At 40.9% G+C, this 140,638-nt stretch overlaps 3 protein-coding genes across 4 annotated transcripts in view; 1 reads left to right on the top strand and 2 right to left on the bottom strand.

Annotated features, from left to right (window-relative positions):
- Window positions 1–16,381, bottom strand: part of limk1a (LIM domain kinase 1a) — a 56,310-nt gene extending 39,929 nt beyond the window's left edge. The window contains exons 1-2 of one of the 2 annotated variants that reach the window (XM_056440930.1): window positions 16,173–16,381; window positions 13,544–13,643 (exon numbers count right to left, since the gene is read on the bottom strand). In XM_056440930.1, coding sequence (XP_056296905.1) covers window positions 13,544–13,643; window positions 16,173–16,230 — 158 coding nt within the window. In that variant the 5' untranslated portion in view covers window positions 16,231–16,381. Of the gene's footprint in view, window positions 1–13,543; window positions 13,817–16,172 lie in introns of both variants that reach the window. The other variant, XM_056440931.1, reaches the window with a different exon arrangement.
- Window positions 16,382–20,325: 3,944 nt separating this feature from the next.
- Window positions 20,326–87,684, bottom strand: LOC130211334 (elastin-like). Its single transcript, XM_056442072.1, has 73 exons — window positions 87,384–87,684; window positions 75,745–75,825; window positions 74,498–74,545; window positions 73,265–73,360; window positions 71,990–72,016; window positions 56,724–56,804; window positions 56,528–56,626; window positions 55,635–55,664; window positions 54,482–54,535; window positions 53,352–53,423; window positions 52,465–52,512; window positions 52,304–52,366; window positions 51,630–51,662; window positions 51,431–51,508; window positions 50,401–50,442; window positions 50,249–50,305; window positions 50,107–50,157; window positions 49,948–50,019; window positions 49,599–49,667; window positions 48,284–48,340; window positions 48,018–48,068; window positions 47,368–47,427; window positions 47,184–47,234; window positions 47,058–47,108; window positions 46,907–46,966; window positions 46,162–46,230; window positions 45,783–45,833; window positions 45,653–45,703; window positions 45,502–45,561; window positions 43,762–43,812; window positions 41,896–41,946; window positions 41,759–41,809; window positions 41,248–41,310; window positions 41,057–41,101; window positions 40,648–40,698; window positions 40,494–40,556; window positions 40,181–40,228; window positions 39,917–39,967; window positions 39,785–39,832; window positions 39,225–39,287; window positions 38,699–38,746; window positions 38,504–38,539; window positions 38,191–38,370; window positions 37,276–37,431; window positions 36,984–37,103; window positions 36,786–36,866; window positions 36,650–36,682; window positions 36,426–36,515; window positions 36,298–36,324; window positions 35,548–35,748; window positions 35,340–35,468; window positions 35,143–35,244; window positions 34,718–34,807; window positions 33,047–33,079; window positions 32,084–32,176; window positions 31,935–31,973; window positions 31,517–31,630; window positions 30,579–30,641; window positions 30,463–30,489; window positions 30,352–30,366; window positions 30,204–30,233; window positions 29,983–30,009; window positions 29,555–29,581; window positions 29,158–29,205; window positions 27,953–28,000; window positions 27,564–27,602; window positions 26,670–26,705; window positions 26,331–26,378; window positions 25,150–25,188; window positions 23,448–23,504; window positions 22,337–22,372; window positions 20,797–20,877; window positions 20,326–20,716 (listed from the first exon to the last, which is right to left on the bottom strand). The coding sequence occupies exons 1-73, from the start codon at window positions 87,457–87,459 to the stop codon at window positions 20,670–20,672; spliced, it is 4,563 nt and encodes a 1,520-aa protein (XP_056298047.1). The 5' UTR covers window positions 87,460–87,684; the 3' UTR covers window positions 20,326–20,669.
- Window positions 87,685–113,779: 26,095 nt separating this feature from the next.
- LOC130211332 (myosin heavy chain, non-muscle-like) lies at window positions 113,780–121,807 on the top strand. Its single transcript, XM_056442071.1, has 3 exons — window positions 113,780–114,586; window positions 114,622–114,893; window positions 121,738–121,807. Exons 1-3 carry the CDS (start codon window positions 113,780–113,782, stop codon window positions 121,805–121,807), a joined length of 1,149 nt encoding a protein of 382 aa, XP_056298046.1.
- Window positions 121,808–140,638: the final 18,831 nt, after the last annotated feature.

The raw sequence follows: 140,638 nt of genomic DNA, 5'->3' as shown, positions 1-140,638 counted from the left end.
TGGGAGGAGTCTGCAGTGATTTTTCCTGTCCGTTTCCTGACTCTGGAGGTGTACAGGTCTTGGATGGTGGGCAGGTTGGCACCCAGACAGTGATTGAGGTGCACAGAACAGACTCTATAACTGCGGTGTAAAACATGATCAGCAGCTCCTGGGGCAGGTTGTACTTCCTAAGCTGGCGCAGGAAGTACAACCTCTGCTGGGCCTTCTTGATGATTTTGTTGACATTAGGTTCCCACTTCAGGTTCCGGAGATTGTGGATCCCAGAAACCTGAAGGATTCCACAGCCAACACAGTGTTATTGAGGACGGTGAGGGGGGGCAGTGCTGGGGGGCTCCTCCTGAAGTCCACTGTCATCTCCACAGTCTGAAGCGTGTTCAGCTCCAGGTTGTTGCGACCGCACCACAGGACCAGCTGTTCAACTTCCCGCCTATATGCAGACTCATCATCATGACGGATGAGGCCGATGACTGATGTCGTCTGCAAATTTTAGGAGTTGAACAGATGGGTCTCCTGAGGTGCGGTCGTTGGTGTAGAGGGAGAAGAGCAGTGGGGAGAGCACGCATCCCTGGGTGCACCAGTGCTGACTGACCGGGTGCTGGATGTTGTTTCTCCCAGCCTCACCTGCTGCCTCCTGTCCGTCAGGAAGTTTGTAATCCACTGACAGGTGGAGGCAGGCACAGTGAGCTGGGTGAGTTTGGTGAGGAGGACTTCTGGGATGATGGTGTCGAACGCTGAGCTGAAGTCCACCAACAGCATCCTTGCGTCGGTCCCTGGGGAGTCGAGGTGTTGCAGGATGGAGTGCAGCCCCATGTTGACTGCATCATCCACTGACCTGTTTGCCGGGGAGGCAAACTGCAGAGGGTCCAGCAGGGGGCCTGTGATGCCCTTCAGATGGGTCAATACCAGTCTCTCAAGGACTTCATGACCACAGACGTCAGGGCGACGGGCCTGTAGTCATTCAGTCCAGTGATGGAGGATGTTTTGGGAACCGGGATGATGGTGGGCGTTTGAAGCAGGAGGACTTCCACACAGCTCCAGAGACCTGTTGAAGATCCGTGTGAAGATGGGGGCCAGCTGATCAGACAGGAGGTGACACACCGTCTGGGCCTGCTGCCTTCCTCGTCTTCTGTCTGAAAGAGCCGGCACATCCTCTTCACAGACCGTCAGTGCCGGTGGGGGTCAGGGGAGGAGGTGATAACAGGGATGCAGATGACTGTGTGAGGTCTGAGTTGGGCCGGGTGAGGGTGTGAATGTGGGGTGATCAAACCTGCAGTAAAACACATTCAGATCGTCAGCCAGTTGAGGGCTCTCCATGGAGTGGGGAGGGTTTCCTATGTGAGCGTGTCAGGAAATGATGACTCATGAGAAACATGAATCATCTGTATTAACATTGTATGTCACTATTCAGCAAATACATCGAAATATATATAATGTATTGTTATTTAATTTGTTAATGTGAGTTTACACTAAAAGTAAAAACAATGAAACAGAAACTTATGCTGTAATTATTTTGACAGCGGATTCATAGTTTGTTTCTAATAAAAAATAATCAATAAATAATCAGCTAAATGGTAATAAGATGCACTCTTGTAATGTTCTGCCATTATTTATTTTAATAATTTATTATCTAATAGTCGAAGCGTAATTATTTTTAAAATTAATATTTAAAATACGGTGTGAAATGTAAAAAAAGAAAAAATGGAGGGAAAAAAGCCCAAAGTGACGTCTTAAAATGTCTAGTTTGCTTCAATAACATTGTGTGTGTGTGTGTGTGGTGTGTGTGTATGTGTTCTGGTGGAGGTGTGAGCAGCTTCATTACTGGCTGACGTCTGCAAAGCTGAAAGATTTACGAGGAGCCACACCTCCAAAACACACACACGTACATGCACACACACGTGCACACACACATACACACACACGTGCACACACACATGCACACACGTCCTCATTCATAATTAAGCTCAGAAGGACGTCCGTCTCCTCTTCTATCTGCTGAGGCAGCAGAAATGCCTTCTGAGTGGCTCTGATCAATAAGCCGATCAGTCGGCCTTCCGGTGAAACCAGGAAACACAATAAATGTGTCGATGAAGAAGAATCAGACGTCGTGACTTCACTGGCAGGCGACGCCGAAATCCTCACAGACAAAGAGAAAAGTCAACCTCCGGGAAAAAGATGAGGGGGTTGTGGGTTAAAGGGATTGACACACACACACACAAACGCACACACACACACACACACACACACAAACGCACACACACACACGCGCGCGCAGACGGGTGGCCACTGTCTGGGGGAAACCCTCTTTTACATAAATAGATGGAGATTCCTGGTCCAGAGAAAAAATGTTCACCGCTCATGAAAACCAGAATGATCTCGACGTGGAGGAACGTACCAATGAGTGTACACACACACACACACACACGCACACACACGCACACACACACACAGAGACAGATACACACACACACACACACACAGACAGATACACACACACAAATACACAGACAGACAGACATACACACACACACACACACAAACACACACACACACAGACACACACACACACAAATACATACACACACACAGAGACAGACACAGACAGGCAAACACACAAATACATACACACACACACACAGAGACAGACAAAGACAGACAGACACACACACACACACAGAGACAGACAAAGACAGACAGACACACACACACACAAACACACACACACAGAGACAGACAAAGACAGACAGACAGACACACACACACACAAACACACACACACAGAGACAGACAAAGACAGACAGACACACACACACACACACAGAGACAGATAGAGAAAGACACACACACACATACACAAACACACATGCAAACACACGCATACACACTCCCATATACACACACGCACACATACACAAACACACACACCCAAACATATACGCGAACACACACACAGACACATGCATACACACACACACACAAAACAGACACACGCAAACACGCGCACGTATATATGCAAACACACACACGCAAATACTCACACACACATACACAGACACATGCATACACACATATATACCCGCGCACACATACACGCAAACACACACACGCAAACACGCACACATATATGCAAACACACACATACACACGCACACACACACACTCAAGGACACCTTTATCCCATTCTCACACACGCCCCCTTTTTGTTCCCCATACCCCCCCCCCTCTCCTCCCCTCCTCCTTCTCCATGGCAACGCAGAATGCCATAGCGATGATGTCACCCTCTCACATAAAAGAAAGAAAGAAGCATGACCTCATCCCCAGGTGCAGTTAACCCCTCCACCGCTGGGTGGATTCTCTATCAGGAAACCCCTCGGCCAATCAGGCGTCTCGCTCCCCTCGACAACACTCAGCAGCTTCCAGAGCTGCGTTAACCCCTCGAGGGCTTCACGTTTCTCTTTCTCTGAGTTTCCTTTGTGCCGGTTGAGCCGCCGCCGACTGACAGTCGTCTGTCTTGTTCCAGCGAGAGGAAATGATCATTAAACGAACTCCGGGAGCCGTGATGAGGTCCACCACCAGCTCTAATGGTCAGAGCGTCTCCAACAGACAGAAGACACTGAGCAGCCCAGTGACTCACTTCAGGTGAAATAAGTCAAGATAATCAAAGCTGTACATTTAACATTAGGATTTATGATTCAATTAATTGTCGTTATTGATTCGTCCGGGACATCTTAAGAATCCACAAACTTTAGTGGAACTGAGTACTGGAACTATCAGCATGCAGGCTATGAAAACGATCTTTCATATTTATAAGCTTCAAAATGTAGTCAGCTGATCTCCGACCGTCGGCCCCCATTAAAGTCCAAATATCATCACACACCTTCCTCAAAAGTTTATTTTAATTCATCATGTCGTTGAACCAATCAGCAGCGGGCGCCTGCAGCCGTGTTGATTTCGAGAGGTCGCCGCCGCCGCCGCCGTTTTTGTATGATGTCAGAGATAAAGTTGGGATGAAGTTGGATAGAAATCGAACTAGAATGCATTTCGCCCATTGAGATACAATCCAGTCTAATCATGCATCTGTAATACTCAGAGGTCACAAGAGCTGCTGTTGCATCATCGTAACGATCACACGGTCAATGGAGGAAGTCCAGCATTCACAGGTGTCATCGAGGAAACTCAATTCACTGACATCGTAGCGTGCAGGCTGCTATTGTATGATTAAGTGTCTTAAAGGGTACCTGTAGTGAAAGCGAATATGTAGCCAGATCAAAAGATAATGTGTTTCTAAAGGTTATTCATGCACTGACGGTCCAGTATTCAATAACAATACGTAGTTTAGGCTGTTCAAAGTCCTCAACTCCGACATGCGACATTGCACTGGAGCTTGAATATGTCGCGGGTGGTGTGACGTCACATCGTTGATAGATCGACAGCCAGCCACAGCGGATGTGTTCAGATACCAATATAAACAACGTCGAGCGCTCGCAAACAAATGCTGAGAGATTGATAATATGGACGATGAAAGATTGTCTGATTCAGCAACTGGATACTTGTTTGAACCTTTAAAAGCAGACTATCCCATTTAGTGAATTGTGACAGCGATGATAGCGATGATTCTGATGAAGTTGATGCGAAGGACCGCGGTCCAGATGCTTCACCGTGCGGACCGTGCACGCAAGTCGGCGGACGTTTGGTGCAGTTGTGGGAAATGTGTGCTACAAAAAACAGACATAGAGTGCATTTGTTGTAAAGAACACGAACTTATGTCCGATGATATAGTGTCATTAGACCTCATCTGCTTCACACAAAAGCGTGAGCTTGATAGCTACATCGCGCATAAGCCAGCGCTGGAGATGTCTTTCATTGATGCAATGTTCGCCCACATGTTCGGGGTGCTAGTGACTTTTCTTTGCTCCGTCCGTCCCGATGCGCGCAAACCGGTGTCGGAGCTCCGCGCAGAGACGGCGGGCAGAGGACTGTCAACGCAACACGTAGAGACAGAAATGACGTGCTGCTGCTGTAATGTGGCGCTATAGAGAAAGTGACAGGGGGGCGGGCCCATTTTTTTTAATGTCATGCGATCTACCAATACTACGCCGCGATCGACTGGCATTTCGCCGCGATCGACGTATTGAGCACCCCTGATATAGATTGTGTAATTCTTGAGGCCACCGATCTATCCCAAGAAGCAACGCGTGTAGAAGTGGCTCCGGATTGGCTGAATTCCTTTCAACGACTCAACGTCATAGTTAGCTTTGACATGAGTAAATAACTAGCAAAATGGCTGCGCCCTGAAGCGTTCACGGACTCGGAATGTTGACAAAGAAATGTAAATCCTCGGGCTATGCGTGACTTGTTGACAATAGCGGCGGGGTAAATATGATTTATTTGATGCGCCGAATGGATGTAGCACATTGTTGTTTTGCACTACAGGTACCCTTTAAAGAAAAATGTGTTTTATGAAACGATCAAAGGTCAAACAGAAAAGTGACAGGACTCAAAAAAAAGAGAGAAAACGAGGGCGTTTAATCTTCTTTCTGCACATGCGAGGTTAAACGCACTTTGAAAAAAAAATATATATATATAATACTTTAATCGCACCTTAAGAAATATATATAATACTTTAATCGCACTTTGAAAAAAAAAATTATATATATAATACTTTGATCGCACCTTGAAAAATATATATATATATATATAATACTTTAATCGCACTTTGAAATATATATATATATATATATATTATACTTTAATCGCACTTTGAAAATTACATTCTGTCCCGTTCAGATCGGGCTTTAAACCTTGCATGTGAAGAAAGAAGTATTATATATATATATATTATATATATATTTTTAGATATATATTTTTAGATATATATATATAATATATATATAAATATATATATATATAAATATAAATATATATATATATCTCACACACACTCACACGAACACACATACGTCTGGTTAAAGCTGATGATGTGTAACATCGACGGAAATATCCGATGATAATAATAATAAAGTCCACCACACACTCACACACACACACATACTCACACACACCATGCCCGTCACATGCAGGACAGCAGGGTTTGATTCATTGTCTAGCTGAGACAAAAAGAGGGAAGTCACTATGAAATGTGTCTTTGCTTCCAGAGACAGACGAGTGACGTCACGAGGGAAGAGAGACGCCACTCAGAGAGAAACCGGTCATCACCTGAACCCACCTGTCAATCACCAGAACCCAGAGGGACTGAACCCACCTGTCATCACCACATCCCTCAACACTCCATTAACAGAACCCACCTCTCCAGGATGGACAGAATAGAAGTCATGTGACCAGAATGAAGAGTTACATGAACACATTCAATGAATATGACAGAGTGAATAGTTCGTAGACATGGACCACGATCCAGACCTCCACCACCCCCTTTCTGCATGTCCCACCCTCTCGCTCTCTCCCTCTCCCCATCTCTCCCTCCCTCCTCTCTCCTTCTCTCCTCTCACTCCCTCTCCTTCCTTACTCTCTCCCTCTCTCTCGCTCCCTCTCACACTGTCATCTGTCAAATGGCAAAGAGAAACAACCTCTAAAACATCGACCAAAGTAACGTCCTCCTCAAACTAGAAGCTCAACACACTTCCATCCTCTCTCTCCCTCCCATCCTCCTCAAACTAGAAGCTCAACACACTTCCATCCTCGTTCCTTTCCTTCTGGTCCCACTTACTTCGCTCCTCGCTCCTCTTCGTCACCCCAGGGTGCCGCGGTCCCGTCTTGACTCATGTCAGCAGCTCTGATGCTGTGACACCCGTCAGCGACTTCACTGTCTCTCTCCCTTCCTCCACTTCCTCTCGGGGGGGGGGGGGGGGGGGGGTCATGCTTCTCCATCAACTGTTTCCTGTCCTCTAGGCCCCTCCCACTTCACAGCCTTTTCTTCTTTCTTTTTTTTCATCCACCATTCAGTCATCGCCGGTCATGGGAAACTCCTCATTCCTGTCCTTTTCTTTTAATACACTCACTTGTTGCTGTGACGCATCGTCTCAGAAACACATTTACGTAGCTTAACCCACACAAACAGAAACCAGCTGGGCCAGAGATCCTCAGACTGATCCTCAGACATCTCCATGAAACCTTCAATCAGACAGTATTGGGGTTATCGACGTATATTTATGCAAATCTATTTTCAAGAAATTAAAGTTCACCAAGTCAAATATGGTTTAATAAACAATTTAATTGGGGTACATATAAAACAATATATATCTCTCCCTCTCTCTCTCTCCCTATCTCGTTATCCCTCTCCCTCTCTCTCCCTCCCTCCCTCCCCCTCTCTCGTTAGCCCTCTCCCTCTCTCCCTATCTCCCTCCCTCTTCCCCTCTCTCGTTATCCCTCTCCCTCTCTCCCTCCCTCTCTCTCTCTCCCCCTCTCGTTATCCCTCTCCCTCTCCCCCTCTCGTTATCCCTCTCCCTCTCCCTCCCTCTCTCTCCCTCTCCCTCCCTCTCTCTCCCTCCCTCTCCCTATCTCCCTCCCTCTCTCTCCCTCCCCCTCTCATTATCCCTCTCCCTCTCTCTCCCTATCTCCTTCCCTCTCCCTCCCTCTCTTTCTCCCTCCCTCTCTCGTTATCCCTCTCCCTATCTCTCATTATCCCTCTCTCTCCCTATCTCCCTCCCTCTCTTTCTCCCTCTCTCGTTATCCCTCTCCCCCGCCCTCTCTCTCCCTCCCCCTCTCATTATCCCTCTCCCTCCCTCTCTCTCCCTCCCTCTCTCGTTATCCCTCTCCCTATCTCCCTCCCTCTCTCTCCCTCCCCCTCTCTCATTATCCCTCTCCCTCCCTCTCTTTCTCCCTCTCTCTCCCTCCCTCTCTCGTTATCCCTCTCCCTATCTCCTCTCCTCCCCTCTCTCGTTATCCTCTCCTCTCTCTCCCTATCTCCCTCCCTCCCCCTCCCTCTTTCTCTCCCTCCCTCCCTCTCTCTTTATCCCTCTCCCTCCCTCTCCCTCCCTCTCTCGTTATCCCTCTCCATATCTCCCTCCCTCTCTCTCCCTCTCTCTCCCTCCCCCTCTCATTATCCTCTCCTCTCTCTCCCTATCTCCCTCCCTCTCCCTCCCTCTTTCTCTCCCTCCCTCCCTCCCCCTCTCTCTTTATCCCTCTCCCTATCTCCCTCCCTCTCTCTCCCTCTCTCCCCCTCTCTTTATCCCTCTTCCTCTCTCTCTCCCTCTCTCTCTTTCCCTTTCTCTCCTTACCTCCCCCTCTCTCTCAATCCCCTCCCTCTCTCCCTCCCTCTCCCTCCCTCCCCCTCTCTCTTTATCCCTCTCCCTCTCTCTCCCTTTTTAAAGAAAACATATCAGCTAATAAACTGACGAGCTGTTTTCTTAAAACTCTAGAACGGGCGCTCGGTAGAGTGCATACCTTCGCCGCAGCCACTTTTTTAGTACCTTTTCATGACCTTGACCTTTGACCCGATCGATCCCAAAATCTAATCAAATGGTCCCCGGATAATAACCAATCATCCCACCAAATTTCATGCGATTCGGTTTAATACTTTTTGAGTTATGCGAATAACACACAAACACACACACACACACAAATACAAATGAATAAATACACAGCGATCAAAACATAACCTTCCGCATTCTCAGAATGCGAAGGTAATAATATCGATATCGATATCTCCTTCAAAACGGTCGTATTAATGAGTAACGCCTGTGACTAGGTGGTGAGGCCTCTGCACGATGCATGCGACTAAACATAAGGGAGCCCGTTAGAATTACAGGTGACGCATTCAGATTCAGATACAAAGCCCAGAGATATTTATTTTTAATATCATATACGATGCGTCATAAAGAAAAAAGCATCACTGCACCATTAACACTGTCCGAGTTCAATGTCGAGGTCCTGAAACCAGACACACGGGAGCCATGAATCGGCCGTCACGTCCTGCAGCTTCTGTCGCCGGGCAGATTTTATCTGCGGGTAAGAAACGGCTGAGTCACTGCAGCCCTTTATTTGCGCCACACTTTTCCGAGTTCAGTGTCGAGGTTGAAAAATCTACAACCAGACACGCACAGGAGCCATGAACCGCCCATCGCCTCCTGCAGTCTCTGTTACCGGGCAGATTTCATCTGCGGGTAAGAAACGGCTGAGTCACTGCAGCCCTTTATTTACGACGCAGATGAGATTTGAGACCACATCTATACGCACGATTATGGCTGTAATTATTTCGTGATCTTTAATCTTTTATATAGATGCCGACAGCTCGTTCAGATGCGAGTCACTGAGTACTTAGTGTGTACTTCGTGTAGAGGGACAGATGGAGGAAGGAGTGTGTCCGACAGCACACGGTGGCAGTGGAGGATCTGCAAGCTTGCAAAAAAAAAAAAGAAACAGCTTCATCTCTCTATTCATGAACAGCTGTGTCACACGACTGAATATGAAAAGAATCAATCGGCAACACTAGAATAACGATGTTTATGATCAGTGGACGCACGCTGGCTGTAGAAGAAGAGGTTGAGGTGCTGACGAAGCCCTCGTCTCCCTTTGGGACGACTGGTGCAGCAGGAATATTTTAATATTGGGAGCGGGACGCTGCTGCACTGCAGAGAGACTGCAGTGGAAAAACAAAATCATATGGATACGACGGTTATTCTCATCTGCGTTAGCTTGTTTTGTTTAATGCACATTTCTAAAAAGCTGTTGTTATCAATCTGGCAAAGAAACGTGAATAATTAATCCAGTGATTCTATATCGACTGAATATAATTAGGACGAGAATGTAAAATGCAAATTCAAACACAGTGAATGAAAAACGTGAGATCATAAAGGATCATCGTGCGAATGAAATCCTCTTATTCCTCGTTCCCTGGAGGCAACACGAGGGCGGGACTGTCCCCAGAGTCTCCAGTCCTTTCATATGACGATGCTACATGGAGCTGCTTTAACTTAATCCCCTTTAAATCTAATTAAATGACGATAAAAATCACAGCGAGCATCGGGGGAGCCTTTTCAGAAATATTGAATGAATAAATAAATATGTTTAATGTAGCAGAGAAGCTTTTGGTCACTGCAGAACTGTAAAGGTACATAAAATGGAATTCGGCAATACATTTACTTTGGAGCATCTAAACAAAAAATGTGGGGACTTTAAATTATCCGCAACTTTTGTGAATTTACTGTTGGTCTCAAAAGGAAAGACACAGGTGTAAATGATGAAATGACTGCGTTTCATGCAGCTGCTTCAGTTTAAGGGTCCTGCTGTCACACACGTGGTTTTAGTAACCTTTTATTATTTATTTATTATCATTATAACCATGTTTAAGCTAGCTCGCTCGAGCTACGAGCTAGCGCGAGCTATGAACTACGAACTACAAGCCACAAGCTACAAACTACGAGCTACAAGCTAAGAGCTAGCGAAAGCTACGGGCTACGAGCTAGCACAAGCTACGAGATATGAGCTAGCGTAAGCTACGACCTATGAGCTAGCGCAAGCTACGAGCTAGCGCAAGCTACGAGCGCGACAGTCTGATATCCGTTTGTTGTCAGTGCTCCATGAGAACGGCTTTTACAGGAAATATGGCCGAAGAGGTTTTTAATGTCGTCATTGTCAATCGTTGTTTTGTGTTTGTTTGTTTTTTAAAGTATCGGTTCAGGCACCGGTATCGTTTTAAAAGTACCGGTTTAGCACCGGTAGCGGAAGAAAACCAAACGATACCCATCCCTATTTACGACAGGCGTCACGTTTACCCTCCAGCTTTATTAATCTTACAAATACGTCGAGCTGTTTGTGTTTTCTGTGTCTCCTTTTTGTAATAAAATCCCTCTGAGCAAAAGAGTCCGGGACGTCATCTTGTTGATGTTTACAGGATATTCTGCCATCTGTGGTGTCGCTCCGCTTTTCTTTCACTACGCAGTCGTTTAAAACCCGTGTGGAATATTTTTCAGCTCATGTTTCACCGCTCCGATCTTCTTCTGTTTATTATAAACAAACCACTGTCAGTTTTATTAACCTGCGTAATGCATTTTTGGTTAAAAAATAAAATTGTAATACACAGCGCTGCGTCTGATTTATTAGCAGATATATAATATTCAGTTTATGAACTCACACTTGTATTTTATTGAATATTTACATAACAATGATTATTTTTTTATATTATACTTGATTTATTTATTTAGGTATTTTTACAGAAATACAACCTTCAAAAGTAAGAATGCATAATAATAATACAACCTAAAAATATATCAAATTAAAATTAAACATGCCAAGAAGGACCATAAGGACAAATAAAAAATAGATGTTAAAGCAGGAAAATAATTATAAATAAGGAAGCGAAACAAATATTTTAAACTTATATATATGGGTTGCATCTTAGTGAAACATATCGTCTCCACGTCCTCTTCACTGGAGCAATGCTATATATTTCAGCAGCGGGCAGCGTATATTTTTTTTGTTTGGATTTAAACTCAGATCCTCGAGTCCCACGAGTCCATTTTTTTCTCGTCTGACTAGCGAGGCCGTCTTAAATCCTCCTGTTTCTATGACGATCCTGCTGCTCCTCCCTGAGGATTTGGATCTGGGGTCAAAAAAAGATTCCCTGTGAGTTCTAGTCGCGTCGTGGGAGGTAAGAACACATCTGGAGGATTTCTTGGAGGATGCAAGACTTCCTGGGATGATATGTGACACCTCAAAGAGGAGTTTGAGGGAGCTGTGGCATGACGCTCTAAGGATGGTAGAGTTCCAAAGAAATGCAACGAAGTGCTTTTATTTCATGTCAAAGCACAAAACTGCATAAAAATGGAAAACAAACAAAAAGGTGGGAACGATGTTCACGCACAGAAATGCACTCAAGTAAAACTCCCTTTCTGTACTCTCTCATCTCACACACACACACACACAGACTTGAACTCGCATACCCGTGAGGACTTGACTAGGCGGTGTCGCGTGGGGACACAACTTTCACACACACACACAGACTTGAACTCGCAGACCCGTGAGGACTTGACTAGGAGGTGTCGCGTGGGGACACAATTTTCACACACACAAACTCAAACACAAACACAACCACACACACACTTTCCGTGGGAAATCATTAACAAGAAATTGAGAGGTGATTTTTCTACGTTGTAAATGGAGGAGTGACGTTGACAATGCAGATTTAAAAAGCATTTCAAGAAAAGAGTCACTTTTTTTTACCTGTTCTCTTTCCGAGAAAAGATACCCAGAGCTAATCAGCGCTACGTACCTCAAGCACGTAAAAACGTACACGCTGCACCTAAAACCTAAAAGCTAGCATGTCCTATATTTAGATTCTACATCATCAACAACAACAAAAACATGGCCGCTAACAAGACCGCCTCTTCGACGACATCGACCAATCACAGCGCGTTAACCTCACGTGGCGCCGTACGTCCCCACAAATGTATGATTGCCGATACTGCCGGCAACGACACACAGACTGACTGTCAAGTAATGTGTGGAGAGAAAAAAAACAATATCTGTGGTTCTCTAGTTAGACAGTAAATTATCTGATTGAGACTTTAAGTTTCTTATTATTAACTGTAAGGAACTTAGATTATTTCTGAATGTCGTGAGGAAAATGACTGGTTCAACTATCCTGAGTACTGAAGTCTAGTTCGAATTAACGAAATAGTTTGAACGTGTAACAGTTTAGCTCCACACCTTCCTTTTTGTATTAGTTGTTTTCATCCTGTCTCACTAACTATCACGTCATTCCAGATCCTGCTTCCCATCTCGTCAGTCCAACTCCCTTCACCTGCCTCTGGTCACTCCCTCGTTAGTCCCTCATTACCTTCACCTGGTCTTCATGCCCGTCTCACCTGTTGCCCATTCCCTCGTTAGTCCCCGTCTACTTAGGTTCCCTCACTTGTCCTTTGCCAGATTGTCTTGTGTTTTCATGCCAAGCCCTCAAGCGTTCCACAGTGTGTTTGTTTATTCTGTCTGTTCCGTTCCTGACAACACTTCCAGTAAAGGATCTTTATCAGCATTATCTGTCTCCTGAGTTGTGCATTTGGGTCCACCCTAATCCCGGCGTGACAGAACGTGAATCAGCCTTTGAGAAAACAAGCCTGACTTCAACCTAGTTATTTCTGTCTTATTATTATTATCCATATGAATTGTATATTTATTGTGTTGCTGTGTCTTGATGCTTTGCCAAATATTGTTGTTGCAACATTCACGCCAATAAAGTATATTGAGAGTGAGAGAGAGAGAGAAAGAGAAAGAGAGAGGGAGAGCTGAGGGAGGGAGAGAGGAGGAGGGAGAGAGAGTGGGAGGGAGAGGGAGAGAGAGAGATAGAGAGCTGTGTCTTGATGCTTTGGCAAATATTGTTGTTGCAACATTCATGCCAATAAAGCCTATTCAATAGAGAGAGAGAGAGATGAATTGCAAACAAAGGGTCGATTCATTTTCCGTCCAGTGACCATCACGTCATGGACTGATTGTTTCATTCTCTCATCATGGCAGCAGAGCCACCGCTGCCCTCTTGAAGACGTTTCTATGTGAACGTGTTTCAGCGCGTTGCTATAGAAACGTAGAAACTGACCTGAAGCAGGCGGTGTGCCAGTCGGCGCCGAGGGCCTGGAGGTACTGCTCATCGCGGACCCTCTGTTTGCATCCCGCACAGACGGGCAAACTCCCTCTGGCTGCAACACGAGAGAGACGGAGGTTACAGGGCGGACTGGTACCCATCGGGGTTGACGGCTCCGCCTCGGATCAAGAGCACGTCTTTGATGGCGTGGAGTAATCGCCGATGCGTGTTTGCATGTGGCTGTTATCTCTGCTCTCGTTGAGCCTTCAATGCAAATCCTCACGGAGGCTCCAGATATGGAAAAAACACAGAAAATACTTCATCATAACAGACGACAACAACTCATATCACGTCATAACATCTAGTTCATCAAGAAAACTTTTTTGTTGTCCCTTCAAAATAAAGGTTAGTGCACGTGGTCACTTCAAAATAAAGGTTAGTGCATGTTGTCCCTTCAGAGTAAAGGTTTGTGCTGTAAAAGTTGATTAAATGACTCAGAAATGTCTTTGTTTTTGTTTCTGGAAACATTGGAGCAAGTTTTTGTTTGTTTTTGTGACTTTTTAACTGCAGTGATTGTATCTGTGTCCTTGTATTGTATTTTATACACTACCGTTCAAAAGTTTGGGGTCATCCAGACAATTTCGTGTCTTCCATGAAAACTCACACTTTTATTTATCAAATGAATTGAAAATTGAATAGAAAATATAGTCAAGACATTGACAAGGTTAGAAATAATGATTAATATTTGAAGTATTAATTTTGTTCTTCAAACTTAAAGCTCAAAGGAAGGCCAGTTGTATAGCTTATATCACCAGCATAACTGTTTTCAGCTGTGCTAAGATAATTGCACAAGGGTTTTCTAATCAGATATTAGTCTTCTAAGGCGATTAGCAAACACAATGTACCATTAGAACACTGGAGTGATAGTTGGTGGAAATGGGCCTCTATACACCTCTGGAGATATTTCATTAGAAACCAGACGTTTCCACCTAGAATAGTCATTTACCACATTAACAATGTATAGTGTGTATTTTTGATTAATGTTATCTTTATTGAAAAAACAGTGCTTTTCTTTGAAAAATAAAGACATTTCTAAGTGACCCCAAACTTTTGAACGGTAGTGTATATTGTTGTTGTATTTGTGTTTGTTGCTTTATGGACTTATGAGTCTGGGATGAAATAAATATAAAGACACTAAAACATGTGACAAAGTTCTTCTGCAGCCTGAGAGCAACACGCCATCTCTCAAATGCTAAACGGCGATAAACAAGAACAATGTGCTGAACACGGATCAATTCAGATTCACTCTGCAACACAACGTCTGTATATCACTGGATCAATGTTGGATAACAGGAGAAAGTATCGCATCAGCGCTCTGATTATTCCACCATCCTTCGATCCGAACGCCGCCGCGTTGGCTCAGGACTCGTGCGGTCGGCTCGTTGCCGTAATGAAAGAGGGAGTCGCCCTGGCTGGAGTTCAGAATCGATCGCGTCGTCTGGTTTGTGCTGATGTCTTTTTATCTGCTCTCCCTCCACGTCACCTCTTTACTCTGAGTCGCCTCGTCTCTTTTCTCGTGTGCATTCCTTTACTGGACCTATGCTGTCTGCAAATACCTGAGTAAAAGGCACACAAAGACACCTGCGTTTCACACACACACACACACACACACACACACACACACACACACACACTGTGTAACCTGTGCAGGTGTCCCCACCCCTCCCAACTCATTACTCACCGAAACTCTCGCAGCACTTCCTCCTGCGCAGTGAGTCATCACATTAAAGGTCAAGACGATGACAATAGTAACTCTGAATGCACTTTAACTGTTTGTTACAAATATTTACAGTAATATACACATTATTACACCTAAAGCTTGTTTTCGAGCAATTGCTCCCACCACTTATTAAAACAAAACAATATCCACTTGCGTTAGTTCTGACCACTTAAATAGAAATATACGTTTCGCCTTGTTTTAAAGTGCAAAATAAGTGGAATAAAGAGCTAAGATTATCGGGAAATGAAACATGAATATATTAGTTAATCATCTAACAACCAGCAATCATGTGCTAGCTTTATTCAATTATGGTTCCTCACAACAACTTTATTGAGTTAAAACTGTGTCATTATTAGAGCCATTAATAAATCAATATCAGTCACTCAGAAGGAGATATCTGAGGATCATTTTGGGGATCGATGATCTTCGATGAGCCTCTGCAGCTCCTCGTCACTTCAACTTGGGAGATGTTTTATAGCAGGACAATAACTTCATGCTGCACCTTTTTAAACGGTGTAATGTATGCATCTCACCGTAGTCCCTGTTATTAGTTTATTAATTCAACTTGCTGTTCACAAGCATAACATATATATCTGTTCATGTTAGACACGATGTGCATCATGGCCTGAGGATGACCGCTGCATCCGGAGAAAACATGGCTTCAGTTGCAGCGCATTATGAACACACACACACACACACACACACACACACACAACATGACGCTGCACGTACAACCAGTGCGACACGATAAGCGACACCCAAAGTGGGAGAAATAGTGTAAAGCATGACGTCAACAGACAGTTTGGGGTCTCTTTCGTCTCCCGCCGCCGCCCTCCGGCTCGCCTCCCCCCGGCGGCTCCTCACCTTCCTCCTCTCCCATGCGTTCGTCCTTCCAGGTGCAGCAGAGCAGCATCAACCTCATTTACTCTCCGGGACAAACCAAACGAGCTCCGGTAACCGGTGTGTCCGTCCGGTGACCAGCACCACCAGCACCACCAGCACCACCAGCACCACCAGCACCACCAGCACCACCTCCACCACCACCGCAGCAGCAGCAGCACGCGCCCAGCGGTCGTGTCGCTCGTGCTTCGAGGGGCCCTGCGCGGCTCTTCCTCCCGGGCTGCGCGCGCGCTTCATTCAAGAGAGCTGCTGACCAATGACGGGGTGGGGGGGGGGGGGGGGGGGACCCGCCCTGCTTGAGTTAATGCATGGCTGGGGGAGGGGGGGGGGGCGTGCAGGGTTCACAACATATCTAATTGAACCTCTGTTTGTGTTACTGATATTTTCACAGCCGTAAACAAGGTAAACACGAAGCTATTTTTAAAAACAATGCATATGTGTTTTTGTGGATTTAAAGAGCATATAACTAAGTGTATGTGTACTGCTATGGTGGTAGCATTGGTTGTAATGTGCGCGAAAGGAAGGAGGTGTAAAAAGGGACTTGAGTCGAATGTTTCAGTTTGAGGATGAACTTTTAAAATAAGTCCAAAAGTTCTCTGATTTAAATGAAGCGTTTCGTTTAAGGACAACTAAACGACGGCATCTTCACAATTCTTAAGTTGGTATCACTAAGTTATTCTCCAGTAGAAGTATATAGACATGTGTATTATATATGTGTATTACAGTGTATATATGTGTATTACAGTGTATATATTTGTATTATAGTATATAGATGTGTATTATACATGTGTATTACAGTGTATAGATGTTTATTACAGTGTATATATTTGTATTATAGTATATATATGTGTATTATACATGTGTATTACAGTATATAGACGTGTATTAAAGTGTATATATGTGTAGTATAGGTGTATTAGTGTATAGATGTGTAGTATAGACGTGTATTAGTGTATAGATGTGTAGTATAGACGTGTATTAGTCTTTAGATGTGTAGTATAGATGTGTATTAGTGTATAGATGTGTAGTATAGCTGTGTATTAGTGTATAGACGTGTATTAGTGTATATGTGTAGTATAGACGTGTATTAGTCTATAGATGTGCAGTATAGATGTGTATTAGTGTATAGATGTGTAGTATAGACGTGTATTATAATATATAGATGGTTTTACAGTATATAAATGTGTATTACAGTATATAGATGTGTAGTATAGCTGTGTATTAGTGTATAGATGTGTAGTATAGACGTGTATTATAATATATAAATGGGTATTACAGTATATATGTGTAGTATAGCTGTGTATTAGTGTATAGATGTGTAGTATATTGTATTACAGTATATAGATTTGTAGTATAGACATGTATTACAGTATATAGATGTGTATTACAGCGTTATATACTGCAGTAGTTCCACCGTGACAGTGTTTTCCAAAGCGGGACATTGTTCGACTTCTTGCCGACGTAAGCTCTTTCTGCAGGATGCAGATCGCGGGTCGTCGGGTCATCGGTCTCCCAGGAGATCCTCAGAGGACTTCATTATTTCCAGCTGGCACAACAAGAAGTCAGTTGAATCATTATAATGAGGAGCGCTCATCTGATGTATTAAAATTAGGGCTGTGAAACGATTACAATTTTTAATCGGGTTAATCACAGGTTTCTGTGGATTAATCATGATTAATCACATATTACCGATATTCTCGGTATATTTTGTGAGAACATAGAGATTTATGACAAAAGACGGATATATACATTTATACATTCTTCTATACAATGGTGCTGCAACTCAGCAGTTATTTAGCAGTTTTCTTCCATATGGAACATTAATACATCTTCATCCTAAACAGAATGTTTAACCCTCCTGTTACCTTTCGGGTCAATTTGACCCCATTCAATGTTTAATGTCGGTGTTCTTTGGGGTCAATTTGACCCCAGGCTGTTTTTCACTGTGTCAAACTTATAAGAAATATCAATTTTTTATATATTTAAAGGGCTATTTAGGTAGTCAACAAACAAACATAAAGTACCTCACACTTAAACTTGGGAAGCAATATTAATTCTAATAATTTTCTGTAGGTTTTAATTGCTGGGGTCAAATTGACCCCGAGGGTAAAATATGTTAGTAAATGTAAAGGAGGGTTAACCTCTTCCACTCCACTGAGGACGCCGGCGTCCTTAAGACCCTCCCCTTTAAACGGCTCGCTCACGCAGACCACGTCAATAAACATGGAAATGTTTGGTATCCCAGCATTCAACATATCCTCATCTTTGCAAAGAACATATACATTTTCTTTGATTTCGTAATAATTTTTCACAAGAGGAGCCCTAACACACAATGTCTAAAGTCGCGATCAATGCAGCAAGTCGGGTCTTGCAACATTTCGACGGAGAAAACGTACAGAATACACTTTCTAAGTAGATGTATTAGCGGAGGTATTAGCGGAAGTACTAGCGGAAGTTAGCAAAGAGCTAGCGGAATCAGAAAAGGTAAAAAGTTTTACAAAAACTTTTTTTGGTGCGCTGTGTCTTCCCTGACAGTAACGTGTTGAAGCCAGGAGACCGCGCTGTCTTTGCCCGGGCCATGAACACGGTGATTTGCTCCGTTTGTGTTTGACTACATTTTATGAGTAACAGTTAGGGGGGTGCGAGTGACTTTTCATGCGCGAAGACCGGCATCTGAACTCTGCGGCAACCGCGATCGACATATTGAGCACCCCTGCATTAAAACATTGGTGCAAGTGACTTTTTTTCGTCCCGATGTGCGCACACACGCCGGCATCCGGCGAGACGGGGATCGGAGTCGTGTTAACGTGACACGTAGAGACATAATGGCATGCTGCTGGTTCGAGACGACCAACAACAGACGGATTGGAAGCTCATTCTGCGCATGCGTTAAAAAAATAATAACGAAGTTAAACCTGTAATTTAATTAACTGAGTTAACGCGTTATTTTTCACAGCACTAATTAAAATACACCCAATCTGATGGGTCCTGATTAATGTTGCACTCATGAAGAAGAAGAAAAAACAACCAAAACAAACAAGACAACAACGACAAGATCTTTTAAAACATTGTATTTTTGTTATTTAATGAAGACAATACATGCTGGATTCCAGGAACAAGTCACAGTGTGTCGTGGAAATATATATATTTAATAAAAAAGTGCAAAACCACACTGTTCCCCCCTTTATAAAAAAAAATACTTTTAAATAAAGATGAAGAGTATCCTTTAAGCGAATAAGACGAGGTCTGAAGAGACACTTCTTACACAGCACCGAGTGAAGGAACCAGAGCCAGTTTATCAAATTAGTACAAAATACACAGAAAGAGATGCGGGGGGGGGGGTAAATGAAGAACAACGGGAGCTCGTGCCTCACATTAACACTTTTAAACCTAGTTCTGTATTACAGTTATAAACACTGAATAAATGCGAAAATCAAATGATGGTTCTGGTTTTATGTTCACGCGTTCCTAATAACAATAAAGCTACGAGTCAATAAAGAATGATGCAAAAAAATCTTGGAATAATCATAAAATGACACGTTACATTAACGTAAATGACTGCTGCAAAATGAGACTAAAAGCGCTCTGTCCAGAACACATGAAACACACACACACACAATGTAAATGCCAGAGTAGTATCTGTGTTACATTTTAATCTACTAGTAAAGGCTTCTTCCCCCGTGTTTTTTTTTTTACATCTCAAATTTGGCAACATAAAAAAAAAAAAATGCAGAAGAAAACTAAACTGCCTAGCAACAAGAATCAGCAAAGTTACTGAGAGCACATGGATTGGCCAGAACCGCTTCACTTCATTCCCGCTGCTTCATACCCAGCGGGCCTAAAAATAGCAGCAGAGAAGAAGACGAGGGAGTCGGAGACGACGCTGAGATTGGACGGATTTCATCGTGTTTTTGAACGAAGCCCTCGACCAATCGGATGCCTCGATGAGACGACGAGGACGGGTCACCTTGATTTACGATTAAAACCAGAAGAGAAATCATTCATAGGTCACGCTGGCAGTCCACACACACACACACACACACACACACACACACACACACACACACACACACACACACACACACACACACACACACACACACACACACACACACACACACACACACACACACACACACACACACACACACACACACACACACACACACACACACACACACACACACACACACACACACACACACTTTATTTTCTAGGTAGGCCGGTGAAGTCCGGGGAGTTAAAAGCTGATTAACATGACCACGTTATTGGCGTGTTGTACAAAATTCTGGGTCGGTGGGTTTGTATAAAACAGTCAAGTAAGTGAAAAAAAACCAAAAGAAAACATTTTGTATATGTTTTCTAATGTTTTTTAAAATGTTTTTTTTTTGCATAATAGAAATGTACATTCTAGGTGATCATGCAGTAGCACCGCGGCGTGTCCAGGGCACGCCGGACCCTCTACTTCCTGCGCCCACAGTATTTGCCCTGGCATCCCGCGACTCCACCTGCGGGCAGAGAAACATCAGGAGGTGACGCCGGCTCACACACACCTGTCACTTTTATGAGTTATTAAACGTTGTTTCACCTCGGTAGACTCCTCCCGCTCCCGCTGCTCCTCCTGCACCACCGAGGAAGGCCTGCAGGGGGCCGTACTTTGCTGCTTTGGCTGCGGGACGTTAAAAAAAAATTAAAACAAATTTTAAAAAATGAATCAGAAAATTCACTTGGATTAAACACGCTTAATTACTTTACGGATGGAAACTAGGGAGGACGTCATGTTTCGCCCCCTTTAAGGTCCACTTACCAGAGCTTTCCACATCTCACTATCAGCAATGCTAGTAAGTCGACCTCGGGTTAGGAATATGTTGTCTGATGTTTGGTAATTAAACATCTTAATGTTTTAAATGTATGGGATGTCACTGGCTCACAGTTAAATCTCCACATGAAATACCATCATGGCCGTCTCACTGTATTGATTTCATACATTTCAGAATTTTACATTTTTTTATTTTTAATTAATTAATTCCTATCTGCGTAAAGAGTCGACCGACTTTCTTTACAGCTACGGTGATTGTTTTTAAATCTTAAATTATTGCGTGTGATGTAATCCTACGTGGGATCCATCCAGCCAATAACACACACACACACACACAACGGGGGTCAACCTATAAAACCTTTATAAATTGAACAGTTGCATTACAAAAACTCATTTTTGTTTTTTAAAAGGATTATTTATAAAACTATTTTTGAGGGTTATAAGTTTGATTGAAACATATGTATATGAAAGATGTATGTGGATATATATATATATTTCTTTTTATTTTCTTCATTATTTTATGTTAATTTTCTGATTTATTCGATTTTAATAATTTAGGATAGGAATATATAAGCATTTTCTGCTTCTACCTATACCTTTTCAGTCTTTCTATTTTGTATATTTTTAGAATAACATTGTATTGTATTGATTGACTGAATAAAACACACAACAACAACATAACGCCTCAACCTAACATGCTTTCTGTCTTTGGGCTGAGGGAGTAAAAATAATGAAATTAATACATATAGGATTGAATAAAAAATATATAATCACACAATATCTCTTATTCTATGTAAAATGTGAATCTACATTCAATATGGATGCGTAATTTATATTTAAAAAAGAAATAGCTATCTTGAAATGGCTTCATGCTCGCTGTAGTTTCATGTGCTGCCCTCTCCGATGACCTCTCCGTCTGTCACTGACGTCCATCCATCACAGAGCGACCTCGTCTGTCTCTTAAACCGACTGAACGATTGACAGGCGACGACGCCTCCGACACCGCGAGAGATCAAAGCCGGGACTTTAGTTATCTGAGAAACCAGACGGCGATTCCAGGAAAATAGAATCCCACCGTCGCAGATTATCGCGAGTGCAATGAGCTGGTTGTGCAGCACCACCTGCACCACCTCTTTTCCCCAATCTCATCCAAATAATCGGACGCGTTGCCGACGAGCAGAGAGAGAAAATTGGGGAACTATGTGTTTGAGGGTCAAGGGGACACTTTGATGTTATTATCACTTTATAAGGCGTTTTTTTTTTTTTTTTGGGGTGCGTGAAAAGGTGTGAGGAGGCGGGTGTTTCCTACCTTGTTGTGGAGTCAGTGGGGCGGGCACATATCCACCTGGACCAATGAGAGAGGAGCACCGTGAGAGGGACGCCAGGATCCTGATATACAGTGTTTAGCTTCTCCTGCTCTGATTGGCTTAGCTCGTCATTATTTTTTTCACATTTAAAATGCCGGAATTTGAATATCGTGAACTCTAAAATCTTCTGATGTATTTTGCAAATGGGAGGAAGATTAGATTAAACATCGATATGATTTCTATTTGCTCGTGTATCATCTCTGTCATTTTAATTATCTTGTGCAAAGTCAGCCTCGTGTTTAGAGTTTGAGGTATTTCAAATATAATAGGATATGCATGAGCTAAATACATTAATAATGAGAATAATGTAAATATTACTTAAGTATGTTATCAGATTTCTATGTTTTAAGCTCTCAGGTCAACGGAATAAAATGGTCAAATAAGTCGTGGGGAAAAGAAAAAAAGAAAAGTAAACAAACATTTATAAAGAGCCTTAAACTAATATGTTTTAAATTATTCCATAATTAGCACACACACACACACACGGACGCACGCGCACACACACATCCACAAACACACACACATGCATAAACACACGCACACACACATCCATAAACACACGTACACACACACATCCATAAACACACGCATGCACACACACTTCCACAAACACACACACACGTGCACGCACACACATACACATCCACAAATGCAAACACACACCTCCACAAACACACATCCATAAACACAAACACGCACACACACACAGATACAAACACACACCACAACATACACACACACACACACACCGACAAACACACACATACACACACCCACTTACACACACACACTTGCCAACTTGCACACGCACACACACACACATCCACCCACCCACCCACACCCACACAGCATCCTACTCTCTTCTTCTTCACCTCCACCTCCTGAAGATAAATGACCCTCTTGTGATGTCTGTGGGGTCCTTCACTGATTTATGACCCAACGAAGGCCTCAAAGGCCTCAAAGGCCTCAAAGGTCACGAAGGTCACGACTAGAAATGACGTTTGACCCCCGACGCGTGAAAAACGTCCGTCTGCACGGGCGCAGCACCAGTACCTTGGTATAACTGTTGGGGGTAACCTCCTCCGTAACCAGGCGCCACCGGAGCCACACCTGCAGAATGCAAAGAGCCCGTTACCATGGCGACGCGTCACCACTGACAACGTGAGTCTCGACCGTTCGATGTCACATAATAAGTGTCGCCGGGTAAACCAGCGGCATCAAACGACATCGGATTAATTGTAAATAAATAACCTCGTACATGACGACTCTGGGAGCCAATCTCTCTTCTTCTCTTCTCTTTATGGAAAATGAGGAAAGTTATTAAGCCGTCCGTGGAAGCGCTTCACACGGATTCGTATCTCTCCGGCTGTTGGGGGGCAGATTAGGGCTTTAATGCGTGTTCAGTATCTGTGGAGCGGATGAACTGTCGGCTGCTGCTGTGCGATTACACTCATCCTCACTGAAGAGGAAGAGAGCAATCACTTCAATTCATACATGTTTGTTTTTCCCGTCAATTTAAACGGTTCCCAATTAAAACCTTCCTTAGGTACACAAAAAATGTTCGACATTTTTCTAACCCTCCTGTGATGTTCGTTTCTTACAGGCAGACGTGATGTTCCCGGGTCAATTTGACCCGGTTAATGTTGAATCACCCAGAAAAATTATAATAACTATAGTTTATACCTCATCACCAATGTCATTGTTAACAATTCAATCAGTTTTTAGTGGAGTTGAGTTATTCACCCCTCCATAGATCAGAGTTCAATCAGGAGAACTCACTCGTTTTAATGAAAAATAAATGTTCAAACAATTGTTTAGGTACATTGGAAAAGTCTAGATATAAATTGCATTATTCTACCATAACATGTATTTTCTCCAAAATTTTATTTGCATTTTGCAATTTTTTTTTTTCATGGGGTGATGTCGATAAATAGAGATGAGACACCTGTGCTGTTCACGGTCATATTGACCCGCTCACTCAAACTCAAGCCAAATGAGACATAAGGAATTCTTTACGTTGATTACACTAAATAAGATAAGCAGAAGAAGTTTTATACAGAAAAAGTACTTACAAATATTTTTTTACTAGATTTTCAAACTTTAAAATGGGTCAAATTGACCCGCAACATAACAGGAGAGTTAAGTTACAGCCACGAGAGTAAAAGTGTGTCGTGTTTCGCTGATGAGGCAGAAAATCAAAAATGCGACAAAGAAAAGAAAATAAGAAAAAACAAAAAAAGTAGATTTTTCTCTGAGTGTGTCAGTTTAAGAAATGTAGTGAAACGTCAATACATTTATGAGTTTTTAAATGAAAATTAATCTCTAAAAAACACTTAAAAATCCCCTCGAAGGAATAGTCATCGTCGTAATACGTTCGGATGGAACCGCACGACCTCGCGGCTTCGCCGGGCGATGGATTAAATGATAAAAATGGCCACTGTATAAATAAATAAAAACGACAAAAAGACGAAAAAAGACGAACAAATAAAAGAATGTGGTTTTGTGCCTCCTCAGTACTAAAAAAAATGTAATTCACATAAAACTGAATAGATTAACTGGATTATAAATCTGAAACATGATATTCAGATGTATAATTTTCAGTTAATCTATTCAGTTTTATGCGAATGTAATTTTTTTGTGGTGTTCTAAAATGTCGCTCGTGGTCATTGGAGGCTGAAGGCGCCGGCTCGTGTGAAGTGTGAGATGTAGGCCGTGTGAACTCCTCTGTTACGTCCAAACAAATCGATGTCCTCACCTTGCTGATAGCCACCGCCTCCTCCGAGATTACCGTAGCCTGTTTCAAGTGAAAAGCAGATAAATTAATCAAGATATTGTGTTTCTTCTTCTTTTTTTTGTGGTTTCTAAAGCTGTTGTTTTATATTTCTCCCCCTAAAGTGACGTCTAGCCAGACGCTCAGATGAGGTCACTTCTTCACGACGGACTCTCGTGTTAGCTTTAGTCTCACTTTGATGTTTCACACATTATAACTATAAATATATTTTAATAAGTCGTTGACTCGCTTGGTGGACAAACTCCTTCCGGTACGGCGAGACCTCGGGATGACTGGCCTCTGTGGAGCTGCACTCTTTACTAATACGTGATACTACTTGATAGATTATGCTCATAAGCTTCAATAATACAATAAATGTCAATACGTTAATTTGTATTCATTAGATTAGATTAGATCTTCCTTTATTAGTCCCACAGTGGGGAAATTTCAGGATCCCAGCAGCGGGTGCACATTAGAGCATTAATACAAAATAAAAACTAGAATGGGCACTCGGTAGAGCGCATACCTTCGTATATCACAAGATTGGGCATTGAATTATGAACATTTTGGCATTAGTTGCATGCCAATTGGATATAAATTGACCGCGCTATGGTAAAAAGAAGATGTTGACCTTTTCTTGACCTTGACCTTTGACCCGATCGATCCCAAAATCTAATCAAATGGTCCCCGGATAATAACCAATCATCCCACCAAATTTCATGCGATTCGGTTTAAAACTTTTTTTGTGATGCGAATAACACGCATACAAATAAATAAATAAATCGAAACATAACCTTCCGCATTTTCAATGCGAAGGTAATAAATAAATAAATACACGGCGATCAAAACATTACCTTCCGCATTTTCAATGCGAAGGTAATAAAACACAAAACACAATAAAAAAATACTAACTATTAATAGTAAAAAACTAAATATACAGAGGAAACATAATAGAGACCCAAGGCAGTGACCAAAGTGAATTTCCAGCAGGTTAAAGTTAAATATTTAACACAATAAGGTCGTCCTCGAAAAATAGATTTTTAAGGTTAAATAAACATAAATAATAGGAAACAAAACTTGTCTAACACAAAATCATTATGGATCTTCAAGAGCTTTTTTTCCAAAATAAAATGGGACGTTCTTCATGTTTTTAGGTGTTACTCTACCTGGTCTGGGTGGAGCAGCTCCACCTGCAGCAGGATAAGTCGGCCCACCTGTCAGGAGAGAAAAGCTTCATCTCAGACGTGCTGCTGAAACACTCTGAACGTTGTTCTCCCTGGACAGTAAAAGACTGTCAAATGAAAACATGGTTTTCTTTTCCTTCCCCGGAGCGTCCATCTTCTTTCTCCTTCCTGAAACTAAGGAGGAAACTCATCAGGGCGCACGCTTCCTGCACAGGAAGTGAGATGCGATGCGATCTCCGGACCAACCGTCACTTTGGGCACTGGGCGGAACGTTCTGGTTTCTTTTTTTTAAACATTGTGTCTCAGTGCTGTCATACATACCCTGACCGTAACCATGGTGATATGGCCTGAATCCCCCTGAATCAGGATGACAGCGACAAGCAGCATAAGTGGTTCTGGTTTGGTCAACTCTTCTTCTGCAGTTTGTGTAAATATATATATATACACTACCGTTCAAAAGTTTGGGGTCATCCAGACAATTTTGTGTCTTCCATGAAAACTCACTTTTATTTATCAAATGAATTGAAAATTGAATAGAAAATATAGTCAAGACATTGACAAGGTTAGAAATAATGATTAATATTTGAAGTATTCATTTTGTTCTTCAAACTTCAAGCTCAAAGGAAGGCCAGTTGTATAGCTTATATCACCAGCATAACTGTTTTCAGCTGTGCTAACATAATTGCACAAGGGTTTTCTAATCAGACATTAGTCTTCTAAGGCGATTAGCAAACACAATGTACCATTAGAACACTGGAGTGATAGTTGATGGAAATGGGCCTCTATACACCTCTGGAGATATTTCATTAGAAACCAGACGTTTCCACCTAGAATAGTCATTTACCACATTAACAATGTACAGTGGGTATTTTTGATTAATGTTATCTTTATTGAAAAAACAGTGCTTTACTTTGAAAAATAAAGACATTTCTAAGTGACCCCAAACTTTTGAACGGTAGTGTATATATATATATTTATATATATAAAATATATAAAAAAATCTTTTAATTAATACATATTTAAATATTTTTTATCTAAAAACTGCAGTTTTTTGTCATTTGTTCAACATAAAGAAAAGTGTCTCCATATATATATATATATATATTAAAATAATTTGACCATAAAGGGGGCAATAAGTGTTTATGCTTTACGTTTCCTTCATAACTGACGCCTGTGTCTCGTGTTTATGGGGTTAAGAAAAAAAAAGGTTCTGACCTTGATGACCTCCGGCTGCCAGAGGGATGCCTGCTCCACCTACACACAGAAAACACAACGCAACAGTGTGTGAGCGTCCACATGGAAACCACACATGATATGATACATATATATACACATATATATATATATAAAGCACAACACAACAGTCTGTGAGCGTCCACATGGAAACCACACATGATATATATATATATATTTGTGTATATATATATATACACACAGTGTGTGAGCCTTCACATGGAAACCACACATGATATATATATTTGTGTATATATATATATATATACAGTGTGTGAGCCTTCACATGGAAACCACACATGTGTATATCTTATTCATACAATTAAGTATATATATATATATATATATAAAAAGCACAACATGGAACTCGCCTCCATAGGTTCCACCGTACGGATATCCACCTCCACCTGGACCCACACCTGCACAGGTGGAGTACAAAGTGTCAGAAGACTTGGCCGTGTGGAGATTATAACGAAATAAAATTCAGAATCAAATCAACAATTCTGATTTAAAATTAAATTATCTTTAATGAAAAAAAAGCACCACACTAGTTACTGAGTTATGATGTTTAACAAAATAAAAGAGGACTGTAACGTAGACTTCAGGTACAATCGTCATATTTTAAGATGATTAGTTTTTTATTTATTTATTTATAACATTATGAATATTTCCCCAAAAGTATATGTACTATGTATTGTTACTTTACGTGATAGTGTCCAATGTTTAAACATTTATTTTGACCCCATCATGTATATTATAGACATTATTTAATGTTTCTTGGTTTGTTTTATTGTGCGATATCGATGCTCCTGTGGCACAATTACCACATTTTATCAATTTATCTTGATATTTGACTGATTGAGACTAAATGAAATGCAGGAAACAACACCTACATTAGGCCTCGAGTCAATCTCAGGTCAAATAGTGCAGAATAGCTCAAAACACTGCAAACCTGCTGACTCAGCGTTCAGTCTGCTGGAGGTGTAATTGGGGAGAGAAAAGGCCTGATGCAGCTTTTCCTCTCATCTCATTATATATTATTTTATCGATTCAAGTTGAGTCATTAACTGTCCAGACAGAATGTGCCCAGTAAGATAAACAGTGTGTGAACGCGTGATCTATAACAGTAAGTAAGATAATACAAAGTGAATTGATGACATGATTACGATGCTTTGATTTACAAATGAAGACGGAATAAAAATACATTTAAGAAATCATGCACATCTAGATGTATGAAAGTGGGTCGATATTTAGAAATACTGGGTTGCATGTCGACGTTTCACTTCTGTAAAGACTCAATGAATCATTTAACCGGTATAGTCACATACACCTGTGCTCTTCTTCTTCTGCAGGTTCATATAGAGTAGATAAGGGACATTTATTTTGAATTTTTTAAACAGTAATACTGATTATTCAGTGCCCTAAATGAACATGAATGCTGATAGTGCGGCCGTTAGAATGAGAAAAATCAACTATTTGCATTGCGGGGACACAAGAAGGAGAAAGTGGGTTATGATGCAACAATTACATAATTGTACAGATGAGTTATGACTCATTATTTGTTCTCCATCTTTACCTGGTAAGAATGGTTTCGGTGCTTTGCCTCCAGCACCAACACCAACACCTGAAAACAGCAACGTTCAGTTTTATTTTTGACCACAGCTGTTCGCTGTGTTTGTCTCCCCCTTGTGGCCAGATGGATGTACTGCATCTCATTAGAGTTTTTGAAAGAGTAACTCATATAAAAAAGTTAAGAAACTCCATAAATATCCTGCATAATAAAACTCTGCATTTAAAACAATGTGTAAATGTAGTATTTTAAGTTACAGGTTGTAATCATAATGACTCAAGTTCCATTATTAACATGTACATAATTGAAAAATAATTGTAAGTTTCAAAGTCACACATATTTGTTGAGAGCTAAAAACAACATGGAGTCGTTATATAAATATGAGTTTCAATATTTGGCCCACCTCCAGGTTGTTGGACTCCGGTTGTAACTAAAGGAGAGAAGAAACTAATACGTGAGCTATGCACAACATTTCATTACATAATACAAATGAAGACAAAAAAGACAAAAACATACACAACATAGAAAGAGGGAAACATTATAGTTTAAGATTGAATAAAATACAACCGAAAACAAAAATACTAAAAAAATGTTTTATCTTTCAACTGTGTGATATTTCTAAGACTCAACAGATTTTTTCAATTAAGATTTAATTCTCGTACATATAATAATTGACTCGTGATAATTTGTTTAGATTTAGCTTTATTCAGGCTTTCTTTGAACTATGAAAGTCACATGACCGTTATAACCAATGAGATTAGTCTATGTCAGAGCATGACGCATATCTGTTGCATTAGTTATAGTCTCAGGTAATAACAGAGTTACACTTACCCTGCTGCCCTTGGCCTGATGGAGCAACTAAACACAGGAAAGAGAAAATAAATTAATATCCTGCGTGAAATATGGTAACTCATAAAGAGAGATATATATAACTGAGTATAAATAATGCCTAGACATACAAAAAATACATTTACTATAAATACTGCAACATATTGTAAGTATATTAATAGATCATATTGAATTCAGATGCAAAAAGAAAAGTATGCTCTTACCACCAGAGGGCGCTACAACACCTGCTCCACCTGTGATGGAGAAACACACAAAGTGTTGGTCATTTATCGATCATAATCGATGATTAAAATAATGTTTTTTTATTGTAAATTGTAAAATGAGAAAAATTAAATGTTGTGACATATTTACCGACACTTGTGCCAGCTGTGAAATAACAACAAAGTATCATTAAATTCAGCTTTGTGTAGAATTCAGTATAATGATAAATAAAATAAACAAATATTCATTTGTAAAACTTACCACTAGGCTGAATAATTCCACCAGCAACTGTCAAAACAACAAGGAGTATAAATTAATAAACAAATTATCAGGTTTAATAAATACAGCATCATTAAATAAAGTAAAATATGACCCACCGCCTGGTTGCGCCGCAAGAAGTAAAAAAAAAGGAGAAAAAAGAACAAGATTAGTCACGTGGTCTTTTTAAATATTGAATTTAAATAATTTCTAAAAAATAAAATTTGGTTCAGCCACATTAACAATAATTAAATATACAGTGTTAATGATCTAAAAAAAGAAGATGTGGGAAAAACGAATATAAAGTTCACAGTTCATTTGCATTCATATAAAAGTGGAGATGAAATGTCACATTATTATCATGGCAACATTTTAATTTATGAAATGTAAACCCAGGAAATATATATTGAAAAAAAATCCCCCCGGTGTAGAACATAAACTTTAAAACTGAATCAGGAAGAAATGCAAAAATACAATCATTCATATTGTTAAAAGAATTGTTTAAAACATTTAAGAGCAATTCAAATGTAGTAAAATTACATTTATCTTATGCATGAAATGAATCTATGAAGCTCGGTGTAAGTGTTAGTAGAAGGAAACGTAGAAGTGACGTCGTGGCGTCTGTTGTCACACTCCCAAAAGTGAGCAGCATTCATTATATAATTATATAATTAATACGATTTCTACGGTCCAAAAAATATTTGAGGAAGACAAATCATGAATTGGTCAAATCTGAAAATGTAAGCAATTACTGGCCGTATAAATACTTATTGTATAATTTAATACGGGTAAACAAACATATAGCAAATTAGATAGATTGTGCATTTTAAGATTTAAATATAATATATATCTTTATATAATATATATATAGTATATTAAATATATATATTAAATATAAATATAAAATATTAATGAATATTTATATTATATATATATACATTAAATATATATTAAATATATATAAATATAAAATATTAATGAATATTTATATTAAATATATATATATATATATTAAATATATATATATTATACATATATAGTATATATATATATACACATTTATCAGATACAACAGATTTCACTTCACGGTCAACGGTGTCATGTAAACAGCGCGTCTTACTGGGCCGGGGGACCTCGGGGGTCTCGCCAGTTGGGACAATAGACGTGGGCCCTGCCAAAAAGACAACAGGTTCCAGGTTCATCTATTGTACTTTCAACACAGAGTGAGCGAGACTAGATGAGGAGGCAGAAGCTGTGAGGTGGACGATGACACGGTCGGGAGGCTGGTGGGCAACAGCTGGCAGCAGTAAACAACAACAACAGGAAGTGGGTGAAACAATGTGGAGGCGATACACAATGGAATACGGGGGAGTGCAATGACAGACACCGGTGCTTTCCTTCCCATCTGCTTTCTATAGCTACAGTGATATAACATATGTGTGTAAATGTGTGAACAGTCACATGTTTCACTGCACCTGGTTTCGGAGTCCCAGCCGGACCCCCGGCGTCCTTCACTGTAAAGGCAAAGAAGAAGAAGAACAAAAAGAAGGTCATTAAACTGATAAAAACATGTTTATCAAAGGAAAAAAACTGCATTCTCAGCTCTTAAATTTTTTTTTTTTACCTGGCACCAAGACAGCAGAACCATCTGCGCCGCCGCCGAGCGCCGTGCCTGGAGTGGCTCCCGGCGCCGCGAGTCCGACTCCGGTGACGCCGCCTGCCGGAGGCAAACGGGAAGTCAGCGAAACCGGACGCCATTGTTATCTTTACGTCACAAACGGCTTTTGGGAAACATGAAACTGGGAGAATCGGGTGCGGGGACTCAGTGGGCGGCTGTGTGTCAGTGGTTAGGAGGTCAGTCTTTCTATCAGGGGGTTGGCGGTTCAATCCCCGCCCTAGTCGATGTGTCCTTGAGCAAGACACTTCAACCTGACTTGCTGCCTGTTGCCGTGTCTACGGTGGATAAAAGCTTCAGCTAAATGTAATTAATTGAATCTGTGTGAAACAGCTGGAGGACATTATAGCTGATTAAAGTACACCTCGTGACTCTCAACCAATCAGAATGCTTGATTTCATCAACTCGTGTTATAATGTAATGAAATTTACTGATGTTGGATGGTTAATTATCAGCAGGTGGTTTAAGAAAATATGTATTTTTTCATTGGTACAAAATGACTGTATGATTACATCAATAATAATAGTAATAATAATAATAATAATAATGCATACAATTTATATTGCGCTTTTCGAGGTGCTCAAAGACACTTTGCATCATATAATTAAAACATCCTTCAAACTAGACAATAAAAATAACTACAATTTCAATAAAATAAATGGAAACAATTAGAAGATTGAAGCACACAATTACACATTAAAAGCAGTTGTGAACAGGTGGGATTGGATTAGTGATTTGAAAATGGAAAGGTTGGTGCAGACCAGTGAGCTCGTTTACTCTTGTTTGTTTTCAGCCGCGAGAACCACCTGTTGCGTAACAGCGGTTGCTTTCATGTTCTTTATTTTGAGGAATTGAAAATTAAATTGTGATTTTGGTATCATGTGTATCAGAGAAGGCCGTCGAGGATCTCACCAAATGCTGGTGGCTTCACACCGCCGGGAAATCCTGCATGAAAACACACAAATAACATCTTCACCCCCTGAAACACACTAAACGTAGTACTGATCGTAATACTGATCGTAGTACTGATCGTAGTACTGATCGTAGTACTGATCGTAGTACTGATCGTAGTACTGATCGTAGTACTGATCGTAATACTCATCGTAGTACTCATCGTAGTACTGATCGTAGTACTCATCGTAGTACTGATCGTAATACTGATCGTAGTACTGATCGTAGTACTGATCGCAGTACTGATCGTAGTACTGATCGTAGTACTGATCGTAGTACTGATCGTAGTACTGATCGTAGTACTGATCGTAGTACTGATCGTAGTACTGATCGTAATACTGATCGTAATACTGATCGTAGTACTGATCGTAATACTGATCGTAGTACTGATCGTAGTACTGATCGTAATACTGATCGTAATACTGATCGTAGTACTGATCGTAATACTGATCGTAATACTGATCGTAGTACTGATCGTAATACTGATCGTAGTACTGATCGTAGTACTGATCGTAGTACTGATCGTAGTACTGATCGTAATACTGATCGTAATACTGATCGTAGTACTGATCGTAGTACTGATCGTAGTGCTGATCGTAATGCTGATCGTAGTACTGATCGTAGTACTGATCGTAATGCTGATCGTAGTACTGATCGTAGTACTGATCGTAATACTGATCGTAATACTGATCGTAGTACTGATCGTAGTACTGATCGTAGTACTGATCGTAGTACTGATCGTAGTGCTGATCGTAATACTGATCGTAGTACTGATCGTAGTACTGATCGTAATACTGATCGTAATACTGATCGTAGTACTGATCGTAGTACTGATCGTAATACTGATCGTAATACTGATCGTAATACTGATCGTAATACTGATCGTAGTACTGATCGTAATACTGATCGTAATACTGATCGTAGTGCTGATCGTAGTACTGATCGTAGTACTGATCGTAGTACTGATCGTAGTACTGATCGTAATACTGATCGTAGTACTGATCGTAATGCTGATCGTAATGCTGATCGTAGTGCTGATCGTAGTGCTGATCGTAGTACTGATCGTAATACTGATCGTAATACTGATCGTAGTACTGATCGTAGTACTGATCGTAATACTGATCGTAGTACTGATCGTAATACTGATCGTAGTACTGATCGATCGTAATACTGATCGTAGTACTGATCGTAGTACTGATCGTAGTACTGATCGTAGTACTGATCGTAGTACTGATCGTAGTACTGATCGTAGTACTGATCGTAATACTGATCGTAGTACTGATCGTAGTACTGATCGTAGTACTGATCGTAGTACTGATCGTAATACTGATCGTAGTACTGATCGTAGTACTCATCGTAGTACTGATCGCAGTACTGATCGTAATACTGATCGTAGTACTGATCGTAGTACTGATCGTAGTACTGATCGTAGTACTGATCGTAATACTGATCGTAGTACTGATCGTAATACTGATCGTAGTACTGATCGTAGTACTGATCGTAATACTGATCGTAATACTGATCGTAGTACTCATCGTAGTACTGATCGTAGTACTGATAGTAGTACTGATCGTAGTACTCATCGTAGTACTTCTACTGTCTTTCCACACACACACACTGCAGCTTCAGTACCTTCAGCCCCGGCTCCTCCCGGTGCAACCCCTCCAGTAACTCCCAGTCCTCCCAGTCCTCCCGTTCCCAACCCGGCTCCCCCCGGAACACCTAGTGAAGGAAAGTAAAAGTTAAATTAATTGCGGAAAACAAACAAATTTGTGTCTTACATTAGTTTTATACACACATTAACTGTAAATCCCCTGCTGTAGAATACTACTTTATATGTGTTGCCCCCCCCACACCTTCCTTTTTAGATTGAGATTTTCATTATTAACACTGTATATTTAATTAGTACTAATGTGACGAAACCAAACTTTATCTATATAGAAATAATATAAAATCAATATTTTAAAAGACAACATGCGAGTATAAATGTGTAGTTCAAGGAATCTAAATCTAAGTTGTGCATTTATGAATGTGTGATATTTGCTTTTTTATTTTACCGTATTTAGCAGCTTTTGCGGCGGCAGGGTTGAGCCCACCTCCTTGTCCTGGTCCAAAACCAGCACCTCCTCCTGCGCCTCCTGCTCCTAACCCTGCTCCAGCTGAGATGGAGTACCATGATAAGTTACATTATAAAAAAATCATAATTAGTTCATACACTGTTTAATGTCTCTGAATTTATGCTTTTATATTTTACCGTATTTAGCAGCTTTTGCGGCGGCAGGGTTAAGTCCACCTCCTAGTCCGGGTCCAAATAATCCAGGACCTGCTCCTGCTCCTCCTGCTCCTCCTGGCCCAAATCCTCCTCCAGCTCCCCCGGAAACTCCTAAATTCAGTTTGAAAATGTTGACTTCATTTCATGTTCATATTTCGTATTTTTCTTGCTTTTTTTCTTCCACCTTTACCGTATTTAGCGGCTTTTGCGTTGGCAAAGTATTGAGCAGCTCCTTGTCCTGGTACTCCTCCTGCCCCGAGTCCTCCTGCCCCCAGTCCTCCTGCCCCCAGTCCTCCTGCCCCGAGTCCTCCTGCCCCTAGTCCTCCTGCCCCGAGTCCTCCTGCCCCGAGTCCTCCTGCCCCTAGTCCTGCTCCGGCTCCTCCAAAAACACCTGTTGAAAGGGAAGTTAAGTAGATAATTTGTTAACAATTAATAACATTTTAAAACAAGTAGAATAAGTTACAGCGATTATCGTACTGGTCCCGAACTAGTGGTATAAACCAAAATGTGTGTGTAGTATTTATATACTCTCAGTACTACGTCCAAATCCTACACCTTTAACAAAAGTACTATATTTACACATGCAACAAACGGGCTGTGATATAAGTCATCGTCAGCGTATCTCCTGCTTTACGCTCAGCTAGCAGTTCTCAACACACATCAGAACCTTTAGCAATGAAGCTAAAAAAAACAACACAAATTGACATATTTGTTTTGAATGCAGAGTTTTTATTCTGCTGGATATTTGTGGAGTTTTTTGCCTTTTTGTTTGTAGAATTCAGAAAATATAAGGTTCGCGTAAAAAAAAGAAGTAGCATGATGCAATACATCCAACTGGCCACACAGGGGAGACAAAGACAGCAAACAGCTGTCGTCAATATTAAAACTTTGATATTTTCAGAAAAATAATCACAAAAACTACGAAAAGAAAATATCTTACCATACTTTGAGGCTTTCACTCCATAACCTGCGAGGAGGTGATTATATTTTAGTCAAATTGTTCATAAGCAGTAGAAATACTCTTATTGAATCTCATCTACTCTGATGTATATCCAGTGGGTGACTCACCGCCATAGCCGCCACCAGGAAGTACCTGCCCTGCTCCCCCTGGGACTCCTCTCCCTCCTCCTCCTCCTCCTAAACCTGCTCCTGGGACTCCTGTTTGGAGTACGGAGTAAATTACTAATCTCTCGTTCACTGTGACGAATGAAAAGCTGCAAACCAAATTTAATCTACGGTATTATTTATGCATTTAAGGCTCAATATTCAAATGGTAAACACCACAGTCTCACCATATTGAGGAGGTTGAGCACCATTCGCCAAAGCTGCAACACAACAGAAGAGGTTGGATTAAAATGTGATTTTAGAATTGTGGACATATTCATGTTATTACTCATGTAGATCAAAAGGTCAGTGGGTCACGCTTACACCCATATCCGGGTAAAAAGGGGACTCTTCCAGGAACTCCTCCTCCACCACCACTTGGAACTGCCCCTGCACCACCTGGACCTTTAATGGAGAACATATAATGATGATGTAATCATGCTCACTCACTTAAAATACGACAAAAAATGCAAAATATATGTTTATGTCATATTTTTTTAACAGAAATGTAATTACAGTTACCATATTTAGCCGGTTTAGCAGCAGAGTATCCTCCACCTCCGAGTCCTCCTCCCAGTCCTCCTACTCGTCCCAGTCCTCCTGCTCCTCCTAATCCTCCTGCTCCTCCCAGTCCTCCTGTGGCTTTTTATGTAAAACAAGCTGCATGGTTAAATATACAAACAAATTGAAACTTTTTTTCCCACCTGGATTTGGTATTATCTGATTCAGACACCTCTGGATACCAGGACTCGGTATACACACAAAATAAACACATAACAAATTCTGAGATTTTATCATAAAGATTTATAATTACCATATTTAGCAGCTTTGGCAGCAGCCGAGTATCCTCCTGCTCCTCCAAATCCTCCTGCTCCTCCAAATCCCCCTGCTCCTCCAAATCGCCCTGCTCCTCCAAATCCACCTGCTCCTCCAAATCGCCCTGCTCCTCCAAATCCTCCTGTGGCTACTCCTGTGGAAAACAAGTTTAACTCTAGTGAGCCTTTTTATGTAAAACTAGAATCGGCACTCGGTAGAGCGCATACCTTCGCATATCACAAGATTGGGCATTGAATTATGAACATTTTGGCATTAGTTGCATGCCAATTGGATAAAAATTGACCATGCTATGGTAAAAAGAAGATTTTGACCTTTTCATGACCTTGACCTTAACCTTTGACCCGATTGATCCCAAAATCTAATCAAATGGTCCCCGGATAATAACCAATCATCCCACCAAATTTCATGCGATTCAAGAAGATGTTGACCTTTTCATGACCTTGACCTTGACCTTTGACCTGATCGATCCCAAAATCTAATCAAATGGTCCCCGGATAATAGCCAATCATCCCACCAAATTCCATGCGATTCGGTTTAAAACTTTTTTTGTTATGCGAATAACACGCATACAAATAAATAAATAAATAAATACACGGCGATCAAAACATAACCTTCTGCATTTTCAATGTGAAGGTAACAAGCTGCGTGGTTAAATATTCTCCATTGAAATTAGTTTGCTGCCAAACTCCAAAATCAAAATGAAAGCAAATAGGAAGAAGCTCTTGTGACACACCTTGTTTGGGTGTGGTACTGGAGGTTATATACTTTCAGAATAATTAGCACCACCACAAGAACTATAATTAAAGTTTCCATATCAGGCTGCTCTAATAAGTCTCTTATGTTTCTGATCTGAGTTGAATTTGTACTTTTAATTGACAAAAAAAATGCAAACCATATTTAGCAGCTTTGGCGGCAGCAGAATATCCTCCACCTCCTCCGAGTCCTCCACCCCCTAACCGTCCTCCATATCCACCAATCACTGGTGCACCTCCCGGTACTCCTCCTGGTACTCCTCCTGGTACTCCTCCTGGTACTCCTCCTGGTACTCCTCCTGGTACTCCTCCTGGTACTCCTCCAGATCAGAGAGAGAACCTTTTAATACACCTAACTAAATATTAAGTAACATTCAGGTACAGGTAAATGAATCAAGAAAACAGAGGATTTTAAATGAGCTTCATCAATACAAAAAACGTGAAAGTTCTCACCATATTTAGCAGCCTTGGACCCACCTCCATAACCCGCTGTAAAGAATTAAGCACAGGGAAGCACATGATGACGTTTTTACAACTAAAATAAATCGAAAAATACATAAAAAGAAGGCAGTTCATTTTTCAATCATGAGGCTGTCAACATGGCAATGTTGGAGTATAGTTTTGTATGTCTTTAGTTGGGCATTATACCTCCTGGCACCTGGCCTGGATACAGTCCACCAGCTCCACCTCCACCACCTGGATTATAGACCACAGAATTTAGTAAAACACTTATATATTCTGTAGCTCAAGCAAAAGTTCAGTCAGTAAGACACTCTTTACACTCTGGTTCAATCATAATAAGTCTCTTAATCTTGAAGTATTACTCCATCAGCTGATTTGGGGCGGGCACGATGAATTAACCAATTGGAGGTAGCGCAGTTCTGTAAGCCAATCACAGCGTCGATGGCAATCTTTTAAATAGGTTCTCCTCTCTGTTGCCGTCAGTTGTCGTTTGAGCTCAAACTGATGGGACCCTCCTCCACCCCAGGCTCCTCCAATCAGCGTTACAGGAACTCTTCTTCTTCACCACCACCAGTGGGGGATACTGCCTTAGCAGATAGCAGCATCTCTACCCCTTGCCTCTCCTAATTCCAGATGGAGTCAAATCGCCAAAGACTTTGCAGTATTTCAATCTGCAAGTTTAGTTATTTATGCCTTTCGTTGGGCATCATACCTCCTGGCACCTGGCCTGGATACTGTCCACCACCTCTAGCAACACCTCCAGCACCACCCACACCTGGAGCAGAGAGCACAGACTTTAGTAAGACACGTATATGTTCTCTACTGATGTCATGCAACTTGTCTTGGTGATGAATGCGTTAGGCTACCATATTTGGCCGCTTTAGCCTGAGCAGGTGAGATGGCCCCATTGCAGATGTGAGTCAGCCAAAGTAAAGGTTACGATTCAAGACATGTAGTTTATTGGAACAGTAGAGTTGTGCTTCTTTAGTGAGTTTGGTAACAGCTTAGTTGTTTGCTAAGAAAATCAGAAAATAATGTAAGACACATTTAACTGTGGTCTTCTAAAAAGATTGACAACTATGACTTTTTATTTTCAACCAACCAACAATTCTATGACTCTGGTGTGGGGACTGAGGCTCAGTAGTTGAACAGGGTGGTCCTTCGATCTGAGGATCGGCGTTTTGAACCCCAGCTACGCTAGTCCATGTCAAAGAGCTAACCTGGCAATAGACTTTCAGTTTAGTTTTTTATGTCCTTTGTTGGACATCATACCTCCTGGCACCTGGCCTGGATACAGTCCACCAGCTCCACCGGCTCCACCTGGATTAGAGACTTCAGTAAGACACGTATATGTTCTCTACTGATGTTACGCGACTTGTCTTGGTCATGAATGTGGTAGGCTACCATATTTGGCAGCTTTAGCCTGAGCAGGTGACATGGCCCCAGGCCACGATCCTGCACAAAGAAAAAGTTATATCTAACCACAGAATAATTCTGCTTTTTTTAAGGTCGTTTGGTAACAGCTTAGTTGTTTGCATTTTCTTATTTATTTATTATAGATCCTGAACGTTAGTCATTAATTTGTTAAGTTTATCATGATTGTCCTGCAACATAAAGTGACAATAGTCTTTCAATTTAGTTTTGTATGTCTTTTGTTGGACATCATACCTCCTGGCACCTGGCCTGGATACAGTCCACCAGCTCCACCTCCAACACCTGGATTATAGACCACAGAATTTAATAAGACACTTATATGTTTTGTAGCTCAAGCAAAAGTTCAGTCAGGAAGACACCCTTTACACTCTGGTTCATTCATAAGCACTCTCTTAGTCTTGCAGTGATTACTCCATCAGCTGATTAGGGGTGGGCAGCATTTATACCCCTTGCTTATCCTAATTCCAGATGGATTCCAATCGCCAAAGACATTGCACTATTTCCATATGCAAGTTTAGTTATTTATGCCTTTTGTTGGGCATCATACCTCCTGGCACCTGGCCTGGATACTGTCCACCACCTCTAGCAACACCTCCAGCACCACCCACACCTGGAGCAGAGAGCACAGACTTTAGTAAGACACGTATATGTTCTCTACTGATGTTACGCAACTTGTCTTGGTGATGAATGTGGTAGGCTACCATATTTGGCCGCTTTAGCCTGAGCAGGTGAGATGGCCCAAGGCCACGATCCTGCATAAAGAAAAAGTTATACTTAATGCAGAAGTTAGTAAATCCCAGTAAAAGTTAAGATTTAAGCCATGTAGTTTATTGATAGAGAATAATTATGCTTAATATGTAGTTTGGTAACAGCTTAGTTTACATTTTTCTATTTATTTATTGTGGATCATGACATCTATTGCTTCTGTCCATCCAGGGAGAGATGGACAGAAGTTGCTCTCCTGAAGGTTTCTTCCCTTTTTTCCCTGTGAAAGGTTTTGCCTGATCGGATGCGAGGTCCTGGGACAGGGATGTCTTTTGTATATTGTAATGTGTGTTTTGGGGCTATAGAAAATAAACTGAATTGAAATGGAATTGTTGGAAATCATACCTCCTGGCACCTGGCCTGGATACAGTCTACCAGCACCACCAGTACCTGGAGCAGAGAGCACAGGCTTTAGTAAGACACTTATACGTTCTGAGATGGCCCCAGGCCACAATCCTGCACAAATAAAAAGTTATATCCAACATGGCAAGAGACTTTCAGTTGAGTTTTTGCATGTATTTTGTTAAACATCATACCTCCTGGCACCTGGCCTGGATACTGTCCACCACCTCTAGCAACACCTCCAGCACCACCCACACCTGGAGCAGAGAGGACAGACGTTAGTTGTTTGCGACTGTGGTTTTCTAAAAAGATTGGCAACTATATCTTTTTATTTTGAACTAACCAACAATTCTACGTGTTGTCTGGGCGACTGAGACTCAGTGGTCGGACAGGGTGGTCCTTCAATGTGAGAATCAGCATTTCAATCCCCGGCTCTGCTAGTCAATATCAATGTGTCCTTGGGCAAGATGCATAACTCGAATTTGACCCATCAGGCTGTTCTGGTGGTCTATGAATAGGTATGGATGATTAGGTAGACTTGATGGGCAGGTGGAACCTTGCATGGTAGCCCCTCCCATCAATGTATGAACGTCTTTGATTGGGTGAACAGTGACATGTCGTAGTTAAGTGCTTTGAGGGGACGAGGGGGTAACATGACAATAGAGTTTCAGTTTAGTTTGTTATGTCTTTTATTGGACATCATACCTCCTGGCACCTGGCCTGGATACAGTCCACCGGCTCCAGCACCACCTCCACCTGGATTATAGACCACAGATTTTCGTAAGACACGTATATGTTCTGTACTGATGTTACGCAACTTGTTGATGAATGTGGTCGGCTACCATATTTGGCCGCTTTAGCCTGAGCAGGTGAGATGGCCCCACGCCCCAATCCTGCAAAAAGTAAAAGTTGAGATTTAAGCCTTCATTGATACAGAATAATTATGCTTTATTGGGTAGTTTGTTAACAGCTTAGTTGTTTGCATTTTTCTTTTTATATCTTGTGGATCCCGAAAGTTTATCAGGTATTACTTGTATTATTCATACATTGTTTTATTTTTATATATGATTTATTTGTAGAAATTACAAAACAAGACTTAAAGTACAATATACCTCACAAATAAGGAGTGAAAGGATAACATATCACACAGTAAAATGGTGAGGATACACATTACAGCCCCCCCTCCCCTCCCTTTCCCAAAACAAATAGACAACACGGCAATTTGATAGACAAACAGAAAAGAAAGTTATAAACGCAACCAAAACCCAACAACTGGCTGTGAAATGCTTGTAGTGACAGATAATATTTTGGCCACCTTCTCTGACCTTCAACTCTCTCACATCTATAGATACATCCACTCACACACGCATATCCACTTGCATTAATTGAGCAGTGTAAAGACTGTAAATGAGGAAAAATAAATAACAAACTAAAATAAACAGAAACAAGACATACACATAAAAATAAACAATAAATAAAAAACAACAACAAAAAAAGGTATTGAAAACAACTTAACCCTTGTGTTGCCTTAGGGTCAATTTGACCCGATTCAATATTTAACCCTCCTGCCGCCTTAGGGTTAATTTGACCCCATTCAATGTTTAATGTCGGTGTTCTTTCGGTAGTCAACAAACAAACATAAAGTGCCTCACACTTAAACTTGGAAAACAATATTAATTCTAATAATTTTCTGGAGGTTTTAATTGCTGGCGTCAAATTGACCCCAAGGGTAAAATATGTTAGTAAATATAAAGGTAACAGGAGGGTTAAACATTGAATCGGGTCAAATTGACCCTAAGGCGGCAGGAGGGTTAAATATTGAATCGGGTCAAATTGACCCTAAGGCAACAGGAGGGTTAAACAAAAAAGAAAAATGCTGCATGCTGCGAATGTGCTACCAATTAAGCTAGTTAAAACAGGGCACTGGTGTGTTGTTGGGGCGAATTAATCAATGGCGGCGATATCTAGTTGGGTAGACCTGACGTGCTCTAAGAAGGGTTCCCAGACCTTACAGAACTTAGTGGAAGTGCCTCGTAAAGAGTACTTAATTTTTTCTAGTGACATGAAACGAAGGGCATCTCCAAGCCATTGAGAGTGGGAGGGGGGGGTGGGAGTTCTTCCAATGTAGCAGGATAAGACGCCTCGCTAAGAGTGACAGAAAGGCCACTAGTTCACAGAAGTAAGACGGTAGTGAGTTCCCAGAAGGTAGAACACCAAACAGGGCAACTAATGGTGAGGGACAGATATTGGTAGAAGTTACGGCTGAAAGAGTGTCAAAGACACCCTTCCAGAACGGCACAAGTACAGGACAATCCCAGAACATATGGCCAAGACTGGCAAGGTCCTAAATGGCACCGATCACAGCGTGAGTCTGTACCTGGGAATATACGAGCCAGTTTACTCTTGGACCAATGAACCCTGTGCACTACTTTGCACTGTAAGATACCATGCCGGGCACAGACAGAGGATGAGTGGACCCATTTCAAAGCCTTCTCCCACACCTCAGGGTCTATCTCTATATTAAGATCAGCCGACCATGCAGTACACAAGGCATCAGAGGTTGAGGATTGGTGCGCAAGAAGAGTGTAGTAAATCCTTGATATTGTACCTTTTATTCATACATTGTTAACTTTATCATGGTTGTCCTGCAACATAAAGTGGCAATAGACTTTCAATTAAGTTTTTTTGTCTTTTATTGGACATCATACCTCCTGGCACCTGGCCTGGATACAGTCCACCAGCTCCACCAACACCAGTACCTGGATTATAGACCACAGACTTTAGTAAGACACTTTTATGTTCTGTACTCATGTTTCGCAACTTGTCTTGGTGATGAATGTGGTAGCTACCATATTTGTCCGCTTTAGCTTGAGCAGGTGAGATGGACCCATTGCAAATGTTAGTAAGCCCAAGTAAAAGTTACGATTCAAGACATTTTATTGGTACTGAAGAGTTATCCTTTTTTTGTGAGTTTGGTAACAGCTTAGTTGTTTGCTAAGAAAATCTGAAAATAATAGAAGGCACATTTAACTGTGTTCTTCTTTTAAAAAGATTGCTAATTATGCCTTTCTATTTTGACCCAACCAACAATTATATCAGTTGTGTGGACTACTGAGCAGTGGCGGTGCATCCATAGAGGGCGCTAGGGCGCCGCCCCTCTTAAAATTTTGAGATGAAAAAAATAAATACATCCTGTCAAAAAACATTATATGCCAAATCATTTAAATAGTAAATATACCATGTTGACGCGCTAAATGTGTGTGGGAGACCGTCAGCCTGTCAACAACCACTTAAGTTAATGTGAAAAAATATAATATATCACCACTCATCGTCACGGAGAGAAGCCCCGCCCCCTTTACGGGACACCGGCCAAACGTGTGTGTGCGGCAGCGAGCAAACATTTCACAGTCGTTTCGGCAAGGACGGCTTCTCATTGGCGGATGAAACGTGAATCTTGGGGCACAAAAATGTGCGCTCTGGCCAATGACATCGTTTTATTATTTCACGTGACTGGACTATTCGGCAGATCAGAGACTTATGTTCCCTCAGCCAGAGAGCTCCACGGAGCTATGGGAGCAGGTAGCTAACGGAGCTGTTAGCTGGAGGCTCAGTGAGTAATGCGCTGTTTAGTTTCCCCTGTCTGTCGTTCCAAAGTCCTGGGACTGAAACTCTCTGGGATCTCTTAGGGATCTAAAGTTTCAGACAAGTGTAAAGCACGAATCTTGCCGCAGCCATCTAGCTAACAGCATGAAGCTAACGAGCTAACAGCATGAAGCTAACCCTGTTTGCAGAGCAGCAGAAGGAGACCGAACTGGCATCGAAAACGCAACAAAGAAGTTCTGAAAAAGACACATTCCCTCAAGAATAATGGAAACAGGCTGGTAACAGACATGATTGACTTTAACCAGAGAGTTATGGAGAAGTTTGTCAACTTTAAAGAGAGGAGGCTACTTGTCTTTACAGTAGTGGGTCAAACACCCAACGTAACATGTGATCTCTTTCTGACTCTATTCTGCTCTGAACCTCTTTCATGTGAGGGTGAAACTCTTTTATTTTGTAAACCTCTGAAACCCAACCCAATGTTCCTTAAAGCTGCTCTGAACCTCTCATGCCCAAAGTCACAGTGTGTTGATAGTTGTTATTGGACAGTGTTGAGTACGCTGTGTTCTTGAAATAAAGCTTTGTTTTTTACAATATTCTACTCAAAACCTCTTTTCTTCTCATTGTTGAGTGCTATTTAAACCGTGTCGCCCAACTATGCCGCCCCCCCCCCAAAAAATTCGCCAGCCGCCACTGCTACTGAGGCTCAGTGGTCAGACATGGTGGTCCTTCAATCTGAGAATAATTTTGAATCACATTTTTAACCCTGTCTGTTTGTCCATGTCAAAAGACTAACATTGCAATAGACTTTTATTTTGGCTTTTTATGGATTTGATTGGACATCATACCTCCTGGCACCTGGCCTGGATACAGTCCACCAGCTCCACCAGCTCCACCACCACCTACACCTGGATTATAGACCCCAGACTTTAGTAAGACATTTATATATTATGTACTGATGTTACGCAACTTGTCAGGGTCATGAATGTGGTAGGCTACCATATTTGGCAGCTTTAGCCTGAGAAGGTGACATGGCCCCTGGCCTTGATCCTGCATTAAGAAAAATTATAACATGGCAATCATCTTTCAGTTTAGTTTAGTTTTTAATGTCTTTTATTGGACATCATACCTCCTGGCACCTGGCCTGGATACAGTCCACCAGCTCCAGCACCACCAATACCTGGATTTATTCACCACAGACTTTAGTAAGACACTTACATGTATTACATTACATGTCATTTAGCAGACGCTTTTATCCAAAGCGACTTACAATAAGTGCATTTCAACCTAGAGTACAAACTAAGAACAACAAGAATACAGGAAGTAACATTTCCTCAACATAGTCGAACTACAAAAGTACCATAAGTAAGTGCTATTTAAGTGACACTGAAGTGCAAATCTGTGTTTTAATCCAGATATAGTCGGAAAATGTATCATGATTGTCCTGCAACATTAAGTGGCAAGAGACTTTCAGTTGAGTTTTTTATGTCTTTTGTTCACCATCATACCTCCTGGCACCTGGCCTGGATACAGTCCACCAGCTCCACCAGCTCTACCAGCTCCAGCACCACCCACACCTGGATTATAGACCACAGATTTATAAGACATTTATATGTACTGTACCGATGTTACACAACTTGTCTTGGTCATGAATGTGGTAGGCTACTATATTTGGCAGCTTTAGCTTGAGCAGCTGACATGGCCCCAGGCCAAAATCCTGCACAAAGAAAGAGTTATATCTAACCATTGCAGATGTTAGTAAACCCCAGTAAAAGTTCAGAATTAAGCCACGTCGTTCATTGATACAGAATAATTAGGATTTGTTTTGTAGTTTGGTATCAGCTTAGTTGTTCTTGACTGTAGTTTTCTCAAAAGATTGGCAACTATAAATATTTATTTCGAACCAACCAACAATTCTATGTGTTGTCTGGGCGACAGACTCAGCGGTCGGACAGGGTGGTCCTTCAGTGTGAGAATCAGCATTTCAATCCCTGGCTCTGCTAGTCAATATCAAGATGCATAACTCGAATTTGACCCATCAGGCTGTTCTGGTGGTCTATGAATAGGTATGGGTGATTAGGTAGACTTGATGGGCAGGTGGCACCTTGCATGGTAGCCCCTCCCATCAATGTATGAACGTCTTTGATTGGGTGAACAGTGACATGTCGTAGTTAAGTGCTTTGAGGGGACGAGGGGCTAACATGACGATAGAGTTTCAGTTTAGTTTTGTATGTCTTTCATTGGACATCATACCTCCTGGCACCTGGCCTGGATACAGTCCACCGGCTCCACCAGCTCCAGCACCACCTCCACCTGGATTATAGACCACAGATTTTAGTAAGAAATGTATATGTTCTCTACTGATGTTACGCAACTTGTCTTGGTGATGAATGTGGTAGGCTACCATATTTTGCAGCTTTAGCCTGAGCAGGTGACATGGCCCCAGGCCACGATCCTGCATTAAGAAAAAGTTATAACATGGCGATCATCTTTCAGTTTCGTTTTTTATGTCTTTCATTGGACATCATACCTCCTGGCACCTGGCCTGGATACAGTCCACCAGCTCCAGCACCACCAATACCTGGATTTATTGACCACAGATTTTAGTAAGACACTTATTCATTTCTGTGTTAAATTTAGAATGATTGTCTTGCAACATAAAGTGGCAATAGACTTTCAGTTGAGTTTTGTATGTCTTTCGTTGGACATCATACCTCCTGGCACCTGGCCTGGATACAGTCCACCAGCTCTACCAGCTCCAGCACCACCTACACCTGGATTATAGACCACAGACTTTTGTAAAACACTTATATATTCTGTACTTCCTGAAGACTTCCTGTCTACAGTGCTACAACTTGTGCAGCTTGTTTTGCTTTCATCACACAGACCCAAAAAACAACGACAAGCCATGTCGAGATTGTTTAAATAAGAAAATTATGTAAGACACATTGACTGTGGTCTTCTAAAAAGATTGGCAACTATATCCTTTTATTTTTAACCAACCAATAATTCTATGTGTTGTTTGGGCGACTGAGATTCAGCGGTCGGACAGGATGGTCCTTCAATGTGAGAATCGGCATTTCAATCCCCGGCTCTGCTAGTCAATATCAATGTGTCCTTGGGCAAGATGCATAACTCGAATTTGACCCATCAGGCTGTTCTGGTGGTCTATGAACAGGTATGGGTGATTAGGTAGACTTGATGGGCAGGTGGCACCTTGCTGATAGCCTCTCCCATCAATGTATGAATGTCTTTGAATGGGTGAACAGTGATATGTCATGTTAAAGTGCTTTGAGGGGACGAGGGGCTAACATGACAAGAGAGTTTCAGTTGAGTTGTTTGTGTCTTTGATTGGACATCATACCTCCTGGTACCTGGCCTGGATACAGTCCACCAGCTCCTGCACCACCAATACCTGGATTATAGACCACAGATTTTAGACTTTTTATTTTCAACCAACCAACAATTCTATGACTCTGGTGTGGGGACTGAGGCTCAGTAGTTGAACAGGGTGGTCCTTCGATCTGAGGATCGGCGTTTTGAACCCCAGCTACGCTAGTCCATGTCAAAGAGCTAACCTGGCAATAGACTTTCAGTTTAGTTTTTTATGTCCTTTGTTGGACATCATACCTCCTGGCACCTGGCCTGGATACAGTCCACCGGCTCCAGCTCCACCAGCACCTACACCTGGATTATAGACCACAGCTTTTAGTAAGACACTTACTGTATATGTTCTGTACTGATGTTACTAGAGATGCACCGATCAGGTTTTTGGTGCCGATCACGATCACTGAAATCAGTATCTGCCGATGCGAAAATACCGATCACCGATCACGGTGTCGATTGAAGCATTCTATTTATTGTGTAGCATTATTGCCTTGGACTATGAGGAAATACATATATAAAGCACCTCAAACATTAAAGAATTTACATTTAGGACTTTTACTGTGAAAAATGTCCTAATTGATACATTAAAATTTGATCGCTATTGTAGGGGATTTCAGATATGTATGGAACACATCTGCATTATTCATTTCCTGGAACTCGGGGGAAATCTATTGACAGGACTTTTTTTAACATACAAAAGTCTGACTTATGTTTTAATGTTAGCATAATTTAAGCTAAATCTCAGAAAAGATCTATAAAGATACAAAATCAGTTCATTGTTTACTTTTATATGTTCGTGTATGATTTGTCGACATCTTATTTTGAAAAACGGATTTTGTTTCACGTGGTTCTTTCCACTAACTTTATCAAAACCCTCACGCGCTCCTGATCGAATGTGTTTACCGTCAACATCAGTCTATCGGGGCTCAGACATGTGAGAGTCGGCTGAGTCGACCCAGAGATTCAACTCGGGGGACGCCGCTCGGTGGTGAGGATCCCCTCGTTGACCTCTCACTCTGCGGCCCTCGCCGGGCGCATCGTCTCCGTTACGATGCGCCGCGATTGAAACGTCTCTGATAGTTTTTCTCGCAGATGTTACGTCATCTGATCGGCCGTTTTGAGAACGCCGATCAAAACCGATAATGGGAATATCGGCCGATCAGATCGGTGCATCCCTAGATGTTACGCGACTTGTCTTGGTCATGAATGTGGTAGGCTACCATATTTGGCAGCTTTAGCCTGAGAAGGTGACATGGCCCCAGGCCACGATCCTGCACAAAGAAAAAGTTATATCTAACCATTGCAGATGTTAGTAAGTCCGAGGAAAAGTTCAGATTCAAGCCATGTCGTTCATTGATACAGAATAATTAGGCTTTATTCGGTAGTTTGGTAACAGCTCTCTTTGCATTTTTAAAATGTATTTATTGTGGATCCCGAAGGTTTATCAGGTAATAATTGTGTTCTTCATTAATTTGTTAACTTTATCATGATTGTCCTGCAACAAAGTGGCAATAGACTTTCAGTTGAGTTTTTTTATGTCTTGTGTTGGACATCATACCTCCTGGCACCTGGCCTGGATACAGTCCACCGGCTCCACCAGCTCTACCAGCTCCAGCACCACCTACACCTGGATTATCGACCATAGACTTTAAGACACTTATATATTATGTCCTGATGCTACGCAACTTGTCTTGGTCATGAATGTGGTAGGCTATCATATTTGGTCTTCTAAAAAGATTGGCAAATATTTATTTTCATTTTCAAACAACCAACCAATAATTCTATGTGTTTTATGTGGACCACTGAGGCTCCTTCAATCAGAGGATCTGCGTTTTGAAGCAGAGAGCACAGCTCAAAGGGCTAACATGGCATAAACTTTCAGTTTAGTCTTTTGTTGGGCATCATACCTCCTGGCACCTGGCCTGGATACAGTCCACCAGCTCCAGCACCACCTCCGACACCTCCAACACCACTCACACCTGGAGCAGAGAGCACAGACTTTATATACACATATATTCTATGACAATTAAAAGCGTAAAAAAGCATTAATTGAATGTGTAAGATACCATATCTGGCAGCTTTAGCCTGAGCGGGTGAGATGCCCCCAGGTCCCACTCCTGCAGAAAGAAAGAAAAAAGATTTTGTATTCTTTGGTCTTTTCTACCGTTGTCCACCATATCAATGAACAACAGTCGTATAAACACATACCAGTTCCAACAGGATATCCAGGTCTCGACTCAGGGCCACCATTTCCAAAGCCGTAACCTGAAACATTATGATGTGACACATCATCAATACTGAGCTGATGCAACAGTTATACGAAATGTTAGCATCACATTTTAAAAATGTTGTATTTTCACCTAGAGGCTGTTTGCCACCTGCAGGTTTTGTTCCATAGCCACCTGAAGAGAAACAAACAGCATTTGAAAGAATAATTAGCCATGTGTGCATACACGCATGATCAAAGGATTAGAGCCAATACAATTCATATTTAACAGGTTATAAGTACTTCAAAACTGTTGACTCTACATGACCTATATAAGAATACAGCAAAAATTGTCTGGCCATGTTTAGATAGTACTTCTCACATACATATATATAACATACCAGATTTTCCAGATGTCTAAATATAAAAAAAGAGTGTGACCTCTTCAAACACATTGCATGTACACTGAAAACCTCATGTTTAAGTATGGCTGAAGATCGGGGTCAAATATCTGGCCTACTGTCTCTTTCCATCTCTACCATCGTCCTCTCCTCTTAACCATCAAATATAGGCATAGATGTCAGATAATAACCTATATCTGTAACAGTTTACCCCATATATGGGGCCGGTGGGGTTTAAAAGGTTTTAAGGGGCATGCTTGGGTTGGCGAGCTTACTATAGCAAAGTTTATATTTAAATTCATCGTATTTATATCTTATCATGTCGACTACCTCATTTATAACTTTATAACTTCTACTGCCACCTTCACCTGTACTTCACCTGCACTTTACATACATCTATATCACATCTGCACTAATCACCATTATTGCTGCTCATGTTCTTACTGTTCATACCACTTATATCATACTGTATATATCCTATTTATCTATATTTATATTACCATTATGCACATATACTCTGCACTCTTCTGCTTTGCACTTCTGGTTAGATGCTAACTGCATTTCGTTGCCCCAGTACTTGTACTCTGTGTAATGACAATAAAGTTGAATCTAATCTAATCTAATCTAAAATGAAAAGAACGTTTCTGGGAACAAAAACAGAGCTGTACCAACAGGAGTGCCATTTTATTGTTAAGAGTCGTCATCATCATCATCATCATCATCATCATCATCAAACAAACTGAAGAATTCAACTTTTTAATAACTCATAGATCGAGATCATACCTTGCGCTTTGGGTGATTTGAGGGGGTATCCGTGGAACACGCCGGGCTGCATCTGCCCGCCGAACCCGCCGCGGCCTCCTGTGACCAGAATAAATACACTTAAATCATAATCAGCTAATACCAATAATAACAATGTAAAAAATACAAATAAATACTGTATATGTGTTTGTAATACAGCAATAACCATAAATAGAGTTACCTGGGTTTTGACCTCCCTGCCCTTGTCCTCCAACTGTATAAAATAAATCACATAATCCAATAAAACACTGAAATAATGGCCAGAACACACACTCATGATTTTAGCCTCATGTTTTTACTCAAGCTTGGTTTGAAATGAAAGAAAATTCAGTTAAATGTAATTCAATTAAGTTAATTATGACATCCTTTGTCCCAGAATCCTCACATCATAACAGGAACAATCATTGTTTGAATTTAAAAATAAGAGAAAACACTGGCCTTAAAACAAATAAAACTACTGTGGTCCAGCAGCATTCATTTTGGGATAAACTGCATACAGACAAATAACATACGTGGATATATAATATTGACTGCTACTTAGAAGTACATTTTGTTCGTTAATGCATTATATATATATATTCTCTAATTATTATATTCATTTTTTTTACACTTTAGCATTTTTTCTATTGAGAATATCTTTGTATTGTCTGTTGAAGAATTGTTCTTTTGTGTATTATCAATATATCTCTCTAAATATGTATTAATGTATATACAGTATATATACATAGTTTTCTCTTTGTATAACTCCAGTACTCCCATCTTTTGCTTTAAAAGAAAGTCAATAAAAACAAAGCCATTCAATAGTGATTGAAGAAATTAAAATTAAATCATGATTAAAAAAGTTTTGTATCTTACTTGACTTGGAATTTATATCAGTTCCCGTGGCAACCCCGGGCAGAACTCCACGTCCACCAAACCCTGAAGGAGAAAGCCCCACAATTCACGCCTCCATTAATCCATGTGCAGTCAAATAATGAGAAATAATAGCCGAGATTAATCTAGAAAATAAGACAAACCTTGTCCTGGGACCAGTCCACCTTGGTAAAGTCCAGGAATGCCGATACCTGCCAAAGCCAATGAGAGGACAGTCCTTCACTTCTACGTACTGTATCTACAGAGATGCTGCTGTGTTGGATAATTTTGTTGTGGTGTCTTTGCTGTTCATGTCATATTTATTATATATATTTATCAGTGAAACCCTCTTTGAAAGAGAGATCCTAAAATTGGAAGTTGGATTTTTTTTCATTAGTTAATTATTTCAGAGCCTCTTACTAGCAAAGAGAAGATAACTTTAATACAAACTTATAAACAGGGTTCGTACGGTCATGGAAAACCTGGAAAAGTCATGGAATAAAAAAAAGGTTATTTCCAAGCTTGGAATAAAATCCCCAAAATGTTGAAAAAGTCATGGAATTTTTTTTCAATATTCATATTATTCATTCACGCTGTTTGGTTTAAAGAATAAACATTTATATACATATTTAATCTTTTAATCAAAGTCTTTCATTCAAGGTCTACATGTGTATACACCGAGATTTCACAAAATGTTTGGTCATGGAAATTTGGTTTAAAGTCATAGAAATCCATTGGTCACCATGTGTATGAACCCTGCTATAACAACACATCAGAATATCTGTATGTATGCATGTGTAATGTAGATACTAAACATCCATACGCCCACAACCCATTATCTATGTGTTTCTTTTGTTCTGTGTCCTGTAAAACACATCAAATAAACTGCGTTGTATTTGAAGAGAAAAACCACATTGCCATGCCGTGACCCATCTGACACGTGCAATTAAATAAATACATATGACGTGGCTCTGCTGCCGAGTGAACTGCATCCTGTCTGTCTTCAGCCTTTTGAGTTTATGTATTATTTATTGTTGCGTCTGTACAACACCTGGCACTTTGGAAGCCTTCTTTGCAGCAGCAGCGGCACCTCCTGGAAGGCCCATCTGAGGTATAACAGGCACTAAAGAACACATCAAACATACTGAGTGACGAAAAAGACACATATTTATTTTATGTTGCTACGTCCAAACAACTGTAACTATGACTCCTGACACCCAAGAACTCTTTTAATTCTTTAAACTTATTTACATGAGAAAAAAGTTCAATCAGGGGGTTGGCGGTTCAATCCCCGCCCTAGTCGATGTGTCCTTGAGCAAGGCACTTAACCCTGAATTGTTCCCTATAGCTGTGTCTACGGGGTATGAACATGTAAAGTTTCTTTGTGTACTCAAAAAGGCGCTATATAAATTAAATGGATTATTATAGCGGTTTTCTATGCGGAGGCATCAAATATGTGCATTAATGAGGTAAATGTTACTCACAGTAAGTTAGGACTGACACTTTTTTAAATATTCTGAATTGTTCCCTATAGCTGTGTCTACGGTGTATGAATGTAACATGTAAAGTGTCTTTGTGTACCCGAAAAAGTGCTATTTAAATAAAATGGATTATTATAGCGGTTTTCTATGCGGAGGCATCAAATATGTGCATTTGGGTGTTAATGAGGTAAATGTTACTCACAGTAATTTAGGACTGACCATTTTTTTGAAATTCTGAATTGTTCCCTGTAGCTGTGTCTACGGTGTATGAATGTAACATCTAAAGTGTCTTTGTGTACTCAAAAAAGCGCTATATAAATTAAATGGATTATTATAGGGGTTTTCTATCCGGAGGCATCAAATATGTGCATTTGGGTGTTAATGAGGTAAATGTTACTCACAATAAATTAGGTCTGACCATTTTGTTGAAATTCTGAATTGTTCCCTGTAGCTGTGTCTACGGTGTATGAATGTAACATGATTGTAAGTCCCTTTGGATAAAAGCCTTTTGGATGTAGTGTCATGAAAAAGTACTATGTTCTGAGCCCAAGGTGGCTCTTTGTCTGAGAAATCTTTCGTCATATACAGGCGAAGAGCACACGAGATGTTGTCGTAAGTCCTTGGGAGGCAGAAATCACAGTATACCAAACACGAAAAGTGCAAAATGACATAAAAAAGAAGGATGAATCGTGCGTCTTGCCTCCAGCGGGCACTGCGGCTCCAGTTCCAGCGCCTCCGGGACCTGCTCCCGTTCCTGTTTGATTATTAAGTGAACAGACAGAATATAAATATACAATTTCAAGGATTTGAGGTCATAGTAATTGAACATCAGGGTAATAAAAACCTTCCAAACACAAAGTATTCCATATCGTTCAACATCTCCTGGCCGCCAGAGGGCCCCCCGCGACACCGAAAAGCAGCGATGAGCAGATGTGTGGCTCGACTGCCTGCCGGTGAGGTCAACCTCTTCGGCAGGTAGTCGAGCTCCTTACGCTGACCGTTGGTATTGAGAGTCCTTAATCTGGCTCTGTCACCACGGCTGAGTTTTTATCTAATCGGGAGAGGCGGCCAGAATGCGTGGCATTCCCGTTGCCTCATCAAATGCCTCATTTCTTTGGCTGCCCCCGCTGTGGAGGAAATGAGCTGTCAGCTTCACTTGCAGTGGAGTTTGGCAGCAGGATATAACACATTGGTTTGTTTGTTTAAATTGTTTTTTTTTTTTGGGTAAATGTTTCTGAACCTCCTCGTCCTTTGCCGGACAGACATTGCGCACCGCCTCGAAGTATGCGGCCCCGGGGAGACTCGGCGAGGGAATGTTTCGGATTATCTCTGCTCTCCTTTGCAGAGGAATTAATTGGTATTTTTGAGTGTCATGAAATGAGTCCACGCTGATTTCAAGAAACTGCAGTTTTTTGTCATTGCCAACTAATACTTTAGAGACGTGTCTTTGCCAATGTGGAGTCCTGGCCACGGTCGGGCCCTCCAGAGGCCTAATCAGCCTGTCTAATTCCAAGCAAATGGTGTGCACACACACTGCAGGAACCACATTGGATGTCAGTCGTATGGTAATATACATTGAACCCGATACACCCAAACGTCCCTCGATAAATCACACTCCACCTTGTGCACAGTGTACGCCGCACACTTTAAAAGTCTGGGCTGTGCAGGAAGTTCAAACAGTCCAAAGGTTTTTCAAGTACACCACATTAAAATGTGCACGTGTTTCGCCAAAACGGTGTTTTTCATGCCGAGTTAGCGTTAATGCAAAACATTCATTCGGGCTTTCTCATATCGTGGAAGCGTGCAGATCAAGTTCGTACAGTAGTCTGTCATCGGGCCAGGCCTCAGCTTACCTCCATGTGGTAGCAGATGGCCTCCTGCACCTGTGAGTAGGACGACCATGATGTCAGCGGTATTCATCAATGCGAAGGATTTATGAAATTACCCTCAAGGAAACGTAATTATTGCGCTTTCTTTATGTTCATGTCTCAGCGACGGCTTTTGATGTGGGACGATGATTGAAGCGAGCATGAAGCAAACTGAATATGTCTGCATCTGGGTAGATGACCACCATATAGCCAGTTAATGTGGACCGTACCTCTACCGATAACTCATCCCCCAATTTGAACCTTACGGTGCTGAATAAACCATACAAAAATATACCGTTTGACATTTGGAAGAGACCATCTTTTCTAAAATTTCAAATAGCATATACACCGCACAAGAAATATGAGAGCCATCCATGAATAAATGATGGAAGGATTTAAATTTAAAGTACATTTTGATGCACAAATCAATTTTACATAGCTAAAAATAAGAAGAAATTAGTCAAATGTCTGATTTATGCAATGTTCTGGTGCAGTTTCTATCTTCAAAAATCATAGATAATCATTATAAAGCAACATCTTTCCATCTGTCAATGTAAAAATACACTAAAAGTGGCAAAGAACTTAAAAGAAGCCCATTTCACCAGGTACGAGTGCACCAGGGGGATGCCATAGAGTGGCTGATGCCATAGAGTGGGTGATGCCATAGAGTGGGGGATACCATAGAGTGGGGGATGCTAAATGCAGTACAATAGGGTCTGAAATTGGAGCGTAACTTGGCCCATCTGACAGACATATCTTTGGAAGGTAAAGGATGCCATTATGTAAAATCATTCAACTCGTGGCACCAAGTACAGGTGGCATCACTACCTTTATGGGACGCTGTACCAATAAGACCTGTTAGCTGCCGCCTGCTGTACCTCTTTTAGCAGCCTTCTGTCCAGCTCCTGGGAAAAAGCCCCTGGCGCCGCCACCATATCCACCATAACCACCGTAACCACCGTAACCACCGTAAGGACCTACGTTAAAGAAGAAAAAAGGCAAAGATGAGTGAGGATTTTAAATGACGTTACGGAGAGGATATAATGTCGAACTAAATGTTTCACACATTCTCACCTCCTCCGTAGCCACCAGCTCCAAGACCACCGGCTCCTAGACCACCGGCTCCTAGACCACCGGCTCCTAGATGGCCATAACCTGGATGGGAAAGAGAGACAGGTAGTAGAGAGTATAGTTATAATTTGACTGGACTACAAGCTGCAGCAGAGGGCACGGAGAGTCAAAGAAAAGAAGCGTAGCTTTCGACACTGTGGCTTTAATAAGGTACGAGTGATTCATCCAGCAGTCATTATCCTTAAATAACAATAACCCAGTAAGTACAACAAAATGTCCATGAAAATTAAAATCAAAACACGACGTCTTACACAATATCACGTGTTCTTCATTAAGTTTGATTTTAAAACTGTATGTGTCGAGAGCCAAGGATTGTTGTTGACCCCCGCTGACAAACAACACGGGAGGAACATTTTATTTTCTTAAGCGTTAAATCATCTGGTTATGCTGTCCGCTCGTTCCAAGACCAACAGTCTGAAACTAATCGACGGGTGGCAAACGCTTTTGGCCTGACAATTAGTGATAAACAAACTTGGGGTTCTGCTTGCTGACGAGAACACGAAAAACATGAGAAGACTAAATGGAAAAAGTAAGTAAGGAGGGAAAGAAGCTAAAGTAAAATCACCTGCTCGTGGATTGAAAGACTGGACAATGCTTAGAAGTAGGTGCCCAAATGTACAGCCAAAAACATAATGAAAATAGAATATATATAATGTGCAGTAGTTCTATCAGGACAAAGTGAGTGCAGGTGGGATATGATTAAAATCAGAAGAACAATCTGTTATTGCCATTTATGTTTTCACATGCAAGGAATTTTGACAACTTCCTCCAGATAGCTGTCAAAGTGATGTATTCATCTTCTCTCGGGCTAACGAGAGACATGTCGAGCAAATTATTCTCGGAATTGTATTTCTCGGAGTTGTATTGAAAGAAGCTGCTAGGCGAACAAGTTCCCCAATCAGAGATCAACATGTTGGAGTAATGGCTGTTTTTTTCTGAAACAAGAGGAAATGTGAATCATGCCAGCAGGGGAACAAGGGAACTTGTTTTCATCAATACATGTGAGCCAACTAAATCTGGGGATGAGGATAAGTAAGCATGGGAATAAAGGGGGGGATGAGACCGGAGGGTGCAGGTAGAAGGAATGTGCTGGGAGAGAAAGTTTGGTGTTTCATGACCTAGCTTAGTCAAAAAATAAAAAAGTGGGCATCGGCCTTGGCAAACAGGACGAGCCTGCAATGTGAGCCCAGATGCTAAACTGAGCGTCCTCGCAATAATCCGACTGCTTCGGAGCTTTCAGCTCGATGTTCTCCTCGGTTGCTCAACCGTTCCCAGATGCACCTCGAACAGTACGACCGACAGCCATCAATTGTTCTATAAATCAGAACGATCTCGGACTTTCCCTTTTATAGTGTGTCTTGCACTGACTCAAGAAACATGAACTTATTCGTCTTGTTTTTGTCAGGTGAGCTGCATGTGCCGTCAAGATGTAAGATAATTGTAAACCTTTATTTAACCAGGTGAATCCTGTTGAGATTAAACATCTCTTTTTCGAGGTCGACCTGGACAAGACAGGCAGCAACATAGGAAACATGTAGTTACAAACAAAAAAACACAAGAAACACATAGTTATAAACAAAAAAACATAAGAAACACATAGTTATGGAAGAAAAAAAACACAAGAAACACATAGTTATGAACAAAAAAACATAAGAAACACATAGTTACAAACAAAAAAAACACAAGAAACACAAAGTTACAAACAAAAAAACACAAGAAACACATAGTTACAAACAAAAAAACACAAGAAACACATAGTTACAAACAAAAAAACACAAGAAACACGAAGTTACAAACAAAAAAACACAAGAAACACGAAGTTACAAACAAAAAAACACAAGAAACACAAAGTTACAAACAAAAAAACAAGAAACACGAAGTTACACACAAAAAACAAAGAGACGGCGACATAACAGAGTTAATTTAAGAAACATTGACATATTTAGGAACCTGCCTCCCTCTCTTTTATTATATATGTAAAAGCTGTAAGTGGTTTATCAGTTATTTGTTTTTAAGATATTCTGCAACATCATCCATGATGAGGGTGCAGAGGACACAAAATCCCTTTTTCCCCATTTCCGTTGTGGCATTTTGTAACGCTGAGCATCAGGAAGGAAACCGACACAAACGAGATCGCAACAAGAAATCACGGATCGCCGATGAAGTCTGAAACTCTTAAAAAGCAACTGCGGTCTGACTTGAAGCGTTTCCTTGACGACCGTTCCGTCTCATCGAACGGAGATGAATGCGTGTCAATGGAAGAGAAACATTCGTCCGTCCTCCGGCCCTCTGGCGCTCACACGTGCGTGACCCGGCAGCTGCAGCGCAGAGTCGACCAGCACCTGCCACGTTTAAAGCTCTCTCTCTCTGTCTCTCTCTCTCTCTCCGACTTGAGGCTAGGAGACGAGATGCAGACGCGGAGCAGGCGGAGGACGTGTTCCTGCGCCGTGAGCCCAGGCCTTGGGCGAAGTTTAGACAAGAAGAAAGGAAAATAAACTTTGCAGCCTGACGTCGGCCTGTTGTCAGGTCTCTGTGTGTCTTGACCTTGTTGTTGTTTGGCTGTGTCTGCTGTTATATATTTCATTTACTCCGCACGCCTTTGTGTTCTGTGTCTCTGACGTGATGTTTTTTAAAAATCTGTCCATTTCAACAGATCTCTCCCTTATTTGATTTGCTTTGTTTTGAGGTTGTGAGTCTTCTTGTTGCGCGTCTTGTGAGTACTTGACAACGTCTAAGAGGACACTCACTATTCTCACTTTTAAATTGTTTGTGCACCCCTTGGAAAGCGTAAATATTGTACAAACATTGTACGTGTCATCTGATGTTTTTAGGTTTGTCTTGCTACTATCTGCCTCTCGGGACTACAGATGAAAAAACTGCCTCTTTAGTATATTTACTTAAGTGATTTTATGAATGTGCACCGACTGTCCCGTTATCAAATAAACCAAAGTAGACACCGGGACGATAAAACGCTCTCAAGTAACTGGAGGTCGTGTATCTTCAAGGTCAAAGTGAGAGGACGTGCGAGAACAAAATCCGGACTGTTGTCGGTTTGACATCCATCCATTTTTCTTAGTACAAAAGCTCTCTGTTTAACCATATTTACACCATGCGTTTCAACTTAAACAAGCCCGCTTTTGTTGGCCGACTACGTCAGCTCACCCAAATAGACCTTCGCTCATGCTTATTGAAAGTCAACACCAATTTTGTTGCGGTTGTCAAAAGCCGCAGACATTAAACAGCCTGCACCATGACCCTGATATCAAAGCATCCCCCCCCCCTTTTTTTTTCTTTCTCTGGTGCCGCTGCCGGTGTTTGGTTGGTTGCCGACCAGCTGAGGGATTTCTGTCCGCTAATGTACTCGGATTATTCTCTGACTCGAGACATAATAGGAAGCCAGAGAGACCACTTGAAACCCCAAACTGCCTTCAGACCTTGGACCAGTAAACCCCACGAAAAAAGGAGGACGGAAACCCAACACTACGCAGGAGAGTCGGTGGGGGTGGGGGGGGGGGGGGGCCTCGGCCCGAGGAGATTGGAAGGTAAGTGATGCAGAACCGCGATGCATCATAGTTTCCCCAATTTAGATTCTTTCGTGCGCTTAAACCGCGGCCGATACTTGGCCCGCTCGCCAGATCCCATTCAGAAAAGGCCGCGGGGCTTCTGCAGAACGGCGAGGTAACATCTGGGCTGGTGTGGCAGGGAATAATTTGAGCCCGACATTTTGATGATTCATTTGTGGCAGGCTTGCTTGAAAATGACCTCAGTGAGGGGAACACGAGTCTGGACCTCCTTCTGACCACTAAGGAGTCTCGTTTTGCCTCCTTTTCGCTACCTATTGTCCAGTGGCTGGACGGCATGACGGGAACTTTCAGTGACCATGTCGTGTTCTTCAAACTCTGGTCCGTACAAAGTGATGGATGTGAGCCAGTGTGAACAGGCGGATCTGGTTTCAATCTCCACAACGGGATTGTCTCGCTTGTGCTCCTTTGGGGGGGTTTCGGTAAGCTAATCCTCCGTTTCTGAACCAGAGAAACACGAGAGACATGAATCAAAACATTGTCTTCGTCTCTCAGTCTCTCCGTCTTGTCCTCCATCCTTTTTCCTCTCCTCTCCAAAAACTCGTGAAGGGGGGGGGGGGGGGGTTGTATGCCAATCGGACGCAAGGTGCCAAACAGGAAGCCAAAACGTGAGAATTGAATGATGCTTCTTTCCATCTCCTCCACCTTTTCTCCACCCCCCCTCCTCCCTATCCCCATCCCTCTCTACTTCATGAACCCACTGGGCCATGTCGAAGGGGTTTCATTTAAGAGAGCGAAGAATTCCATGGCAGAGATCCACTGTAACCGAGGCGGACCGGCGGGAAAGCAGACGTCGGAATGTCCAGGTCATTTATTTTATTTTACCTCATTTTTAATGAGGCAAAACCACTGAAAAAAACCAATGTTTGTTTTCTGAAACGCGAACATGAGAGTCACAGAAGAAGTGATTCTTTAGCTCAACACGATCAACACACGAGTAACTAGAACGGGCACTCGGTAGAGCGCATACCTTCGCATATCACAAGATTGGGCATTGAATTCTGAACATTAGTTTCATGCCAATTGGATAACAATTGACCGTGCTATGGTAAAAAGAAGATGTTGACCTTTCCATGACCTTGACTTTGACCTTTGACCCAATTGATCCCAAAATCTACTCAAATGGTCCCCGGATAATAACCAATCATCCCACCAAATGTCATGCGATTCAAGAAGATTCTGGCCTTTTCATGACCTTGACCTTGACCTTTGACCCGATCGACCACAAAATCTAATCAAATGGTCCCCGGATAATAACCAATCATCCCACCAAATTTCATGCGATTCGGTTTAAAAAAAATTTTTTATGCAAATAACACGCATACAAATAAATAAATACATAAATAAATAAATAAATACACGGCGATCAAAACATAACCTTCCGCATTTTCAATGCGAAGGTAATGAGCAGTTGCAAGAAGCAAGAGAGGCGAATGCTGCGATGCCTCATACAGTGATGGAAAACTCCTGATGAGAAAGTCATCTTCAAAGGCCCTGCGGAGCTCCTCAGAGGATCCGCATGTTGCTGCGATTGACAGAGAAGATTTTGGTTCTTTGGTCGTGGTCCCAAATGACATTTTTCCCTTTGAAAGCGAAGCCTATCACGTCGGCCTCCGCTCGCCATGACACCATATATTTTTTTATCGCTGTCAAGATATCACACCGTTCTTCTTCCAAGTCGGTCAGACGGATCTCGTTCTTACGAGGCGACGCAGAACGAGAGCAGCGATGCCACGGAGTTAGGGTGAGTCCAGATCGCGTGAGACAAGTGGCCACGTCAAAATGTTCCCTTTACTTCCTCCCCCATCATCCTCCCCCCTCCCCCATGACCTCCAGTGCTCCTAGTTCACATGTCACATGTCATTTAGCTGAAGCTTTTATCCAATGTGACTCACAATAAGTCAATTAAACCACAAGAACAAACTCAGGACAACAAGAATCAAGAAAGTAACAAAAATACCATAACTAATACCATAACTAATACTTTAAGTAAAACTATAAGTAATATCATAAGTAATACCATAAGTAATACTATAAGTAATACTATAAGTAATACCATAAGTAATACTATAAGTAATACCATAAGTAATACCATAGTAATAACATAAGTAATACCATAAGTAATAGCCATGTAATAACATAAGTAATACCATAAGTAATACCATATACAAGTAATACCAGTAATACCATAAGTAATACTATAAGTAATACTATAAGTAATAGCATAAGTAATACTATAAGTAATAGCATAAGTAATACCATAGTAATAACATAAGTAATACCATAAGTAATACCATAGTAATAACATAAGTAATACCATAAGTAATACTATAAGTAATACCATAAGTAATACCATAAGTAATACCATAAGTAATACCATAAGTAATACCATAAGTAATACTATAAGTAATACCATAAGTAATACCATAAGTAATACTATAAGTAATCCTGCTGTCAGTGGGGAGCTCGTTCCACCAATCAGGAGCCAGAACAGAAAACACCTCGTCTCTGTTGTGTCGTCACGGAGCAGCGATGGCTGTGAGGAGCTGGACCGGTCGCATGTTGGAATAATCAATCATTCACACAGATGACACACCGACTACACACACCGACTACACACACCGACTACACACACAACGTCTCCCCGCTCCTTGGCGGCGAGCCTTTTATTGAGTTTGCTTTCCCTTTCCATGGAGTCATTGACACTATCACCGAGAGGTCCCGAAGGCTCAGCCTCCATCTTTTCCAGATGACCCCGAGTGTACGACTGTCAAAGCTCCAGCAGACGAACAAGGGAGCGAGTCTTGAGGTCTCCTCGTCTCCTAACATCTTCCCTTTTTGGGGCAGCGTCCAGATCCAAATCAGTGTAGCCATTGTTAGTCGGGGCCATATTTTATTTATTGCAACACAATGAAGAAGAGATTAAGCTCTGCTTTCTTACGTTTGTAACTACTTCCAGCGATGAAGCAACTTTGGATGGTTGGCATGAGAACGCGTGCATCGTCTCGGAGGAGTCTTCCCCGCCTCAAATGAACGTTCTCTGTTGCCGTGACGATGGATGTGGGTCTCGAGCACTGCCGCCGTGCCAAACTCCTGTGGGTCGCTTTGCCCCGCTGATGTCTGAGGAGGTCTGTGAGTCTCTCACCTCCACAAACACACGATTGACTTCAAACACACCTGTGCCAAGACCAATACCACGGCCCCTTAACTCAAACTGTGTTCATGTGTCCACCATGCATGGGTTACCTCATCGCCACTGAGTTTGTGATGTTAAGAACAAGCTACGCCCGGGGTGTCGTGAGGCCTATTCTAGGGGGGCTTCAGCCTGTGGAGCGCCTGCGTGCGCAACCGGGCGATACAACTTAATTTACTCGATGGATTCGAGCAGACGTCGCGCTCCTGCTGTGTTGTGGCATGAGGAGGAGGAAAAAGGGTTTTGGGCTCACAATATAAGGAAAGATTACTCCGAATACCACAATCTATTCCGCAAATTGTGTCTGGATGGCGAGCGCTTTCAGTCGTACTTCCGGCTGAGCAGGAGTCAGTTGGAGTCGTGTTTCGATTTAGAATTATAAAGCTCTTCATAATTAAATACTGCTAATATGAGCGTCTCGTCGGGAAAACAGGAAGGAAAGCCCGCCTCTTGCTTCATCCGATTGGCTGCCTCGGGCCTCTTTCTTGATCTAATTGGCTGCCTTGGGCCTCTTGCGTGATCTAATTGGCTGCCTCGGGCCTCTTGCTTGATCCGATTGGCTGCCTTGGACCTCTTCCTTGATCTGATTGGCTGCCTTGGGCCTCTTCCTTGATCTAATTGGCTGCCTTGGGCCTCTTCCTTGATCTAATTGGCTGCCTAGGGCCTCTTCCTTGATCCGATTGGCTGCCTTGGGCCTCTTCCTTGATCTAATTGGCTGCCTTAGGCCTCTTTCTTGATCTAATTGGCTGCCTTGGGCCTCTTCCTTGATCTAATTGGCTGGCTTGCGCCTCTTCCTTGATCTAATTGGCTGCCTTAGTCCTCTTCCTTGATCTAATTGGCTGCCTTAGGCCTCTTCCTTGATCTAATTGGCTGCCTTAGGCCTCTTGCGTGATCTAATTGGCTGCCTCGGGCCTCTTGCTTGATCCGATTGGCTGCCTTGGGCCTCTTCCTTGATCCGATTGGCTGCCTTAGGCCTCTTCCTTGATCCGATTGGCTGCCTTGGGCCTCTTCCTTGATCCGATTGGCTGCCTCGGCTGAGTGTGACATTGATGAGCTGTACGTCTCCGCGCCTCACGCTTAAAGTTGAGAATATTAAAACTTTTATTTGCGCCTAAAAACGCTAGAAAAACACGCCGCGCGACATTTAAAAGGCGCGCATGAAAGGCAGTACCATCGGAAATCAATGGTTTGGCTAGCGACACATTTTTGAAGGTCGCGTCTGGTGTGATCGAGCCCTTAGTTTGCCGGAACAGTTTTTATTGGATCACTGTGACCTGTTTGATAACTTATATTGGTCAGATTAGCTGTAATCGTTGTAAAAGCCGCAGTCCCAAAGTGTGTGACAAGAAGTAGCGGCTGCGGTAACTATCGACATCTCTCTATTCTTGGCATTAATATATATTATTATCATATTTTATCCATTGAATGGTATATTTGACACTGAACTAGTTCATCTTTATCTCAGTAATAGAGGACAAATGAGCATAAAATATCACTATGACCCAGAAATCCTGTCTCTAACAGTGGATATCCGGGGCCCCCCAAAGAATATGGCATCCAAAACATAGCCGGGCATACCGCTCCCCCCCTTTCTTTGAATCCTACAAACGCCCCTGAGCTACGCTATAAGCTTTCAAGTCGACCAAACACGTTTTTCCTCCAGCTTTAGAGCCTCCACTTCTAAAGGAATGTCACATTTGCTTTGCCAAGACTGAGCCCCCCGAGTCAGTCTGAGAGGAGTATCCCGTATCCCCGACCCGGAGCTCATACCGTCGCACATTTTAACTTGGCGCACGCACGCTAACCGCATGTACTGTAAAGCTATACGCAGATGAAAGAAACAGTGTACAGTGGTGAACCGCTACATGCTAATAAGAATATTTCCCGTCTGGCGAAGTTGAATTGTGCAAATGATGCATCGAGGGGCGAGAAAAACAAACACGACAAACAGCCGCGGAATGTAAAGTTGGCCGAGTGCGTTTCCTCCTCCAGATGGTCCACATGTGCATCGGACTGTAACGACTCGAAAGCATTTCATGCACAGGCCGTGACGATTGTGCGGCCGTGTGAGGCATTTCAATACGACAAACATATTGGGTGTTTAAAAAAAGGACAAAATCTAATTGCCGTTGACAGCTTGTTACCAAATTGTAGATTACATGTTTGTAGAGGTATTGCACCACGGGCCAACACATCAGGACACCTGCTGCGTACGGTCAAACATAAGGTATTTACAATGAACTTCTTCACAAGTTATTTAGTCCAGCACTAGGATAAGTATTGAGGTATCTAGAAATCCAATAGAGAGATAATGTCAGTGAGTCATATCATTTCAAAATTCAAGATATATCAACAACAAAAAATCGTCCAACTGTAGTGGGAACACAAGATATAGCAAAACAAATAATTAAAGAATAAAAGACTAAATGACTACAGACATCTAACGCAGTGACTCTATATAAAGATCATAATCCATTTCAAGAGGATAGCGTTGCAGCCTGTGTGAGTGTTGCTGCTCCAATAACCCAGAAATCATAAGTGAAATTACTAACTCATCCACAAATCTACAAAACACAGTTTTAATAGTTCTATAACTACAAAACAGGGATTTAACCGGTGATCGGTCTCCATGGACTCTTTCTCCATTGCTAGGAAAGCATCAATTAGGGCAAAGGAAGCAAGGGAAAGGTTGTGAGAGACTAACCCAATGGACATTATACTGGTGGTAACACGCTCACGAGGTTATTGAAGACCCTAAAAACGACATCCGGTGACATCATTCAAGAAAAAAATAGTTCGGGAAGCAACGTGCATTTCCAATGAGAACAAACTAAAATTGCGATGGTCGTGTTTATAATGGATGAGCCGAGGGTGGGGTTACAACACATAAACAATCTCCTCTGCAGACAGTTCGAGTTCCAAAGATATGAAAAGCTTGACACACCGAGACTGAAAATGGGGAGGAAAGATAAGCGGGATAAGAATAGAGCTTGGCTAATGTCATGTGTCTGTGTGCTGAGGATCTGTGTCTCCAACGTCTGGATACTTATCGAGTATCCGTATGTACGAAGAAACTCACGGTTATAAACGTGCAGATGCAACAAGCAATATTTCTATACAAAGGCCTTGAATTGAGTAGAACAAGCTTGTGTTGGCCACAGGCTGTGAAAACTTAAAACCAACTCTACTTAAAACCACCTCTACTTAAAACCAACTCTACTTAATACCACCTCTACTTAAAACCACCTCTACTTAAAACCACCTCTGGACTTAAAACCACCTCTGGACTTAAAGCCAACTCTACTTAAAACCACCTCTACTTAAAACCAACTCTACTTAAAACCAACTCTACTTAGAACCAACTCTACTTAAAACCAACTCTACTTAAAACCAACTCTACTTAAAACCAACTCTACTTAAAACCACCTCTGGACTTAAAACCAACTCTACTTAAAACCACCTCTACTTAAAACCAACTCTACTTAAAACCAACTCTACTTAAAACCAACTCTACTTAAAACCAACTCTACTTAAAACCAACTCTACTTAAAACCAACTCTACTTAAAACCACCTCTGGACTTAAAACCAACTCTACTTAAAACCAACTCTACTTAAAACCACCTCTGGACTTAAAACCAACTCTACTTAAAACCAACTCTACTTAAAACCAACTCTACTTAAAACCAACTCTACTTAAAACCAACTCTACTTAAAACCAACTCTACTTAGAACCAACTCTACTTAAAACCAACTCTACTTAAAACCAACTCTACTTAAAACCAACTCTACTTAAAACCACCTCTGGACTTAAAACCACCTCTGGACTTAAAACCAACTCTACTTAAAACCACCTCTGGACTTAAAACCAACTCTACTTAAAACCACCTCTGGACTTAAAACCAACTCTACTTAGAACCAATTCTACTTAAAACCAACTCTACTTAATACCAACTCTACTTAAAACCAACTCTACTTAAAACCAACTCTACTTAAAACCAACTCTACTTATCCAACTCACTATCCAAAGCGCATGCAGTCTAGCACATCAGCCTCTGCAGTAAATATTTACGTAGGAGGCTGTAGTTTGAGGTGCTGCTGAGTTGTATTGCATTACAATGCTGTGGTCGGCTCTTATTATCAGTCTCACATTGTCATCGTTGCAACACAATTAGAACAAGAAGGTCTACGACGAGCATAGATGGGTCCGGCGGATCGCGGAGGCTCTCTTAACTCAAGGGAAGCCCCAAATGAGCTCCTGCCAACCAGCATTCAATGTATTTCCTTTACTCATTACTGTTATAAATTCACACACATCCCCCACGCACTCTACGTAACGCTCATCCTCGTTGATCAAAGGGATGGAAAAGTATAGCAGATGGAGGAGTAGTTCTTCCATCTGCTATGTGATATCTATAATCTAGGCGAAGAGATGACGAAGTAAATTGCTTACAAATTGTGATGGCTCATCTAATTATTCATTGTTCGCAGATAAATTGGGCAGACAGCGCGTTGTCTTTCTATCGTCTTCAATCTGTGTTGTTCACGGGGAGTCGATTGGACACATGTGGGAGATATCCCACCCAGAAACCATCTCAATCCAAAACAGACCATTGGAATGATGAAATTAGCAGTAACCTCTAGGGTGCTCGTTTACGGACTCAAAGCCTTCCTGAAAGAGACAACTTGGCGTCCGCAGAGTGACTAATGCCGTGTCTCTTGCTGATACGTATGAATGTGCATCTTTGGATTTGCATCTCTTTAGTAATGAAATCCTGCTTTAACGGTCATAGGACCAGTAACTCGCTTAATGGGTTTACTTCACTAAACCAGCAGTTCTTAACCTCGTTAACCTCGGGGAACATTCAAATAGTAACACCGTATTGGTTTAACTAATTGTACTTTTTTTCCAACCACTTTCGTCTTCATGTTTTGGTTTTAAACAACTTATCCATAACTTCCGCTCCAGGCTAGCATCCGGCTTGTAAAACACCCGGCTGACGCATTACCGCCACCAAGTGGCGGGAAGCTGTATTGTAACTAAGTGTCTCACGGGTACGACTCGCTGGAGATCTTGGCACTCAGAACTTCATTTTCCAGGACACTTTAACCTGCTGGAAATTCACTTTGGTCACTGCCTTTTGTATATATTTTGTTTAGTCTGTATATTTAGTATTTTAGTATTAGTATTTAGTATTGTGTTTTGAGTTTTATCTTTATTAATGCTCTAATATGCACCCGCTGCTGTGATCCTGAAATGTCCCCACTGGGACCAATAAAGGAATATCTAATCTAATCTAATCTCATATAATCTAAATAACAGTAATATCTCTGGTGTCTTCAATTGAGAACTCGAGGGCCAAAAACTGAAAGTTGTTTGCGGGCCCTCTAGGTGGCGATCCACAATTAATGGCAAGGGATTGGATAACAAGTATGTCGGATTTCGTAAAAGTTATTCGTCAGAAACGGAACATAATATTAATCCATCCATCCGCTAAACAACCAATAATAATTGTGTTTTTGTTGTCTTAGAAAAAGCCCTTTCTGAGATGGCGCTCCACAGAGGGCGACGTCATGAGCTCTCGACAACAGGCGCGCGCGCGGCACAGGGAGGAGAGCTGAGACCGAAGGCTCGCTTTTTGTAGCATCGGAAGGCTAACACTCCCAATCAATTGCTCCATACTGTGTTTCTGTGAAACCTGGCTGGGGCGGAAAGACTCATGGAGGAGGAACGCCCGCTCGTCAAAAAATCCTGGTGTACCGACAGTAAGATCATATCAACATCTAATGTATCATTGTGAGTGTTGTGTATCCCCCTCCGCTAAGGAGGAGGCTGCACTGAAGGAGCTACGACATGATCAGTGAGCATGAAAACACTCATTATTCTGGGAGATTTACCTTCCCACCAGGGAAATAAAACACTGGACCAATGCTACAGCAACATCAGGAATGCCTTCTCAGCTGAACCAAAGGCTCAAGACAAAGCCAGTACTCAGAACCTTTAACACCTGGACTGATGGGGCACAGGCTAGCCTTCAGGGCTGCTTTGAGGCCACAGACTGGAGCACCTTCAAGTGACTACATCAGCTGGTGTCGTCCCTATGTGCACCTCCCAGGACTGTCGTATGTTCCCCAACCAAAACCCTGGTTTAATGGAGACATAAAAATAACATCAGGAAGAGTCTGTCACTAACTACAAGAAAACCACAACAACCACAGACCCCGTGATCCCACCCTTCCAGACAGCCTCAACTACTTTTATGCCAGGTTCGACAGGCTGAAGCCCCTGTGACCCCATGGACTCACACAGGTCCTGAAGGCCCTGAAGAGGGTAAACCTCACAAGGCTGTGGGACCTGATGGAGTTCCCCCAAAGTCTCCTCCATCATCATACCAGTCCCCAAAACCAGACACATCAGTGGAGGACGGGTGGCAATAGCTCTACACCACACTCTGCAACGAATGCTTTTCCTGGACTATAGTTCTGCCTTTAATACCATCCGCCGGAAAACTAATCAAGAAGCTGACAGACCTCGGCGTCCCAACTCCAACCTGCAACTGGATTCTGGACTTTCTGACAGAAAGACCTGCTGCCTGAGCCCCAAACTATTCACCCTGTACACCCATGACTGCACCTCCACAGGACAACACCATCCTCATCAACTCATCAAGGGAGCGGGATGAGTCGGACTACAGGACCCTGGTGAACAACATCCTGGTCTATGGAACCTCATCCTCAACACAAACAAGACACTTCAGGAAGAACCCCTCTACAGCCTCTCATCATCAAAGGGACTGAGGTGGAGGGCTGACAGTACAGATTCCTGGGAATGCAGGTGACATCTGACCTGAGCTGGACTCGGCTTTATTTCATCAGGATGCTCAGGAAAGCTGGTCTGAACCATCGCCTCTCACCCAGGCCTATAGAGGACTGATCGAGACCGCGGAGAGGATCACAGGAATCATTGGAGACTCACTTCATCCAGCAGTCAGACTGATGGCACAACCAATCAGTGCAATAGCCCCACACAACCTTCCCCAACATCTGAACATGTGCAATATCCCCATATCACTGTCCCCTCCCCCTCCTTCTTTCCTTTTACAAGCCAGGTACAGCACTAGCCTACTTACCTACTTATTACTGTTTATACTGTAAATATTGCATACATACACATTAGCACACTATGTACAGTGTTTTTTGTACGGTGTTTTTTTTTTTAGCTATGTTTCATATTTCTATTATTGTTACTGTTATTATAGTGTGTTGTTTGGAGAACCCTGCAAAAATAATTCCGATGTGTCTGGACTGCTGGTCTAGGTACAGATGGCAAATAAAAAACCTTAAACCTTAAACCTTATATATAAGGAAGCTCTTCTACGTGGTACCACCACGTTTCTACAGTAACCTAGAAGGGACAAACCAAACCGGGGCGAAAGGAGGGGTGTTTCCTACACAGCTCCTTCAATAAAAATGGTAAAAAATAATCTCATATTCTTGAAGCATATCTTTTCTCCTGGACACAAGCCGAACACTGACTGATGCAGAAGATAGATTCAACCAAAAACAAAGCAAAGGCAATACTTCCCAAGTAAGGCTCTGCTGATCCCAGCCAAAATAAACCTCCACCAAATCCTGGATATTACATAATTTTCACAAAAAAGGCTTTTCCTGAAACTCTTGTTCGTGGTCCGGGGCGTGGCCCTCCGGTGGGACCTTTCTGTAACCCGCTCCATGTGTTATCAGGACTATAAGACCATTGCTATTGGTTCCTTATCTTTCTAAACACAGAGGTGAGGCTGAGATTGTATCGGCAATGCTTGAGGAAATTAAACGACCGGCTAAACATCGCTCGAGCACCAAATGCAGCGCAGACTGCGATACGGCAAAGGAAAATATGTACTGTATGTTATCAGAGAGAAGGCCGTGGTACATTCTCAATACGGAGGTTTCCAGATATTGTACGAGTCGGACGATACGATAACATTCATCAGCGCTCTGGCGAGACGTTAATGGCCGTTCGCACTTTGCCAATCGTCACTCCCTCACACAGCGGAGGCGTGTCGGCGTCGGGGATAAGGAAAAGTTGGTGACAACCAATCAAAAGACTGTTTCTCTTTGGCCGGTGCCTTGCATCGGTGTCGGTCGCCCGATTCTGTTGATGTGTGAAAAATAACTTCTGTTGTATCCACCCCATAAAACACATGATAACTCCTTCCTACCAAGACAGTGTATTCAGTGCTGAGGAATGTTCCATCTCATCTGTTCACCCCTATTTCAGGACCGCTTTACAGCTCTTACCGTGTTCTACCATACTGGAAGAACACAGGGTTGTGACTGGAACTTCAAAGTATTTCATACAACTGACAAAGTACACATATTTAAATGTACACCACTTTCAACATAAGTCGGTACAACGATGATAAATGGACCAACGTACCTGGTTTATGGGGTTTTCCACCTTGTCCTGGAGGGTGAAAACAAGCAAAATGAGTGTGAGGCTATGCTTGTGCCCTGTAATATTGAACTATTGTATGTTTGTATGCATGCATGTAGGCATGTATGTATTTATGCATTCATATTTGTATGCATGTATGTATTTATGCATCCATGTATGTATGCATACATGCTTGTATGCATGCATGTAGGCGTGTATGTATGCATGTACACTACCGTTCAAAAGTTTGGGATCACCCAGACAATTTCGTGTCTTCCATGAAAAATCACACTTTTATTTATCAAATGAATATAAAATATAGTCAAGACATTGACAAGGTTAGAAATAATGATTAATATTTGAAGTATTAATTTTGTTCTACAAACTTCAAGCTCAAAGGAAGGCCAGTTGTATCGCTTATATCACCAGCATAACTGTTTTCAGCTGTGCTAACATAATTGCAGGGGTTTTCTAATCAGATATTAGTCTTCTAAGGCGATGATCAAACACAATGTACCATTAGAACACTGGAGTGATAGTTGATGGAAATGGGCCTCTATACACCTATGGAGATATTTCATTAGAAACCAGACATTTCCACCTAGAATAGTCATTTACCACATTAACAATGTATAGAGTGTATTTTTGATTAATGTTATCTTTATTGAAAAAACAGTGCTTTTCTTTGAAAAATAAAGTCATTTCTAAGTGATCCCAAACTTTTGAACGGTAGTGTATGTATGAATGCATGTATGCCTGTATGTATGCATCCATATATGTATGTATGTTTGTATGTATGCATGTATGTATTTACTGTATTAATGAATACAGTGTACATGCATGAATGTATTCATGCTTGTATGTATTTATGCATCCATGTATGTATGCATGCATGTAGGCATGTATGTATTTACTGTATTATTGAATATAGTGTATATGCATGAATGCATGCATATATGTATTCATGTATGTTTGTATGTATGCATGAATGTATGCATGTATGTATTGACCGTATAAATAAATACAGTGTATACGCATGCATGTATGCATGTATTTATGCATTCCTGTATGCATGTATGCAACTCGAGACACAAGGAATGGAGATGAAGTTAAGAGACGTACAACCCTCATGTTTCATCGGTAGGCGGTTAACACTCAGTTTTTTAAATCTCGTCATGCTGCGTACAGAAACTGCATTAAAATGCAGGTATCTGTTCATACACATTACATGCTGATTGGGTTGAAGTGTCTGCAAGGCAATTTTCGTCATCTTCATACCTGCACCCAGTCCTCCAGCACCCAAGCCACCATGCCCGCCCCCTCCGGGCACCAGACCCCCTGGCCCCACACCACGGCCTCCGCCTCCATAACCTCCTTCAATAGCGAAAGGTGTGGGTCAGTGGTTAGAAGGTCTGTCTTTCAATCAGAGGGTTGGCGGTGCAATCCCCGCCCTAGTCGATGTGTCCTTGAGCAAGACACTGAACCCTGAGTTGCTCCCTGGAGCTGCGTCTCCGGTGTGTGAATGTAACATGATTCTAAGTCTCTTTGGATAAAAGCCTCAGCTAAATTTAATGTAATGATCAATATTGGCATCGGGCATTGTCGTCGTCAATGTATCGTTTACTTACATTCTTCGTGTCACGTTGTCGTGTCATTTACACTTACGGGTTTTTATTATTAACATCCTGATCATTACTTACCGCTGAGAAATGTGTTGCAAATCTCAAATCTGATTATTTTTTCTCCAACAAACTGTCGAGCAACACAAGAGCGGTTGGCTCCACGCACGTTCATTGTTTATTGCCACAGCAATATAACGGTGTTATAATTACAAGGAAGTCTCGCCATGTGTTTCCTTCAGATTGGACCGAGTGTAGACGGGGGGAATGTGTCTGGAAAACTTATTTATTCTTGTTTTAGTTAAAATAACCCATTGGGGTTCTTCAAAAGAAACAAATTACAAATAGCTCGGGAAAAATATATATATTAAAAACATCATAATTACAAACAACACATAATGTCTTCCTGCAGTCGAGGCTTGCACGGGGAGAGCTGAAGCCAAGACACGCCCTACAGGCGGTGGACTGTTACTACATCATGTGCAATGACGAGATGAGTTTATCTGTTATATACACATAACTGAGATTACCATATGGAAAATATTTCATTCATAAAGAGCTAAAGCCAATATTTCATATATATATATTTTTCCGTAGGTATTTGTAATTTGTTTCTCTGTTTTACGATCAACCTGGAATAAAGTTCAATAAATGATTGAAAATATAAAGTTACATTACATACAGAACTATTGGATAACCGTAAAGCAATGAATTAAACATTTGATTCATCATTAAAAAATCTATCCATAACCGATTTCTAAATATTTTTACATTATTATTTCCTCCATAGACACAAACCAATTTTTTTTTTTTTTTAATCATTGAACATAAGTGCTCCATATTTTACAGTAGATGGAAAAACAATAATAAATCTAATGTCTGTTGTACTCACCTGCAGCTTTAGCTTGTTTATAGCCCACGGGGACTCCTCCAGAGGACCCTTGAAAAACAATCATGCAGAGTGGAGTTATGGAAGTCCTGCAATTCATCAATAAACCAGCTGACCTCCGTCCTACTTTCTCTCAGAACACCAGGAGAGTCTACGCATATTAGTTTTTTTTATATTAGGACGGAGCAGAGGTCCATACAGACAGTGTCTGTGTGTGTGTGTGTGTGTGTGCTTTAAGATCCATGTTCCTGTTTCTAAATGTGACTGTACTGCAATGCAAGTAATACAGAAAATACACAGTGTATGGAACTTTGAACACAGCATTATTAATACATTTTGAAACGGAGGCATTATTTATCTATGTTTATGAAGTCATCTGACAATCTTACAATTTTGGAAGGATTTTTTTTTTAATTATGCGTTTCATTTTTTAGTATTTTTTTTAAGGGGATATACAGGTATATACAGGACTGTCTCAGAAAATTAGAATATTGTGATAAAGTTCTTTATTTTCTGTAATGCAATTAAAAAAAAAAAATGTCATGCATTCTGATTCATTACAAATCAAACAACAAAATGCAATTAGCCTTTTATTCTTTTAATATTGCTTGTTATGGCTTACTTTAAGAAAACTCTAAAATCCTATCTCATAAAATTTTAATATTTCCTCAGACCAAGTAAAAAAAGATTTATAACAGCTGAGTGTTTGTCAAGGCTCAGGAAACGTTAATTAGACAATTCAAGTGATTTGTTTAATACCCTACTAGTATACTTTTCATGATATTCTAATATTTAGAGATAGGATATTTGAGTTTAAATAAAGAACTTCATCACAATATTCTAATTTTCTGAGACAGTCCTGTATATATATTTATATAAATATATATATATTTATCTATATATATATATATGTATCTATATATTTCATATATATATATATATATATATAAAGAAGTTTGTGATACTAGGAAAGACAAATATCACAAATGGCTTGAAGCACATCAACTTTGAGAGACATTTTAAACCATGTGTGATTTTTTTTGAATGAGTATATATAGTATGAACTACTTCTGTGAGTATATTTATTTTTAGTCCAGGTACAGCTTCACAGTCAGTTTTTTTTTTTTGTAAAAACCTCTGGACTGCAGTAGTTTCATTCAACTGCTCTAACTTTGCTCAAGGCTGAACTTGGTTCGTTGTGCCCGTGTTATTTTACTTTAAAATGTTGTTTTAACAATCAGTGGAGCCACCTGGGAAGAATCCAGTTCCTGGCCCAGTACCAGGTCCAGTACCTCCTGGTCCGATCCCAGCACCAGGTGGCACGTACACACCTTGAACACACAACAACAACAGAGAAAAGCCATCCTCCATCACAAGCACACCCTCAACCCCCCGACCTCCACCCCCAGCCTCATTTCCCAACTCTCTTTTGGCTATAAAAACACAGTCATTCCTGAGAAGGTCGTTCTGCGTCCCAGACATGTCGGCCCTCGTGTATGCAAGCGCAGCAACAGAAATAAAAGAAGAAGAAAAAGATGCCTTCAGTTGTTCTGGGACAACTAACAAGCTAAATCCAAGAAGGACGGTGAGCTCAGGCCAACCATGAAAATGGATATTTTAGATGGAGAAAAAAACATGGTTTATACTACTAAAAAAATCAAAGCACAATATGAGAGAATGGGAGGGGGGGGGGGGGCACGATGATTAGGTGTAATGACCCTTGCATTGGGTTGGGAGGCCGATTAATTTAAACCACATGTCAAATGCGTTCATGTAACTATTAGCAAATACTGCGTGAACACAGTAAATTGGGTCCACTGAGCGTGTCCGCACGAAGAATGCCAAAAAGAAGTTTATTTTAAAATGCCTGCAATTTTAAAAGGATTTGACCTTTTCACTAACACGTGTAGTGGGTGTGTGCCACGACGGCATCGGTTCTGTTGCACTGGTGCGATGAAGGAAATGAGCAGCGAAGAAGAAACCAATGAAGTTCATAATCCAGACATATACTCGTTGGATGGGCGAGGAAGTATTTCTTCATGTTGGGTGTATAACAAATAATTGTTTTATGATAGCAGTAGTGAAAATAGGAACAGTTATGGCAGCAGCTGTGTCTTTGGTCACAACACATTCTCATCTTGACTCAGATTGTTGGATGACGGTAGAACTAATCAGATTTTTGGGGGGAGTTTGGCCTCGTAATATTAAGGATTTACAGAAGAGCGCTCGGAATACCGCAGGGCTTAAATAGAAATGAGGAATACATAATAAAGTCAAGGGTTATGTATTTTATCATCAAGTCAGTGCAGTGTAATGTGTGTGTACAGGCACCACACGACGGAGGTAGGAGCGATTGTTCACTGCACAATCAAAAGGAGGATTTCCTGTCTGAGCGAAGAACGAGGGAGTGTGTGTGTGTGTGTGTGTGTGTGTGTCTGTGCGTCTGCTCTAGTTTTCCTCTCGCTCAGAACCACCGTTATCGGGAGCGTTGGGTTCCTATCCATCCAAATAAGGCACATTCTGACATCCGCCAAGTGACCTGTGACTGAAATTTGGCGATTTCTTCTTCATGATTATCTAAATTATCGTCATCATCATCATCATCATAATCATGCACTTATGTTTCCTCGTGGACCAGGTCATGTTAATGCACTGGAATGTGTGTGAGGGACAAGATTGACTCGAAGAGCCAGTCATCTCCAGTCAAGAGGCTGCCACGAGTTTTTTGGTGATGTGATTAATGTTGATGAATACATGTGTTACCATGTGTGTGTAGGAAACAAGCGTAGCACACTGGAGAGTTATACCGCTCGGGGCAGGTCTATTACACTGTAACGCATCACTATATGTGACAACATTGTATGACTTAGACCAGGGGTTCTCAAATGGGGGTATGTGTACCCCTGGGGGTACGTGAAGGCACTCCAGGGGGTATGGGAATTAAACATTATATTTAAAATGAGCATACATTTAAAAAATCCCTTAAATATAAGTTTTTAAAAAGTGCTTTAAAAAAATACTTTTCATAAAAAATATTTATTGGCATTTTACCCAAAATAAACCTTCATTTTTTTTCAACCATTAAAAAAAAACCTTTTAATTTTTCAGCAATTAAAATATAATTATCATTTTTTACATTTGTGTCTTTCCGAGGGGTTAAATTGACCCTGAACATAATAGACGTCTTTATTCTTGATTACAGAAATTGTTTTCCCATTCCAAATGTTACAGATGACAAAAATATGTACCGTAAATAATATAAAGCCATTAAAACACCAAAGAGATCTCTCTTTCCAAATGTCAATCAACAACCTTTTATGGTGACCTGCTTATCTTGTCGTCGTGAGCAGGTATTCTAAATATATAATACGCAAATTCATAAACTGAATTGTATATATTCTATATTTAACCAGACACTGATGTCAAAATGTTGTCTATTACATATTTTTTTTCAAACCAAAATGCTCTGCGGGGGGGGGGGGGGGGTACTCGGCTGAAAAACATATTTCACAGGGGGAACATCACTGAAAAAAGGTTGAGAACCAGTGACTTAGACGATGTGTAAAGGAAAGTCGAGGAAGAATCAATAAATTACAATAGCAAGCAATACGCCTTCTTGCCACTAGGGGTGTGTGAACTGAATACGCAATGTGTGCCAAGTGTTGTAAATGAGTAGTCACTTGGGTAATAAACTGAGACCCATTTGGGAAATCTTCAGTTGCATGTGTGATATTTAATTATCTTCAAAATAATGTTTTTTTTCCCATCCATCTCTTCATAAATATACTTTATCCCAACAGCGGTGTGATGATTCACCACCACATGAGCTGCTTTCCCATGGAGCCAGAGCACGGGCCCCTCCTTTAGTCCACATTTTAGAGGCAAAAATCAACTTTTATACAATCTGAAGTTACCTCGAGGATAATTGCTGACACCCGGACCACTTTTAGGCATATTTAAACAATCTACGAAGCTGGTGGACAAATGTTAGGGTTGTGCGAGGTTCAGCCCTTGTGGAAGCCCACAGGGACACGATGACTGGGTTCACGCCATGAACTGAGTGTGCAACTATGTGTCGTTGGTTTTATTGTCTGAAATTGTTAGAATTCACTTTCAGAAAAGCCTGTTTGTCCTCCGCCTGTTTCTTCTTGTAAAAGTCTTCGTGATTTTCCTAGAATCTCTCAAACCCCAGAACTACGAATGACAACAATAGGTTAACAGCCCAGAGGTGTTGACACTTTTACACGGTTATTAAATCCCAAATCTAACAAGGAAGCACAGTTGCTGAGAAACTTCATAAAGCAGAATTCAGTTTTCCTGAGGATTGAAATTTGTTTTTATAACACAAAAAGGCTCACATACACATCTATTTAATAAACAACATTTGTCTGTGCGAATCGTTTTGGTCTCTCTAATTCCATTGTTTTACGTATTTTGTGTTTTTATATTGAATCACATCATGTTATGAATGTCGGACTAGAAAGTATAAAGTAAAGATATTTTTACCATGAGCATCAATTAAAAATTAAATACTGTTCCTGAATTACGCAGTCCATGTGGACTTTTTATACTATCTTACAAAACTTTTGTACGGGTGATATGAGTTATTGAGTCCATAAGTAAAGACAGAATAGAAGAGAAGGTGATGAATAAAGCCAAAGTCAATGACGTTTTCTTTCCGTAGTTCATCCCATGTTAATGACAGTTCTTACAATTGCTCTTTGTTGACGAAGTTTAGTTTTACAATATATCCACCGAGCTGGTGAGTCATGCTGTATTACGTTGACACAACTCTATTTATTTTGGCAAAGTGATAACTGTTTGCTGTGTTCAGACTTATCCAAACCCCACTGTCCCCGAAGAGGAGGTTTTGGATTCTCTCTTGATAAAACATCTTCAATACAACCAAGAGCAACAGTGCGGTCGCTGGCACCTTCACATCTCACGTTATCAGACATGTGACAGCTGGCCCGCTATCAGCTGCCCACGCCCGCTGACCGTTTCCCACAGCATGAGCAGGGAGGAAGAGGAGGGTGTTGAGGAGCATGTGTAGGGTGGAAGAGGAGGGTGTTGAGGAGCATGTGTAGGGTGGAAGAGGACGGTGTTGAGGAGCATGTGTAGGGTGGAAGAGGACGGTGTTGAGGAGCATGTGTAGGGTGGAAGAGGAGGGTGTTGAGGAGCATGTGTAGGGTGGAAGAGGAGGGTGTTGAGGAGCATGTGTAGGGTGGAAGAGGAGGGTGTTGAGGAGCATGTGTAGAGTAGAAGAGGAGGGTGTTGAGGAGCATGTGTAGAGTGGAAGAGGAGGGTGTTGAGGAGCATGTGTAGGGTGGAAGAGGAGGGTGTTGAGGAGAATGTGTAGAGTGGAAGAGGAGGGTGTTGAGGAGCATATGTAGGGTGGAAGAGGAGGGTGTTGAGGAGCATGTGTAGGGTGGAAGAGGAGGGTGTTGAGGAGCATGTGTAGGGTGGAAGAGGAGGGTGTTGAGGAGCATGTGTAGGGTGGAAGAGGAGGGTGTTGAGGAGCATGTGTAGGGTGGAAGAGGAGGTGTTGAGGAGCATGTGTAGGGTAGAAGAGGAGGGTGTTGAGGAGAATGTGTAGGGTGGAAGAGGAGGGTGTTGAGGAGCATGTGTAGGGTGGAAGAGGAGTGTGTTGAGGAGCATGTGTAGAGTGGAAGAGGAGGGTGTTGAGGAGCATGTGTAGGGTGGAAGAGGAGGGTGTTGAGGAGCATGTGTAGAGTGGAAGAGGAGGGTGTTGAGGAGCATGTGTAGAGTGGAAGAGGAGGGTGTTGAGGAGCATGTGTAGGGTGGAAGAGGAGGGTGTTGAGGAGCATGTGTAGGGTGGAAGAGGAGGGTGTTGAGGAGCATGTGTAGGGTGGAAGAGGAGGGTGTTGAGGAGCATGTGTAGAGTGGAAGAGGAGGGTGTTGAGGAGCATGTGTAGGGTGGAAGAGGAGGGTGTTGAGGAGAATGTGTAGAGTAGAAGAGGAGGGTGTTGAGGAGCATGTGTAGGGTGGAAGAGGAGGGTGTTGAGGAGCATGTGTAGGGTGGAAGAGGTGGGTGTTGAGGAGCATGTGTAGGGTGGAAGAGGAGGGTGTTGAGGAGCATGTGTAGGGTGGAAGAGGTGGGTGTTGAGGAGCATGTGTAGGGTGGAAAAGGAGGGTGTTGAGGAGCATGTGTAGGGTGGAAAAGGAGGGTGTTGAGGAGCATGTGTAGGGTGGAAGAGGAGGGTGTTGAGGAGCATGTGTAGGGTGGAAGAGGAGGGTGTTGAGGAGCATGTGTAGAGTGGAAGAGGAGGGTGTTGAGGAGCATGTGTAGGGTGGAAGAGGAGGGTGTTGAGGAGCATGTGTAGGGTAGAAGAGGAGGGTGTTGAGGAGCATGTGTAGAGTAGAAGAGGAGGGTGTTGAGGAGCATGTGTAGAGTAGAAGAGGAGGGTGTTGAGGAGCATGTGTAGGGTGGAAGAGGAGGGTGTTGAGGAGAATGTGTAGAGTAGAAGAGGAGGGTGTTGAGGAGCATGTGTAGGGTGGAAGAGGTGGGTGTTGAGGAGCATGTGTAGGGTGGAAGAGGAGGGTGTTGAGGAGCATGTGTAGGGTGGAAGAGGAGGGTGTTGAGGAGCATGTGGGTGGAAGAGGAGGGTGTTGAGGAGCATGTGTAGGGTGGAAGAGGAGGGTGTTGAGGAGCATGTGTAGGGTGGAAGAGGAGGGTGTTGAGGAGCATGTGTAGGGTGGAAAAGGAGGGTGTTGAGGAGCATTAAATAAAGTAAAACAAATTAAAATGGGGAAAGTCAACCTTCTCAGATGATGGATACCCTCTGTGGGGCAATGGGCGATGTGTTTTGGGTTCCAAGACTTTTGCCGTGCACTGTTCATTGTTTACGCAACTTGAGACTGGAGTTTGAGTTTGAGAGATGACGTGAACAACAGATTGTTTCACAAGTTTATAAGCCTCGTTTTTTAAAATCTAAATCATCGGCATGTAGATAGCCGGGGGCTTCCGAGATTGCATTTTGGCAAACTTGCTTTTGCCGATTTCGCTCTCCAAACAATTACTAAAAGGGTTTACCGAAGCCTGTTCCATCGTGATTAGTGACTAATACTCAGAGTACAAATCGAATGCCAGCATCCTGTCCCGTTGCCCAGAGAGATCAAACTTGCCCAACCTTTGTCTCAGCGACACTTCTCTAAAATGGAACATCGGTTCGAGGTATGCGCTGTTAAACAAACTCGTAGCCCACAGGTGGCAATGTTTGAGAAGACTAAGAACACCTGTTTCTAATCAGCTCATTGTTTAATTTGTTTAATCGATGTCCTGTGGGTGTCTTGGATGAAACTGACAAGGTATCATTACAGAATTGGGAAATATGTGGATAAAAAAAAAATTTTAAACTCTGTAGACTCTCCTCTATAAGTATTTTAGAGTTGAAAATGAAAGAATGTGACATGGTTGAAGATAAACAGCAAGGTGAAATCACAGAAAACCAGGTAGTGGAATATTACATTATGACTCCTGAAACTGATGTTATGTGATCATGGGTGCAAAAGTCAAATTGACCATAAAGAGAAACATTCGCTATCGTGAGAAATGGGAAATGTCAGACACAATAGGCCGTGACAGTTGGGAATAGCTGAGATGTGACTGAGTTATGTTCACTACTGAAATAATGAAGAGCGGACATAAAGCACGTTTTTTGGCATCGGAAGGTAACATTGTGGACTAACATCTGAATGGTGAGAAAGAACATAACTGAGTAAGGAATAATCAATCAGAGTTACGAACAAGACACTGACAATTCCACTCTTACAATATCCTGGCAAGGAAAAAAAGCAGTTTACATAGTTGAACAAGAGAAAGCATAAAATCTGTGATTTATGTGAAGAGAACCAAATGCATCATCATCCAGTCAGGTCTGCAAACGTTTTTATGTGAAACTGGACACATTCTCCAGTACGTGTGTTGCTTAAATCCTTCAAAACATGCACAACATGGTTTGGTTTGTTTTAGACAAAATTATTGAAGCCAAAAGGCCTTATAATGTAAAATATGTACCCCCATGCCCTCTCCCACAATGTCTTCACGCCAGAGGAGTTTGATTACATTGACGTAATGTGTTTAATCCAAATTTCATTTTCATTACCATCGTTTCTCATCGGTTTCTCATCAGTTATGGCTTCTTATAAATAATATTTCTTATTAATGTTGTGCCCATGTTGTCATGTTGTTTGTAAACCTAAAAGGAGTTGAACGGCATTGGCGAGTCGAGAGAAACACATTCCTGCAGGGAACAATTTCAGATTGCTGGCCCAGTGAGAACAGCTAACAGTTGGAATGAGGGATGCTTGCAGAGTGGCTGAAATGAATCATTTACTTCTTGGTTGAACACTTGGCGGTAGTTGATTGCAGACCGAACATCTGGCTGAGATGCTAGGACTGACCTTACCTCATTTACACTTGTCAAAAAGAAAAATGCTCTGCACTAATTCAATAATTCAAGGGTTGACCCTCAAGGGCGTGATAGGGGTTTTATACGCACAGGCATCAAACGAGTGCATTGGGTGTTGATAAGGTCAATGTTAGTCATAGTGAGTTAGGACTGACACTTTTTTTCAAGGACTATACCTCATGTACACTTATCAATGGAAAAATGTCAGACAAGCACTAATTCAATAATTCAATTTTTTTTTTTTCAAGTGTGAGTTTTTTTTTTGAGAGGCATCAAACGATTGCATTGGATGTTAATGAGTCTAATGTTACTCACAGTTAGTTAGGACTGACCATTTTTTTCGAGGAACGTACTTTAATTACACTTGTCAATGGAAAAATGTCAGAGAAGCACGAATTCAATAATTCAAGGGTTGACTTTCAAAGGTGGGATAGGGGTTTTCTCTGCAAGAGGTATCAAACGAGTGCATTGGATGTTAATGAGTCTAATGTTACTCAAAGTTAGTTAGGAGTGACCATTATTTTGAGGACCATACCTCATTTACACTTGTTAATGGAAAAATGTCAGACAAGACCCGCACTATTTCAATAATTCAAGGGTCGACTTTCAAGGGTGTAATAGATGATTTCTATGCACATCAAACGAGTGCATTGGGTGTTAATGAGGTTAATGTTACGAACAGTTCGTTAGGAGTGACCATTTTTTGAGAGGACCATACCTCATTTACACTTGTTAATGGAAAAATGTCAGACAAGCACTAATTCGATAATTCAAGGGTTGACTTTCAAGGCTGTAATAGGTGATTTCTAAGTAGAGGCATTAGGGTGTTAGGACATTCATCCACAACCAAAGCGTAAGAGCTAAACTAATTATCAATCGATGTATGTTTTCAGCAATAGTGCAGACTCGCTATTACGTGAATATCCTAACGGTAACTGTCGTGACGAGGAAATGTGTCCGCACCCAGTGTTGAGTCTTTTCAAGCTGAAATGACAAATACCGAAGAACCAGAACTTGTCTATGAAATCATGTATTCTTGCAAGAAGAGTCCCCGTTACACGGAGTCCCTCAGGGGTCCGCCAAGGGTGAACTGAAGAGTCAATGAAAGTAAAGATATTTAAGGGAAACAAGAAGGAGGGCCCAATTTGTCTTTAGGTCCGTTGACGAGTAGACATTGAAAGATCCTGGGGATTATAACACCAAGCAGTCTTCGTCTTGTCCTTTGTTATAATTTGTCTCCACAAGTGATTGTCTTCTGAACAAAAGGTACGGGGGATGGAAAGCAATTTGCTTAGTAATCTTTACAGGACAGAAGATGGTTTACCCAGCCCCTTCACATAGTGTTTAAAGATAATATAACTAAGAATATATATAATTCCCATTACATTGTGCGCTTGCTGCGTGTCTACATATGTAAAAGTGATGCCTTTATGAGAAACCCGTAGTCACGGATTTGTGATCCAACATTCTTACAACTCAGCCATCCATTTCTGAAACACTTGGATTGTATCACACAGTAAATCAGGTTTACAAAAACTAAAACTACCTTCCCTTAGAGATTATGAGTTTAGTGCAAAGGAGTTGCACCCTAGACATTTCCAAATGCAGTTTGTTTGATTTACATGTCTATTAAAACAACACATCCACTCCAAAGCTCCGGTATTCTCACTACTACACTTTTTAACGGTAGTTACAGCAAAAAGATAGAAAAAAGGGTAATAGGAAAAATGTTAGTAATCGCTTCTGGCTCGGCGCTTTAATTCAGAAAACGATTTTGCAGCCAGCCAATACGCTTAAATGTAAACTTGCAAACCGTGGATGAAATTGTCCAATCTCGTAACACTTTCCCAGGACGCGTGCCAGAGTAAGAATTCTTCTTTTACAAGATCAAACCGTGCTCAGTTAACGGTTGTTACCAAAAGGCTCCTTCCCAAATCATTACTGAATCGAGGTTACCTCACTACAAATGACACAAAACCACTAAACAGCAACAAATGAACATTACTTTGTGGATCTGGCATGAAAGAAGTTCAAGAGCTTCAACAAAACCATCCATGTATTGTATTGCTCAGGCGGTCCTTAACATGGTCTACTTCTTGAGAACTGCCAACTGTGTGTGTCACATTGATCCAGTATGCTGTGGCTGGCACTTGACCTTGCCAGAAGAGGAATTAGAGCCAGAGAGGTGTCCACAACACTCACTACACGAAAAAATAGAAAGAAAAAAGCCTAAAGCATGAATTGCTTGGGCAAACAAGACAATCGGTTTGAGTGTCTAACATCTGACGACTAAGGCATCCAATTTGCACCGTTTGTTTTTTAACTTCCCGCAAAGCCAGGCGAGTGTCACTGATTAATGTATTAAATTCCTCTGAAGTCTCAGGGCTGAAACTTCGCCAATGCCAAATGAGGCAAACAGGCTTCTAGCAGAACTAAAGAGAAACGTCCCACAACCCCTTCAATCCCGTGAAGGTCGAGAAGGAACCGCACAGATATATTTCTCTTTTCATGACAGACAAACTAATGGCTTTTTGGTCCAAGTTCTACCAGCTGTATGTTCAGATTTTCTGGGCATTTACAATGTTAAAGGAAATAATTAACAACACTTGTATAATTTTAAAGAGAATCTTCACATAACTAATGAGCTGTTCATTTTCCTTTTTTAATGGGAGGCTAAATTGAGGATTAAATGTCGTCTGTCAAAGATCTGGGTTTGATTTGATTATAAAATAAATGTATGGCATAAATAAAAAGGGCCACTGAGCTTAAGACAGTACCTGCGAGATTATAGGGTAACATTACAGGGGGGCATATTTATAAAAATAGTGCTTTACAGACAATTGTTTCTAGGACTATACCTCATTTACACTTGTCAATGGAAAAAAAATATCAGACAAGCACTAATTCAATAATTCAAGAGTTGACTTTCAATGGCGTAATAGGTGTTTTCTATGCAGAGTTAATGAGTTTAACGTTACTCTCAGATAATTGACCCTCGGACCAGCCAAGAAAGGTTTTTTTTCTCAAGTTAGAGTGCACAAACACAGATGGAGTCAGAGTTTGAACGCCAAAGGTTATGGAGGACAATCCCAATGCTCACTTTGAGATCAAAGTTTTGATGCAAAGCCAATATCGATATTCTACCTGAGAGCCAATTTGTACTCGAATGCACCTCAATAAGAGAGAAGATACATCAGCTATTAAGCGGAGGGAAGAGGAGCAAATACATGCTTAAACGATCCACTCTGTGACCTGACTGGGTGCATTTTGTTAGCATAATCACATCAGAGGCGGACGATAACATAACGAGGAAAGAATGAGACTTAATGCGGTCGAAATGTTTCTTTTAGAAGTCAAACTAATCCAAACAAAATGCATCTAGAGAGGAACTCCAACAGCTGTGACTTTTAAGCAAATGAATACAACGAGAACATGGACTTGATTCTATCGTATATACCGAGCCCCAGATGCGCAGCATGTTTTCCAGTTGTGGGGCTGAATAACTTAAAAGAATCTCAGCCAAGACTCAGAGCGAGAGCCTGAAAAAAAGAAAAGACAAGCGGAAAAGGGGGAGAAAAAAGAAAACTCCCAGGTTGAATGAGAGTGTGAGGAAAGGCATGCTCACTACTCTATCACACTGTCTGTAACATTTACACCATATTTTTTATATATCTGCACTTGAAGATAACCCTTCCAGCTGGAGATTATTCTCCTCCTGAATTATAGAATATATGGTTGCAGCTATGTAAACATCCTTTTTTTTTGCATATGCATGTGTGAAATAACATACAAATGCATATGCATGATGACATTATTATAATTTGTTTTAATTAACATTATTATATATGTATAATGCAGGATTATTTCATAATATTAAACTCAATAACGATGTAAAACCACGCTGTACCTCACCTCTAACGGACATGTAAATATGATAGAAAGAAAAAACAACTTCCTCTCTATTTATCACTCTTTTTCAACAGCAGAGAGATGGAGCACCACTATTCAGGGCTTCAGGAGAACAGCCAGATATTTAATAATATATATGTTTTACTACTGCAGCATGTGGCTTTTAATGATCAACGGATTTATATACCACCAAACCAAAACTACACATGCACTTGCAGAAGTGTCTGTTTTAAACTATAAACTGGGAGGAAGCCACAAGAAACACTAAAATAATTTAGCACTAAACACCATACATTTTTATTTCATATACAGAGAATTCTACTGCAGCATATAAAAAAATCAATTCATATCACATGTAACATGTTTCAATTTAAAATAAGTGAGAGCGTTCACTGACACCTACAGCTGATAAGCATCAGCAGAGCTTTTTTTAAAGAGGTTTTAAAAGAGGCAAAGATTTATATATTTTTACATTTCACCTGTTCTACGTTTATGAATGATGCAGCGTCAAAAAAATATGGGTCAGTTCACCTGCAGCGCACACTTACCTCCTTGAAGAGAAGACTGAATCAGTGCTAAGAGGAAGAGTCCACAGAGGAGCAACAGAATGTTTCTGTCAGCCATCTCGCCTCGAAAATGCACCACCCCTCTCCCGATCAGCTGGTTTTATTCTCTGCTCGCTAATTACCCACGAGCCCAACGTTTTAAAGAGTGGAGGGGTGGAGGGGGGGGAGGAGAAGGAGAAAAAAAAGGGAAAAAGATACGAGACTACGACGTAATTAAGAGAGGGCAAAGACGACAGTTCAATAGATCACTTTGCATTTTTTGGTCCCCCCCCCCTCTCTCTAGGTCTGCTGTTTTTATTCTGCTCACTCCTGCCAACAGCGCAGATGCTGCTGCCAGCAAGGAAAGAGAGAGAGAGAGAGAGAGGGAAAGAGACATAGAGAAGGAGCGAGAGAGAGAGAGAGGGAGGGATAGACAGCCAGTCGACCCCCCCCCCCCCCCCCCCCCCCCACACACACACACACACACCCTCACCAAAATCATCCAGGAGGAATTGAACTGTCTTGCCAAGCATTTGTATGGATACTGAGCATACTTATCTCCAGAGTCAAGAGAGAGAGAGAGAGAGAGAGAGAGAGCAAACAACAAACCGAGATAATTACCTGTTCTCTATGGCCTTGTTTCTAACTCGTTTTTTCCTTTTATAAAAGCAGTAACCGTAGTTTTTTAGGGGTTTCTCCTCTCCAGAGCACTTTGAACTTTACATGACAAACTCAGTGACTGGAGGAATATACTGGAAGTGATGGCTGTCCATACTCCCAGAGCTTCTAGTAGTAGTAGTAGTAGGCTAGTAGCTTTATTGTCAATTTCTTCACATGTTAAGACATACAAAGGAATCGATAGGACGTTTCCCACTTTCCCACGGTGAAACATATAAAAGTGCACAGGCACAACAGATAAGACAAGACATTTCCTAAAACTAAGTAAACATAAAGATAAAGATTCACGTCCAGTTGTTATAAATACTATATATATATAAATACTATAAATACTATATATATATAAATACTATAAATACGTAATACAATTTTAAACAAGTGAATACAAGTGATTAAAGTGCAGAGTTTTGAGTGATTTTTTAGGGGGGCGGGGGGATTTTCTAGGATCACCACATAGGAAAACCGACGGCATTCAATTAAATTCAGTTTATTTCATATAGCCCAATATCACACATTTGCCTCGGAGGGCTTTATACCATACGACATCCCTGACCTTTGACCTCACATCGGATCAGGAAAAACTTCCAAGAAAATAGAAAAATTACCCACCCTTTCACGGGGGAAGAAACGTCCAGGAGAGCAACAGAGGAGTCATCTCACACACGGATGACCCGAGAGCGAAGAACCCGGGGAAGCATGGGCCTGCTGGTGTGTGCCGTCTCTCAGCGTATTCGGGGTAATTGTCCTTGTCAGTCCTTGTAACAGAGATTCAATCTCAGTTTCAGTGATCGATGGAGGACTTGACCCCTTGACCCCTGGACCTCTGGACCCCTGGACCCCTGGACCGTTACTCATCATCGTACTATCCTACCTGTGTGCCTTTGGCAATAACTTCAAACTAGATCCACCGAATCGTCAATAAGTCTTGAATGTTGTACTTTTTATGGCTTTCTACAGTCAGAGCTCGTTATGTTGAGATCCGAACATATCAAAGCAGGATTCTCCTCCTTCCAGATGTTCTGTCACCTGTTATCGTCACACCTTCACAGGCTGTTGGACCTCCATTTCTTCATGAATAAACACTTTTGTCAGAGTATTTTTTTTGAACAATGCCTGTTTACCACGAAGATAATTGCTGGGGGGAAAAAAGCCTCACTGTATTTTCTTAAGAATGTTTTAACCCTCCTGTTACCTTTAGGGTCAATTTGACCCCATTCAATGTTTAATGTTGTTGTTCTTTGAGGTCAATTTGACCCCAGGCTGTTTTTCACTGTGTCAAACATATAAGAAATATCAACTTTTTTATAGATTTAAAGGGATATTTAAACAAACATAAAGTACCTCACACTTAAACTTGGGAAACAATATTAATTCTAATAATTCTCTGGAGGTTTTAATCGCTGGGGTCAAATTGACCCCGAGGGTAAAATATGTTAGTAAATGTAAAGGTAACAGGAGGGTAAATCGACGAATCACTTAAGGTAGGGATGTTTATTTGTCATTGTAAAAACATACAACGAAAGTAGGCGACTCATTAGTCAGTACAGTAATAGTTAAAAACATGTATAAAAACATTAAGACAGAACATTAAAAAAAAAAAAAAAAAAAGATTAAAAATTAAAAATTAAAAAGTACAATAAATATAAATAAATACGCATTAATGGTTTAAAAGTCAACACGTGTTGTTGTCTATTTGTGTGTCCCCGCAGTATTGTCTGGTGTGAGCTGGGTGGGGTGGTGTGTGTGTGTGTGTGTGTGTGTGTGTATGTGTGTTGCTGTTCCTCAGCCTGTTCCTCAGCATGTTAGTCCGGGTAAAGACGACGTTGTGAACTCCCAACCGATTGACCGATTCGTGGATCTCGTGTCAATAGCCGATTTTGAAATCGGGAGTTCAATCACCGTTGTGCAATTTCATCATGCCGTAAAAATGTCTAGCTACATAACTTGTCGACGAGCTGTCGCTGTCCATCTTTCTGTTCGGCCCTGGGACACATTTTTGGGATTTTCAAAGTAGAAGACGTGGAGCAGGGGTAGTTTTTACTGGCAGAGAGCTTTGGCCAAAGTCGTTACTCTCTCACAAACCTGACAGACGGGGCTGTTGAACACATGCTAATGGCTTTTGCTTTCCAAGACACACAGTATCCTTCACTGCCGTGACGTTCGTCGTTAGACTTCTCATTCCCTCATGCTGATTTCCTTAAAAAGTTAGGTCAGGCCTCCTTACAATATCTCGCTCCACTTGTCATGCCACTAATGTGCACATGGCGAGACCAATGTACAGCATGAATCTAAATGTTTCCCAAGTTATTTAAGAAAATCTAAATGTGTTTCCACCACACGAGATGAAGGTTTCTTCCTTTTTTTTTTTACCTTTGCGAAACGGTTTCTTCTATTTCTTGGAAGTTTTTCCTGATCCGATGTGAAGTCAAAGGTCAGGGATGTCATATGTGTACAGATTTAAAAGCCCTCTGATATTTGTGATAAACTGAATTTTAATTTTAATTTGAGATACTGTAAAAAAAAAACAATCATTGAAGTTAAATAATAGAAAATAAAAGGGTCTGTTTGACAATTTAAATGACAAACATCAGTTTAATTGGTGAACTGGAACACATTAAGTGTATAGAGGCCAAGAGAGATCAATGCACTGCAAATTAATAAAACACAGACACAACATAAGCAAATGAAGAAACATCTGTTTGTCGTATGGGTTGTCTTTATTAATAATTACATTATGTTGGTGTTGGAGGGATAAAAAAGGGACAGAGGGTGTCATATATGGGGTCAGATCAGTCTCAATAACTGCAAATGAGAGACTCGCAAATAAAAACACGAAGATTCACGAATGCCCACAGAACGATTCCAAAATATATTCCAATGCTCACGTGAATAAATTACGATTTATATAAATGTAAAGAAAAATCACAAATATATTTATGGATTTCTATGTGGATTTTCCTATCCGTTTGTTGATTTGTATGTGTTTATTTGTGGATCGCACTGCATTTGTTTGTGGATCTCTACTCATTTGTGCACATGTTTTCTTCAACATAGATCGGTAGCCAATCAGATCTCGCCCTCATTTTCAACCAATCACATGAGCGTCATTCGCTTCTTTCCCGCCTGAGAGGGGCGGGGCTTATCTCTGTGGCTTGACTGCTGCTACTCTAGTTGCTTTGGAAGCGTCTTTCAGATGTAGCCGGTGAAAGTCACCGAGCTGTGTGAGCCTACAGGTGATGTTATGAAATATGAATAAATATATATATGATATGAATGTTATGAACTAAGACACAAGGGCGTTACATGTTCCGACGTGTGTGGGATGTCCTCAACAAGTATAAAGCAGAACGAGTAATTAATTCTTCTCTGGTGGATGAAGGAAAATTTTACTTTTTCAATGGAGTCAAGCCACGGAGATAAGCCCCGCTCCTCTAAGTTGGGACGACATCTGATTGGCTACAGATAGGTCTTTATTGAACCAGGGGAGTCTCAAAAATCCGTGCACAAATGTGCAGGGATCCACAAATAAATACATATAAATCCACAAACAAATAGACAAATCCACATAAAAATGCATACACATATTTGTGATTTTTTCTTTTACATTTATATAAATCGTAATTTATGTACGCGTGCATTGGAATGTATTTGTGAATCGTTCTGCGTGCATTTGTAAATTGAATATATTTGTGAATTGTTGACCCCATAGTCATATGCTACCCTCTGACGAAAATGCGTGATCTTGGTCTGTATAATCAAAACTCAGGTTTGTATATAAGCTCATTGAAATTGTTTAGTTTGATTCAACATTTTGGTTTTGTGTGCATTCTCTCCCTCCAGGTGCAGACCTGAGATCCCTTTGCGCTATTGCAACCATTTCATTCGTAGCCAATGACAATTTATAACCGCTATAATATTCCTGTAATCATAAATACCGGAATGGCGAAATTCAAAGAGTGAAACATCTGTTTTGTTTTTTCTGTTCACTGAATAAGTTCGGGGGAAAAAGCAATTACACTGCCAATAACAAAGAACATGTGAACTGCTCTTATGATGACAGTTACAACCAATCACCAGGAGGACACTGAGCTAACGCTGTATCCTGCAGGGTGCTGGACTTTCCACATTTAATTTAAGACCAAAAGCCCCGGGTGACTCTTCTGGTCGGGAAGCGAACGTGCATTCTGGATGATTTCTCTCCATTTATTTGCGAGTCTAAATGTGTATTTCAGCTGGTATTCCTTCTCGGGGCCAAGCAGTCGAACCGTGTTTCTGCCAATAAAACGGAGATTGAATATAGAATTTGGCGAGGGATGACGAGGGGTCACGCACAACCTACTGTTATTCATTGTGGCATAAACGTGTGAGTTCTTTATCACACTCAGGCTGCTCTAAGTGGAATTTGTTCCACTTTTTATAGATGAGAAACTGATGTAACTACTGTTGTTTGAGGTTGAGTCGACGGGAACACGAGTTCAATAAGTTCAACGAGTTCAATAAGTTCAACGAGTTCAACATGTCACCTTTGGAACATGTGGTCAGTAATGTGTTGCACCGTAATAGTTTAACTAAATACTTCATCTGAATTGTACCCTTTTGCTTTGAATTAAGACTAATGAGAGTTAAGACTAGTGGTAGTTAAGACTAGTGGTAGACCAGTGGTACTACCACTAGTCTTAACTACCACTAGTCTTAACTACCATTATAGGCTACCACTAGTCTTAACTACCACTAGTCTACCACTAGTCTTAACTACCACTAGTCTTAACTACCACTAGTATACCACTAATCTTAATTACCACTAGTCTTAATTACCACTAGTCTTAACTACCACTAGTCTTAACTACCACTCATCTTAACTACCACTAGTATACCACTAGTCTTAACTACCACTAGTATACCACTAGTCCTAACTTCCACTCGTCTTAACTACCACTAGTCTTAACTACCACTAGTCTTAACTACCACTCGTATACCACTAGTCTTAACTACCACTAGTCTTAACTACCACTCGTATACCACTAGTCTTAACTACCACTAGTATACCACTAGTCTTAACTACCACTAGTATACCACTAGTCCTAACTTCCACTCGTCTTAACTACCACTAGTCTTAACTACCACTAGTCTTAACTACCACTCGTATACCACTAGTCTTAACTACCACTAGTATACCACTAGTCTTAACTACCACTCGTATACCACTAGTCTTAACTACCACTCGTCTTAACTACCACTAGTCTTAACTACCACTCGTCTTAACTACCACTCGTCTTAACTACCACTAGTCTTAACTACCACTAGTCTTAACTACCACTCGTCTTAACTACCACTCGTATACCACTAGTCTTAACTACCACTAGTATACCACTAGTCTTAACTACCACTCGTCTTAACTACCACAAGTCTTAACTACCACTAGTCTTAACTACCACTCGTCTTAACTACCACTCATCTTAACTACCAATAGTCTACCACTACTTTCCTGTATGCTGTCACCGTGGTGATGTGTGATGTGAGACTTTGTTCGTGACTTCATGTCAGAAAACAAAGTAAAGTCATTCATCATATTTTAATTACTTCCTAAAACTAAACCAGTAATTAAGACGAAGATAGTTTTTTCTCCATAACTGAGATGTTTGTGTTTCAGAGCGTTGAAGTAATTAGTGTGTCTGGTAAGTAAATAAAATCTCGAGGGCCTCTGGAATTTAATATATTTCTACCTCAGTGAGTTGACGGCGGTTTCTGGCGTTACCTCAGAAGTCTTTCTAGACTTCATTTCCCTTCCACCGAAGCCAGCGGTGTAGGGGAGCGTTGTGACGTTGTGATGCTCTGCCAGCCGCCGGCAGACGCAGAAACCTTGAAAGCTAACGTGTTTTTGTAATCCTTAAATTAAGAATACAGGAGGTGGCTGCACGTTGTGCAATTTAAAAAAGGAAAACCCATCACCTTCGACCTGGACGTCCATCGAGTGCTGAGGGTGAATGTAGTCCACTGCATACATAATTATAATTATATAGACTAGTGGTAGTTAGGACTAGTGGTAATTAAGACTAGTGGTAGTTAAGACTAGTGGTAGTTAAGGCCAGTGTTAGTTAAGACTAGTGGTAATTAAGACTAGTGGTAGTTAAGACTAGTGGTAGTTAAGGCCAGTGGTAATTAAGACTAGTGGTAATTAAGCCTAGTGGTAGTTAAGGCCAGTGGTAGTTAAGACTAGTGGTAGACTCGTGGTAATTAAGACTAGTGGTAGTTAAGACTAGTGGTAGTTAAGGCCAGTGGTAGTTACGACTAGTGGTAGTTAAGGCCAGTGGGAGTTAAGACTAGTGGTAGACTAGTGGTAGTTAAGGCCAGTGGTAGTTAAGACTAGTGGTAGTTAAGACCAGTGGTAGACCAGTGGTAGTTAAGACCAGTGGTAAGACCAGTGGTAGTTAAGACCAGTGTTAGTTAAGACTAGTGGTAATTAAGACTAGTGGTAGTTAAGACTAGTGGTAGTTAAGACTAGTGGTAGTTAAGACTATGGTAGACTAGTGGTAATTAAGACTAGTGGTAATTAAGACTAGTGGTAAATAAGACCAGTGGTAGTTAAGACTAGTGGTAGACTAGTGGTAATTAAGACTAGTGGTAGACCAGTGGTAGTCAAGACTAGTGGTAGTTAAGACTAGTGGTAATTAAGACTAGTGGCAATTAAGACTAGTGGTAGACTAGTGGTAATTAAGACTAGTGGTAGACTAGTGGTAGTCAAGACTAGTGGTAGTTAAGACTAGTGGGAGTTAAGACTAGTGGTAGACTAGTGGTAGTTAAGACCAGTGGTAGTTAAGACTAGTGGTAGACTAGTGGTAATTAAGACTAGTGGTAATTAAGACTAGTGGTAGTTAAGACTAGTGGTAGACTAGTGGTAATTAAGACTAGTGGTAGTTAAGACTAGTGGTAGACTAGTGGTAATTAAGACTAGTGGTAGTTAAGACTAGTGGTATTTAAGACTAGTGGTAATTAAGACTAGTGGCAATTAAGACTAGTGGTAGACTAGTGGTAATTAAGACTAGTGGTAATTAAGACTAGTGCCTAATGGATACCATTTAGACCTCTACCTTCATTTCATTCATCTTGCTGTTACGCAACCCCTCCACCTCCCTCCATCTCCACCTCCCCCTCCATCAGCTTCATCCACTCATCGTTCTATCAGCCTCATCAGCACCACGGGGGGATTTATTGATTTATCTCGTAGCTGATCAGTTACAAATCTCTCCTCGTAGAATCCAAGCGTCAAAGTCTCTGAGACTTTATCATCGCATATCGTCTGTTAACAATAAACAATTATCCTTTCTTTCTTTATCTGGCTGCATGGAGCTTATACTATTACTCAGAAAAGGGAATGCCATTTTATTAACTAGTGAAAGTATACTAAAAATCCATTAAGATGTATATCTACATTGTTTAAGATGCTGGAATAATAAGCACATTATTAAGGTGATTTCCTCCTAATCTCTGTTTCCAAGCCACGCGTACAGTATCTATAACATCTGTATAAATACAACATCTGTTCCCCGAAAAGAGACATATTATTTCTCCTCGTGGCATCGTTCACGATTAACTGACTTCTGCTGTCCGTGTTGGTCTCAGGTTCAAACGACAGATGTTTTTATTTGTTGTGTATTTCTTGCAGCAGGAGGGGGAGAGTTATTGTTTAAAACATTACACATGCGGCCTTCTATTGATACAATGAACCTTTGTTCACTGGGTTAAGCGATCACATCTTGCCGCGTTGGATCAGCTCTGAGATCGGCAAGATCATACTCAGAAGAGCCAAATGTGTTAATGAAAATGTAACTATTTATGTCCACTGGGTGGCGCTGTTCTGGGGTCCTGTTGCTAGTCAATCAGATCATGATTGACTATGAACCCGTTTGGTCTTTCCGGGCTCCAACATCTGCCCGTCAGTCATGATCTGATTGACTATCAAGGCAGGCAACAGGACCCCAGAACAGCGCCACCCAGTGGACATATACAGGGGCGTCGTTAGGCCTTTTTTAGGGGGGCTTCAGGAGATTAGCTCAAAGTCAATGGTGCACGGATTGAACCTGTAAATCCAGGTAATTACAGAATGTGGCGATATATATATATATATATATATATTGAATGTATATATATATATACATTCAAGTAAACCTAAATGTAAGCAGGTAACACTCGTTAACAACTACAGATATTATATATAAATATATATAAATATAAATATATATATATAAATATATATATACATATATATTTATACATATTTATATACATATATATGTATATGAATATATATATGTATATCAATATATATATAATATATAATATATCTGTAGTTAAAGAGTGTTACCTGCTTACATATAGGTTTATTTGAATATATATATATATATTTATACATATATATTAGGGCTGTCAATCGATTAAAAAAAATTAACTAATTAATCGCACATTTTGAAATTCATTAATCGCGATTAATCGCGATTAATCGCAATTAAAAGTTAAAAGTTCATTCTTTTTAAAGACCAAACTTCACACAGAGCTGTGTTTTCAAAGAGGCTCCTACATATACAGTGCCAGCGAGGTATTTAATATTGTGGATGATAAATTGTTTCTTCAGTGAAACATCAGATTAGTAAAAAAAAGAAGTATATTGAGACCCCATTGGTCCTGTCATCTTTAACACTGAACAACAGCAGAACCAGTGGCCTTGGTAACTGACTGACATTCACATATGTCACGTTAACCCTCTGGAGGCTGGGCTCATTTTATACATTTTACCAAAAAAATTAAATTCACCTTTTAAAGGCGTTTTCATATGACACATACCCACGTGTTATACATCAAACATTCCAGAACAATCTCATCTCTATTCAATGAGGCTCAGTTGTCCTGGTGCCGTGTTCTCTGCTCTCTGACTGACAGGCTGCTATAGAGCCTCACCCGTGAGGTGGGAGGTCCTTTGTGATTTACTGAGTGTTCATTGGTTGTTTTTTCCCCAAAATGTTGACAGACAAACGGATTGACCAATCACGGTGAAGGTTTCGTGTGACGAGTTCTTTCCGCGCCGCGTCACCCGACACGTCGCCCCTCCGTTCCTCTGTGTATCAGAGGGGGAGACGGGAGGAAGGAGGAGCAGGAGGAAACCCGACTGATTCATCCACGAGTTTAAACTCATTTCTGCTCCTTATTTTCGCGGAGAAATAATTGTTTTAAAAACGGAAACAGTGTTAAACCGTACTGCCGCGGTTTGACACTCGGTTTGAGTGTAAAAACTTCAACGAACACCGGAAGTAAACAAAGTTGCGTTAATTGCGTTAAAATATTTTAGTGCGTTAACGCTGACAGCCCTAATATATATATAAATAAATATATATATAATATATCTGTAGTTGTTAACGAGTGTTACCTGCTTACATTTAGCTTCACTTGAATATATATATATATATATATATATATATCTGTAGTTGTTAACGAGTGTTACCTGCTTACATTTAGCTTTACTTGAGGCAAATGAAATGAAATAACTTAGAAACTGTCTCCAGGGAGCGAGAGTGTGAACGAGAGAATTCAAAATACAAGAAATAACTATCGACATCTCTATTCTTTGCATTAATATATATTATGATAAGATTTTTTTTCATTGAATGGTATATTTGACACGAAACTAGTTCATCTTAATCTCGGTGATAGTGTCAAAATATCAATATGACCCTGAAATTATGTCTCTTATGTTAACATATACTGAATGCAAAAAAAACTACAGAGCAAAATCACGTTCTGATCAATGAACTATCGGAAACAATGGAAACAATTGCTATCCGGGGCCCCAAAAAATGCTCGGCGCACAAACATACCCAAAAACGCTGCTCCCCTTGGGGCTTAGCCCCCCCAGTTACATTTTCATTAACACATTTGGCTCTTACGATACCATAAACAGTGAAAATTGTCCGGCCGTGTTGAGGGGTTCTGGCATAAGCTTCTTGGATCTTCTCGAGGTAAAGACACTGAACAGATTCATTTGAGGTTCACGCTGTATTTGTTTTCGCAGAACGTGCCTCATATCTGCTTCGTCCACGGCGCAGTGGGACGCAGCAGAGTGTTGTAGACCATTGCAAACCGGTGCAGTACGAACGTCATTCTTTTAATGGTCTGCGGTGTCACCAACACACACACACACACACACACACAGACAAGTGTGTACGGCTGGCCTACGTCCCAAAAGTGCGATGCACACACCCAGACCACACTCCAGATGTGGTGTATCTGCCCGTTAACGTTGCTCCGTATTCAAAGAGAGTGAACATTAGACCCCTCGTCTTAGGAACCCCAAGGAAAACTGATGAGTCCTGGTAAGAGCCAGAGCAGCGTGATGACTCATGTTTGGCAATAACAGCATCGAGACTCCAACTATTAGGGAGAGCTTTGCATGCGCACACAAGTACAAGCGTCCAAGTCTCTATCCGTCTACTTTGCTTCAGTGTTCTGCGGTGACCCCGTGAATCCTCTTCGTCGGATACGGTTGCATCAACGGTGAAGACAGGCGAAGGAGTTCGGTGTGAAATGAAGCTTTGGGAGCGTAGCCTTCGCTGCGACGCCACATTATTAGTCCGTTTATCTATTGAAGCTTCTCGGTTTCGTTGTTGGGCTCTCTTGGTTTAAAAATGTAATATTCGAATACAAAAATTCACGACGTCGTCCTTTAAGCAAGACCAGTGTTTTACAATCTTGAGATCATGACTATTTGACACTATTTGTTTTAAAAAAACAGCTGACACCATTATTTAAGAGTTCACAATTAAATTCAACAAGAACATTACTGAAACACAGGAGATATAGTAATGAAGGTGGAAAAGGCAGATCTAACATGAAGACTCATTTTCAACTTCTTCAAAAGTCATATACACTTTGGAAAACGTGCGTTTAGAAAAGAGAAATTCAAGTTAGATGCTTGGATCTGGTGCTGGGCTGGATTCATGCAGAGCCGTGTGCTCTAGTGCAGGGGTTCTCAAATGGGGGTACGTGAAGACCCTCTAAGGGGGTATGTGTACTTCTGGGGGTACGTGAAGACCCTCTAAGGGGGTACGTGAAGACCCTCTAAGGGGGTATGTGTACTTCTGGGGGTACGTGAAGACCCTCTAAGGGGGTACGTGAAGACCCTCTAAGGGGGTATGTGTACTTCTGGGGGTACGTGAAGACCCTCTAAGGGGGTACGTGTACCTCTGGGGGTACGTGAAGGCCCTCTAAGGGGGTATGTGGACCCCTGGGGGTACGTGAAGACCCTCTAAAGGGGTACGTGGACCTCTGGGGGTACGTGAAGACCCACTAAGGGGGTACGTGAAGACCCACTAAGGGGGTACGTGTACCCCTGGAGGTACGTGAAGACCCTCTAAGGGGGTACGTGTACTTCTGGGGGTACGTGAAGACCCACTAAGGGGGTACGTGTACTTCTGGGGGTATGTGAAGGCCCTCTAAGGGGGTACATGTACCCCTGGGGGTACGTGAAGGCCCACTAAGGGGGTACATGTACCCCTGGGGGTTCGTGAAGGCCCTCTAAGGGGGTATGTGTACCCCTGGGGGTACGTGAAGGCCCTCTAAGGGGTTACATGTACCCCTGGGGGTACGTGAAGGCCCTCTAAGGGGGTATGTGGACCCCTGGGGGTACGTGAAGGCCCACTAAGGGGGTACGTGTACTTCTGGGGGTACGTGAAGGCCCTCTAAGGGGGTACGTGAAGACCCACTAAAGGGGTACGTGTACCCATGGGGGTACGTGAAGGCCCTCTAAGGGGGTACGTGGACCCCTGGGGATACGTGAAGGCCCTCTAAGGGGGTACGTGGACCCCTGGGGGTTCGTGAAGGCCCTCTAAGGGGGTATGTGTACCCCTGGGGGTACGTGAAGGCCCTCTAAGGGGGTACGTGGACCCCTGGGGGTACGTGAAGGCCCTCTAAGGGGGTATGTGTACCCCTGGGGGTACGTGAAGGCCCTCTAAGGGGGTACGTGGACCCCTGGGGGTTCGTGAAGGCCCTCTAAGGGGGTATGTGTACCCCTGGGGGTACGTGAAGGCCCTCTAAGGGGTTACATGTACCCCTGGGGGTACGTGAAGACCCTCTAAGGGGGTACGTGGACCTCTGGGTGTACTGAAGGCCCTCAGTGATTCTCAACCATTTTTATTTGTTTTCATCCTGTGATTTTATTTTGAAGGGACTTTTTTTATGCAGCGGAGCGTCGTTTTTTTTGCCGGCTCGTCCCTCCATGTTTTCTGCAGCGTGTGCCAGGTTGGATCAAACCATCCTGATATGGGGGAGACTTTGGGTTATTAGAATAATTAAATTAAACATCCTCTGAATATAAAATTCAGCTTCTCCCATTAGAAATTCCTCCAGGGGGTACGTGAGATTTGTTTTAAACATATTTTAAATGAGCATCCATTAAAAAAAAGCCTTTGAAAATGGTTATTTAATAAATATTCAATAAAATATAAGTGTAAATTCATCAACTGAATTGTATATATTATATATTATATGCAAAATGTTGCGTATTACATAATTTTTTCAACCCAAAATGGAACAAGATCAAAACAAAAAAAGCAAATTATCAATAAAAAAACAATAATAAAAACTACTTCACAGGGGTAACATCACTCAAAAAAGGTTGAGAAAAATTGCTCTAGTAAAACCTTTAATCATAAACCGCAAAATGTTGTATCAATATTAATCTGATGACACCTAAAAAAAAGAGGCTTCATGGTTGTCCGATGTAAAATAATTATCACATTTATTCCCTCTGCACAATGTAAGATCACAAATGCAGAAAGTGCCTTCGTGTATTCGCCAATTTGACAAAGTAGTTTGAAGTAGCATGGCTTTAATCGCCGCTTTCTCCTTTTATTTCATTTAACCCTCCTGTTACCTTCAAATGTACTAACATCTTTTACCCTCGGGGTCAATTTGACCCCAGCAATTAAAACCTAGAGAAAATTATTAGAATTAATATTGTTTCCCAAGTTTAAGTGTGAGGTACTTTATGTTTGTTTGTTGACGACCTAAATAGCCCTTTAAATAAATAATAAAGTTGATATTTCTTATATGTTTTACACAGTGAAAAACAGCCTGGGGGTCAAATTGACCCCAAAGAACTCCGATGCGTACAAGTTGTGTTCAGGACAGTGACAACATATCATCATGTGAATTTTATGTTTTCCCAGTTGTCCCCAATAAATTAGGAAAAGTCCTGAAATATGATGCAAAAAAAATAATGTGAATAATTTCTTTAGAGACGTTAAACATCGAATGGGGTCAAATTGACCCCAAAGGTAACAGGAGGGTTAAAATATGGATCTGTTTTTAGTTTTTACACATCTCTTCCCAAAAGACTTCTTCACAGCCAATCAGTGTGTCGGCCTGTGTTGATGAACGTGTCTTGCACAGCTGCCTCAGACTCTCTCTCTCTCTATCATACTCTCTCTCTCTCTCTCATACTCTCTCCTTTCTCTTTGACGTTCATTTGAAGAGATTTTTTTCCGGGCGACGGGTGCTGTAAAACATAAACCTTCACCCCGGGGGCCTGTTTTTAAAGCCTAGAGTCTGGTCACTAAAGAGGAATTGGCGAGAGTTCCCACGATGGGGATCGTCCTCCCACCGAGGCGGTTTGGAGCATTGTTGCAACAAAACAAAAAAAATGTAATTAAGCACAGTAATATGTTTTATGTTTATCTTTGTTTTCGTAATCTTTTGGAAGAAAGACTGTTATTCATTTCACAAACCCCGAGTGCACGGCGCTTAGGAGTGTTATGCGCATTTTAGATGGCAGCTTTAGAACTTTGATTAATCGCACACACCAGGAAGTGGCTCGCTCTATTTTTATAGCGGGAAAAAAAAGTCAATGCCAAATATTCGGTCAGCGATTCCAGCGGTGTCAAAAGTAATTAGAACTTTATATCGTCGCGGGATTTTGGTATCGACAGGCGATCATTTTTAACGGGGAATGAAACCCATAAATAAGAGAAGTTTGGAGAACATGTAACCCGCTGAAAGCGAGGGATTTACAGGTTTTAGTGGGAAAGAAACCCACAAAATGTATTTGGAAGAAATATTACAGCCGGTTTACACTGAGTGTAATTTCTGAATCCGCACAACGGTTTTTCCATCACGTCAATCAATTACAACATGAATGACGCATATGCGCCGCCACGGAGTTCTAGCTTTGGGCTTTCTAAAAAAAAAAAATCTTTTAAAAGCAGTGATCAAACGCCTGAATTCACCAAAGTGAGGCTGAAGTTGCAGCTTTATCAGAAAGTTTCTCAGGCTTTCCTTTGGCATGCAGGTCCAGCAATGTGACGCACGGGAGAGAGAGAGAGAGAGAGAGAGAGAGAGAGAGAGAGAGACAGACAGAGACAGACAGACAGACAGACAGACAGAGAGAGAGAGACACAGAGAAACATACAGATAGAGAGAGACAGACAGAGAGAGGGAGATAGATACAGAGAGATACAGAGAGAGAGAGAGAGGCAGGGAGAGAGAGACAGATAGAGACAGACAGACAGAGAGAGAGAAAGAGATACAGAAAGTTACAAAGAGAGAGAGAGAAGGAGAGGCAGAGAGAGACACAGAGAGAGAGAGACAGATAGAGACAGACAGACAGAGAGAGAGAGATACAGAGATAGAGAGAGATACAGAAAGATACAGAGAGAGAGAAGGAGAGGCAGAGAGAGAGGGGGAGAGAGAGAGAGGTATAGGTACAAGATACAAGTTCACCCTGTGGTCATTGATTGAGAAAGTGAATGATGAAAAGACGTAAAAGTGCCCGATAACTACGAGAGAAATATATCAAACAAAGGATTTGATGAACAAGAAGAAGAAAAAAGCACGGCTTGAAAAAATGGAAAACAAAAAAATTGGAAAATGCCATAAAGGCTGGCAAATGCCAGGATGTTGCCCATGTGCCTGTAGTCTGTGTGTGAATGTGTGTGTGTGTGTGTGTGTGTGTGCGTGTGCGTCGATGTGCTCGGTCACTCTGTATTTCCGTGTTTCTTTGTGTCTGTCCCAGTGACAGGCGTCCAGATCCCGAGTCCAGACGTGCGGAGGACACCTCGCCCGCTCGCGGAGACGTGAACATCGACACCGCGGCGACGCGGTGACCTCATCAGACGGGGAACAACTGAACCAGCGAGGCCCACATTCTAATAAACCCAAACCCGTGTTTCACACATCAAAGGCACACGGAGAACACGAAGCAACAATCACAGTGGAAGTTCTGAAAAGTGACTCATTTCTCAGGGTTTTTAAGTGACACTCGTTTCCAACGAACACACACACACGCACACACTTCCTTGACATTGTTATAACTTCCTGATGTCCCCCATTATGGAACTCTCGGGGCCCCGGCTCTCGCTCTCCGTGGCCAACATGAGGGGAGTTCACCCAAAATGCGATAAGTACTAAGTGCATTACGGTTTCCGCGGTGTGTGTTCTCAGTGGGTGACCGTGAATCGACGGGCAGACGGTGGGAAAGCCCAAATCTCAAAGCGCAAGTTCTCACACCGACGAGTCAGAGTGGGTCACACCCCGAGAAACAAGACCAAGAAAAGCTGCTTGTTCAAAAAACAATCAAAATGAACCTTGATATTCGAGTTGGGAACTCGTTCAAGAAATGTACTTTTGTAACCAAATACAGATCTCCCTCTCCCGTTTCTGTCTCACATTCTCAGCACACTGTGTGTGTGTGTGTGTTCATGTGTGTGTGTGAGAGAGAGAGAATGTATTAGCTGTGTCACTGGACCTGCATGCCAGCTAGTTTCAGTTACACGATGACAAAAGCTATAAAATGTATGTTCTGGGGACAAATCTGACCAATAATTTTTTTTTAAAGGAACACTACGCAACTATGACAATACACTATGTGACCACTAGGGGGAGGAAATAATAAATGTTTTAAAACAAGACACAGCAACAGAGCATCTTACTGATAATGTGTGTTTGCAAACACCACATGCACACAGTTATTTTAATTTCACATATGTGTGTGTGGGGAAAAAAAAGCCCAAAGTGGGTCAGCCGAAAGAAATAGAGTCGTATGAAAGAGCAAATAAAGAAACAGCAGAGCGGAATGGATAAGAGCAGCATCTGTGTTGGGCAACGTATTCTGACCACACATGGAGACACGATGTGCTTCGTTGGTCTCGAATAAAACACGTTCTTCAAGATCTTTAGGAGCACGAAGAAAATGTACATTAGTGGTATATTTACCTTCGCATTGTAAATGCGGAAGGTAATGTTTTGATCGCCGTGTATTTATTTATTTATTTATTTGTATGCGTGTTACTCGCATAACTCAACAAGTATTAAACCGAATCGCATGAAATTTAGTGGGATGATTGGTTATTATCCGGGGACCATTTGATTATATTTTGGGATCGATCGGGTCGAAGGTCACGGTCAAGGTCATGGAAAGGTCAAAATCTTCTTTTTACCTTTAACATCCAATTGTTATGCAACTAATGCCAAAATGTTCATAATTCAATGCCAATTGTGATATGCGAAGGTATGCGCTCTACCGAGTGCCCGTTCTAGTTAACTATATGTTCTCGGCTTAGTTTTCCATTATTATGACATATGCATATGCTGAGATTCTGCTGGATAAAGGAGGATAATATACTTATACATGACCAATGATATGCAGTGGTGCCACTTGTCATTAAGCATTTATTACGGTATCAAACTGTCTGAGAGCGGTCATGAAGCTCATAAAGCTCTGTAAGCATGTTATGTTGAGAAGTCATCACATTCCCAGTGCAGCTGCTACAAATTGCACGGCGGGTTGGATGATTAGAGCGAGATCACATCGGATCAGCACTCCCGATTTCATAGAGTATCAGTACGATAGCACATTTAATGTACGTGTGTATCTAAATGCATATTTGGTAGACGCCAAGCTTCAATGATAATCCCTGAAGCCCCAACATGATGGTCACTCTTCTCGTTCTTGGAAGTGCTGCATTTTCTTTTGTATTCTAAAAGTTCAACATTCTTGCAATAGTTCCCCAAAAGCTGACCAATATATCAGAGATGTGTTGTTTTGGGACCTTTCATCTGTACTTTATGGGCTCTCACTCAATAACTACAGCAGGTGCAGTGGCTGCACTGAGAGTTCACTCCCTGTTACGAGTGAAAGTGCTTCAAGTAAGGCTAAAAAAATTCTGTCCATAAATGTAATAAAGAATAATACTAAATAAAAATAAACATTTAATATTGAGTATATACTGTATATGAAAGTATATATATGACGTTTTATTTTGAAATTTTAACTGTACAACATTGTTGTGTTTAAATTAGTGCTGTGAAAAATAACGCGTTAACTCAGTTAATTCAATTTCAGGTTTAACTAGTTTTTTTTTTTTTAACGCATTTAACGCATGCGCAGAATGAGCTTCCAATCCGTCTGTTGTTGGTCGTCGGGACGAAGAAAAAGTCACTTGCAAAATGAGCTTCCAATACACCACTTCAATCTGAACTCTGTCCGCTCTCATGCAGACGGTCTGTTCATCGGTAATGATCCTTCCGCAGGTTCACCTACGGAAACCTTGTTACGACTTTTACTTCCTGTAGATCAGGGTCTCAACACGTCGATCGCGACCTGCCAGTCGATCGCGGCGTAGTGTCGGTAGATCGCATGACATTAAAAAGATTGGCCCGCCCCCTGACATGTTCTCTAGAGCACGTCTTTGTTCTTTTATTAAACTAAACGTCTGTTGTTGATCGTATCTCCACAGCAGCATGTCATCGCTGTCTCTTCGCGTTGCGTTAACACTTATCGATCTCCGTCTCGCGCGCCACAGAGCTCCGTGCGCGCGCATCGGGACCGAGCAAAAAAAAAGTCACTTGTCAATCTGTCCACCTGTCCGTGTCCGGGCCGGTGAGGTTTCAGCTTTGCAGCGGTGTCCCCGCCGTCCCTTTCATCACGGCCCAGTTCATGAAGAAAACCCACACAGTCAGTTTGCCTCAGCAGCTGCTAGAGGAAGACTAGAGGCCTTTAGATTGTATCATGGTGGAGTTAATGGTTAACAAACAAGAGAAAAATGTTCTGTTTAACCCTCCAGTTACCTTTACATTTACTAACATATTTTACCCTCGGGGTCAATTTGACCCCAGCAATTAAAACCTCCAGAAAATTATTAGAATTAATATTGCTTCCCAAGTTTAAGTGTGAGGTACTTTATGTTTGTTTGTTGACTACCTAAATAGCCCTTTAAATAAATAAAAAAGTTGATATTTCTTATATGTTTGACACAGTGAAAAACAGCCTGGGGTCAAATTGACCCCAAAGAACACCGACATTAAACATTGAATGGGGTCAAATGGACCCGAAAGGTAACAGGAGGGTTAAACATTCTGTTTAGGATGAAGATGTATTAATGTTCCATATGGAAGAAAACTGCTAAATAACTGCTGAGTTGCAGCACCATTGTATAGAAGAATGTATAAATGTATATATCCGTCTTTTGTCATAAATCTCTTTGTTCTCACAAAATATACTGAGAGTATCGGTAATATGTGATTAATCATGATTAATCCACAAAAACCTGTGATTAACCCGATTAAAATTTTTAATCGTTTCACAGCCCTAGTTTAAATGTAAATGTAATAAAGAATTATAAAACATTTAATATATATATATATATATATGATACAGAGTCAAATATTATCAAATGGCACAGTAAGAACAAAATATTGGTTTTATTGTGGATTTTGAACTTTATAACATTGTTGTGTTTTTTCAGTCCATAAATGTAATAAAGAAAAATAAAACATTTAATATTGAGAATATATATATCTATATATACATATATAGATATATATATCTATATATGTATATATATGATACAGAGTCACATTTTATCAAATGGCACAGTAAGCACAACATTTTGAAATTTGACCTTTACAGGAGTCAGTTAAATGATTGACTTTGCAACGAGGTACATGCAGTATTTTATTTAATTCATTTATTTTGAAATGTCTTGTTTTAAATTAGACTACATCTTAATGTGTTTATACATGTTTTTACCTGTTGCTGCTGCACTGACTGATGAGTCGCCAACTTAATTTCATTGTATGTTTTTACAATGACAATAAACATCCTTACTTTAGCTGAATTGTGGCCCACTATTTATATTATAGCCTGCTCCTGACAGTTAGGGGCATTGTTCACTTTAATTTGTCCACACATCACCCAACAAAATGTTCACATAGCTAATATACAATATCTTTATATCATCACAGGTGCTAAATCACAAGGAAATGTTTTGGATATCTTCATTACTGACACGCCTTTTGTCTAAATTACCAGAACTACAGTACGTGATGCTCTTTAACGTTGGAAATTCGCGGATGACGGTCAAGTCACGAAAAACTGATCATCCACCATTAATTCTTAAAGGCGCAACAAATTTAATTCCAGCCTTAATCATTCTTGTGATAATTAGAGTTTTTTTCTCAGCCCTGGTAGTAATTACGACCCCCTTGTTCCCAAAGGTTTCCCAGGAGATGCCGTGCGGGATGAGGGCTCCCGATAGAACATTGATCAGATCGATTATGCAGCGCTTTCCATTTATTACAAAATATACATGCGGTTTAATACGTCTTTATTTCACCTTCCTTTCCGGTCTGATTTTTATAAGAGTGATTAACTAAATACTTGGAAAGTAGTTCTGTAAGAATGAATACCTCATTAAATAGTTATATTGAGCTCACTTGTTGGATTCAGACAACAAAACAATGACATCAATCCTCATATCCCTTTTTGTTTTATTGGTTTTTGCACTTGCGTCTACCAGGAGGAGTTATGTTTGAGTAAATCATGAAACAGCTGCAGCAGTAACGCCACACGACGCCGGTGGGATCCACTTTTTCATCTAGTAAGGCCTAAAATGATGTATGCGTGTTTATACCGCCACGCTGGGCGGCCTTTGCACACCTTTTGCTCCTTGATGGAGGGAGAGGGGGGGGGGGGTCCAAAACCCTGGGGTCTTGGTCTGGAGCCTCTGTGACCCCCAGTCTGGAGCCTCTGTAAGTCCTGGTCTGGAGCCTCTGTGAGTCCTGGTCTGGAGCCTCTGTAAGTCCTGGTCTGGAGCTTCTGTAAGTCCTGGTCTGGAGCCTCTGTAAGTCCTGGTCTGGAGCCTCTGTAAGTCCTGGTCTGGAGCCTCTGTAAGTCCTGGTCTGGAGCTTCTGTAAGTCCTGGTCTGGAGCCTCTGTAAGTCCTGGTCTGGAGCCTCTGTAAGTCCTGGTCTGGAGCTTCTGTAAGTCCTGGTCTGGAGCTTCTGTAAGTCCTGGTCTGGAGCCTCTGTGAGTCCTGGTCTGGAGCCTCTGTAAGTCCTGGTCTGGAGCCTCTGTAAGTCCTGGTCTGGAGCCTCTGTGACCCCCAGTCTGGAGCCTCTGTAAGTCCTGGTCTGGAGCCTCTGTGGGTCCTGGTCTGGAGCCTCTGTAAGTCCTGGTCTGGAGCCTCTGTAAGTCCTGGTCTGGAGCCTCTGTAAGTCCTGGTCTGGAGCCTCTGTAAGTCCTGGTCTGGAGCCTCTGTGGGTCCTGGTCTGGAGCCTCTGTAAGTCCTGGTCTGGAGCCTCTGTAAGTCCTGGTCTGGAGCCTCTGTAAGTCCTGGTCTGGAGCCTCTGTAAGTCCTGGTCTGGAGCCTCTGTAAGTCCTGGTCTGGAGCCTCTGTGGGTCCTGGTCTGGAGCCTCTGTAAGTCCTGGTCTGGAGCCTCTGTAAGTCCTGGTCTGGAGCCTCTGTAAGTCTTGGTCTGGAGCCTCTGTGACCCCCAGTCTGGAGCCTCTGTAAGTCCTAGTCTGGAGCCTCTGTAAGTCCTGGTCTGGAGCCTCTGTGACCCCCAGTCTGGAGCCTCTGTAAGTCCTGGTCTGGAGCTTCTGTAAGTCCTGGTCTGGAGCCTCTGTAAGTCCTAGTCTGGAGCCTCTGTAAGTCCTGGTCTGGAGCCTCTGTGACCCCCAGTCTGGAGCCTCTGTGACCCCCAGTCTGGAGCTTCTGTAAGTCCTGGTCTGGAGTCTCTGTAAGTCCTGGTCTGGAGCCTCTGTAAGTCCTGGTCTGGAGCCTCTGTAAGTCCTGGTCTGGAGCTTCTGTAAGTCCTGGTCTGGAGCCTCTGTGAGTCCTGGTCTGGAGCCTCTGTGAGTCCTGGTCTGGAGCCTCTGTAAGTCCTGGTCTGGAGCCTCTGTGAGTCCTGGTCTGGAGCCTCTGTGACCCCCAGTCTGGAGCCTCTGTAAGTCCTGGTCTGGAGCCTCTGTAAGTCCTGGTCTGGAGCCTCTATAAGTCCTGGTCTGGAGCCTCTGTAAGTCCTGGTCTGGAGCCTCTATAAGTCCTGGTCTGGAGCCTCTGTAAGTCCTGGTCTGGAGCCTCTGTAAGTCCTGGTCTGGAGCTTCTGTAAGTCCTGGTCTGGAGCCTCTGTAAGTCCTGGTCTGGAGCCTCTGTAAGTCCTGGTCTGGAGCCTCTATAAGTCCTGGTCTGGAGCCTCTGTGACCCCCAGTCTGGAGCCTCTGTAAGTCCTGGTCTGGAGCCTCTGTGACCCCCAGTCTGGAGCCTCTGTAAGTCCTAGTCTGGAGCCTCTGTGACCCCCAGTCTGGAGCCTCTGTGGATCCTGGTCTGGAGCCTTTGTGGCCCCTGGTCTGGAGCCTCTGTGGCCCTCGGTCTGGAGCCTCTGTAAGTCCTGGTCTGGAGCCTCTGTGACCCCCGGTCTGGAGCCTCTGTAAGTCCTAGTCTGGAGCCTCTGTAAGTCCTGGTCTGGAGCCTCTGTGACCCTCAGTCTGGAGCCTCTGTAAGTCCTGGTCTGGAGCTTCTGTAAGTCCTGGTCTGGAGCTTCTGTAAGTCCTGGTCTGGAGCTTCTGTAAGTCCTGGTCTGGAGCCTCTGTAAGTCCTGGTCTGGAGCCTCTGTGAGTCCTGGTCTGGAGCCTCTGTAAGTCCTGGTCTGGAGCCTCTGTGACCCCCAGTCTGGAGCCTCTGTAAGTCCTGGTCTGGAGCCTCTGTGACCCCCAGTCTGGAGCCTCTGTAAGTCCTAGTCTGGAGCCTCTGTGACCCCCAGTCTGGAGCCTCTGTGACCCCCGGTCTGGAGCCTCTGTGACCCCCAGTCTGGAGCCTCTGTGGCCCCCGGTCTGGAGCCTCTGTGGGCCCCAGCAGCCTCTGTGGGCCCCAGTCTGGAGCTTCTGTAAGTCCTGGTCTGGAGCTTCTGTAAGTCCTGGTCTGGAGCTTCTGTAAGTCCTGGTCTGGAGCCTCTGTAAGTCCTGGTCTGGAGCTTCTGTAAGTCCTGGTCTGGAGCCTCTGTAAGTCCTGGTCTGGAGCCTCTGTAAGTCCTGGTCTGGAGCCTCTGTGGGCCCTGGTCTGGAGCCTCTGTGGGTCCTGGTCTGGAGCCTCTGTAAGTCCTGGTCTGGAGCCTCTGTAAGTCCTGGTCTGGAGCCTCTGTAAGTCCTGGTCTGGAGCCTCTGTGACCCCCAGTCTGGAGCCTCTGTGACCCCCGGTCTGGAGCCTCTGTGGCCCCCGGTCTGGAGCCTCTGTGGGCCCCAGCAGCCTCTGTGGGCCCCGGTCTGGTAGTAAGAGGACCTGAGGTCTCTGAGCGATGACATCACACCTCCTTGTCAATCAATCACAAACATTCATCTTCACACGTTTAATTCTACGATTTACAGTTGTATTTATTTATTGTGGCAAACACCGTTTCTCAGTCACATTTTCCATTGATTGTATTAAATGTTTAAAGCTCGTGGGATGACACATGACGGTGTCTCATCATCAAAAAATCCGTCACTGCGAGGCCAAAATGTTTCTAATTCATTTATTTTAGCAGGCAAACACAATTCAGCCAAATACTTTTCTGGCACCGCCGCTTCTTGACAGGCGTCTCGGGGTGTCAGTGACCGAAGAGGCTTAAGAGTGAACATTTCCTCATGAAACAGATGTGCCGTGCAACAGTAGAGGCCTCTCTGTTCACGACGATCCCCTTTTGGCCCCCGTCCCCTAATTTTCGGGATGTGGTTCTTGGCGGGAACACGAATGCATAACGTCTGCGATGCGAACATGCTCCTCGTGGAAGAAGGGTCTGTCGTTATTGTTCTGTATGTGAGCTAATTACGTAATGGAGAACCCCCCCCCACACACACACACACACACACACCATGTTCAGTTTCTCCAAATTCTCCTGAAGAGCCTTTTGTTCTCTTGTTTTCCAGCCTGGGAGGGAATGATGACAAGAGGAAAAAGTGAACTAAGAGGTGCCCGGGATGTGCCAGTTTTATTCTTTTTTATTCTTCCTTTTTTGTTTTATAAAGTAACCGATGTGTCACAGTCTTTCTTCCGTATTCCTAAAAGTGTATTTTAATGTCATATTACGAGCTGAAAGTAAAGCTAAAAAAAAACCAGTCCATAAATGTAATAAAGAAAAATACAACATTTAATATTGAGTATATATACAGTATATAGAGGCGGCGGCTGTAGCTCAGTGGGGTAAGGGGGTCGTCCTGCAACCACAAGGTTGTCGGATCGATCCCGGCTCTCCCCATTAGTAGCAAGTCGAAGTGTCCTTGAGCAAGGCACTGAACCCCCATTTGCTTCCCGGGCGCATCACTGCAGCCCACTGCTCCTTAATAACTAAGGAGGGGTTAAATGCAGAGAACTAATTTCCCCTTGGGGATTAATAAAGTATTTATCTTATCTTGAGTCACATTTTATCAAATGGTACAGTAAGCACTAAATGGTGGTTTTATTTTGAAATTGTAACTTTATAACATTGATGACAAGAGGAAAAAGTGAACTAAGAGGTGCCCGGGATGTGCCAGTATTATTTTTTTTTATTCTTCCTTTTTTGTTTTACGAAGTAACCGATGTGTCACAGTCTTTCTTCCGTATTCCTAAAAGTGTATTTTAATGTCATGTTACTAGCTGAAAGTAAAGCTTTAAAAAAATCAGTCCATAAATGTAATAAAGAAAAATACAACATTTAATCTTGAGTATATATATGATACAGTAAATTGTCACATTTTATCAAATGGCACAGTAAGCAATAAATGGTGGTTTTATTTTGAAATTTGAACTTTATAACATTGATGACAAGAGGAAAAAGTGAACTAAGAGGTGCCCGGGATGTGCCAGTTTTATTCATTTTGTATAATTCCTTTTTTGTTTTCAAAAGTAACCGATGTGTCACAGTCTTTCTTCCGTAATCCTAAAAGTGTATGTTAATGTCATGTGTGTCAATGTCAGCGGAGACTGATGTAACAGGTGGCTTACATTACTTTGGTGAACGCCCATAACTGTTTTATGGGTCCATTATTATCGGCGCATTTGCAGACGGTATCACACTGATCTTCAAAAATGATGACATCATAACGAAATAAGGAGATGCAGACTGGCAGGACAGGCAATAAACTCCATTTGCATGTTACAGAAATGTTAAATGTGCATTCAATTTCAGGACTGTGTGTAAATATGTTTACATGTTTTGCAATACAGAAATGAATTCTGCAGGACTAGCTAATATAATAATATGTATATTTATATAATTATTAATAATAAAATTATAATAAATTATAACAATACATCATATTAATAATTACGAAATCTTTTTTTACAATAAATAATAATATTATTATATTAGCTAGTCCTGCAGAATCCATTTCTGTATTGCAAAACATGTAAACATATTTACACTAATACATAATAATAAACAATAAATAATAAATAATGAAAAATAAATAATACATAATAAATAATAAATATTTAATAATAAATCATAAATCGGTAATCATAAATCATTATTAATAATAAAGAAATCCATTCATGTTTTGTTTAGAATTGTGGAGGGTGCAACAGAGATAATTTCCCCCCATATTTTATCAAAGTAATCGACTAAATCAAGGTCAGATTCTCAATGTCCGCAGAAGAGTCTTTTTTTTTTAAGCATCAAAGAGGCATGTATTTTGTGGCCAGTTGCAGATAATATTTTATATTTGATGATGAATGTGTTTTCACCGCAGGTCATGTTTCAGAAAAATCGCACACATGGGAATTTATGGCTGGAAAATGCACACCATCTTTTTTTCTGATGCTTCTATCCAAAACAAATTTATCTCTTGTTCTTAGCTGTTTAAAAAAAAGAGACAAGAATCAAGATCTGACAGACTCAATAGATTGCAACATCAGTCGAGAACATTTTTGACTTTTTCAAAAGTGCAGTTACTCATCCCGGAGCGCATCACTGTCAAGCAGCATCAAGGACGATGACACAAAAAACCAAAGAACACTTAAACTCTGGCAGCGAGATAGATGAGGCACAAGATGTGTGATTAAAAAAGGACCTCTGCGGATAGTCTGTAGTAGCATCAGGCTAACTCCAGTCATTTCCAAAATCATATCCAGATAAGCAGATGGACAGGTTTTTTTTTTTATGAAGATGTGCTTATTTTTGTCATCGCTGTCTCTTTCCAGCTGGATGCTTCTCCTGTCTGTGATTTTGGGAGAACTGGCAATATCCCCGTTTGACATCACCCCAAAGCCAAACTGAGAAGGCAACAAAGAATGCAACGTTAATGGACACCAGCTTTTGAACCGTCCGTCCCCAGTGGGTCCGCAGCTGGAACATCATGATCCGTAGTTGGTAGTAAAGCGAAGCCGGCAGAACACCTCGAGACAGTGCTGCTGCTCCTTCTCCTTGTCTCTTATCAAACAAGTGATGGGTAAGCTAGCCTGGAGCACAGCTGGGCCTGAGCTGGAGTCTGAGCTGGAGTCTGAACTGGAGTCTGAACTAGAGTCTGAACTGGAGTCTGAGCTGGACTCTGAGCTGGAGTCTGAACTAGAGTCTGAGCTGGAGTCTGAGCTGGAGTCTGAGCTAGAGTCTGAACTGGAGTCTGAACTGGAGTCTGAGCTAGAGTCTGAACTAGAGTCTGAACTAGAGTCTGAACTGGAGTCTGAGCTGGAGTCTGAGCTAGAGTCTGAGCTGGAGTCTGAACTAGAGTCTGAGCTAGAGTCTGAGCTGGAGTCTGAACTAGAGTCTGAACTAGAGTCTGAACTGGAGTCTGAACTGGAGTCTGAGCTAGAGTCTGAACTAGAGTCTGAACTAGAGTCTGAACTGGAGTCTGAGCTGGAGTCTGAGCTAGAGTCTGAGCTGGAGTCTGAACTAGAGTCTGAGCTAGAGTCTGAGCTGGAGTCTGAACTAGAGTCTGAGCTGGAGTCTGAGCTGGAGTCTGAACTAGAGTCTGAACTAGAGTCTGAACTGGAGTCTGAACTGGAGTCTGAGCTAGAGTCTGAACTGGAGTCTGAGCTAGAGTCTGAGCTGGAGTCTGAACTGGAGTCTGAGCTAGAGTCTGAGCTAGAGTCTGAACTAGAGTCTGAACTGGAGTCTGAGCTGGAGTCTGAACTAGAGTCTGAGCTAGAGTCTGAGCTGGAGTCTGAACTAGAGTCTGAACTAGAGTCTGAGCTGGAGTCTGAGCTAGAGTCTGAGCTGGAGTCTGAGCTAGAGTCTGAGCTAGAGTCTGAACTAGTCTGAGCTAGAGTCTGAGCTAGAGTCTGAACTAGTCTGAGCTGGAGTCTGAGCTGGAGTCTGAGCTAGAGTCTGAGCTGGACTCTAAATTAGAGTCTGAGCTGGAATCTGAGCTGGACTCTGAATCAGAGTCTGAGCTAGAGTCTGAGCTGGACTCTAAATTAGAGTCTGAGCTGGACTCTGAATTAGAGTCTGAGCTAGAGTTTGAACTATCTGAGCTGGAGTCTGAGCTAGAGTCTGAGCTGGACTCTGAATTAGAGTCTGAGCTAGAGTCTGAACTAGAGTCTGAGCTAGAGTTTGAACTATTGTGTTGTATTGTTTTTAGTGTAACCTCGTTTACTGCTGCTACAAATAATGTCCCCCGGGGAAAGAATACAGTATCTATCTATCTATCCATGTCACGGCGCTATTAGAGTGGACCCAAAAGCACGACTCAGACAGGAGTCACAAAGAATACTGTCTTTGGTTGGAAACAGGCTGGGTCAAAACCGGGAGATCAGTCGAAGAAACAAACAAGTCCAAAAAGGGGCGGAGCAGAGAGTCAGAGGTCAGAACAGGCAGTTCAGGAATATACTCTAATAACGCTGGAGAACTTGGCACGAAAACACAAGACAATCTGGCAGAGGACACGTGGAAGTGAGGGAGCTAAATAGTGAGGGACTAATGAGGGGATGGGCTGCAGGTGAGAAGGGCGTGATGACCAGGTGAAGGGAATGAGGGACTAACGAGGTGATCAGAGGCAGGTGAGGGGAGTTGGACTGACGGGATGGTGTGACAGGATGAAAACAACTATTACAAAAAGGAAGGAGTGGAGCTAAACTGTTACAATCCATCTATCTATCTATCTATCTATCCGTCTATCTATCTATCTATCTATCTATCTATCTATCTCTCTATCTATCTATCTATCCATCTATTCTTCTTTCCATCCATCTATACATTTATCCATCCATCCATCCCTCTATCCACTAATCCCTGTCCAAATACAACAATATAACTCAATCTCAGATACTTTAGGGAGTAAAACTCACTAAAGTGTTTATGTTCAGGATCATGTGTGACTCTGTTTCCTCCCCACAAAGAAACATGAATCCACTGATTTACCACAGAACACGTCGATACATGACGATGATCTTTCTGTTCATACGCGTCTGTAAACAACAACACATCCACGGTAATGATAATCTAGATCCTTCCACCGATACACATCATTTATATATATATATATATGATAATAAAACCTTCCCCGTTGTTAGTAATGTGCATTCTTAGGTGACAGTTGCCTGGTAATCTATTCTTGTTGTCTGTACAGTGTCATATTTTTGTAATAAGAACATAGGACTTTTATGTTAACTTTATATCAATCAGAGGGGAAATAAATCATTTAATAACATGCAGTCACTGGAGGAACAGACTGACGCATTCCCTGGCAATAACAACTAGTCTGACAGGCATATTATAGTTAAAATATGGTTAATGTGTTGTTCATTTTAACTTTTTAAGAAAATTCACGAGACGTTCATTGCACGACATCGATTCTTTTCTGGTCGCTAAGTATCTCACTAAGCAGGAGACATGGAAATACCTCAAACTTCTATGAAGACACACACAACAATACCGTTGGGTAATTATGAATCGGCGTTTCCCTTCAAAATAAGAGCTCAACATCGAGCATGAATTAAGAGTGTCCGTATGAAAATGTATGCAGTGTAAAACTCTTTATTGCCAAATATAAGAACTTGTTTTGCTTAGTTTTTCACAAGTTGTACTTATTGTTATTATCTTGAAAAGATATCCAGTGCAAAATATATTTATATTTATCTATCTATATTTTTATATATATATAGATATATCTATCTATATTTGTATATTTATATCTATATCTATATATATATATAGATATATATATATATAGCTATATATATATATATATATATAGATATCTGTATATTTAGTATTAGTATTTTGTATTGTTTTAGTGTTTTATTTTTATCTTTATTACAGTAATGCTCTAATGTGCACCCGCTGCTGTGATCCTGAAATGTCCCCACTGTGGGACTAATAAAGGAATATCTAATCTAATCTAATCTAAAACATATTATTTACAGTCCCAATGAGCTATTTCTTCGTCAGTGTGCTTTTTTGCACATATAACTTTATTTCTACACCTAATTATTCTTGAGAATACATTTCACAACGTGCACCTATTGTTTAATCACCACAGATTAAAATACTTCAATTCAACAGTTTGTCGCGACCGCTCAGCTCTGAGAGGCCGTGGAAGCTCCACAGAGTGACGGGATGTTGGCCGACAGCCAATCAGTGCGAAGCTCACCTGTCAGTGTTTATAGGAAAGCAAAAAAATACAAGCCGGCGACCGTAAACTGCTAAATACTCCATGTGGTCGGATGCTGAACTTTGCGTGAATATATAAGAACATAAATGGAAACTCCAAGACACGTAAGCCACATTAATCAAAGTGAAGTGTTGCCGCTGGTCATTCTGACCTCAGGGATGTGACACCCAAACGTCAACACGATATCAAAATAAAAGCTCGATAAAAAAAACACGACGTCAAAATGGAAACGAAAAAATAAAATGAGAGCGACAAGACGTCGACGTCGAGTCGGAATGACGGACGACACAAACTATGTTACTGAAAGAAAACATTAAAATGTCAGAATTATATTTGTATTATTCCGATCCCCGCCAGGAAAATTACACACACACAAATGTTTTTTTTGTTGGTGTAACTATGGCATTGTACACACACCAATTGGACCCCTTCTTAGATTAAACTTGTTGAAGGGCAGATGCAACAAACTGAGTGTACTTTGGATGACTGTCACGGGGCGAGCATCATAACATTTGGTTCAGTTTAAAATAGTGAAAATATTCTGAGTGATGAAACTGCACAATTCAATTCAGTTTATTTTATATAGCCCAAAATCACAAACTCCCCTCAGAGAGCTTTACAATCTGTACACATACGACATCCCTGACCTTTGATCTCACATCGGATCAGGAAAAACTCCCTAAAACCCCCCAAAAAAAACTTTCTGGGAAAAAAAAAGGAAAGAACCCTTCAATTCAATTCAATTCAGTTTATTTGTATAGCCCAATTTCACAAATTACAAATTTGTCTCGGAGTGCTTTACAATCTGTACACATAGACATCCCTGCCCCAAAACCTCACATCGGACCAGGAAAAACTCCCAAATAACCCTTCAGGGGGAAAAAAAGGGAAGAAACCTGGAGGAGAGCAACAGAGGAGGATCCCTCTCCTAGGATGGACAGATGCAATAGATGTAATGTGTACAGAAGGACAGATTTAGAGTTAAAATACATTCAATGAATATGACAGAGTGTATGAATAGTTCATAGTAGGCATATTCCACGATGGAGACCTCCACGATCCATCAGGCAGATGGCGGTGGGGAGGAGGAGTGGGCGGAGTCTCAACAGGACAGTGGCGTAGTCATGAGCAGGAATTCCACGACCCAGACGATCCATCAGGCAGATAGGATCTATGCCGTCTCATAGGGTCCGATGACCCCATGAGACGTAAAGTCAAAAGGACTTCCGGGGAGAAAGCAGAGTTAGTAACGTGTGATTGAGAGATGAAAATTCATCCTTAAGGAGAGAAAAAGAGGAGATAGGTACTCAGTGCATCCTAAAACGTCCCCCGGCAGCTATAAGCCTATAGCAGCATATCAAGGGGCTGGACCAGGTGAACCTGATTCAGCCCTAACTATAAGCTCTGTCAAAGAGGAAGGTCTTAAGTCTACTCTTAAACGAGGTGACTGTGTCTGCCTCCCGGACTGAAATTGGAAGCTGGTTCCATAAAAGAGGAGCTTGATAACTAAAGGCTTCAGGGGAGCAACAGAGTGAGAGAGAAGGTGCAGAACACTGTGGGTTACTCAATCCTAATTTATGACTTTAGATGAATCAGTCCATAACATGGAGAGTGGATAGTAAAGTACGGCAGAATTGTACATTTTCAGTCCAGTTACGACACAGTTTAGTGTGCACCTCTAACCATATTTCTTAAATTAACTCTGTTATGTCACCGTCTTTTAACTTTTAGTTTCTTTTAACTCGTCTTGTTCTGTGTTTTTTGTGTGTGTAACTATGTGTTTCTTGTGTTGATGCCGGTCTTGTCCTCGAAAAAGAGATTTTTAATCTCAATGGGATTCAACTGGTTAAATAAAGATTTAATAAATAATAATAAATGTATCTTTAAAGCCAACGTGAGGTTGAGGGGGAGCGTGACTCTACATGGGGGATACACGGCTATATACAGTGGGTACGGAAAGTATTCAGACCGCTTTGAAATGTTCACTCTTTGTTTCATTGCAGCCATTTGCTAAAATGAAAAAAAAATCATTTTATTTCTCATTAATGTTCACTCGGCGCCCCATCTGGACGGAAAAAAACAGAAATGTAAAAATGTTTGCAAATTTATTAAAAAAGAAAAACTGAAATATCTCATGGTCATAAGTATTTCTGTCAAGATGTGGTGCTGATTAATGAGAAATAAAATGAACTTTTTGGATTTTAGCAAATGGTTCCAATGAAACAAAGAGTGAAACATTTACCCGTACCCACTGTATGGATATATATATATATCCATATATATATGTATCCATATATATTTATATAAATATACATATATATACATATATATATACATATATATACTGTATATCCATATATCCATATATATATATATACATATATATACATATATCCATATATACAGTATGTATATATGTATCCATATATATATAGATATTTTTTTTATATATATCTGTATATATATATATATACAGATAGATATATATATATATATACACATATATATATATATATATATATATCATTCACACCATGACCTCTGAGGGCCCTGACACACACACCACAATGTGACTTTAACCCTCCTGTTACCTTTACATTTACTAACATATTTTACCCTCGGGGTCAATTTGACCCCAGCAATTAAAACCTCCAGAAAATTATTAGAATTAATATTGTTTCCCAAGTTTAAGTGTGAGGTACTTTATGTTTGTTTGTTGACTACCTAAATAGCCCTTTAAATATATAAAAAAGTAGATATTTCTTATGTTTGACACAGTGAAAAACAGCCTGGGGTCAAATTGACCCCAAAGAACACCGACATTAAACATTGAATGGGGTCAAATTGACCCGAAAGGTAACAGGAGGGTTAAAGAACTTTGTTCTAAACACTACAAAGTTATGAGTCTGTGTGGATCAAGAGAAAAACATGTGAAACAGCTTATTTTTCACCAATAATAAGTTGGGCCCGACGCAGCAGAGAGACTGATGTCATAAAATTCCTCAACGTGAGACACGGCCAGAAGCCACGGAGACAAGCAACAGAGGAAGTTTTTTTTGTTGTCATGGAAGAGCGAGAATGTACGAGGTAGTGCCGTCATACGAGCCGGAGGCGGTCAAGAGAGGTGATGTTTATTTTTTGTTTTTAGATTTCGTGCTTTCTTAGTCACGTCTAGACTTTAGATTTCAAAGGGAACCGTCTTGGCGAATCGAAGAGCATTTTTGTTCTTCTTTTTTTTTAATTGAGATTAATTGTCTCCGTGCACATGTCAGTATGTGTCAACAACTCATTTTAAATGGGTGGATGTTGTCAGAGGAAGATATTGTTCTCATTACACTGTCGATCATTGCACCGTTACACCATCAGTTGTGAAATACCACAAAGTGTGTTATTCGGTCGTGAGGTGCAAAAAAAGGGAAATAAAAAGGGACGACGACGACAAATATAAAACTGTCGTTGTTCCCCGATTTCATAAAGATAAGATAAAGATTAAAAAGTTTGTATTGTCATTGTTGTTGTACAATGACATTTCGTCAGTAGCAGCAAACAACTGAAATAAACAAGTACAACAAAAAATACACAAGGATAAAAAATGTACAGATAAAAATAATAAAAAAATACACAAATAAAATAAAATAAACGTTACCAAGTGTAAAATAAAATAAACGTTACCAATTTCATGCGTCAACATGTGAGATTACATGAGGTGAGAAAAAAGGATTTAACCAAAGGAAACAATTTGCTATTCTTTCATTAAATAAGGTTTTAAAACCCCAAATAAATGTTATTGTAAATTACAGATGTAATTATGTCTGTACTCAAACAAATATTGTTTACGAAGGTAAGAGAGTCACTCTGTAACAACAGAATTCCAAAATATGTATTTTGGGTTAATTACATAGCTAAATGTAATACCTAAACCAACCTCCAGGTAAAGGTTGAGGTTCACCGCAATAGGAATATTAAATGATATTGTAAAATGGCAACATTTGGTATGGGTATAAGAATTAGCAACTTATTATTATCACTGATTCTAGCTTATATATAACAAATAAGTGGTTGTTACCACACAGATTTATCCAATTATATTTCTGGAACATCCACAGTATTAAGAGACCACGGCCCAGACTGCTGAACGATATTCCTGATATATTCAGAATATATATATATATATATATATATATATATATATATATGCATTGATAGTAATTTTTTTTATTCTAAGTTCTTCATTTTATTCGAGTATCATTTAAAAAAAACTCTTGACAATAGATTAATGAGGATTGGAGCTCCGGGTGGCAGCAGGTCATTTCACATGACCTCCTAAGAAGTTAAGGAATCACTCTCGATAAGACGCAAGCGATCCTGGGAAAGCTAAACACAATGAAAAACAACACAGCGATACACTCTTAGCCGCGCTGCAGTCTCCCGTCTGTCACCGCGCTGGCAGAGGAGCTCGCCCCAGGAATCCCAAAAGTTTCACCAATACAAACACATTGTCCCCCAAATAAAAGACGGAATTGGCAAACGTGTGAAACGACGTGGAAAGAAGAGGTGGACGTTTTCCTTATTTGGAAAAAAACAACATATTGAGGACATTATTTTTTTGTAATTGCATGAAATCATCAACATACTTTAAGGATGCTTGTAAGGATAACTTGTTTACAAACCAGACGGGAATACAAGTTTCTTACAGTTTTGACATCGGTGATCTGACGTCGCTGCACACAGCGGAGACCAAACTCACTGAAAGTATATCTATTTTAATTTAATTTTAATATCTGAAACTGCTCAGACGCCTCTATCACAACCTCATATTTGGAGCGTCAAATGAGGACACGGCCCACGCGTTTGGAGACAGCTAAAAGTAATCAAGACCTGAGGCTTTTCCCCCCAAAATAATAAATTAATCTTAATAATACTGTTATAATAATACTCTATAGCTCATTAAAATGACAAATGTCAGCAGCAGTACGTCACATCTGCTGTCACCACAGATATATATATATATATACATATTCACAACAAATATTATATTTGTAATACATATATATTTATATATATACAACAAATATTCCATTTGTAATAAATATATATTTATATATATACACAACAAATATTATATATATTATATATATTATAATTGTATGTATATATTTATATATATATATATGTATATATATATATATATATATATAAACATATAATTGTCATGCTCTCTGCAGGAGGTTGTCTGCACTCAAACAAAGATTGTTTACGAGGTAAGAGATTCACTCTGTAGCGGAAACTGTGAGCAGAATTTCACATAATCTTGTTACATTTTTTATCTATATCACATTAATAATGTTATCTTATCCACTTTATAGTTTTGAACATGAACCTTCATTATTTAGATTAATTTAAAGGATTAGGGGGGGGGGGGGGTATCTGTGAATCTCAACATTTTCTTAAAACACTACGGTTTTTGTGGTGTTGGAATTTAAAATCGGCTGCATCACATGTATCATGTGTGCCAGAGGATTCAGCACCTTAACCATATAGTCACATTCATTTCAAGCCTTTTTTTAAAATTTAAAATAATTAAAAAAGTGGAACTTTCCTCCTACTTGGAAGCATTCACAGCATTGCATGTACTCATTCGGGTCTCACTAGCGGTTTCACGTTATTGACAGTCTGTAAAAACCATTCTGCCTGATCTCAGAGTCCCCACTGAAGAGTCAACGGTGCTCTGTTGACTCGTGCTAACGTGATGCCAAACGCTGGAGTCTGTCAAACGCCTGTCAACACAGAGCGGGGGAAACAACAGGACACGTGGAAAGCTCGCAGTCTAATTTTTGCCACCTGTTTTCAATCTTTACATCATCGGATGGAAACCTCCCAGGTTTCAGGCCTCCGGTAACCATAAACACCTCAGACGCCATGCGGGCACGGGAAAGAAGGGAGGCACACGCATATATATATAGCCGAGGAAAACGGGTATTTTACTCGACGATATTAAATTACGGAAATAAATGGAACATTTCAGCGTTGACATTGCTTCTCTTATCAGGCCGGGGCGCGTTACCTGTCAAGTCTCGATAGAAGCTGTCTGACATTGAGATCTGATAAGCCAGACCACAGGCAGAGGTGGTCTGGATCGCAGCGAGTTTAGATCCCAGTAAGGTAAGAATCAATCATAGGTCTCCATCTCATAGGTCTCCATCACCCACCCCCCACACACACACACACACACACACACCACGAGCAAAGGGAGGAGAGGAGAAAACCTGCCTGAGTGCTGTTAAGTTATTTCTGATCCGACTTTATCCGATCCCTTCAGTTTAGATGGCAAGTACTACGACACACCTCATATAATAACTTTTCATACTATTAATTTCCCCCTGAGTCACAAAGTAGAAAGTTCATTCAAGGTGAAATACTTAACACCTGCATTAATCATTTTTTATTATTTGTATTATATCATAGAGCAGATTATCACCTGAGTATATGTGTGAAGGGCCTCATGGCATTTTTCATGTATAACCACACGACTAACAGCTTGAATTGATAATATTCTCAAATTACAGAATGTATTGTTCCAACAGTTCATTCAATTAATATGAATAGCAGGAGTTTATTATAACTAATTGTGTTCTTCTACCAGGCCCCCTAATGTCTTTTCAAGGTCAATATTAAAGCAGCCGATGCAACTGGAAAGCCAAAAATATTCGATCACATTCCGATAAACTTCCCTCGTTATAAGTCATGATGCTGGCGGAGCGATTAAAGGAGATTAAAGGAGATGTTGCTCAATGGTGAAAAGCCAAGTGTGCATTTCAGGTTCACAGATCTTCAGCAGCTTAGCGTCGATTCAGAACTCCCCAAAAGTATGACAACATGCATTTGAACTTGTGTTTCGAGAGGAAACAATTAGCCAGTGGGGGCTGGCCAATAGAGGGGCCACGGGGCCACGGGGCCACGGGGGCCTGGCCCCACCCACCTTATTAATTATATTTATAAATTATACAAGTTGTCAATATTTGTGTTTTCGAGATATGGAATATACCCAGTTATATTAGGGGCATCTTAGTATATGAATTTGTTATATAATATGTGTTACTTATATATATGATTTATATTATACAATAATTATATTTTATTATAATATATTTATGATATTTATATTGTATATTTATATTATATTGTATTTATATAACATATTATTATATTATATATATATATTAATATATATATATATTTATATGTATATATATTTTTATATATATATGATATGATATGATGTGATATTCCTTTATTTGTCCCACAGTGGGGACATTACAAATATCAAAATATATATATATATATATATATTTATAATATGTATATATACGTATATTGATTTATTGATATTATATATATATATTTATATATATATAAATTATATTTATATAATATATATATATATTTATATATATATATATATATATATATTAATATACTGAATTAGATGAATAAGATGTCCTTATTATGTCAGTGTTGAAATAAATGTTAAATATTTAACTACTTATTAGAAATTGGTGTTTGATACTTTTTACTACTGGGATGTTTGCTGTAATTGGTTGGATGGCCCTACCAAAAAATAAATAAATGTCCACCAGCCGCCACTGCAATTAACTTTCTGAACAAGTCATGTAGTTCAACAAGTTGTGTTGACGTCCTGTAGATTGAGACTTGCTCATTAAGTATCTTGACAGACAAAACAAAATCATGAAATATAAACAAGGTGTCCCATGGCCTCTAGATTAAGTCTTTATTGGCAGTAAAACACTTTATACAAAAGACAATATGACACACTAATCAATTTGCAGTACAAGATGCAATGTGTCTGTATTTGACTACATCTCAACTGATACAAATGTAAAGTTATAAACAAAACAAGTTATACAAAACGCATGAGCTGGATACAATTATGTGTGAAAATAGATCCAAAAAATAAATGTTGATACCAAACACAAAACCTAATTTACCCTTTTTCATGTGACACCACACAAACCCCCCCCCCCCCCCCCAAAAAAGAATTAATCATGTTTATTATGAAAACAGACAAACACGCTCACGTCAAACTGTGTTTCCTATTGAATGCTAACGCGGTGTTGACACAGAGAATGATTTGCATCTGGGAAGCATCGACTGAATCAACCCTCCTTAATTTCAAGGTCATGTTAGCAACAACAAAAAAAAGTGCAGCAAAATGATTTCATCTGTTTGAGCATGTTTTTTTTGGGGGGGGGGCCTTTCAAATGTTGCCATCGCGTTGGAGACATCAAAGCCGGGTTGGCAGACTGCGATGCCCAAATTCACGGTCAGATGACGTCCGCTATTATTAAAGAATGTTACGTGTTGAAAAACCAGACGGCAGCGTCGTGCCTCGTGATTGCAGTCGTGAGACTCGGTTTAGGATCACAGACAGACATGACAGCCCGACCACGAGCAACCGATTTGTTTTAATGAGGGTCATTTTTCAATGTGGATTAATTATTCAATTCAATTCAATTCAGTTTATTTGTATAGCCCAATTTCACAAATTACAAATTTGTCTCGGAGTGCTTTACAATCTGTACACATAGACATCCCTGCCCCAAAACCTCACATCGGACCAGGAAAAACTCCCAAATAACCCTTCAGGGGGAAAAAAAAGGGAAGAAACCTGCAGGAGAGCAACAGAGGAGGATCCCTCTCCAGGATGGACAGAACAATAGATGTCATGTGACCAGAAGGACAGATTTAGAGTTAATGAATATGAATATACACTTTTATTAATCCCCAAGGGGAAATTAGTTCTCTGCATTTAACCCATCCTTAGTTATTAAGGAGCAGTGGGCTGCGGTGAAGCGCCCGGGAAGCAACTGGGGGTTCAGTGCCTTGCTCAAGGACACTTCGACTTGCAACTAATGGGGAGAGCGGGGATCGAACCCACAACCCTGCGGTTGCAGGACGGCCCTCTTACCCCACTGAGCTAAAGCCGCCAATGAATATGACAGAGTGTCTGAATAGTTCATAGTAGGCATATTCCACGATGGAGACCTCCACGATCCATCAGGCAGATGGCGGTGGGGAGGAGGAGTGGGCGGAGTCTCAACAGTGGGCGGAGTCTCAACAGGACAGTGGCGCAGTCAGGAGCAGGAATTCCACGACCCAGACCTCGATGATCCATCAGGCAGATAGGATCTATGTCGTCTCATAGGGTCCGATGACCCCATGAGACGTGAAGTCAAAAGGACTCCGGGGAGAAAGCAGAGTTAGTAACGTGTGATTGAGAGATGAAAATTCATCCTTAAGGAGAGAAAAAGAGGAGATAGGTGCTCAGTGCATCCTAACGTCCCCGGCAGCTATAAGCCTATAGCAGCATATCAAGGGGCTGGACCAGGTGAACCTGATTCAGCCCTAACTATAAGCTCTGTCAAAGAGGAAGGTCTTAAGTCTACTCTTAAACGAGGTGACTGTGTCTGCCTCCCGGACTGAAATTGGAAGCTGGTTCCATAAAGAGGAGCTTGATAACTAAAGGCTCTGGCTCCCATTCTACTTTTTAAGACTCTAGGAACTACAAGTAGTCCCGCATTTAGTGAGCGTAGCTCTCTAGTGGGGCAATATGGTACTACAAGCTCCTTAAGATATGATGGTGCATCACCAATCAAGGCTTTGTACGTTAAGAGAAGAATTTCAAAAGTGATTCTTGATTTTACTGGGAGCCAGTGCAGAGCAGCTAGTGCAGGAGTGATGTGATCTCTTTTCTTAGTTTTAGTGAGAATACGAGCTGCAGCATTCTGGATCAACTGGAGGGACCTAAGAGATTTATTAGAGCAGCCTGATAATAAGGAGTTGCAGTAATCCAGTCTCGAAGTAACGAACGCGTGAACCAATTTTTCTGCATCTTTTTGAGACAAGATGTGCCTGATTTTTGAAATATTACGTAGATGAAAGAATGCAGTCCTTGAGATTTGCTTTACGTGGGAGTTAAAGGACAAGTCCCGATCAAAGATAACGCCAAGATTCTTTACAGTGGTGTTGGATGCCAGGGCAATGCCGTCTACAGAAACCACATCACCAGATAATTGATCTCTGAGGTGCTCAGGGCCGATTAAAATTACTTCGGTTTTGTCTGAGTTTAACATCAAGAAGTTGCAGGTCATCCATGTTTTATGTCTTTAAGACATGCTTGAATTTTACCGAGTTGGTTGCTCTCCTCTGGTTTTATCGATAAATATAGTTGAGTATCATCTGCATAACAATGAAAGTTTATGGAGTGTTTCCTGATAATATTGCCCAAAGGAAGCATGTATAAGGTAAATAAAATTGGTCCAAGCACAGAACCTTGTGGAACTCCGTGATTAACGTTGGTGGTTATCGAGGCGTCATCGTTTACAAATACAAACTGAGATCGATCTGATAAGTAGGATTTAAACCAAATTAGTGCCGTGCCTGAAATGCCAATCGACTGCTCCAGTCTCTGTAACAGGATGTCATGGTCAATGGTGTCGAATGCAGCACTAAGGTCTAACAAGACCAGGACAGAGAGGAGTCCTCTATCTGCTGCCATTAAGAGGTCATTTGTAATTTTCACCAGTGCCGTCTCGGTGCTGTGGTGTTTTCTAAATCCTGATTGAAATTTCTCAAATAAACTATTATGATGTAGAAAGTCACACAACTGATTTGCGACCACTTTCTCAAGGATCTTGGAGAGGAAGGGGAGGTTAGAGATCGGTCTGTAGTTAGCCAACTCCTCTGGATCCAGAGTGGGCTTCTTCAGGAGAGGTTTAATAACAGCCACTTTGAAGGAGTGTGGTACGTGGCATGTTAGCAGAGACACATTGATAATATCTAATAGAGAGCCGCCAATTAAAGGCAACACGTCTTTAAGCAGCCTCATCGGGATGGGGTCCAAGAGACAGGTAGACGTGTTCGAAGTAGAAACCGTTGAAGATAATTGGTCACGGTTGATGGGAGAAAAGCCCTCCAAATATACACCAGGGCATACAGCGGTTTCCAAGGCCATTCCACTTGAGGACAGATTGGCACTGGTTATGGGCAAGAGAATATTAATCTTGTCCCTAATAGTTAAAATCTTTTCATTAAAGAAGTTCATAAAGTCATTACCACTGAGGTTTATAGGAATGCTCGGCTCCACAGAGCTGTGACTCTCTGTCAGCCTGGCTACAGTGCTGAAGAGAAACCTGGGGTTGTTTTTATTTTTTTCTATTACTGATGAGTAATAGGCTGCTCTGGCATTACGGAGGGCCTTCTTATATGTTAAAACTAAGCGGGATTCTTCGAGATTAGTTGAACGCCATATGCGTTCAAGCTTTCGTGACGTTTGCTTCAGTTTGCGGGTCTGAGGGTTATACCAGGGAGCAAACCTCCTCTTCCTCACTGTCTTCTTCTTCAGAGGGGCTATCGAGTCCAGTGTCATTCTCAGAGAGCCTGTGGCACTGTCAACAAGATGATCAATCTGGGACGGACTAAAGTTAGACCAGGAGTCCTCTGTTATATTGAGACGTGGTATCGAATCAAATACAGAAGGAATCGCTTCTTTAAATTGAGCTACAGCACTGTCAGTTAGACATCTGGTGTAGAAACTTTTGACTAACGGAGTACACTCCGGTAGTATAAATTCAAAAGTTATGAGGTTGTGGTCTGACAGAAGAGGATTCTGTGGGAAGACGTTCAAATGCTCAATGTCAACGCCATAAGTAAGAACAAGATCAAGCGTGTGGCCAAAGCTGTGAGTGGGTTTCTGTACTCTCTGACAGAAGCCAATCGAGTCCAACAAGGAGATGAATGCAGCACTAAGGCAATCATTATCAACATCCACATGGATATTAAAATCTCCAACAATAATAATTATATTATCCATTAATTAATTGAATGTCGTTTTTTTTGTTTTTTATTCTGAAAATACAGCAAATGCCCTCACTATTACCAGATTAAAGTAACACCTTCACAATTCTTGTTTTTTTCATCCAATAGTACAACATTAAAACAAATATATATCCATAATAACAATATTTAAAAATCATTAAAATTAGGAAAAAGGGAAAAGTAGCAAATCTTCAAATTTAAGAAGCTGGAACCATTTTTTTATTCAAAGTGAAATAATTATCCACATTTTTTTCTTTTTTTTCTCATAAGCAAGTAATTGATTAATCTATTCATATATTTAGCTGAACTTGGGTAGTTTTACAACAACATTTATAAAGTAGATATATTATTCATCAGTGTAGTATTGTGTAGGAGATAGAACTTTATAATAATATAAGAAGCATGTAAATGATAGAGTTAGAGAAACAAACAAGGGAACCAGAAAATACATGTACGTTTCTATTCACTTCTAATATGCTTTTTAAATAGCAGACATTTGGATTTATGATCTTTTCTTTGGAGTATCCAGGTTATGTTTATTACATTTAAAGGCATTAAAATCGATTTTCATGTTCAGGTCGCAACCTCGTTTATCAAAAGGACTGTCCTCACACTCAGGAAACCCAACTAGCGGGGATCGAACTGTGCACCTCGTGCACTGGAACAACCAGGACCAGTACAACAGGTGTAACTAGAACATTTTACAATATTAGATAGTGTGGCTATTACCAAGAATAGTTTATATACATGTATAACATTACCGTGAGTGAGATGTGTTTATGAGGTTGTGTGATATATTCACACTACAGCTCAAGGTCACTTTACAGATACTGTTCTCACATTGTTAAACACTTTAGTTTTTACAATTATTGGCTTTTAAATGCGGCTGTTGCGGCTGCCCATGGGAATTGTGGGTAATGGCCGATCGGGGTTAGGGCTATGTAAAGAATTCTCATAACACATTTATAAACAAGTAACTTGTCCAGAGATTTATGAGATGGGCCACACACTTAATCACATTTTTTCCCCGCCACAGTTCCCATTGTAGGGCTGTCTGGGTGTTTTTACAGGAAAAATAAGACTATTTTGTCGTTTTGTTATTTTTTAAACGTCGAGACCTCGATGATACTGCGCGAGGAGCGGCAAAAAGCTGCCGTACACTGTGGTATTTGTTATAAATATAATATGTTTAATATGTTTATTACTTACTTGGAACCGAGGGGGCAGTCGGGTGGAAAGGACAAACTGGGACGGTTGGCTTGGCGGGTGGAATAAAGACGATGGAGAGCAGTTTGATCTCACGTCCTGCGTCAATAAACCCGTCATACCCCTTTCAGCCACAACGGGTCGGTGGCGCTGTTTCAACATTTCGGCTGCGGGCGAAGAAGACGGCACATCGGCGCTTCTTAAAGCCCTCAAAAATGCCGGGAAATGGCTAAATGAGTGAAGTAGAAAGATGCCCACACCGCCGATGCCCCATATTCCTCTCAAATAACTTCTGAATATACATTTGGCACAAAATGAGAATAGTGTATTATGTCAACAGTTGATTAATTAACTGGATTATTAGGCCTTCAGAGAAGGCTTCGAAGGCCCGGACGGCCCGCCACTGATCCGGAGTGATCATTTCCTCAACTTCAGCCATGCAGAACCTAAATCAACATGCAGAACAGTTCCCTGACAGCAAACATAGAACATAGAAGAAAATGTTCAGGTTATCTGAACATAGAAGAAAGTAATTTTTTTTGAGCCCCAGGTCAAAGCGTCAGTCAGATGAGAATAACGGTAGATTACTGTAAATGAAAACACGGCTTGGTGGATAATTCATTATGCTGCTAACCTTTTGGGTACACCCTTTTTTCCCCCAATTTTGAAAACAACTTAGAAATGAAATGTGATCCGGAGTTATCATTTTCTTAACTCCGGCCAGCAAGAACATAAATCCCATTTTTAATCCACCTCCTTTTTCACAAGTTCTACCGCTGTTGATTTATCACGCGGGTCAAAGCAATTTTACACACGTTGTGCATACATCGTCAATGTTTCCCTTAATAATAATAATAATAATAATAATAATAATAATAATAATAAACGAACATGGAATTATTGTTTAGAAATTGCGAGAAAATAAAGAATTACAGTTGTATTAATATCCATTAAAAATCAGCGAGAACATAAATAGCGTAGCACTGCTGCAGCTGTAATCTCTGGCTCGACAGTCATAAACTTTTAGTTCGGCGCATTAAGCTCTTGGATGTGTCACACGCATCACATTGCATCAATTTCTCTGTGGTAACAATGAGGTGAATTGTATGCACGGACCACAGCGGTTCCAAACAATGTAGTCATCCGACACGCGCTCGATTCCAACTAAATCAGTGCTTTTCTTTTCATGAAGAACAGAAACGGGTTTTTTCTTCTGCACAAGCTTTTTTTTCTCTTTCCTACCTGCTTTTAAGATTTGAGGACACGACCTGGCACATTTCTATTAATCTCGAGGTCCACCTAAACACGCTTCGTTGACTTTTTTCGGTGCATTCTTCCCCTCTGACGTTGTTGATTGAACATAAGCAGGTTGATCGCTCGCACACGGAGGCATGAGCGTCTGCCACATTCTTTCCAACGCTGCAGCATCGTCTCTTTTTTGGAGCAACTTCTCATGGTTTTTACTGGAACACCCTGCTGGTTTTTTTTCCGAGAGATGGGTGTATCTGCATAATAAACACTAACCATCATGAGAATATTATCACACAAGACAGAGCCACAGAAAAATAAACCCGACAGGATTTCCCCCTTCAAGTAAAAACATCTGTTGTTCTCCTCGAAAACGAGTGGACCCAACATCCCTAAATCTAATGCACGTGTGACACGGTTTGCACTCGAGCATCTTTGACAAATCCAGACTGATCTTTCCATCTTAAGAACACATCATTGTGTCGGGGTATCTATATGAATTTAAGTAGAAATAACAGAAATATAGCGGTATTTCTGTTGTTAGTGCTCCGGGAATCACGTATTGCTCCATATCTCTGAAGCCGCCAGGCTACATATTTTGTTTTTTGTTCAAATATTCAACTTAACGTACCACTCTGCGACTATATATCTCAATTCCACTTGTGGAAACTGTGTTTCATGATAATAATATTCAGATGTGCAGTCTGGCTCATGCTTTTTGAGAAGTCTACACAGCATGTGACCTAATACTGGAAACATTTGGCTGAGTAGAAATGTAACATGTTGAGAAATGTCAATGGCACACTTATAAGGAAATAATAATTAGGTATCAGACGCATAAGGATGTTTCCTGACAGCGTAAATTAATCTAAAAGAATATGATGAAAAAAGAAATAGCGTCAACTATATGCATTTACATGTAGTTTAACTGACATAAAACACACTGCACTGCATAGCAGATGTCTAAAGTGTATTACAGCTGTAGCTCCAACGGTTATTTATCTATCAGCTCAGAACAAAGGCGAATATAATTAATTTATTCACATTACTGGTAACTCTTAGACTCATATGTCTACAACTATAATATAGACGTAAAGTTTTTTTCATAGTTTGAAATTAATAGTTTTAAAAATGTATGTTTTCTAAATGTTCTTGTTATATATACATATATTGTTATATATATATTTAATATATATTATATATATATATATATATATTAAATATATATATATTTAATATATATATATTACATATATATGTATATATGTAATATATATATACATTTACATTATATATATATATTTAATTTATATATGTATTAAATATATATATGTATATATATACATATATTTTTATATATATATATATATACATGTACACTATATATATATATATATATATATATATATATATATGTAACACCCTGTTCTGTGTCTCCTGTGTTCCGTGACTCCTATGTCTCCTCTGTGTCTTCTCTGTCTTAATTGTTTAATTCCCTTCACCTGCCCTCAGCCACTCCTCTGTCTCCTTGATTGGTTAATTCCCTTCACCTGCCCTCTGCCGCTCTTGTCTCGTTAGTGTCTCATGTCGTACACCTGTGTTTCCCCCCCTATATAGTGTGTCAGTCTTTCCTTTGTCTCCTGCTGGATTGTCGTCTATAGTTCTGTGTCCTTTTCCCGTCGTCCTGTCCCTATTCCTGATTCTGCCTGTTTGACCCTGCCTGCCCTGAACCCTGAACCCTGATTCTCTGCCTGCCCCTTTTTGGACCTTGTTGTTTTTTTGTAAACTTTTGCCTCATTAAAGAACGCCTTTTTTTATTCATATTGAGTAATATATATATATATATATATATTAGGGCTGTCAATCGATTAAAAATAATTAACTAATTAATCGCACATTTTGAAATTCATTAATCGTGATTAAAAGTTTGTTTTTCTTCAAAAGACTAAATCTTCTAAATGAACGAGTAATCCCTTCAGACAGCGTGTATTTTAGACACTTGTTTAACTGTATTCTTTTTTAATGACAAAACTTCACACATAGCTGTGTTTTCAAAGAGGATCCTACCTATAAAGTGCCAGCGAGGGATTTAATATCGTGGATGATAAATTGTTTCTTCAGTGAAACATCAGATGAGAAAGAAAAGGTGTATTAGAGACCCCATTGGTCCTGTCATCTTTAACATTGAACAACAGCAGAACAAGTGGCCTTGGTAAACTGACAATATGTCACGTTAACCCTCTGGAGGCTGGGGGCATTTTCTCGATTTTACAAAAAAAATGTAAATTCACCTTTTAAAGTCTTTTGCATGTGACACATCCCAGTGTTTCCCCCACCATTCTATCAGGGTGAGGCCCCGCCCCCCTGTCATGTTCTCTGTCGCGCCAGATTACAGCAGAAGTAATGTACGGTTCTTTCCTTAAAGACGTCTTTGTTCTTGAATTAAACTAAACGTCTGTTGTTGATCGTCTCTACAGCAGCATGTCATTCTGTCTCCACGTGTCGGTCACTCTTCTCGGCTCTCCGTCTCGCGGCCGCAGAGCTCCATGCCGGCGCGTCTGCGCGCGCATCGGGCGGAGCAACAAAAAAGAAAAGTCACCTGCACCTTCCGCCCCGCGTCACCGACACGTCGCCCTCTGCTTCCCTGTGAATATCGAGGAGCAGACGGGAGGAAGGAGGCGGACTGCCGCGGCTTGACACTCACAGGAGTGCAACAACTTCAACGACACCGGAAGTAAACAAAGTTGCGTTAATTGCGTTAAAATATTTTAGTGCGTTAATCGCGGCCAAATTAATCGCATAGATTAACGCGTTAACGCTGACAGCCCTAATATATATATTCCAGACTCATGGGTCCATAAAACAACAAACACAAATACAACAACAATATATAAAATACAATACAATTATTGTTAGCTGTTTAGCACTTTATTACTTTACTTTATTACTATTATCATTATTATTACTACGATCACTTTATGTTGAACAAGAGAGAAACGTACTTTCACATCTTCTGTGTGTTTGCACAAATGGAAGAAGTGGCAATAAAGAAGACTTTGACTGTTTGACTTTGCGCTAAGACGTATTTCACGCCGCATGACATGATTGACGATATCGTCTTGACAGTTTCACACATTAAAGTGATGCGCAACTTCATGTTCTGCCACACAAAACGTGAGATGTTTTCACTGCATTGACCCGAGCTCCAGTCCCGGTTTCTTCCTTTTCATCTCAATCCCCCCATGAGCTACTTGTGATGTCATCCACGGGCCACAGATGGTACAGAACCGAGTTACTCTCAAGAGAGGCTGATGCAATGCTCATTACGCAAGGAATTCACAGAAGATCTCTCAGTATTTTGCAGCTGGAAATCTACGAGACTCCAACCTCATTTTGAGCTTCTTCTGCTTGATGGCATTGGAAATAAAATATAAAATCAGTGTGTTTAAATCCACCCGGTCCGGTACTACTGTGACTTTAAATAATTATAATCAAAGAATATATCTTTGCATGTACACTGTCAAACAAAGGCATCTTATTCAGCCATCCCAATATGAGGTAGGATTTCATTTGAAGCCATATGTTACATTATCTTATTTCATTTACCTGTATTAAACAGTTCATTAAGTTAAATGTAAAGTTAAATTCAAATATGTATCTGCCCATATACATATATACATATATAAACATCCTAATACCTGGTTATATATGGCACCCAGTATGACAAGTTAGTATTTAGAGTCTTTCTCAAGATAATGTTGAATGCATTTGAGGGGAGGAAATTCAAAACTGCCGGTGTATTAAGATCAGAAACATGTCGACATGATGACGGGAGACGACAACGTTTGAACTGTTTTATTGAACCACGGTGATTTTGCAGAGTCAAAGTAACCTTTCTAAGCCTTTCTGTATTACAGTTGTCTCGACGGCTAATCCTAAATCTCAGTCATAAAACTCTTATCACAAAAAATAACACACTTAAGTTATCTAAATGAAAGCCTTTCCCACATAAAATGAAATAAAGGCTGACTGTAACACAGGCGGACGATGACATGACACGATGGAAGGTCCAGAACTAAACATGTGTCTCAGTTTACGGTACTTGACTGTTTTCTGTTCCACACCAAGGGTTTCTCTCTTTTTACAGGTGTTTAGCGAGCATAAATTAAAAAGATGCTGCTTGAATTGAACATGGTAATGCTTCACTAGAAACATAAAAAACACAAGTATTTTACAGTACCAAAAAAAAGTATGTGTAAAACATGAATGGAGATGTGTTGATGATTTTTTTATTTTTCAAATTGATGGCGTGTATTATTATTTTCAAAAAGAAACAGCTCTATTTCATGTTATTTATCTTTATATATATATATATATATATATATATATCTGAGGAAGATTTTACAAGGTTTAATCGGGAAGTGGTTAAAATCACTGAAACGGCATCGTTATTCATGTAAAAGCTTTTTCCAATTTGTTTGGATAGATACTCAACCACATGGGGATATTATAATAATAAATAATGTAAGTTTCAGCCCCCCGTAACAATGAAATTGAGAAAAAGGTGCATGGAAAATGTTAACCCTGTTCAGCATAAGCAGTTAAAACCGGATGGATGGATTATGTGCAGCAGATGAAGCTTCAGATCAATAGCACATTTTTCTGTGAGAGTATCTTACATATCTGTGTATTGGTATATTATATTCCATGTATGATGATTCTATAAAGAACACAAAGCCTTTGCAGACGGTAGTTAAGTTGTTCCAGTTGCAATGAGACGGGTGATTTAATCATGCAAAATACATGTGGTCTGAAGTACCAGTGCACGCTCCATCAGGAAGACGGACAGTATTCAGGCCTTCATGCATCCATCAAACGCTCATCTCATGCACACGGTTGAGCTGTGGGAAGGAGGCCCACGCGATTATAAAATAATATCGTGGAGCGATATTGTGATGTATGAGGAAAGCACCGCTGTAATACGTGTGTGATAAGATGTACACATGGCGAAATTGCTTCCAGACAAACATCTCATAGGTTAAGAAAGACCCATGAAGTGGGTGACCCTTTTAAAAGCCTTATTTGTTGGCCCCTAAACAACGGACACTTAATCTTTCGTTCGTAGCTCTGACCTCATGTTTAAGGATCACTGCGTAGAGAAAGGAGCGCAGCGCTGCAGATGGACCAAAGACTAAACCAAAGACAGACGATGAGTCCGACGCCATGACAACCACAGTAAGCACAGACCTCATTCTGTCCATTCTGAAAGAGATTATTTAAAATGAGAAAGAAAGAAAAATATCTCTCCCTCTCTCTCTATACAGTATATATATATATATGTATATGTATTTTTACATATACATGTATATATTTAGTTATATATATATAAATGTATATATATATATATATAAATGTATAGATATTTATATTTATACATATATATATATATATTTATTTCTATATATTTATGTATTTATTTTTATATATTTATTTTTATATATTTATTCATCTATTCATCACTTTTATATTTTATTAGATATTTGATTTCATTATATATATATTTTTTTTATATATGTATTTATTTATTTTTATTTATATATTCATCTATTTTATATTTTAGTATATATTTTATTTTATATATATATATGTATATATATATTTATATATGTATAAATATATATATATGAATACATCTATAAATATATATATATATATGTATGGATAAATAAACTAAATATATACATACATACATACATATAAATAAAAGTACAATTCTTTGAACATTTCAGTATATTTTAAATACATTAAAGTATATATTTTTGTTGCCTGGGTTGTGATGGAGTTTTTGAAGTATTAATATCATCTGAGTGCTTCCTCCAGTGCTGATACTGTTGATCAAACTTTTAGACGATAACAATAAGGAAACAATCTTGAAGGATTTAGAGGAGGTCTGCAGGGCCACGAGACACATGATGGATGAGTGGAGAGTCACATTGTTTTCATTGGTCAGTGATCTGGAATTTATTTATCGTGTTTATCCCTAACAAATCATCAAGATACACAACGTCGTTTTAAGCCCGGGTCCCAAAATATCACTGCAGAGAACATTTTAGATTCGGCACACACAGTCCGGTCAATTTTGGCACCAGTAACTTTCTCATCGTTATAATAAAAAAAAGCACAGACATATAACCCAGGATATTAATCAGCTCACATGAAAACATGATACATGTCTTAGTGCCACTGCTCTGCCCCGACCAGCATTTTCTCACAAGCAAGCATGCCCTCAATAAAGCCAAAGATAATACAAGGAGGGAGAGTGACACTGTAAAGACAGCCTGTTAGAGAATTTGGCTTGGACATTTTTAAATGTTGCTGATCCACCAAGACATGCTGTATAAGAAAGCTGGAGTGGGGGAGGGGGTTTAGCTACATGGGTTCAAAAGAGTTAAGCAAAGAGCATATCAACAACAACAAAAATCTCTAAAACTCCCTGACGAATGGCATCCATGTTTTTTCTGGTGCATTAGTCGGGGGGATTCATATCAGCTGTTTTCACAGCTGTTCTTCTCGAAGCCGATGAAGGCTTAGAGAATCTCATGGTATCATAGCGGAGTCTGAGGATATTGTAAGGGCTTTTTTTAAAGAGTTGCAGGGAAGAAATAAACTCAGCACCGGCGTGGATCTTGTAGGCTACAGAAATGAAAAAACACAAGATGTTTTCTGCAGCTGTTCATACTTTATTACATTACATGTCATTTAGCTTCAAAGCAATTTACAATGTTACATACAATGTTAAGTGTCTAGCTCGAGGGCACATCGACTAGGGCGGGGATTGAACCGTCAACCCTCTGAATAAAAGACGGGCCTGCTAACCACTGACCCACAGTCACAACGTGCTGTGTTTATGACAGAAGCCACACGACAGAAAGAAACACATCATTACAAAATACAGAATTGGGAATAATACAAGATTAATAAGTAAGGAAAGGGTAAAAATTTAACTTCAGTATATACAACCCAAAACGTACATTAATGTAAAGATAATAATACATTTGGATTTCTATTCCAAACTTCAAGGCAGGGTCATAGTTCGAGATCGTGCTCACTTCTAAGAGCCATTTTTTTATTTGGACCTCCCACCACTAGGGGGCGTATGGCCACTGTCAATTAACTCAGAGACCAATATAAACTGGAGTGGCACTAGGACCCAGGGGTTGCTAGATTGGCAGGAGCACACAGGTGTTTGAGCGTGGGAGAACAGGTGACATGTGTTTTGATTTCTTTCATTTTTCGGGAACAAACTAATGGTTTTTTTACAAGGAACGTATCATGTGTTTTGTGTTGGAAGCCGTAAAACTTTATAAATAAATAACCTTTCACATTAAAAACTGGACATGTCATCTGTTTATTGCACACGTCGAAACTAAACCTCCAAGCAACCATGTGACCTTTTTTTTGACAGGCAACGGGGTCACGACATCTCTTTTATCTTCACTCTAGCGCAAAGGTCAAAGGTCAGTGGGACCCGAAATAGAGGCGAGATGGACCCTTTTATATTTAAGGCTTGAACATTTATTCTTGACCCTGGAAAAGGAGATCTTCAGTGTCCCTTGGACATGAGGGTTGGGATCTGTATCCATCAATAATGTGCGCTTCACTTTTAGGCCAACATAAAGAACCAAGAAGTCCTAAAAGTATGAAAACAATGACAGAAAATTGTCAGTTTCTTAAATTAACTCATGTCACCGTCTATTAACTTTTAGTTTCTTTTAACTTGTGTTTTTTTGTTTAACTATCTGTTTCTTATGTTGCTGCCAGGTCACCCTCACAAAAGAGATTTATAATCTCAATGGGACTCGCCTGGTTAAATAAAGGTTTCAAGTTAAAAAAAACAGTGTCAATGTACACTCGGTTGGGGATGAACACTGTTGATGACGTCTTCAGGTGTTAATGATGTTATACAATGACGTTGCTCAGGAGACAATACACCATTTGGCATCCCGTGCACGTTGACACCACAGGATGGCAGATTATAACACTTTTAAATAAGGATCTGAGCCTTAAAATACTGAATAGAATTTATTGGATTTTCTGTCATCTCTAATTCTATCTGTTGGGAAAAAGAGTGTGAGTGAGTGTGAGTGTGAGTGAGTGAGTGAGTGAGTGAGTGAGTGAGTGAGTGAGTGAGTGAGTGAGTGAGTGAGTGAGTGAGTGAGTGTGTGTGTGTGTGTGTGTGTGTGTGTGTGTGTGTGTGTGTGTGTGTGTGTGTGTGTGTGTGTGTGTGTGTGTGTGTGTGTGTGTGTGTGTGTGTGTGTGTGTGTGTGTGTGTGTGTGTGTGTGTGTGTGTGTGTGTGTGTGTGTGTGTGTGTGTGTGTGTGTGTGTGTGTGTGTGTGTGTGTGTGTGTGTGTGTTGCTCGCTCCATTAATAAAATGTTCCCTATGTGTGAAAGTAGTTCAGGTTCCAACTATGTTTCATTCAGGTGCTTCAGATTAATATATTAAATATACATTATAGGAACTGTGCTGATTTCCAAAGGGCATCAGCACGATTGGACATTAATGATGCCGTTATATAAATATACAATCGTATAAATCGTGAAATAAGTCCAACAATGTCGGTTAAATTAGTGAAACCATGCCCCGAGGTTAAAAAGTTCATATTTCCCCTAAAAAATAAACTCTACCTTTCAGAAATTCCCCAAGCTAAAAAGGGCATAATTTAAGTGGATATAATCATACTTTGAATTCCCAGACAAATCCACAGTTTGACCTGTTGTCGAACAAAAATGTTTCAACAGAGGGAAAAACCCTCCCTCATGATTCATGTCTTTGGAAAACGAATCCCTCACTTCATAGTTTCTAAATTATTTCTCCTAAAGCCAAGTGCACTTTGCAATATGGTCCCCGTTAGCTTCATAACAATAATAAATAAATCATATCGTGTCCCTCAAACTGGATCCTCCTCAGCCCTGATGTGCTCTTCTTAACCAACGATATTTAAGAACCACATTTTCCAACAAGAATCGACATCTTAATGTGCTATAATATGAGTTATTCTTCTTTTTTGTTTGTTTATTATTTCAGATAATTGATATTGCAGGTGCATATTTTTAGATGATGCTCATTTGAGTTCTATACATATTTGGAGCAGGAAGTGTAAAACATAAGATAAACAACAACAAAAGAGGCCGAATGGAACAAAAAAGAAAAAGAAAACAATGTATAAGTAGGGAGTGATCGACTCTATTGTACATTCATTGATTTATGAAAATAAAATCAGGTCAATGAGGTGTCTCAATTTGCCAAAAACTGCAGTTTGTCGTTGACAACATGAGTTTTAAAGG

This window comes from Pseudoliparis swirei, chromosome 20 (genome assembly GCF_029220125.1).
Source record: "Pseudoliparis swirei isolate HS2019 ecotype Mariana Trench chromosome 20, NWPU_hadal_v1, whole genome shotgun sequence".
In the NCBI taxonomy this organism is placed as follows: domain Eukaryota; kingdom Metazoa; phylum Chordata; class Actinopteri; order Perciformes; family Liparidae; genus Pseudoliparis; species Pseudoliparis swirei.
Note: the sequence above shows the minus strand (reverse complement) of the source record. Positions and strands in the feature narration are given on the sequence as shown.

Excerpts from the sequence above, each read along its gene's own strand:
- LOC130211334 (XM_056442072.1), bottom strand. The coding sequence starts at position 87,459 with ATGGCTGACAGAAACATTCTGTTGCTCCTCTGTGGACTCTTCCTCTTA. Across the intron at positions 46,231-46,906 it reads TCCAGGCCAGGTGCCAGGAG|GTGTGGGTGGTGCTGGAGCT; the intron begins GTATGATGTCCA and ends TCTATAATCCAG. Across the intron at positions 41,810-41,895 it reads GGCTAAAGCGGCCAAATATG|GTGGAGGTGGTGCTGGAGCC; the intron begins GTAGCCGACCAC and ends TCTATAATCCAG.
- LOC130211332 (XM_056442071.1), top strand. The coding sequence starts at position 113,780 with ATGGGTAAGCTAGCCTGGAGCACAGCTGGGCCTGAGCTGGAGTCTGAG. Across the intron at positions 114,587-114,621 it reads CTGAGCTAGAGTCTGAACTA|TCTGAGCTGGAGTCTGAGCT; the intron begins GTCTGAGCTAGA and ends AGTCTGAACTAG. Across the intron at positions 114,894-121,737 it reads GAGCTAGAGTTTGAACTATT|ACGCCTCTATCACAACCTCA; the intron begins GTGTTGTATTGT and ends GAAACTGCTCAG.